The sequence below is a fragment of the Buteo buteo genome, chromosome 1 (assembly GCF_964188355.1).
Source record: "Buteo buteo chromosome 1, bButBut1.hap1.1, whole genome shotgun sequence".
In the NCBI taxonomy this organism is placed as follows: Eukaryota; Metazoa; Chordata; class Aves; order Accipitriformes; family Accipitridae; genus Buteo; species Buteo buteo.
This window is the reverse complement of record NC_134171.1, coordinates 9,570,345-9,697,987: the sequence shown is the minus strand read 5'-3', so window position 1 is coordinate 9,697,987 and position 127,643 is coordinate 9,570,345. Positions and strand designations below refer to the sequence as shown.

The window sequence follows — 127,643 nt, the reverse complement described above, 5'->3', positions numbered from 1 at the left end:
TAGTGTAAGATTTGGGGTGGAAAAAAAAGAATTAAAATCTAATACAAGTTGCACCTTACTTAAAGATATTAAGACTTTTTCTGACCTTAAATGGTGTTATTTTTCATGACATGGATGTGTATGTGTTCAGCTGTAGCACACATAGCCTAACATAATTTTGTATTAAAGACAAAAGTTACTTCTATTGGCCTACAAACAAATTACTGTGACAAATACCAGTATTCTGAGCATCTGGCTGTACGGTCTGCATAACCTATTTCAGTGGATGAACTTAAATGCCCAGAGAGCTGGGAAACAGAAAGAGGTGAAGTTGCATGTGTGTGAGCTCTGCCTGCAGACCTGCTCCCGTTCCGAGCCCCAGAGCTTGTTTAGCCGCAGGATGTACTTCTGCTTTTCTTGGAGGTATTTACAGCAGTCTCTGCTACCGTGACAAGTGATTATTTCACCATTTTACCAACTTTATAGCAGACTGGTAATTAGCAGTGAAATTTTTCATCCTTGCAGATCAGCCCGGTGGAAAAGAAACACATTTTTTAAAAGAACCACATCATCACAGCTTTTAATCAAGTAATATTAATTTTATCCACTTCATTTTATGATGGTGTTGATAAAGGAATGTCTGCAAAACAGATTACTCTTTCAGAAAGCCATTAATTTTTTTTTAACTATTAGAGGCCATTGGTCATGTGTGGTAAGAGCCAGTAACAGTGTTGATATTTAATCCACTAACTTGCACTTGCCAAAATTAGTGGAAGGAGAATTGAATCCCTCTAGATGCTCTTTAAGGAAGAGCTGTACTCCATGCAAATACTAATGGGGCAAACACATCAGAAATTAATTTCACCAGCGATGAAAATAAGCCAATTTGCTTAAGTGACTGACTAAACGCACTGTTGTTAATCTGTAGCTGCAAAAGAAACATCCAAGTGTGTTGCATAACTACCTAGAATGAAAATTAAGGCTATATATGAAACGGAAAAGACCAGAAACCATTCGGTCACCTTGGCAATTCTTTCTACCTGAAGGATTGTAAATTAATCCCCGCAAAGGATTCCTGGGGAGGCATGTCCAGCCAGAGACTTGCCCACTGGCAAAGCAGAGTGAAGGCGCTCCAATTTCAGAATTTCTTCCTTCCATTTTGCACGAGAGGCGTAAAATGTGGTTACACACAGTATGTCATTGAAAGGATCTGTGCAATACGGATTTTTAAGTGATGGCATTTTTGTGCATGCGAAGCACTGACAGAGAGCCTTCTGCTGCTTACCGGTCAAATTGTTACCTAAAGGTGTCAGTGAGTGGGTTCCATGCCAGAGCCACTGGGTCCCAGAGCCAAAGGTTTGTAGTCGGTGAGATGTATTCTACTGAACCAATTCATTTGTACTTGCATACACGGTGCTCGCTACATTCTGTAGCACACGATATTGTGTTGTATCATTATCTCATCATAATATAAATACAAATTTTTATGCCTTCTTGTTGTGGTTTTCAGGTTTTTTTAACTTTTCACCATTTGTTTTGTGTGTATAGCGTTTCTTCTCTTTGCAAATCTTTACATATAGGCTTAATGACTATTTCTTAAGGCACTCACTGAATTTTAGCAATTCAAATTAATAGTATGGTAGGAAGGCTGGAGTGCTATTTAAACTAAAGTTCTTTTATATATGTTGGCCCAATGCAACCCCAATAGTCATTAATGTTATTTGTCTCTAACCATGGGTGCTGTATAAATTTCCACTATTACATTTCTCAAATCAAACCAACCTGTAAAACAAAGTGCAAATTGAAATGCATTAGTGTCTGTTCTAAGTAATTATACTTGAAATCATTCCAGCTCTGTATAAGACAGAAAAAAAAAAGCGTTAAAAGGCAGCCTACAAGTTCTGCATGTGTATTTTGTTGAATATGAAAGTCACATCACAAGTGATGTACAGCCAGACAAAAATGAGCATTTTAGTTTGTTACTAGGAGAGATGAGAGGAAGGACAGAACTGAAATGCTTTTGCAAATTGCATCGTTATACTCTCAACTGTAATGTGTGACATCCACTGGTTTTTGTTTCAGTTTGTCATGCGTGTTGCACTTAAATACAGCGATGCCTTAAAAATATAGAAATAGTAGTTTTAAGCTGAAATCATGGCAAGTAGCTTGTTGATTTGTTTATGTTTGATTCAGATAAGCTGAGCTGCTTAATCAGTAAAAATATTCATGCACAAAGCAAACTATTTTTTTTATCATGGCTTTCTTTGAAATTACTACTATCACAGAATAAGCATAAAATACAATCCAGCACATTACTAACTTATTAGAAATTAATCTCCAACAGGAAAAAAGCTGTAATAAACTTTTAGCAGTGCTATATTTTGGGACAGCACCACTTTTCTGAGCACAAGAAAGAATTGCATGGGGTAATAGAATTATGACAAATGCAGTGGCACTATTTTTGTAAAACCTGTACAGTTTATGACCTGTACAGCTTCTTTTATGACAGTTTTAATGTCGTGATTTGTTTATAAGAAAAGTTTCTTCATTTTGCTAATGATAGATGTTTCAAATTTAATATTAGAACTCCAGAAGCTTGCCTTGCCTATCAGGATGAAAATGTTTTGTCAAAGCCTATTTAAATGGAAAAGAGCCTTGGATTATAACTAAATTCAAGCTGATATAACCATCAGCTTCCTCTAGAAGAGTTAGTTTAAAGTAGTTTCAATGGCAAAATCCTCAATTATTATTATTCTAGAAACCATGAACTACCCAGTGTTTTTAAGGACCATGGCATGGCAAGAAAGGTATGATTATGGTGTGGCGGACAGCGGAGCAATGGAGGGCTGGCATTACTGCTGTCAGAAGAGCTGGGTTTGGAAGAGCGGAGATTGCTGCTGGTAGGAGGCCGATTTCCTTTTGCCTGCTATGATTTTACGCTCCCCAGGCTGAGGAGGCAGCTCTGTAAAAGCCCCCCAAATGGTTGGTCTCCTGTGTCACTGCTGTGCAAAGGAACCACTGCCCCGCTGGGGAGGAGCTGGTGGGAGATTGATGGGAGAGGGGGAGCAGAGCAAGGAAGTGGGAGGGATCAGTCTGGTCCTTCACAGTCCCTGCCGAGGCCCCTGCTGAGTCCTAGAGTGCATTCCCACACTAAGGTTCAATTTCTTACGAACAAAACCCATTTGCCAACAGCCAGACTGATCAGCCCCGCTCGGGGTTTTAATCCAGAATAGGGTCATAGGAGTAGACATACAATTTTCTAGGAAAAAAATAACCCTGTGCATCATTGTGTCTTAATACGTTAGTAGTTAGCCCAAACACGTAGGCGCTTCTTTTATATTTATGGCATTGAATCCAACCAAGCTGAAGAAAACTAATCACTTTGACCTGCTTTTCTGGGAATACAAGGTCTCAGAATGAAATCTACTGTTCCTCTAGAGAGAAGATACATGTGCTTGTGAGAGAAAGCAAGCTGGTGCCAAATTCCTGTCTTCTAACTTAGTTATAATAAAAGTTCACATGGCACTTTAAAAGCTGTGCTTAATTCAGAATATAAATTTGCTTAAAGCAATGAATTACCTTTTAGGACAAGGTGTTTCCAAAGAGTGGTTGCTACTCCAGCAATCTGCAGCAGGGACCACTAACATCCTGCTGCTGCTAGCAGAAGTGCAGTATGATGCAAAATGAAAAACCTTCTATAGTTACAGTTCACCAGCTAAAAACTTATTTCTGTGTCTTCTCGTGTATTTTTTTTTCCACACAACCAAACCAAACCAAACCAAACTCTAAAGCAGTAATAAGCAAACCATTTTTATAAGAGTTTTTTACCTGCAGATGTATCCCAGTGGGAGGGTTTATACTGGCCAGCTGCAATGCCTATATGGTGGCAACTGCACGCCTTGGCTGTTTTTTGCAGCCTTGGCCAATGGGTAACCGACAGCTTCTCTCTGAGGTATCAGTCACAACAACATCATATTTTGGAGTGGAATAAACGCAACATGGCATTGATGGAATAGTGCAGAGCTTGCAGACATCTTTCCAGAAACATCCATGTCTTAATCTGCTGGAATCCACCATAAAACGGCTTGTAAAGGCAACGTGCTATCTAAGCAACCTCCCCAGTTTTCAGACACAGATGCAAAACAACTGCTCCTAGAATGGAAAAAAAGGGTAAGGTAAGCCTTTAATTATGTTTTGACTAAACACAACCAAGAAAAAATGAATCGGAGAAAAACAATCTTGATCCATAAGGAGCTGCAAAAGCAAACACTGAAGCACATGGGGCTGCAGTTGGGTGGGGAAGGGGGCTGTAAGAAATTTCAAAGATATTTTTGCAGCTCGTTTGTAGGGGAAGGCTGTTGTTTAATCTCTGCCCTAAAAGCTGATCGATGGTCTAACAAATGAAAATTTGTTTCACATTAGAGGCTTGTTCTTTCAAAATGAGAGTTTTAAGTGCACAATGTTCTGCCCTAAAATATTTCAATTCTAGCCTGAATTCCTATGCCAGTGGGGATTATGAGATCATACTGTCTGTCAACTCCTCTTTCGTCCATCTGTTCCCCTCCTCCTTTCCTTGATAACTTTTGAACCTTCAGGCTAATTTTCACCAAATTTGACAAAGCAGAGATAGGATGGAGGCTGCAATGATAATCCGTGGTGAAAACTTCCAGGAAAATTCCATGTCTGAGCAGAAAGAGAAATAAATTATTCCCTGCACTGCTCATTGCCCAAAGGCCGGTCCAGTTGAGCTCTTCACTGTTTTTGAGCAGTGGCTACTGGCCAGCATGCATGTAGCTCCAAACCAGCTACAGGATGAGCATATAGTCCTGCTTGCCCAGCTAAACAGATGGGGATGTAGGTTTTGTGAAAGGCCACGAGGGAGGTGGGACATTGTATGCGTGTGAGTCTGCAAAGAGGGAGAGGAACCGGTCACACAGGGAACTGAAGGCATTAGTTGCAGCAATCCAGATAGACAATTTGATAGCCAAAAGACAGACAATCTTTTATCAGATGTATCTTCTTTCGCCTAAGATGAATTGCTCTCAGGACAGGAGAATTTTAGAAAGTTTTCTAGTTGTTTAAAATTTGCTTTTACTCAGGTATTTTTTACATGAGTAACACTGATATTTATGAAATTTGAAAAAAACCCCAATACTGTGAAGCACAAGCCTCCAAAATACTACTGTAGGACAAGTTGATTTTAGTAACTGACTGAACTGAAAGAGCATAGTCTTATGAAATAAGCTAGTGAATGCTTTTGTTCCTTCCTCATCGGAAAGACGCAATGAACTTTATCTGCAAGACGATTTGAAAACTTCAGCTAGCCAAAATTGCAGCTGCATATCAGGCTGTAATCTGATGGGGAGGAATTCAACACTACAGCTCTTTTTACCCATGAGAACCCACTGCCAGTTCAGGGTTTAATTTAAAGGTGTCTTGCACAGACCACATTATACCAGAAATCAACATAATGCACTTTGCAGGCCATACAGGTGCTGATTTTGATCCAGAAAACCTCCTGTGAGTTAGTCTTAGCTGTGCTGAGCTGCAAGGTTGCTCATTTCCCCGTGTTGATTCATTTCAACAATTGCATTAAGTGAGATTAGAGAAGCTGCACATTTAGGACATGTAGTAGGAGGGCTCAGCCACCCACATACAGACTGGGTCAATGTCTCATCAGGGTGAAATATGCAGATAACATTTCTGGATGCAATAAATGATTTCTTTCTAGAATAACTGGCCTTAGAAACCACAAGAAAAAAACGCCATTCTGAATTTAGTCTTCAGCAGTGCAGAGGATCTAATTCAAGAGCTATTAGTGGGTGAGCTGCTCCATAGTGGCAACTGCAATATAATTAAGCTTAACACTGTAAGAAGAGAGCAAGACAAATAAAGCAAACGGATACTCAGTTTAAAGAAAATGACCTATGCAAAAATGGGGAAGAATGCCCGAAAACTTAAAATGAGCAGTACAAAAGCAAGAAGCCTACATATACCCAGAAGGCTTAAAAACCAGCGTACTAGAAGCCCAGGTAAAATGTCTGACACAAATAGAAAATGGTAGCCCAGACCTCCCCCCTGCACAACTCAATGAGAAAGTTAAGGAGGCTATCATGAGGCAAGTAAGGAAGCCCAGAAAAACGTGGCACGCAAAGCATAAACAGGAAATGAAGACAGCTAAACTTGAGGAGTGGCTGATAAAGGATGCTCAAAGCCTTAATTTACATGATGCTCGACCCAGAACCAGTCCTCGCAATGCGGAAGAGGTCCCGCAACCATTGCCGAGAGCTTTCTGGTGGCTCCGTGGGCAGCAGCCGCCGAAGAGCCAAGAAAACAGGGAACATCGTAAGGAAAGGTGTTAGAAAGAAGGGTTTTGCAGAAAACCTTGAGGTCCGTGTGCAGTCTCGTCTCAGCACCTCAAGCAAGGCGCGGCGATGGTACAGAGGAGGGCAACTGAAATCGTTGAGGGAACGGAGCGCTTGCTTTAGAGGCCAAATTTTGGAGCTCTCCAAACTGGGGAAGACAAAGCTGGAGGGAAATGTACGGGTGGTTTCTAAATTGCTATGAAGGCCACAGGTAAGGTAAATGCTGAGGTGGTATTCACCAAATCCTGCAGTGCTAGAGGTGGGGGTCATTTGATGGGATTAGGAGAGGGTTAAGAAACAACTAAGAAAGTGCTTTTTTAAGCAGCAGCTAGTGGCGTTTTGGAATTTGTTGCCTTGAGAAGTTTTGGGGAGTTATGAGCAGGTTCAAAAAGGCATTAAGCACATTCATGGACATAAAAGTCCATGAAAAAATACTAAAAGGACTAAGCAGGGATGAATCACGAATACAGCAACCGTGGACACGGGACTGGTAGAAGCGGCCACCATTAGCCCCGTCTCTCAGCTTCGGGGAGGCTGGTGGCCACACGCGTCTGAGTCCCGGTTTTGGTCCACGCTAAGCAACGTCAAATCGTAGTCAGGTCTCCCCCCTCCCCTCCATCCCGGGAGCAACGGGCCCCAGAAAAATGACAGGCTACGGCGGAGGGGAGCGGAGGGAAGCGAACAACTCGGGACCGCCGCGCCTCAGCCGACCGGCCCTGAGGTGAGGGACGGCCCCGCCGCCCAGACCCCGCCCCCGCTCCCTGTGAGCCGCGTGACGTCACTGGTCAGCGGGCCGGCGCCGGCCAACCCCCGGCCGCGCAGGCCCCCCCTTTCGTCCCCCGTTAGCGCGAGGCGGGCGCCTCTGCGGGAGGAGGGGAGGGGCGAGGAGCACGCGCGCAGGCGCAGTCGGCGGCCGGGCGGCCCTGGGCGGCGGGGAGGCCGCGCGAGAGCAGCGCGTGGCGGGCGTTTCGAGCCGTTGGTGCCCCTAACGGCCGGCGGCCCCGCCCCCCTTCGCGCGGGGCTCGGGCCCGGCTGCCTCTCCCTGGGGCGGGGACGCTGCCGACGCGCTTCCTCGGTCTTCCCGCCATTTTCGGCGTCTCTCTCCCCCTCCCCTCCCCTCCGAGCAGCGGCTGAGGCAGAGCGCTGTGGTGAGTATCGGGCGGTGTGGGGTAGGGGCTCGCCCGCGCCGGCGGGTGGAGGGGACAGCCTCTCCCCTCCGTCTCCTCGTCCTGCCCTGTCCTGCTCCGGGGCGGCTCTTGGCCGAGACCCCTTTGGGGGGCTGCAGGCAGCAGCCGCCCCGGAGTTGGGACTTGGCCGGCGGGCGTTTGGGCTCATCGGCGCTGGGAGAAAGCCCCCGAGGGCCCCGCTCCAGCGGGCGGGGTGGCATGTGGTGGTCGGGCGTCCCCGCGCTGCGGACGGGGATGGCGGGCGGCTCCCTCAGGGGTCCGAGAATGCTGTCGGTGGTGTCTGATGGCGGCTTGAGCGGCAGTGTCAGCGTGCCTTAATGGTCTGCGTACACGTACATAAAGCTATGTGCGCTCCCTTTTATTTATTTATTTTGGCGACAGCCCTTTTTTAGCATGGAAGGCAGAGGGCAGTTGGAAGGCTGCCTTGTGACATGAAATTTGCATAACAAAGTCTATTCCTTATATAATCCGTAACTCTAAGCTAAATCAAATACACACAGAATTTTAAAAGGGTATGCTTACTTGTTCAGCATACATGCCCTCCAGGCCGGCTGGCAAAGCGAGGTGTTCTGGTGGAATGTATGTTCTAGAAACAAAGTATTAAGTAATACTGAACTAAAACAAAACAAAACAAACCCTGGGTATTACCAGAGTATTGCAGATAAGGCCTCCTGACTTTATTCATAATTTGTCCTATTTGCTGTCTGTTGCACACACTGTAGGATCCCAAAGCTGATTATTTGTTTGCCGGGAAACAGCAAACCAGCAAACTCCTTTTTCTTGTAACTTTGAAGTTGTGACTATTTTCACAGGAGTATTTACACTGATCTTAATTTTATTTTTTTATAATCCGTCAAAAATACATCATTATGTTGAGATATTTTTATGTTAAAGGATTTCTTGTTCCATTTTCAGAGGAAACTTTAAGGATTAGAAGACAAGATTCTGCTTGCTGCTGAAGTAAAAAAATATAAGCAAGATCTTGAAGTGCAGTGTAGCATCAGTGTAGTTTTGTTTTTAGGACAAGCTGAAAGCTCTCATTTTGGAAGAGTTAAAATGATTGTGGGTGGGTTTTTTGTTTAATGTGAGGAAAACTGTACAAGTAAATCACTTTTGCAGGCCAATGAAGTACTCAATATTTATACCTGTTGCTTTTAAATTAATAGTAGTATTCTATTTTATTAGTAAATTTATGTGAATTAAGGAAAAACATGGTTGCAAAGATAAGGGATTTAATTGGTGTAAAAATATGTGTCCTGATTTGGTGAACAAAATATGTTAAGATATCCCTGAAATAAAAATTGTTTCTAGTCTTTGAATAGCCACTCTAATCCAGAACAGCATTCAGTTTTCTGGTGTGATCTGACATTTCCTTTTTCCTGTGCAGACTCTTTTTGTTAAAATACAGAATATTCATTTAAAATGACAAAAAAATTACACCTGGAATAATACCCCAGATTTTTTTCATGTATTTGGATCTTTTCTGCTTACAAAAAATATTTTAACCATGAGCTGTGGAAATGATTTTGTGGAAACTCTTAAGGAAATTGGATATCCAAAAGTTGATGAGCTTAATGGAGAAGATTTTGATTGGCTGTTTGAGTCTTTGGAAGACAATTCATTTCTGGAGTGGTTTTGTGGAAATGTAAATGAACAGCATGTGGTATCTGAAAAAGAACTGCAAGATTTTGATAATCTTCTTCAGTCTGGTAAGCCCATTTTGGAAGGAAATGCACTGGATGAAGTCCTTAAAACCTTGAAGCCCATGGATTCAAAGAACAGTAGCCAAGAGGAGGAGGAGGAACTAAAGAAATTAGAGGATGAGCTTCAAACTCTTCAGAAGTTAAAAAAACTTCAAATTCATCGGCATAATAAGCTTCAAATGATGGTTTCTGCAAACAGCCATATGTTACAAACATTAAAAAGGAGAGAGGAAGCAGCACATAATGATTTGAAAGAAGGACTGGAAGTGTTTACTGCAGCAAATACTAAGCTTAATAATGAACTGCTGTCTCTTACGGATGCAGCTAAGAAATTGGCCTCTTTCTTCAGTGATTCAGATTCAGAACAAGGGCCAGGCCTACATCCAGTGTTTTTTTCCCAACTTTCTTTGGACAAGTATTTGTCTCAGGAAGAACAAAGCACTGCAGCACTTACCTCATACATAAAAAAACATTTTTATCAAGGTATGTCTGAATGGGTTGAAAATTCACATGAAGGCAGCTTTCAGCTTGCGGATATAGGCAAGGAAGTTGCTTGTGACAAGACTAATGAAGTTTGTGAAGATAGTCAAGAGATGGCCAGGCTCCAGACAGCATATATTTGTGCTCAACATCAGCTAATTCAGATGCAAGCTAAAGAGGAGAGCATGAATTTGGCTATAAAATGTGCGGAAAGCATGCTGCAGTCCTTAGACAACAAGGTAAGCCACAAAAGGTAGAAGGTAGTGGAGTTTTAAACAGGCAGGTGTGTTCAACTGGATCTAGTAAAAGGAATTGCTGAGTTATTGTTATTTCAACTATTTTTACATAGAGAAATTGTACTTTTATGAAGTTTTAGTCTTGCTCACAAAACTCCTTTTGTGAAGTACCTCCAGTTTTTATAGTTAGAAACTCTTCAGTATGGCAGAGTATCTTTAATTCTACTTTCCAGAGTTACTACCTTAAAAAACCTGGAACTTAGTAGTACCTTTCTAGTTTAGTTTAACTTTGAAATTTCGAATTATAACTGGCTCTTAGCTCTTTGTACAACAAAAAAAGCTTAACTTCGGTTGAAATTTTGTGGTATTGTGGAGCTAATATGATAAATGTATTCCTGTTTATATTCTGTAGCATAACCTTAAAGTTTTAGTTCACTGACTCTTTTGAAACTCAAGTATTTGTAAATGAATCTGATAGTTGAAGCCCCAGAAATCTCTTAACAAGTGAGTGACAGGCAGATATGGCTATTAGAATTTAAGAATGTGAAGAAATCATAACAGAAGGAAAATAATAGCTTATGCCAGTCATGGAATAACTTGCGGCATCATGTCAGTTTGTATATTTTCGTTTATGGATGACTAGCATATATGACTTGATTGATTAGAGTCATTTGAAAAAGATTGATTCTGATAGCAGTGTTGATAGTCATCTGATTGAATATATAAAATTATGTTTGCATGTGAGATTTTAGTTAGACATGCTTGAAAGCTGGTTGCTGAGGAAAATACAGCTCTTCTATTTTTAACATGATAAACTGTTTCCTGGCCCTGCAATAGAATGAAATTACTATTTATTCAGACATGTTTATTTGATATCTACTTGTAAATCTGTGTTTGCCTTATGTTGTAAACTTCTGTAAAACTGCTTGTGGAGTTTTCATTTAATTTTGTAGATGCAAAAGATGCAGTGATTTTAATGTACCATATATATGTGAATCTTGTGTGAACTGAAGAAATGTGTTAGGGAAGTGGTTTGGAGGAAACCATGAAGAAATTGACAAATACTTTCTTTTATGCAGGATATTGGAAAACGAGAAAACCTTGATGCTAAAATATCTAGTTTAAATTATGAAATTTCAACAATTAAACAAGATATAACTCAGATAAACAATGAAGAGCTCCTTCCCCTTCTGAAAGAGAATGCACGACTTTTGAGCGCGCCAGTGGTGAAAGCGTACCTGGATCATCAGATTGCTCAGCAGGACCATTATGCTTCAAGTCAAGATGAAATATGCAGGCATTTGGTAAGACAGAAAGCATCATTTGAACTTATTGAGCTAGCCCATGAAATGGAGTTGAAGAAACATAAGGAGATCTGCTGTCGACTTGAGAATTTGGTAGAATCTCTGAAACAGAGCAATAATGAGTTGCAACAGAGACTACAGGTGATAACTGAGCAAACTCAACATGCGAAGCCAAGAAACATTATTAGTTCAAAAGATGGTTTCTCTTGCAGGTAAGTGTTACAGTCACTATTGAACTTTGACTTACTTTGAGATAATACTGGGGAGATAAAGGCTTAGCTTGCCTAAGCCTTTTCTGTTGCTAAGTTCTTAGTTACTCACTATAGCTAGTTAGTATTTTGAATTCTCCAGAACTGAAGCCTTCATGATACGAGACTTGCCTCTTGCTTATCCTTTGAAATTCTTTTCAGGTTTGCCTGAGGAAAAACTCTTCAGTTATCCGTCTTGTTAATATTGCTGAAGCATTCCTAAGCAATATCCAGAATATAATGAAAGTTTAAAGCCAAACCTGTCTTATGGTGCCCTGATCTAGGACCTCTTGAAAGTTATTCTAGAGCTATAGATGTAGAGAGCTCTTAGTAACAGTGATATGCCAGGTCATATGCATGGCCTCATCAGCTTAGCCTGCAAAATCCCCCGTGTGGTAAAGAGGAGGAATGACTCCTTCAATATATGAAACATATTTAGCTCATTTTTACTGCTTGATTTGCCATTTGCTTCAGTGTTTTGTCACCCATGTAGAGGTGTGGTTTTGTAGCTTAGATGATACAGTAGGAATGTGTGCTGTGTTGGCTGTCACTTCAAGACTCTACACCTTTTGATGAGGTGTATTGTATAATTATAGGTGTGTTAATGTCAGACTTTTCCTCCTTCAAAATGGTGCTTTAAGTGTTTTTTAATAATTGTTAAGTGGTAGCTGAGTATGGTGTTGCACAGTGAATAACTGCAAGAATTAGGCAGCGTTCACTCCTGTTGTGTATTTACATTGGGAACTTGTAACATTTTTAAACTCAGTTACTTTTGAAATATAGCTCTTCCTCTTATTAAAGCCAATCTGATTCTATATTGGGGGTCAACGAAAGATTTTAATATGCAGAGGTGGTAGTAGCAACCAAGCAAAGTTATCTGTAACTGTATGAGACTCTTCCTGATGCAGTGTAAGGGTACAGTTTGGTACAGTAGGTATTGCTGCCTTATGCATGACTCGTAACTAATTGGAGAATTCTTAGCAGTCTCTTCATAGATAGAAAATGGGAAATACTCCAGTAAGCTTGAAAAGGTTATAAAGATTACTCTTACTTCTCATTGGTCATTGAAGTCTGCTGTTTTTCAGCACTTAAAAAAAAATTGTATCTTACTTTGCAGTCCTTGAAATGTTGGGAAATAGTTGGCAAAAGCACATTGTCCAATTCTATTTGCATTCATTGTGTACTTGCTAACTGTTACTTCAGTATTTCATTGCTGTTAATTTAATATTGAAATATTTTGGAGTCCTATTAATCGCATACCAGCTATATATGGATAGAATCACAAGATCAGTGGGAGATACAGTAGTGTAGTAAGAGTACCCTGAGCAGTACTGTCCTTTACTAGTCCTCTGACTTCTCAACATGAACATCTTCTCTTGATTAATAATAACAGGAGTGCTTAGGAAACTTAAAAATGCTTCTGTGTCTAACTTAATTTGTTACAGGCTATATCAGCTTCTGGAAGGAGAAAATAAAAGACAACAATTGTTTAAAACATACGAAAGCCTGGAGCAGATGGCTCAGAAGTTAAAGCAGGACTGTGCTACAGTACAAGATCAGATAGCAGCATCTTCTCAAGAACAGTCTCTCCTTTTGTCCAAGCTAAAAAGTGATGTAGACAGCCTTCATGATGTTCTGTATTGTGGAGGAAATCAAATACAGCTCAGTAGTCGGGTAAGTCCTTATCTGGTTATTAAAATTATTGCATTAACCTGTGTCATTTTTTTACTGAGAGAAATGTCGTATGAAGGCTGTAGACACACAAACTGGCTCCCACATCAGCAACAGATTTATTAGCATAATGATGATGGGCTCAGTATTTACATTGTTCTTAGCAAATGTTAGATTTTATAAATGTTGGCAGGTGATAATTTTTTGTTTCTGAGCAAGTCGTTGCATCTAACCTTTAATTTCTTTCAAAGGCATATATAGTCGTGTATTACTAGTAAGTTTATGGTGTGGGAAATGTGTCATTTGGATATGGTGTCACTGGAAAATTTGCTTAAATTTCCCTTTATTTCAGACGGGTTTTTTTCCCTGTTGCCTGTAATACCTGAATAGTACGGTTTGGCCCCTTAAAAAGCCTGGCCATGGGTGGCTCACTTGGACAAAATAAGAATATCAGAATTTTGAAGGACAGTTGTAGTAAGACAGTCCTGCTACAGAGCTCCCAGGTGTTGGGTTTAGAGCCTCTTTTAAATGGGAATAGAGATCGTAAAATGCAATTTGTTATACTCATAAAATAATTGTAGGTATCTCAAAAGTGGATTGAGGGATGTCTTCTGTTACATAATACTTCCTTGGTTAACTACATGAAAATATATTTAACACTTCCATCTGTGAAGTGAATTTGCAACATACAGAACAGTTTTTAATAAAAATGAAACTTTGTAATTGGAACAATATGTATTTAGGGATTACATGTTATTAAATCAATCAAATACCTTTCTGTTGATTCCAGTTACCTCTTAAACCGTAGTGACATCTCTTTCTATTGCTACTGTTTATGAAGAAAAGTAATTCCTTTAATAAGGAAATAATGTGCAAGTAGATGACTAGCCTGCTTACACTGAACTATCATAGGAATAATAGTTGGGAAGATTGTAGCTGGTAATTAATGATTTAATTTTATAATTAAATTGGCTTTGTTGTGGTGTTTTTGTTCCCTTTTAAGATTTGACTAGATACAAAAACTTGTAATTGAGTGAAAATGTCATTGAACTGTCTATCTCATTGAGCGCCAGATTTTTATGTTCTTAACTCATCTGGTTTAGTAAGCAAGTAAATGAAATTACATTTTCATAACCTGATGCAAGTACCATTACAGGGAGCTCAAAAGTTACATAGATGGAATGGAGTCACTTATCACCTGTGTTTCTATTCAAAAGAAACTGGCTTCCAAAAGCAAAAAACTTTTATATTTCTAGTTCAGCTAGTGTATTAACAATATAAAGGTAATAATTTTTTGTCTTGTATTTTTCGTCAGGAACTTACTGAGCAGTTTCATCAACTGGAAGTTGATTTAAATAAACTAAATCAACTCCTTATGGATTTGATTGCTGACGTGAAGTCAAAGAGAAACTTTTTAGAGTCCAATAAGCTGCATCAGATGGAAAGAAATTTGTATGTGTATTTTTTCAAAGATGAAGACCGCTTGAAAGAGATGGTGGAAGAGCTTGAGCAGCAGTCTGAAGCTAAAGCTAGCGGTCTGGAAGATTCGAATTTCACCACCAGTGGAGTTCTTAATGTTTAAACTTCAATGTACTTTTAAGAAAGGAAAGCATGTTAATGTAAACTGTCTACAGGTTTATGGAATGATAAGTATTAGCTTATCAAGGCTAACATTTATCTATCATTGCAATGTTATGTTTAGCTGCCACGATTACCAAGTTTGGATTGTATGCTGTTTTATGGCTTTTGGCATCTGCCCGGCAAGTTCAAATCTCAGTTTTGTCAAAGTTCTTTGATATGAAGTAATATGTTGGTTATTTGAATGAATTACATTCAGGCTGCTCTTCTGCTAGCCTGTATGTTGTATTCCACTGCACACAGCATAGCACAAAAAGGAACATTTCCTACCCTTGAGATAAGTTTTCTTGCATGCTAAGAACCTTTGATACGTGAACTGAAAAATAAATGTGGAGAAGGCATTCCAGATTTTGGAACATGAATGTAATGTGTTCCTTCTGAAGAGGAGAGTTCTCCAAGGCAGATATTCCGTGATTGTTTCCCTTAGAGTTCTCCAAAGAAGATTTGGTTTTGTTAAAAATGCATTGGAATATGTACCAGAATCTGTCTCAAGTATGAAGACCATCTGTTTTAAGACCATTCTGGTATCTCTTAATTTAACTTACAGCCTATCTTCTCCGTTGAAACCAGTCTATACTTACACTGCGCTCTTCAAAGAAAAAGAATTTTAAATTTACTGTTTGGACTTCTGAGTTTGCTCTGTTATTTATAATGATAGGCATTTCAATTCAGAGTCCTGATGCTTTCATACTTCTGCTTTCATATCTATTGTTAGACAGTTTATCAAATTTTTATATAGCTTCCTAATACACCAATGGAACTAAATAGGCTTTTATAGTATGATAACGTCCAGTCTTTTATATTTTGATGGGATCATCTGTGCTTCCTTTCAAGCATTGTACATACTGATGAAGGTTATTAAATTAGCTTTAACTTCAGTAACAGTAGTGTTAAAACTATTTTAATGGCAGACTTTTAACTTACGTGAGTATAACTTATTTTTAAATGTTTAAATTTTTTTTAACTTACTGGTTGGATGTCATTATATCTGGATTTCATGCTGCTTAACTCTATACTTTGTGTTTATTATTAAATGCCAAACACAGTAAATTCAGTTCAGTGTTGTCAGTATTTATGCTGAATCTGTGTGTTGGTTTTGGGTGTATTCTCATGCATAGTGTCTTGTTTATATTTAGTCTGCTAGGTTCTCATTTTGATATGCCCCTGAGGCTTTAAGGCTGCTGCTTCCCACCTTGAGGAGTCAGGGAGTGGTTTTGCCCTGTGTAGGAAAGAAGCGTTACTCTTAATTATAAAAGTTAGGAGGAGTTGTGCATGGAGAAAGATTATACTTCTGACTCCTGGAATATCAGGGAAAAGAAAGCCATCCTGCTTCTCTCTCCCTTTTGTATGCTTACTATAGAATTTGAGCTAGATAGGTGTAGCCAATACTAATGCAGCCTGGTGGATGTTCCTCTTTGAATCTGGACACAAATTTTTGTACTTGTAAGTATTCAAACTTGCAATCTGCCTATGGTGTTGAGCTACGAAAAATATTTCCATCTAAGTGGAGGAAATGAGTTTAACCATCAAGTAAACAATGACTTGAAAGTCTATTCATGCATTGGATTTAGTGGAAGAAGACCAGAGTAACAGGACTCCAGTTACTACCTTGCGTAGGAATAATTTATTTAACACCAGTTTTTGGTAGAGCAATTGACTTGTACAGCTTGAATCCTTTTAAGTGTTTTGAAAATGTTGGTTATTTATCTTGTGTTTGTGTAAGTTTTATGCATTGTTCTGGTCTCACTACATAAAGTCAACAAAGGCATCAGTATGGACACAGTTGTTTATAATTCTCCCGTATGCATTGTATCTAGGGGTTCCCCAAGTATTTTGTACGTATTATAGAATATGGCTACAGGTCAACTTGAAAAGGGATAAAATTTAGAACAGCAATAGGTGCAGTCAAAGCTTGTTGAGACTTTAGATATTGCTGACCTGTTTCTTAAATTGACAAACTATACTATTTTAATGTTGTTAGTATTTAATAGTACTTGAGTACATCAATTATACAAAGTTTAAGGAGTAAAGGTCTTATGTATTTTCTGAAACAACATGTCACTAATGTTTGTATATCATGATAGTAATACTTGTTTCTTTCATCTTGTGTTGGCACTATTTTGGTAGTTACTTGAAAGGGTTTTTTCTTGATAAAATCTGAGCACCAATAACAGTAAATGTATGCATATGCTAGATATAGCCTAGTTTAAAGATGTTGAGGCAGGAAGTATTTCAGACATAAAGGATAATTCTTGTTTTATTTGTCAGATTTTTTATTAGAAGTCAGCTTTACTTAGTAGGACTGCTTAATTTTTTATTATTGTATTAAAACACTATTTCAAAGAAGTTTCACTTAGTGGGTTTTGTAAATTACTACAATTCGCTAATTTTTATTTACAATACTTTGATAGGCATGTCAGGAAGGAAATTTAATTTTCTGTCCAGAGTGAATGGCTCAACATGTTCACTATATTTTGTCTTTAATTTCAACAGAATCGTAAGTGCCGATTGTTCTGTGGCTCTGATATGCACAATTTGTGTGTGTTCTTTGTTTAGGTTTAATCTTAAAAATGGAACGGTACACATCATACATAGGCTGTGAGGCTTCTAAAGTACCTTTATCTGATATCGCTCAGAGGATTATGACAGCTTTGCAGTCTATTCCTGTAGAAGTTCAGACTAGCAGAAAGAATTACCAGAGTGAGTAAATCTTAGCATGTTTAAGTGTTTCTATTTTCAGTTGAAAAACTGAAACCCAAACAAACAAAACAATATCAAACCTCTAGTCCCTCTTTAAAAAGAAAAAAAAGATTAGAGTTTAGGTTTCCAGGTTTAGAAAAGGAATTAAGCTGTAACTCTGACATTTGCTGGGACTTTTCAGATTAAATAACGCTATGTGAGTACAAGGAACTAGGATATTACCAGTACCCTCAATTTCATTGTTTTGTTTTTTTTTTTTCCCCTGTTCCTGCTATGTAATATACAAGTAGATGAGAATTTCAAACTAATTAACCAATACTGTAAATTAAATGTATATGTTAACTTGACTCTGGACTGGTTATTTAAAGATCACTAGAGGTACTGGGAATTTGCCAGAAGGCCTGTGAACTCTCCAGACTCAAGTCTGTCCTTTAAACACATGTTCATTAGCAACTCACTCCTTGTGAAATTCTAGGGGGAAAAGTGAAAAGTCCCAGTGGTAGAGCAAATTAGGTAATGTTAAAAGTGCCTCAGCAGATCTTTGACTGTTGAGCAAATCTTAACTCAGAATGTTGTGGATACCAGGGAGGTTTTGCAAGATGGAGTTTTTATTGTTAATTCTGTGCATTTCGTTTGCCAGTCTTGTAGCTCTGTAAAGAAATAGATAACAGAGTTTTGCTCAATTTCAGTTGTCTGTTTTTTCCCTGAGAACTAGATCCTGGAACATTATCTGGTTGATGGGATTGAAATCTAGCATTTGTTCTTGTGTGCGTGGTGTTTGTTGCAGCCTCAGTTTTATGTAAATAACAGTTCAGGCTCTTCTTTCAGTAGTAACGTATTGGATCAGTGGAGCCTTATGGTGTAGCCATGAAAAGGGTAGTAGTTCATTGCTGTGTAAATCAGTGATTCACATTTGAAGAAATATGGGATGGGTTCATTCTAAAATGGTACATTTGGACCAAAACCCAGATTATTTTAAAGAAAATCAGATCTCTTTTCTGCCTCAGTTTAATTGCTGTTCTACTTTTCTTGCTACCTTGTCATTTTTCCTTCCTTAATTTTCCTGTGTAATGTCTTTTGCCTTAGACTGGGGAACTGTACTGTGCAATATATGTATCATGTTATGTTGTCCACTCTTGATCCATTCACTCTGTCAAGCTGTAAAATTATAGATTCTCTTTTTTTTAAAAACACCATGAAGGTACCTGGTATCTTTAGCCAAATGACCTTGCTGTCATCTTTGTAGTGCTGCTAAACCCTTATTCACTGGGGAGTGAAAGAGCAGTATAAGCATTAGTGGTGGCAGGTCACATGACTCACTTTTCTTGCTCTTGTTTTCCATGTAGTAATTACTCACAATTGTTTCTAGTGTACAGGCTTAAGAACAAATTTATTTGAATTGCTTTTAGGAAATTGCCGGTATATATAGCCTTAGCTGGTTAGGGTGGATCTGCAGAGAAGAAAAAGTTTGCCTCCCTTAAAAAAACCAAACTCCAAACCTGTCATGTTAGTTGGTCTGTTTCAAACTGTATTGAACTGTACTTTAGTGATAGAACTCTAAAGATTAAATTGTACTTAATGGAAAAACTGGTTGTCTTTAGAAGGTAAATACTGGGTTCAAATAGGACAAATATCTGCGATGTTGAATTAGTAGGTGAAATTCTGTGGTTATCCTGGCAGCAGAACTTGTAATGGTTCTATCTAGCCTTAAGGAGTTTGAAGGCAAGGATGGGTTTCTGCTGCCATCTGGTGATACTTTTTCATAAACCAGCAATTTGAGGTTGCATAGCTCTTTACATAGCTGTCATGCTGAATACTGTGTGCTGAAGGAGAGAAATGTAATCCTCATCATCATCTCTGAAGGGTGAATTTGACAAGAAAAAGTATCTAGCTGTGAAACAATTAAAAGCACTAAATGTAAACTTAGTTACTGTCATTCTTAAATTATAATTCTATTGTTGTAGGAAGTGTCAAGCAAATAAAACCTAAAATGTTTGAAGCTACGAATAGAGCTATGTCATATTTGCTATTGTAACAACTCAGGTTAGAAGTCTGAGCTGGAGATAAGTAACTGATTATAGACATACACCAACATGAATCTGCATGTAATACTGTGAAGTAATAAGCTTAGTTTCTTCTGGAGACTAAGCTAGTTAGTCTTTGAAAATGCATTTTTAGTATTTTAAGTACAGGGTCCTGGTTTGCCTAGACAAAATTTTTTTAAAACAGTTTCAGTAAATAGAAATAGATCACCTTATGCTTTGTTTGACATTGGTCATCAGCACATTAGATTCAGAAAGTGTCCTGCTGCTGGTAGTGCAAATTTCATAGTTAAATAACAGCAACGGAGCGTTGTACTCGGTATAGACCAGGAGTTAGAAGGGGACAAAATACATATTTGGCCCATGAGGTGTCTTTTGGCTGGGCAGTAAAAGAATCTAGATATAAAGGAATGCTAACTAATTGCAAACTCTGGAGAGACCTGTGCTTCAGTGGAGTTCTCTTTTTCCCTGTTCCTCTTCCTGTTTCCCTACAAACCTACTGAGTTTGTAATTATTGCTAGCCTGTTGCCCCTTGTTCTTTTATTCCAGTCTTCTCTTACTTCTCCTGTTGGGGCTACTGGGCAGTATAGAGGGCAGAAAAGAGAAGGTATGTCCTAACTGTTTCATTTAGCTTGGTGCAGAGTCCTGAGGTGCATTTACAAAACCTTCCTTAAACTGCAGCATCTGTCTGCTTTCAGAGCTGTAGGCAAATACCACTGGTAGTTCAGTGGTGGGCCCTGGCTAATGGCTCTGGGCCTGGCTAGTGGTACAGAGCTCTGTCTTAGACCCAGCACTGACAGCCATCCTGCTTCTTGTGGTGCTTCTCATTATCTTACCTTTCTGTCAATTTGATAGGTCTGACTTCTCCTTGCTATCTCTTCTTGTCTGGTCTTCCAATACCTGTTCTATCATGAGGATGAACAATGTGAAAAAACCTCTGCAGATGAAGCATGGTCAGTTCTCTGTAGGGCATGATATGCTAAAGCTGTATATGCAAATAGTGTTTTACTGAAGAAAATTATTGTGGAATAATACTGCCTAATTCCAAGAAAACAGTTAAACTGTGTGAAGTGTGTAGAGTTTGGGGTTTTGTTTTGTTTTGTTTTTTTAATTCTCACCCATGCCTCCAGCTTTATTTTGACCAAGATGGGATGTGTTTTCATGAAAGAAGGAAATATGCATATTTATGGTATTATAGTAATGCCTCTTCTGAATACCATGCAAAATGTTTGTCTGCTTTTTAGCAAATTTGAATTAATTTTTTTCTTAATGCGGACAGAGCATGCTTTTGCATATGCATATTTAGGAATCTGCAGGGCCCTTTTAAGCATGAATTATATTAATTTGAGGAAAATGGTTGTCATGGAAAATTTTATTGCAGTTGTTTTAGGTTTGGTAAAAGCGTCAGTATTGTAACACTGTATGTAACCTAAGTTATGTGTACTGTTCTCAGATTCATTTGTATTGTAAAATGTTTTCCATTCTTTTTTTAAAGGTATAGAGAAGACAAAGGAAAATAAACTAGGTGATAAGGATGCACATCTGAAAAATGAAAAGGCAAGCGTATTATAAGATTGAAGATCACTAAAAGCAGTCTTTTTATAGCAGGTTTGAAGTTGTTATAGACTGGCTCTTTCATAACAATCTTTATCACAATATATTGCATACACTTACAGTTCAGATAACTTTCCTCTGTCTTATTTAGCACTTGGCATCTATTCACCTATGAGAGTCTTGGCCCCACTTTTATAGAAAGTTAGACTTTTGTGACAGATTGATCAGAAATAAATGAGATTGCCACGTTTAGATAGTTACCAGGTTTAAAAATGATCTCAAACTTCTGTCACTGAACAATCACTAGCACATAATCACAAAGTGAGCTGATTCATGTGAAAAATTACTTTGTATTAGGAATTTTAATTTTTGGTTTAATAATCTCTCTGAATTTGGTGTAATGTGCATGTGAGTGAGTGCCAGTGCAGGACTGGGAATGGATAACTGCGGCAGCCCCAACTCAGGCTGTGGATATAAGATCCATTGAGTTGATCAATGAGTTGTGGATACTGCAACTGTACTCCTGACCTAGCTGCATATTTCACAGCCTTCCTTACTCTGACTCTGGTGCATGTTGCACACTTCAGCAAGTTCATTCAGGTTGCTCAGGATTCAGTAAACTGGTTTCTTTTGTGGGGTGGGATAGTTTCCTACAAATTAAATTGGCTCATAGGCATGCAGCTGTGGGTGCACGTGGATAGTAATGGAACCCCTTTTTGTGATGATGAAGTGCTAATTTTGACTCTCTGCATCTAGCGAAATTTTCCTACGTCCACATAAATTATGAAACTACATCCTGGGAGTTGTTTTCTCTACTTCCAGCCATGTCATTACTTCTAGTAGAAGATCAGTTCTTCCTGGAAGCTGCTGCTTCTCTGTATGGTTAGTTGTAGTTCCAGCTGTATTATTCTGACTTGATAATTAAATTGCTTTGTTCTTATTTTTGAACCTCTAAAATAGAGAATTGCTTATTCCTGATTCTATAATTACTTGACTGTGCTAATTCAAATTCTGCTGTATTAAATAATAAAATTATTTGCAGTTTGACTGGAGAATACACTTGAGTGAATTAGTTGTCTTCCTATGGCTCTTAAACATTTGGGCCTTCTGTGATACTATTTTTCCACTTATGGTAACTTTTTATAGTGTTCATTTTTTGATTAGCATTGCCTAAGTCCAATTATTTTGTCTTTGTTCAGAACAACCACCATTCATTTTGGTAGTAGCCAAAACTTAATTAGCTCCCTTTTTCTATTTACTTAGAAACCTGTTAATTGTACTTTTGCTATAGAGTTGATTCTGTGAAGTATGATCTCAAGCAGTCTAAGCCTTTTTCATCTTTTGACTCCATAGATCTGAGGTTTGGGAATACAGGAACTGCATTGAGGAATATTGCAAAACCAGGGAGAAAAAAAATTCATTAGCTTTGTCGTTCTGGCTTGCTCAATCAATACAGATTGAGTAGAGATGAATGATATCCTTTGATCAATGAAAATTGTTGTCTTGGGGAATGGATGGGAGCCCCGCACAGCAGTAACTTGTGGTTCTTTTGAAGTGAGAAGGCCTTAGTTTTTGGAATGGGAGTGACTGCAGAGGTACTGAAGGAGACTGGCTGTGCTACAAGAGCAGAAAATGTAGTAATTATGAGAGGCTTCAGTTACTTTTCAATGCAGTGGGTGATTATTATGCTTATGCATGATGCTGAGACTAAAAATTAGGAGACAACTGTGTTGTGGAATGGTTAGAGAACTCACAAGAGAAATTGGTTTTTATTTGATTCTGTGTGAGATCAGGTTCAAAATCTGCTGGAAGATGCTCTGACAGGGACTGTAATCTTTCGAAGGCGTTAAAAGATAGATTAGTCACTACAGGAATGCTTCATTTCAAAAATGGAAATTACATAAAAAGGAAGGAGCTTTTAAAAGAAAATACATGGAATTTCCCCTCCAAAACGGAAACTTTTGTAGGTAGTGTAGGGTTTTATTCAAATCAGAATATTGGAGACTTAAAATGAATACCAAAATCTGTCTGGGAAAAAGTAGTATGGCTAAGCAACAGTATGAAGGAGATTACTAAAAACTGTCATCATGCACAAAGCTGAACTTACGAGAGTGTATTCTTTTATAGTTGCCTCATTTGAGTGAGTTAAATGTAAATATACAATAGTATAGTCCAAATAAACTTTGAGAAACAGCTTGCAAATGCATTGCTAATAATACATAATTTTTTTAAGTGCCTCAGGATTCAAAAGCTTGCCAGCTCCTGTAAGACCTGTTGCTGATCAAGGCGTAAGAGGAGTATTGAGGGAAGATACAACTCTGTATATCTGTAAATAGTTAAACACACATTTGCCTTGGGGAATCTTGGAAAGTTTGCTGGTTGCTGTTTCAGAGTCCTTGTTTATGAAATCAAGACAGAGGACCTATCTCGGCTGAAGAGGTTGTAGAAGAAACTAGCAAAATAAACAGTAAGGAAATACTAGGGCCAGTAGCATACCAAGGAAATTTCTGAAGGAAATCAAGGACGAAGGAGTAGAATCATAACATTACCATACAACTTCTTGTTTGATCCTGGGACTATCTGAAGTAGGAAAGCTGTTCTGGGATTAGTGGATTAAACAGAATAGAATATAATACATATTAATACACCTGATAATACTTCTTCAGTGCAACTTTCATATATACTTTTGTTATGTCTTACAATCTTGTAGGTTGTTTGAAGAAAATGGAGAGATCCAGTTAACTTGGTGTACTTTTTTTTACAAAGCAGTCATTATGTTCCCTTGCCAGAAGTTCTTTGATAAACTAAGCTGTCATAAAAAAGCTCTGAATATTGAAGCTAAAGAGGGAAATGAATGGTCTCTTCTCTCTTCAGACAAAGGTCGCTAATAACCTAGTCACTATGGAAGACAGGCTGTTGGACTAGATACATCTTACAGTCGTTAACGTGCCATTTTTAGTGTTGGACTAAGACTAAAAAAAAACCAGTGGTTTTGTATGTAAGCAATATAAATCAACAAAATAATGTTTACTGATAAATACTTGAATTTTGTTTTATGTAATGTTGTTCCCCTAAACTGACTCTGTTTTGTTAGCGTCGACATTTTTTTCATAGAATATCACTTCCTTCAAAGCTTATCTAAATTAACTCATGTAAATTTATTTTTATTTCTCCTAATAAGTTGAACAATTGGTTCACTAAAAAATTTCGAATTTTTCCAGGAGATCCATGATTCCACAGTTGCCTTACTAAAAACATCTGCCAGCCCTGAAAAAAGTACTGCTGGTGAGATAGTCAGGACAGTACATACCGATGAAATACTTTGCTGTCAAGATGCCAAAATAGCGAGCAATTACCAGGATTTAGACTTGCCAACATGGGGATATAGAGAAAGAAATCTTTCAGTAGAAGCAAAAAACCTGAAGGATGGTGAAAAGAATATAGCTACTCCCCTTAAAAGAAAGCAAGATGTGCCTACATGTTGTTCAGAGAAAACAAGAAGGTTACCTGTAAAGACCTATGCTTCTTCACATGAAAGAAGATACAACTGTACTTCTGGACAAACGAAGTCTTCTAAAAATTATCCTTGTGATATCAGGAGTCTGGAATGTGAAGAAAAAAGAGAATTGCTTGCAACTATAGAACAGGCAAAGGCTTTTGTAGCTACTATGATATTTCAAGATGGTTCTTCACAGCTCAACTCGGAGCAGGTTAGTGAATGATGTGTTTTGCTTAGAGTCAGTTTTGTAGAACCATTTGAACTGTGCATATGACTGATAAACACAAAACCATATTCATTGGGAGCTTAGAACCTGGACCAGTTTTGTGGTGAACCTTAATGCTTCTGCCTACGTTTTATTTTTAGTTACCAAGTAAAACTTAAAAAAATGAAACCACTTGGGCTAAACAGGCATTTGTATACTTAAAGTGAGACTGTTTGAATTAGAATATTTTTTCCTGCTTTTTACTGTGTCTGTCACTGGATTTTTGTTTCAAGGCTGAAACACTTGCATGCTCCTCTACTGTGTTAATGGTGTATGCAATAACTCTAGCGTACATAATAGGTTTCATATTGTAAAATATTTGGGACATTTTCTTTATGGGATTGCATAAAATTGTCAGAAGAAACACTGTTGTAATTAATACTTAACAGGTCTTAACCTCATCAGTAAAAGGAGTTGTTGTGTTAGTGAAGAATGGGGCTGATCAACCTTGCCCTCCCAGTTACTCTTCAACTGACTATACTTGGAATGCTGCTAATGAAAATGATAAATTAATTTATGTAAAAACTGAATGGTCATCTCTTTGGGAACAAGAACAACAGGACCACAAGAAATTTGCTTGGTGAGAGCATGTAGGAAAAAATACAGTTTTGCTTTACGTATGCTTTTAGCAACAGTGACGTTGGTTACATGCCATAGCCTTAATCTCCTTACACGTCAAGCTCATTGAATTTCGTATTAGCTGTATTAGTTCTGTGTCAAGCCTGGTCTAGTGTAAACCAAATAAGTTTAGTCTATTCCTTTGGGCTCAGCAGATCACTAACTGCAGCCTTGCAGAACTAGGTTGGGATTCTGGTATGAGGTGTTTACATTCACCTAGAAATCCTTTATGAATAGGTTACAGCTATGTGGCACCAAAAAATATGATTCATCCAGGTTTATCTTTTTTGTATCTTAACTTCCATTTCCTGAACTGCATTTCTTATCTAGTACGTTTTTGATGGATGTTATTACGGTGAACATCCTTTCTGAGCTCTGCTAATATTTTTAATTTTTTGAGCACAACAGGCTTTTTTAGTGGCTTTTCAGATCCTGAATGAAGTTTTCCTAATATTCAGTAATAATGTTACATCAAAACTACAAGATAATTTTTTAAAGTAAATGTTTTATGTATCTGTCTAATAGTTGGACTACATTTAAGAAAAAGTTGGATTATGTTTTAAACTTCCAGTTAATATAACCAAGATCCTTTTTTATTCCTTACTATTAACTTTGAAATAGTATCCCATTAAGGGAGAAATGAGAACTGAATCTGATTCTTAGATATTAATAGTTGAATGTTAAAACTTCATTAGAATGTTTTACAACTTCCAGTAATAACTGGTTTATTGTAAACTGCTGAGTTTGGGTTATTAAATCACAAAGCATTCATTTTAAAGTTGTTGGACTTGGTAGTTGCATCTCTGCCACTTGAAACAAATCACTTCACAAATCACAGCTGTGATATCAGAGTTATATGACAACTAGTTTAATAACTAGCTGTTGGTTTGAATACAGATTGTTCTGAATTGAGAATAACACATCAATAAAGCATGTACATATTAACAGTAAAAATTCAATAATAAACAAGTTGAATAAGTGTATTAGCATTTAGATGAAACCTATAAGTAACTATTTGTTGTAAGAGCGGGGCACTTGTTTAGTAGTGGATCTACGCTGTATACAATGATACCTTATGATCTACACAACTTCTAATATGTCCAAAAACTTGGTACTGTGGTTTCACACTACCAGAGATAAATGTGAAAGCTCTATAAAAAATTACTATTTTTCTATATTGCCCAAAATAGAGCTTATAAAAAAAAGTCACAAATAATTAGTATAATCTATATACTAATATATATAATTGGTAAAATCTATTTAAAATAGTATGGATGTGGGAACTATAGACATTTTCAAAAAGCATGGAAAAATGTGTCAAAGATGAAGCATTCTAGATTTAAATAGCATATTAACACTAGGCGATTATGGCGATTTAGATTGTCTAGTAACTTTTAAATCGTGATTTTACAATACTATATTAACTCAGAAGCCTCTGTGATCTTACTTGGGTATATTAAGGTATTACAAGGATGCCAGTTGCTGTTTTGGATTAAGATTGCATTTAATTTTGAGTGTCACCTAAAGGATTTGCTTTCTTTATGAATGCATGATAAGGTATATCTGCTAGGATGTTCAATTTATTACAGAATGAAGCTTCAGGTATTATTGAATTGAGAATTTAATATTCAAATACAGTATTCTGTTCTTACAGGAATGAAGAAATGTTAACTGTTTAGTATTAGGTGCTAATTAAATGTATAAAGTAAATAGATTCACTAACTCTTGTAGCAATATATTGTGTGTTAACGAACTACTTTTGTGCAGGCGAGTGTTGTTTCAAATGCTACATTGCAAAGTTCCGATTATTTGCTTCAACGCAAAAGATTTCCTGAGGACTTTACTTCAAGTTTATGGTAATGAAATTAGCTGGAAACAAGGTAACTAATCTAATCTGTGATCTAATCCTAAAATATCTGTGCTTGTGATGTTTCTATTAAAATCACTAGGTGTAGAAGTAACTAGATTGGTGGTTAAGTAATATATTGGAAAACAGTTTTAGTACCATGCAAAAGAACACCCTTCATGGGGAAGGTTGTGACCAGAGGCTTGGCATGTCAAGATGATGTATTTCTTCTCAGAGTAGGAATCAAATCATTGAATAATTTAAGGATAGCTTCCAGTGGGAACAAAAGCTTTCAACACAGTCCTGACTATAGCTGGAAAGGTCAAACTACTTCATGTTTCATGTTCCCTAGAAAAACTTTCTCTGCTCAAGAGAAAAGGCTAAAATAAATTCCAGTGGTGCTCATAGTTCTCAGAATTAGGAATCACTTGAATGGGTCCTTGTTTTTTTGACAGGAACAAATAAGACTCTTTTGTATGGATTTAAAAGCAACTACAAACGGAAGATATAAGATGTAAATATAATGTGTTTTTTTTTTTCTTGGTTCTACGTATTGGATTATTGCTGAGTGAATTACAAAAATAAGTGTTGACCTTCCAGAAAGGACCTCGTCTATGGAGAGTCTTCAGCTTGTGTTCAGCATCTGAAAAGTTTCCTGAGTAAATCACAGTAAACTGATGATGATTTAGAACCTGGTGGGAAGATCTACACAAAAGACACTTAGCCCTGGGAATGGGAAGGGGGGGGGCGGATAAACATCGTGATGGTACTGGCACTAGTGACAGTTTTATAACCTGTACACACAGGAAATACTAGATCTAGGTTAGATCCTATCTGATGCATAGGACTTGAATCTGAAGTTGCTAGTATCCAAAAGCATTCTTGTCTAGGTTTTTTTAAACTTTGGAAGTTGGTGCTTCCTCACCCATTATTTCTGCTATGGTAAAACACAAAACAAAACCCCTGCCTTTTTTAATGTAAAAAAATTACATCATGGTAAATCAAGCAAACGCTGAAATTTCTGTCTATGTCATATTGACTGCAATCACTTGAATGATAGCACTCGTTCTCAAAATAGTGTCCTAACCAATGGAATACATACAGATAAAATAGCCCTGACTAGTAAAATATGGCATGCTTTGCCATTGGGATCCAGTAATGTTTCAGAGTAGAAGGACGGGACTTGAGTACAATTTCACAATCTTGAGGAAAGTATGCTTTTATCAGCACAGATTCTTCACTTCATCCCAGCTTGACCCTGGTTTTGCTTCACTCCTTTCAGCTTTGTTCTGTCTTGGCTCTGTATGTGCCGCCTCCTCAGCTTGAAGTTGTCATCCTTGTTCCAAGACTGAATTGGTGGCTATAACTCATTACTGCTACCCTCACCTTTGGTGAAAATTTTAGTTGGGAAGGAAGGGAGGGATGGATGGATGGGGGTTTGATTCTTTATCCTTTTTCACCTAGAGACTGTCTTGTGCTCATTGTAAATAGAGATAAGAGAAAAGGATCTTTGAGGTATCTCAGAGACTATTTGGTAACAGAATTCTCTTCCATGTATTCTTGGTAAGAAGTAGTTGTTATTACTAGAAAAATCAGTGCTCATTTCATGCAGTCTTCACATGAGCTTGTGAATGTCCAGCATCTCACTAGGCAGAGCCTTCCTGCGGCCGCTGGGCATTTTCCAACAGCCATCAGCTGCAAGTGTTACTGCCCATCAGTGAGGCTGAGTTGCTTAGTCTGCCTCTTCACAGTGCATCATTTGAGTTCATGGCAAATATGTCCATTACAGTTGTCAAAGTTTCATTTATTTCCTGTAGGGATTACTTCCTGCTGCAAGAGCAGTGGAAATCCCGTGGACACATCCAAAGTGTAGTTTTGGAGTGGATGCAGTTTGACATACTTTCTTAAGCTGCACGATTCCAAAGCTAAGACTGTCCTTCCAGTCACAGAAAGACTCTCTTAGTAGTACTATCAGGAGGGTATACTTGAGACAATTTCCAAGGCTGTTCCTTAGCATCTGTTAGTTTTTGAGGTGAATAGCTGTTTGCATTCAGAGAAAAGGATGGCAAGCTACGTAAAATCCTGGTATGAGACCATGCAGAGGAAGTATCCTTCAGTTATCTGGCCACTCTAGCAGAGCTCAAGCTGATTCAGGGACAAGATGCATCCTTCCCTAACATCTGTTGAGCAGACACATGAAGCTCTTTTCAGCAACGGTTATATCAGTGTAAGTTAACAAGCCTGGTTCTCTTTAGTCCTGCAGCTGTTATTTGCGTTAGGGACATTAAAGTTTGCTTCCAGGTAACTGAGCCTGTAAGGTTGCATAGCATGGAGTTCTCTATAAATATACCTGTGGGTTGTCATTTGGGCTTACTTGGGGGTTACTGAAGAGGATACTTAGATCTATCTTTGAATACATCACAAAGCATTCTAGTTACTAGTTTCTCTCTCCTCTTCTTTGTAGTACTACAGTGCATTTGTTGAGACTGTAGTTAAGAGGGAAAAAAGCCAGCACTAGGCTTGCTCCATCCTATGTATCTATGTGAACATGAGAGAAAGTGCAGTGTAAGCACATATGATCCTATAGGACAAAAGGTTCTGATTTTGGGGAACAATGCATTGTGTACCCATATGTGAATTCATATATACATTAAAGATCTCAGAAGTCTGATTGTGAGGAAGTAAATCTTCTCTCCCCTGACCCCCAATAGCAATCTTGTGGATATCAATCAAGTTAATAGCAACCACAAAACTGTACCAGAGGGAGACACTCACAAGAAAAACTTCAGTTTGAAATTTTACAGTGATAAGAGAGGCCTTTACAGTCGATCTTAAGAATCAAAGATTTACTTACATTTTGAAACTTGGGGAAAAAAACCCCACAAAAAAACCCTGTTCAAAAATATTCGGTATTGAACTTACTCCTGTGTAGTCATGATAATGACCATTTGTTATAGCTGTGAATTCAATGTTTAACATTTTCATAGGGTAAATGCTTGTCTGTTTATGATGTGCATCTACAGGAAAGATGGGCAAAACTTTAGAGGTATTTCTCAGCATGGGAGATAATTTAAATATTTTGATTGTCAGAAATAACTTATTTTTGTAGTTGCTGATAGTGTTGTGTTAGATCCAAGGATTGCAGCGTGGCTGATAAACCCCAGCGACACAGTTCCTTCTTTTGAATGTTTAATACAGAAGTATTTTGAAAAGCCTTTTTCTGTGGGAACAATAAATACAGATACAGACACTTTGAGAAATGCATCAGTAAGTAGTTTGTTTTAAATTGTTTCTGGTTGGGTTAAAAGGGGAAGGAAATGATGAAAGAATTGCTTTTGCTTACAAAATATTGCAAAAAAAAAAGACAGATAATGCTTTTCTGATGGAAGAAAATGATTATATTAATACTACTTGTTGGAAATTGAATTTTAAAGAAAGGGGAGAAGGGAAGGGTTCACTGCATTCTACCAAGATGGGATCATATTCTCCAGGAACAGTTGAAAAATTGTGCTTCAAAATTGTGAAGTTCAGTAACAATATTAATTAACGTGTAATCTTTGTGTAGAATCTAATGTATGATGTGATCTTTTTTCTTTCCACCTCCCTGCAAACTGATTTCCAGCTTTCCTTTCCAAAATGTCTAGTGCCTTGTTCTGTAATTCCTGTGAACTTGTAGCCTGTATTTAGTTAATTATTATAAGCAATTTTTCTGAATTTCACAGCTGGTAAGGATACCACATCATAGGCTGAGGAACATTAGGGAGTCAAATGTGAATCTTCAAGCATGTGTATAAAAAAACCTGTGAATTTTTATTCTCAGTAAGAGAGACTGTCTGATGAACTTCTTGAGATGTTATTCCCAGCACTATAGAAATGTCTTACTGTCAGTTGAAACTTATTTACTGAATGTTACAAAATTTTGATATTTGTATTTTGGGGCATGGTGATCTACTCTGGACACAACCTTCAGAAGTTGTTTGAATGGTAAAAATAGGTGTGCAGCAACCTAAATGATGGCTTTTTTGGAAACCTTTAACTTTTCAGAGGCCTTGCTTGTTCAGACACAAGTATTGTAGCGCAATTGTAATAGGGCTTCTAGGATACAAATCCACAGATGTCAAGTGGGCTTAGAGCATGGGCAGAGGTCAGTAGTATCAGCACATACCTATCAGCATAGACATTTCTGAGAAAACCAGAGTCAGTTTCCTTTAAAACACTAGCTGTAAACTGCAGTTGTTCAGAAGCTACTTGATGAATTAAGCTGTTAGTGTAGGGAATGGACAGGCAAACAGGCAGAAGCTATAAACTTGTTGGTTATTTCTATATGTGATATCCCCTCCTGTGAGTCAGCATCCCTAATCTTCTCTCTTTCCTTAGCTTGACTCTGTCTTTTGTTCTTCATATATCATATTTATTCTTAGTTACCATTTCTCAATTTTGTCATCCTGATTCCCACCTCCGAGTTAAATATTGAAGTCTTATTTCCTTCCTGTCCTACTTCAGGTCTAGTTTGCTTCCTTGCCCAAACCATCTCCAGTGCCTTTATGCTGACTTGTTCACCCAAGTCCTGGTTAATGGCTCCCTCTAACATCCTGTGATTATTCCCCTCCATTCCTTATGCAATTAATTTGTTCCCTGGACTCTCCCACTTTCTTTTTGGCTTCTCTGTTTGCTCAGTGAGTCCCAGTTCTTCCTAAGAGTCCTAGCTCTTTGCCAGATTTCTCTCTTCAGCCTTCATTCTCTGACTTTACTGGTAGGTTCCTAACAGTTGTCTGTACTCCCAGAGGGATCCATGCCAGGTGATCTATCATGTCTTGTGCCCCACTACTTCAATTAAGCTCCCTTGGTATCGTACTAGTCTTGTCCATCTGGCCTAGTACTTAGAATGATTACTATTTTATTCTGTAGCCCACCTCTCACCCACACACCTCTCTAGCACAGAATATACACTACTTGCGGCTTGTCTGTATATTTGATGCTGTGTCAAAAGGGTCAGGAAAAGGGGTCATAGTCCATATACCTTGAAACCTTTGCTGAAAGAAACAGGTGCTAAACATCGTACTGCCTTGTCGTTGCTGCATTTGCTGATGAGGAATCTTGGTGTCAGTTGAAGCGTGTCATTGGGCTTACTTCCACCTCCAGAATGGGATCAAGTAAGCTATCTGTTGCTGAAAGTGTAGTATTTCATAGACAGCTCATTTGTTCCAGAACCAGTGGGTATGGACGAGGTTTCTTGGAGACAGGTTGATGGCTTTTCACTGAAGTATGGGCCTGCTTAAATTAATCTGTCTGGGGTAGAGGGAAGTCCTCACTGATAGGACTAGACTGTTATAAAAGAAGGATGACTACCAGTGGATCTAGATGCTTCAGCTTTGAAGAGAGCCCTCTGCATCCTACCTTCAGGGGCCTACTGTTTCTCAGTCTTGCAGTCTTCAGGTCTGCTGTAGGCCAAGGGGAAGCCTGTACAGTAGGTGTCCGTATTGTCTACTCACAAATGACCAACACAAACAACGCTGGAGTTGTATAGGCTAATAGCCCTTGAGCAGATGGGTAATCTGCATGGGCTGTCAGTGGAATTGATTACCCCTTTTACCTCTTCTCTGCTGCTGGGGCTTTGCCAGGACATGCTTCCCACTAACAGACATCTGATTACCTGGAATCTGTTCAGTTTTATCTGCTGTTACCTTGAGTCATACGGTCATTTCAAGATGAAAAGAACTATGATCCAGGCTTAAGCGTGTTCTGAATGACTGCAATACTAGTGCCCCTTTGTTTTATGGTATGTGGTAGGAAAATACGTCTGCAGCAAAGATTATTGCAAAACTCGGGTAATTCTGTTTTTAGCATGAAACATAACTTCTTGTAACTAATAGGTGTCTCCCACGCTTCTGTTATGCTCAGCAATTCTCTTATCTTAAAATTAGTTGGACCGATATGATAAAGTTCCCATGATGGTTCTTTCCCAGCTGTGTACCAGAATGCATGCCTCTGTAGCAATAATGTGTTACAATTTGTCCTAATATAAACTAATTTTCAGTCAGTTCTGGTTCTGTTGTGTTTGTACAGCAACAAGTAATTTGGATTCCTTCTGCGTTCTGTTTGGATCAAATAATGGAAGCATTGCTTTTGTCAGTCTGCATCTGCTGTAATGCTTTGGTTCCAGACTTCTGTTTTTCTTCAAATAATGGGGCTGTTTTGCAAACAGTAGGCCAAAATTGTGAGTTTTGTGTACAAGGCAGATTTTTATACACTGTTTGGAGGATGGGTTATGTTTACCTGTTGATTTACAGCTGACTTTCACTGTCAGGACACAGGATCAAGTGTTTGGATGTATTGGTGTCTCAGTCTGTGCCTACCCTCACTCCCTAGAAACACAGGGAGGTGGTTCTGAGAGTCATCATGAAGACAAGGAGGAGATAATAGCATCTAGCTCAGGGAGCAATTCCTGCAAAAGACCCTGTTCAGATGGAAAAAGGTGTCCAGAGATACCTTTTCACAAACTCAGAAGGGTCCTTACCTCCCTGAAGAGAGAGGAAGATCCTCCTCTGTCTGTTAATTTCAATATGAATTTATTTTTTTTTTTTTAGAAAAATCCTTAATTTGGAGATCTATTTAGACTATATAGACCCTTCTTTAGGAAGGATTTTGAAGATTTCCCAATCACTTTAATTATTCTTACCTGCTTTTGCTTCAAAAGAAATACTGTTCTGGCTGGACATATTAAAAGCCCCGGAGGAATATATTTCTTTTGGAGCAGATTTTTTCTCCCAACTGTAGGTATTTTGTGAGAGCAGTAAGGTAAGAAACCTGTAGAATAGCGGCAGGTCTGTAGCAGAGAGACTTCTGCAGCTCATAGCATGAGAGTCCCTCTTGGTGTTCCATCAGCTCCAAGATAGGAATGCAAATAATAAAGTGAGTGTAGAATAATTAGGATTCCTTTAAAATACACATAGGGTGTATGATAAACCTGAAGATAGATTGCCTACAAGATGCCTAAGAAGCCTTCTCAGTGCTTTTTCAATTGAGAAGCTTTCCATGTGATTTCACGGCTATTTGGTTTCCTGTCAATATATTCTTTTTTTAAAAAACTTTTCTACTGTTCTTGACAGAAGGATGTAATTCACTTGGGAAGCAGATTTTAAATTTCTTTTTAGCACTGCCTATGCATATTAATTTAGCAGAAATTATCTTGGAATACCCTGTTCACCAAGTATTTAGCCAAATGTAGGTCAGTCTTCAGCAATGTGGCTATTGAGAAAGAAAGAGCGAGTGTTAACAGATTATCTTCTAAAGTGGTTAGGGTTCTGTTGGCCTAAAAACTGATCTCTGCTCTGATGAGTCCTCCATGTGATGTACATTACAGTCACGTTGTCAAACATAAAATAGTAAGCTTAGGCATCCTGCAGTTCTTGCTATTGTTGTTTTTTGGTTGCCTTTTTTTTTTTCCCAAACTATCGTGGACAGAAATCTGCAATCTGTACTGCACTCTCTCTGGGATATTTATCTTCCATTCTGGGTTTCTCTGCTTGCTCAAAATTCCATAGTCTTATGGAGTTTGATGAAGGTTTTCCCTGTCAGACTTCTCTCATCAGTCTTTCCTGTCAGGGTTTTTTTTTCTTCTTTTTTCCTTCCCATTTATTATATAAAACCAGAACTATACTAGAATCTTTCTTAGAAATCTTAATTACCCTTTAAAATAATGCCTTATGTCAAATGAATCTCATCTACCTTTTTGGATAGTCAGATGCTGAGCTCAGGGTATGGAACTCTAGAGCATCTCACTAAATTGAGCGAGCATAAATTGAAAGTAATGCATGCAGAGTAGTTTCAATTTAAGAAGAGATCTTGGAATCATTGTTGCCAGTTTTATGTTGGTTCAATATGTAGCAGCTGCCAAAGAGCCAACAAAATATAGGCACCATAAGGAAAGGTATTGATAACAAGAAAAGGAACATGATTTTTTTGCCATAAAAAACCTTGGTGCACCCACGTCTTGAAGACTGTTCAGTTTTGGACTCTGCGTTTCAAGAAAGGCACAGTGGGCTTCTAAAAGGTCAGAGGATGGAACAGCTGCTTTATAAAAAGGATGTGGAAATATTTGTTGTTATTTAAGATGGAGATGGAAAGACTGAACGGCACTGTACTAGCAGTTATCTAAATTATTATGAAGACAGTGGATAAAGTGAATGCAGTGGTACTATTTGGCAAATCCTGCAGTACTAGAACTGTGAGTCATTTGATGAAACTAGGAGGAGATGGGGAGATGGTGTTAAAAATGGATAAATTTTTTTTTGTATGTGGTTAGCTATGAAATCTGCAATCTAGAGATAAACATGAAAATGTTAAAACATCTTTTTAAAGCAATCAAAACCTGGACTGTCCCTTGGAGATGCTAGTCTTAACTTCATGAAAAAATTTTGTAGTCTGCAGATTAAGCAGGTTCCATTAAGCTAATTGTTCTATACCTAGTGCACATGAAAATAATTGATATAAGATTCTCTTTATAAAAACTTCTATGTTCTCCTCCTGCAACTTATTATTCTAAACTAAATAAACCTGATTAATCTCTTTCTCTGTAGGTCATGTTTTCTAAACTTACTATTATTTTTGGTTCTCCTCTTTATCCTATCTGACATTTCTTAATGTCTGTCTTGAAGTATTGTGGCCAAGTTCAGAAGTATTTATCAACACAGAGTAAATGCCTCTTTTTACACAAATAACCCTTAGTTTAATTTCACTAATTTACGTAAAAAACTAAGAACAATCATAACATGTCATACTTAATTCCATGTAACCTGATTTCCTGCCTTCAACACAGACCAGTATGTGATTATCAGGGAAGAGTACATGGACAGGCAAGTGCGTAACTTTAGTCCTCTGGAATGCCGTCCAAGGTTCTATAGTTTGTGGTCCAGGAATTTTATGGGACAGTGCTAGTGTTTTTGCACTTAATGGCTTGGATGTAAATTTCTTCCATAATTTTGATTGTTCAGCCATCATTGAAGATACAGGCTGCAAGAAAGAAAATGTGCGTCTGCAGCATTTTTCACATTCCCATCTCTCCTCACAGGAATTTAATAATGAAAAACAGCATTTTATTGTTTACATTTTGTGTATTAGCCTGATAAACAAATTTAATAGGTTGACATTAAGTTTATTTTTAGTGACCATGTTCTTGGAGCTAAGGATTATATTCTCAGTGTCTGTATGCATTTCAAAATGGTCTTCTAGCCAACTGAATGAGGTGGCATGGCTTTGTGCAGAACACAGCTGGAACAGAAGGGAAGGAACTGAATAGTTCAGGCACAGAAGAGTGGCAGTACTGATAGGAGAGAGAAAATTGGAAGGAATTTTTCCTCAGTTTACAAGTAGTAGTAGAATTCTGACTTCAAGTCAAAGGCAGTCTAGTGATACTATTTCTCCATACTCGGTCTGTGGAAAATGTAAATAAAGGAACACATAAAATCTTGAATATTCATGATCTGTACTGCTCTGTTCATGAATTCTGCTTGTCAGAGGTCTAGGAACATTACTCAAATGTTAAATATAGTAGGAGACATACAGAAAAATATCTTGATATAGCTTAATCCCTTTTAAAATAGATAGTATTCTGACTATTTTTATGTTAGCATTAAAACTTTTTTTTTAAAATTTATTTATATCAGTATCAAAATGTAGGTGTGAACTTGGAGAAGCTTTATAATGTAATGATGGACCTTGCTCATGACTTACAGGTAAGATATAAAAAATAGTTACTCAGATGTAACTTCAGAAGTATTGTCATGAATTTAAGAGAGTGAATGATGTGCTTCTCATTCAAATCAGAATCTCTACTTGAGTTAAATAGAAGGCTTCGATCCTTACTGGTTTACAGTGCTGGTCAACATTTAAAATAAAGTTGCCTATCAAATTTGCCATTTTTTCCAGAAGGAGGAAATGGTTAGTCTCAAGGTTAATCTTTAGAAGAAGCTTTTCCTCTGCAACAGTTAACCAAATATTTAAATGAAGATTTTAAGAACAGGAAATGTTCAGAATATTATAACTTTTCTTTTGGCATTTTAAAGCTATATGAAACAGTCTAAAAAGTGTTAACAGAGTTAAAACAGAGTGTCACTGGGTTTTTTCAATGTATTCCTTGGGTACAAAAACTCTCAGCATATCTTTTGCTCTAGGTTGTATTAGCCAAACACCAGTCAAACCCTGGAACAGGCTTCCTAGAGAGGTGGTTGATGCCCCAAGCCTGTCAGTGTTTAAGAGGCATTTGGACAATGCCCTTCGTAACATGCTTTAACTTTTGGTCAGCTTTGAAGTGGTCAGGCAGTTGGACTAGATGATTGTTGTAGGTCCCTTCCAAGTGATCTAATTTATTCTATTTTAGCCCTTATTGCAGTTCAGAATGCATCTTAAGAAGTCTTTTAGTGGGTTTTTTTGTGTGTGTTTGTTTTCTCCCTGTAATCATATACCTGGAAAAGTGTCAGAATTTAGGGGTATGCTCAGGTTCTGGTAGAAGGTACATCATAGAATCCTAGGGGTTTTCCTTGAAATTGATGGTAGGAAGTATAGGGCTTAGACCATTAGTTGATGGAGCTGTATTGATCTGGATATCTAAGTGGCCCAGCAGTATGATGAAACAATCTGTGAAGGAAGGCAACAGCGAAACACCAAAGGCACAGAAATACCAAATGCACAGAAACACTGAGAGCCAGCCTACTGGAGGAGTTTTTAGACAAGTGTTGCTGACCGATTGCTTCAGTGGTTAGAGAAAAAACAGACTTCCTGTTCATTGTAACTAAATTGGGTACATACCTGTATCATCTTTTATTTTCTTCCTAATGAAAACAAAGTTATGAATTCTGAATGGTTGCTTAATTGTTCAAGTGAATAAAGAAAAAGGGATAACTGTACGTTCTGTTATAATGGATCTTGCTCTAAAAAGAAACCATTTAGAAAAGTGAGATATGTATATTTCTTTATTACTATTCCTGTACAAAATGATTACTATTACAAAATGTGTTACCATTCCCCACAAAATGGAGTGATAATGGGCTACAGTATTTAGATACTGTAATTCACACTAAGTAGTATTTCATTCCACAAACAGTGTTGCCATATGAAAAGGGATTATACAGAAAGTGAAATACTGCTTACTGGAAAATAGATCCACATAATGACACTACTATATGTTTTAAGATTAAAATTGGCTGATACTGAAGAATTTATTTGTATCTTGCTTTACAGGTTCAAGGTTTGTGGAAATTACTTTGCACATTAGAGCTCCCACTTATCAAAATTCTGGCAGGTATGAAAGTTCAGTTCAAAATAAGAATCTTCACTATTTCCACACAGCTGCTGACTATGCTCAAGTAGAATGTTATACCTCAGAATAATAAATGTTATCTTAGCCTTTTAACAGCTGTGTGAGTCTAAGTTTCCATTTTACAGTCTATGAAGCATGTAAGATCGAAATTGTCAACTGTAAGTGTTCTCAGTACATAATTGTATTTACAGTGATGGAAACACACAAAATACATGTGAACAAAGAAGAACTGAAAAAAACATCAGAGATTCTGGGGGTAAATTTTGTCTTTATTTCTTCTTTTGGAAATTTTATAGCATCATCTTTCTGCTTTTACTGAGGATAAGTGATTAAAAAGAGGAGGAATCTTTGTTTTGTCACGTTTGCATAACAGTTTGGCGTTTCTAGTATTTTTATTATTATAAATATAACTAGTGATACTTACATTTTAGGATACTTCCATGTTTATTTAGGCAAGCAAAAAAGAGACATTTGCTTCATTAGCCTTGCCACAGAAATGAGATTGCTTTGCAAAATGCACAGGTCCTTTTGGGTTATGTGTTGTAGAGTAAAAATTGTAATGACTCTTTCTGAATGTACAGTTATCAGTAACCATCCTCCTGACAAGTGATAGATATTTCTATCTCTCTAAAAATAAAACAGTCTTTAAGACTTACGTGTTCTGAGAGTTCTAAGTTTGCCATTTCCCCATTGATAAAAATAGCTACAAGAGAATCCTATTTTGTGGCATAAAAAGTGATTAGATAATAATAGTGGTCTGACAGATTATTAATTTACCAGAATAATTTGCACAGCTGTCTTTCTCACAGATCTCTATAGTCTTCAGTAACCTAAATTATTTTCCCACAAATTTTGGTACTTTTTAGTATAGTAAATCCCTTTCCCACGTCATGAAGAGACATAGATTAAAGAGTATATAAGCAGTCTGCTAAACCAGATGTTGATAGCCAGCAATGATTGCACATTATCAAGTACCATATTTTTAAATAGAAGTCCAATATACTCATTAACCTAGGAAGCAGCAGATATTTAAGAAAATAATGATGTAAACAGAATAATTCTGATGTACTGATTTATAGTTGCGACTCAAAGAGCTTGAACAGGAAGCTCATCAAGTTGCTGGAGAACAATTCCTTTTGACCAGCAGTAGTCAGCTCAGAGAGGTAGTATTTATACTAGTATTATTATGTAAGTTCTGTAAATTGTTATTGATACAGAAGTATTATGAAGCATATAAAATTGTCCTTAAAACTTCAGAATTCTTTTTCTTTGATATTAATTATCTTATTTTCTGATTGTAATGGAGGACATCTGGCAATGTTGGATAATCTGTATTTGAATGTATTTATATAAATTATGCATTTGATTTTAGTAAAAATACTACTTAATAGCTCAAAAATAAAGATTTGATCTTTTCAATTTTGTGTTAGTTCTCTTTACTACAGTATGCTGTATTTTCCTTGAAATCCATTTTCTTGACTTAAGTTCAGGCACCAAATAATTTTCCTTTCTGTTTTCAGCACTTGAAACACTGAAACGTTTCTCTCGTGTGTTTTTTCTTACTGTAGGTACTATTTGAAAAGTTAAAACTGCATGCCTTGTGTGAGAAAGTTCATAGAACTGAAATACAACAACTTGTGTCCACCTCAGAAGTTGTGGTGAGATGGGGAGGGGTTTAAAAAACATCTGCATGATTTAGCAAAACTTCTAAGATATATTCCAGTGAAATTGTCATTTATCTAATGTTTTCCTAACAATCTTTATTTATTTTTGTATTGTACTAATCACACTTCATTTTCTTATGCCAGAAATGAAGGTTACACTCTGTGATGGGGAGAAACTAACTAGCTACTGAAGCTAAACTTTAGCTATAAACCAGGGTTAAAAACTTCAGTACCAGCACGCATGTATGGCCATCTTCCTCAAAGGAGGGAGACTTTCTTACTGGTCAGATTTTGATAGCTCAGTATGACTGACTGGTTGGGTGAAAGAGACCACTGGTGAAAGAAAAGAATGTTAATGTAAAATCTGCTGGTGAAGGAAATAGCAACCCAGACTTTCTCTTTGCCATCAGGAGATTTGGGGTAAAACCATGTTGTCATCCTTTTATGGACCATTAACTCATTCATTCATGCTAGTTAAACGGGTCTGTAGGAAATTATTTGATACCTGTGGTTTGAATTGGGAGTTGTCACTTTCTTTGTATGGTCCAGTGTTTTACTTGTTGTATGCATGAATTTTCCTCAGGCTTTTTATTTTTCCCTCTGTGGAGATGCTTTTTTCAGTAAGAGCAGTTGCATTTGGAGTCAGATCTGCAAGATCTTGATAGAATCTTGTTCCCTTAGAGCAATAATGACCAAAGAGTTTTGATACTTTGATACATCTGTACAAGAGATGAAACGTATCTTCAGATTCAGTGCAATAAATACTGCACATATGAAGCTTCTCCAGTTCTTCTGTTAGTGTTGGAGCAGATAATTTTCAGCAATGCAGACGTTCATGTCTGATCCCACACAAGTGCAGAAACCTGCCAAAAACATTTGTCTAAAAATGACAAAGTCAAGACCAAACTGCAGGCTTCTTGGTAACTTGAGGCAAATATGGATGCCCCTTCCTTTTCATAGAATCATAGAATCATTAGGTTAGAAAAGACATTTAAGATCAAGTCCAACTGTTAACACTGCCAAGCCCACCGCTAAACCATGTCCCTAAGCACCACATCTACATGTCTTTTAAATACCTCCAGGGATGGTAACTCAACCACTTCCCTGGGTAGCCTGTTCAGTGCTTGACAACCCTTTTGGTGAAGAATTTTTTCCTAATATCCAATCTAAACCTCCCCTGGCACAACTTGAGGCCGTTTGCTCTTGTCCTGTCACTTGTTACTTGGGAAAAGAGACCAGCACCCACCTCCCTACAACCTCCTTTCAGGTAGCTGTAGAGAGCGATAACGTCTCGTCTCAGCCTCCTTTTCTCCAGAATAAACAGCCCCAGTTCCCTCAGCTGCTCCTCATAGGACTTGTGCTCCAGACCCTTCACCAGCTCTGTTACTCTTCTTTGGATATGCTCCAGCACCTCCATGTCTTTCCTGTAGTGAGGGGCCCAAAACTGAACATGGTATTCAAGATGCGGCCTCACCAGTGCTGAGTACAAAGGGACAATCACTCCCCTGCTCCTGCTGGCCACACGATTTCTGATGCAGGCCAGGATGCTGTTGGCCTTCTTGGCCACCTGGGCACGCTGCAGGCTGATACTCAGCTGGCTGCTGACCAACACTCCCAGGTCATTTTCTGCTGGGCAGCTTTCCAGCCACTCTTCCCTAAGCCTGTGGTGTGGCATGGGGTTGCGGTGACCCAAGTGCAGGACCTGGTGCTTGGCCGTGTTGAATCTCGTACGACTGGCCTTGGCCCATTGATCCAGCCGTCCAGATCCCTCTGTAGACCCTTTCTGCCCTCAAGCAGATGAACACTCCCACCCAACTTGGTGTCGTCTACAAGCTTACTGAGGGTACACTCGATCACCTTGTCCAGATCATCAATAGATAATTTTGTTAACATAATAATAGTAATGGAATTCCCTCTTAGAAGAGAAGAAGCCTCTGTGTAGCTGCACCAGTTTCTGATTTGGTGCCACAATGGTACTGCCCTAGTTTACATGGGAGTCAAATTAAAGTACACAACTCATTGCTGATGAATGAACACCTCTTGGAAAGATAGAAAGGTAGTATTTGTTTCTCATGTGTGGAAGAGGAAATTCAACTTTTGGGCCAAGTGCCTGAACTACCAGATACAGTCTCTGAGGTAATGTCAACAGTATAACCATAAAAATCACACACTACTCAAGGAGAAGGGGGTTTCATAGATCAAATATGTAATCTTGGAGAGTGACAGAGAGCCTTGGGAGATGGGAGGGATCAGTGAAATAAGAGTGCATGTCATCTTTTTGTGGGAACATAAGATTTATTGCAAGTAATCAAAGCAATGCTTTTATCTAGTCCAGTACTCTCTTTCCAACAACTGCTGAGACTCGGTTATTTAGAGAAAGGTAGGCTGAAACCTTCCAACAGATAAATACTAGATAATTAATCTTAATATGTTGTCTCTCCCTGGTAGCAAGAAAAAAACTTATGCTTTTAAATCTCCATTCTGGTACAGTTGTACCTATTTTTTACCCTGAACTGTTGTAGTTCCGGATATTTTTGTTGTACTTATAAATATCCAATCTCTATTTTAATGATGTCATTCTTTTTCTTAACAAAATGTTATGGCAATTTACAATCAAAGTAATCGGAAATGTGCTTTAATTTATTGCTTTTGGATTTGACAATTTCAATTTTTCTTAAAGGTGTCCTGGAACTTGTATTAGGGGATGAACAGGATAAATTTACCTGTTGGATTTGGTGTGTGTGTGTATAAATATGTATATATGTATTATTTTGTATGCTTTTATCATGTTCTCTCTCGCATTGATGCTGTCTAGCACAAAAAGTAAACAAAGGACCATAAGTAAGCACACCCTTCCCCCCCACCCCCATGCCCATGTTTTCAAAGTTGTTGTGGAAAAGTTTTTATGTTTGCATGTCTTTTTGTCCCTGTCTGGGACAGGAAGGGAAATGAAACAGGAAGGGGTAATCTCCAGCCCTCCTGCTGAAAGCAGGAAAGAATGAAGGCTTCATTGGGCCTAGGGTGAGATTGCTTGAAAGACTTTATTCTTTAGTCAGTATTTTGTCCATTTAGCTTGGCAAGAAAATTTCTTCCTCCAAAACTTATTCTGGTAAGATTGTTAAATAATATTACTTAACAGAAAAGGATACCAATAGTTCACATTCTTTATTTTGCAGCTAAATAAGTTGCAAGATCTTCATCCTTTGCCTAAGATAATTTTAGAATACCGTCAGGTGAGCTGATATTTTTCATATAATGTAGTTGCACTGAAGCAAAGTTAGCAAGAAAGATAACCTATTCACAGCTAAATAAATTTTAAAAAGTTGGCTCTAATGTAAGTTCATTCAAATATTCATTTAAATTTTGAAGTTGTAGGTATTCTTAAGAGTTTTAGATTTAATGTTCTTCTGTTTTGCAGTATGTTAGGTTATAGCTAGCAAACAACTCTTGCAAAAACAATTGAAAAACTTCACTGTTAAATTTGTCTAGTGCTATAAAGCACACTCTTAGGGCAAAACATTGGTTTTTTGAGTTCTGAAGAAATACTCTGCAGAAAGTGAAGGAGATAACTAGTTATGGGGTTTTTTAGGTGACAAGGCTCCTGAAAATCCAAAATGACCTAGTTAGTCTGCTTTCACACTTAATGTTTGGGTTTTCAGTGGATGAGTTTCCAAGATTTAAAAAAAAAAAAAAAAAAAGTGTTGGCGGTTTTGTGTGTGTGGCTTTTTTGTGTAGTTTATTGACCTGGGGATAAGATGTAAAAGAATAAATTCCAGTAGTTCATTTACTAGTATCTGCAAAGACCTGGCTTTAGGGTATAACTGAACTCTTAGCTAATTTATGCGAATAGGTCAAGCTATTAGTGAGTATACATCCATTACTTACTAAGATAAAAGTGTCTTTTAAAAAAAGTCTACAAAAGAAGTTAATATGCATTTGGAAATTAAGGTCTTTAATTTGAAAAGTCTCTTATTTTTATGAATAAGCGTTTATTTAAACTTTTATGTAATTTAGGTTCGTAAGATGAAATCAACTTATGTGGATGGACTACAAATGTGCATGAGAAAGGTAGAAGTATAAAAAGTAGCCTGTAAAATGTGCTATTTCAAATAAATCATAAAAGGATTTTTACTTTACTTGACTACAGGGATTTATTTCCTCTACATGGAATCAGACAGGAACTGTGACTGGCAGACTTTCAGCCAAACATCCAGTAAGTGAGCCTATTAGAAGAATTATGTTTTAATTAGAATTAAAAATTAATATTGTTTATATAAAATATGTAGTATTTTTAACACACGAAACGTTGTTTTCATCTAAGTCTAGCAGTTGCCATATTGTATGTAAATGGTGGACAGAAAAAGCTTATTAAATGGGTGGTTTACTCTAGAACATTTAGTCTTATTAATATTTTCTGTTATCTGTGAATCAGAATTTAATATTAGTACCTGAAGTTTACCTGAAGTAGAGGGGTAGAATTGTGAGCCATGCGTGAACCCTCTAGACTTCCTGGTGTTCATGAATCACTCCTTGTAAAAGATTGGTGAGCCCTGGAAGGTACCCTGGGGATTATGGAAAAAAAGGAAGCTCTTTTCTTCTAGAATTTGGCTTCAGGTCTCATAGCAGCGAAGGGCTAAGCTGGCTATGCTGTTGCTTGGAAGTCTTGCCAGATGCTTGTATGGCTGTGACACTTGGGCTCTTTGTGCTGCTTCTCTTTTCTTTGGCTATAATGATCTCTATGTATGTGCTTGTGGCTGGAATGTGTTTTATTTTACTTTCTGGACTGCTAAAGACTTGGGGTTTTTTTGCCAAAGTGGCATTTTTAAGGGCATATTTGAATGTATTTTATTATAACATTTTACTTGGGGTTTAGGAAACATACTGACCTTTGACTGTAGGGACTGGTGAGACCTTTTGCGTTCCACTTCTGTCACAGCCTGTAGCTGCGTGGATAAGTGTGCAGGACCTGGTATGGGAGGACTGCTTCAGGGGCTCAAGTCAAGGCATAGGTGGGGGAATAGCAGTAGAAAAGTAGTGACTACCTACCTGTGGAAATGTTCTGTTTGGTTTAATCATGGCCTCTCTTAGCAAAGACCTGACCTCTGGCCCTGTGGGAGAGGGGGAATAGATGCAGAAGTGAGACTTGGCTTATGAAGGCTAGAAGGAATCCATGAGGCTGTTGTCCTTTTAACTTGTGCCCAAAAGTATTGTCAGTTCTTATCCATGCAAATTTGAGTGCTGTTTATCTCTCCATGCCTCATACTAGCCTTAAGCTTCATGGGTACCAATGTCATTAGAAGCTTTCTGAAGTTTTAGGAGAAAGGCCGTGGTCTTCTACAGCTCTATGTAGGAGTAGAGAGGTTAGACAGCAGTTATGTTGTGACCACTTTGCATGGGTGGGCTCATGTGGCACCTTGCAAGTCCTGACCGGTATGGTGACTTTTAGAGTTCTGGCAGAAACCTGTCCTGGGAGGTTTTCATCCTCACAATACTGGTGACTTCCTTAGCTCTTCTTTTACCAGTCTTCACAGTTCAGATTTCATTTATATCTTCCTACCCTCATGGTACATATTTCCATACAATTTGTCATCAAACAATTTATAGGAAGCATTTGTGCTTTTTGCTGAGTGAAAAACTAGTGTCTAGGATTCTGAATTAACAATAGGATGGAGGAGTGTTACTGCTGCTCCCGCTTCTCATGCACCCAGATGGGGGAAAGTGATGGGAGAGAATGGAAAAGATGATCATGAAGGTCACAGTTTGCTAAATATTCTGATGGGATGCACAGGCCTTTACAAGTCAGAGCTGAACAGACAGCTGTCTTGAACAACCGCATACAATACAAGGTGACCTTTGGCCCATCATGCTAAAAATGACACATGAAATCTACTTTTCTTAAAGCTTGTTTTTCTCCAAAATAATGCTGCTAAAGTTAGCAGCCAGGGTTGCCTACGGCTGGCTTTTCCTCATAAGGAAAAACATTGACATTGCTTTTTCTGTGCAAAATGTTTATGGAACTTATACCATCTGTTTCTGAATCATTTATTGATATGGAATATATACTGCAGTGCCCAATCACTTTACTAAATGTTAAAGGATTGGAAAGGTTCTTGCCAGAAATCATAAATATTGTAGATATTTTTGCAGCTATGTCCTGGTTTCGGCAGGGATAGAGTTAATTGTCTTCCTAGTAGCTGGTATAGTGCTATGTTTTGGGTTCAGTGTGAGAAGAATGTTGATAACACACTGATGTTTTCAGTTGTTGCTAAGTAATGTTTAGTTTAAAGTCAAGGATTTTTCAGCTTCTGATGCCCAGCCAGTGAGAAGGCTGGAGGGGCACAAGAAGTTGGGAGGGGACACAGCCAGGGCAGCTGACCCCAACTGGCCAAAGGGGTATTCCATACCATGGGACATCATGCCCAGTATATAAATTGGGGGGAGTGGGGGCGGGGGGATCGCCACTCAGGAACTAACTGGTCATCGGTTGGTGGATGGTGAGCAATTGCACTGTGCATCACCTGCATATTCCAATCCTTTTATTATTATTGTCATTTTATTAGTGTTATTATTAGCATTCTTAGTTTCTTCCTTTCTGTTCTATTAAACTGTTCTCATCTCAACCTGCAAGTTTTACTTGATTTTTTTTCTCCAATTCTCTCCCCCATCCCACTGGGTGGGGGGGGAAGTGAGTGAGCAGCTGCGTGGTGCTTGGTTGCTGGCTGATGTTTAAACCATGACAAGTTACTATGATGTTATATCAAATTTTAGCTGAATATTTGTTGAGGTAGTTTATTTTTAACTTTGTTTTAAAACACTTCAAGGAGTGATTAAAGCAAAAGATAAGTGTAAATCAGATAAAGTGAGAATTCAGAGAGGAGGGATTTACTCAGTTTTAAGGGGAAATGACAAGACATTAGGTAGAGAGCAGGATTTCTTTTTCAGATAAACTCTTCTGTGATCTTTCAGACAAATCCACATCTGATGTAAGGATGATGTATATTTTTGGCTTTATGTGGGTTTCTCTCAATAGATAAGCTTATTCACATGAATTTTTATGACTTCTGTGTTGCAGCGACTTAAAGGGGGTTTCTTGGTAGAACTTTGCTTCCGTATCTCTCCATGTATACATCTGTTTTAGTTTAACTGTGCACTCCCTTTCTTCTCATTTGTTTTCTGCTACAATATGTGTGCTCAATAATTAATGCATTTTTCCCAAATAACAAAGTGTTATATAATAACATAGTACATTGTTAAATAGGGACACATCTGATATTGTAGTCTCCTGCTATAGCATTGTAACTGTCTGTTTGCTACTCCATGAGAATCTGCATTTCTGAAACCTAAAAGTAAATGTATAAACCTTGAAATTCTTCAGTCAAACTATTTTGTCATATATCCATAGGCTAGTTATTTTTTCCACTCTATGATGGATTGCTTCTGACTATTAGGGGAAGTTAATTAGGTTTATTATTTGAATATGTTATTTTTAATTAATTTTTGTATAAATATATTAGTCTTGTCTACATTAGGATACTTTATTATATTGCATATAGATAACTTTCTTATTAAATATATTTATTACATTCATAAAGACTTGTTTATGTTCTCCAAACCTACCTTGAAATACCACTTTCAGCCTCTCACCTTGTAAAGCAAAAATAAGTCATGACAGAGGTAGAAAGGCATAAAGCCAATTAAGATCAAGCCTCTTTCAGAATGAGCAGAGAGAAATCCTAACTCGACATATAAAGATTGCATATAATTGGATGTTATAATTTGGTTTAAGGTGCAAACTTCAGTGCTAGAGTCAGATATTCTGTATTAAGGTCTTTTTCCTCCAGCCTTCTGCAGCAGAGGCAACTGAAATGCTACTAATGAGTATATGCTTCTATACTTTAGAAGGTGTTTGTATCATTAAACTAAAAAGCATAAAGTGGTGGGTTTCAGGGGGCATTTCCTTCCTTTTTAGTAACAAAAAGTTATGCTGAAGTTAAGTGAAATTTTTTACCTTCTTAGACCAAGTGAAAAAAAAAAAGAAAGCATTCCTATTTCTCCCCAGGAAAAATGCTTTTACCAGCTTGTCCAAAAAGGGCAAAGAAATAAAATAATTCAACCTGTCAGTCAAAGAAGCATGTTAGCCTTTAATTTAGAAAGCAAGAGTGTAATTTGAAAGAGAAACTAATTAGGGTGTGTGGAATGTTAATGTGCTCAAAGAAGGACTATAAAAAAACCTGAAATATTGAATATACCTCAGTCTCTCCAACAGATGTAAGTAATATTTTCTGATAGTGAATGCATGATAGAGAATTGTATGCTTGTTTATTAGAAAATGTGTGTTACTAATAGTGTTTGGAGTATGAATAATAAATAACCCATCTGGTTTTCATTCTAATGGGAGAGACAATCTCTTGAAGCAGAGACCTCTCTGAACAATTGCCATCAAAAATGAGTCTTTTCTGTCAATTAACTTAGCAAACCACTTTTTCTGATTATCCACAGTGTATTACTTCCCTTCAGGGCTGTCTTCTGGAGTGAATGAACTAATTCTCTCTGAGATAAAACTCAAATGTACTTTTGGAATAGTTTTGGGATCACTTATGAACAGCGTGGATGAGATGCTGCCTGTTTGTCTCCCTTTTGTAATGCTGTCCCAATAGGTTTTACATCCTCAACGTACCCACATGCGCACACCAAGCAGGGTGGACTGTCAGAATCATGCCATCAAAACTATTGTAACAGTTCTCCAATTTCAGGCATTTTTGTCCCTGGCCTCATTAAGGCTATGGGCTCATCTGTGATACTACCAATACTCTTTCTGAAAGTTTATAGTCACAATTGGATTCCAGCACAAACGGGATCCACAAGGTATTTCAGCAGTGGTGAGCTGCTGTACAAATTTGAAGTGTACTGTTTTTCCCCTGTCCCTTTCCTTCACAGCTTTTAGAAGGCTTTGGCACAGCTGATGCAACGTAAGGAACCAGACACCAAGTCTGGGAGCAGGGATGTGATCACATCTTCCCTTTTTTATTTTTTTCTTTTCTTTTTTTTTTCCCAGAAATGAACCAATGCCTTGGCTGCTTCTGAAACTGCACTATTAGGAATATAACTTTTGTAAACTAGTTTTCATACACTGTCCTACTGAAATGAATGTTGACTTAAAATGGACAGACAGTATGGATCTTACATTTGATCTTACTTGAGTGTGTTTTCTTTTTTTTTTTTTAAAAGTATGTTCATTGGAAAGCACTGGGGGTAGAGACAAGTCAGACATTACAGGTTCATATAAAACATCTTGTCAAAAGTCTTCTATAACATCATCTAGGGTAACAAAATCATTTATAGGTAAGTATGCTCTGATGTGGGCTTTGCTAAAATAATGGTAGGTTGTCTTAATAGGAGTGAGAATGCCTATGCATTTTCTTGGACCTTTGCATCAAAGCAATTTAGTGTCATATTTTCTAGTCAGTGCAAACAACTATCACTCAAATGAGCTGATATGCTGTTAGAGAAAGTCAGAGCGTGCATTCCATTTGTTATGGTTGTTCTGTGTTCTGAGAGTACCTCTTGCATTCAGAACGTATTTTTGTGCCATGTTTCTTTTCAGTATATTTATTCCAATACTCGAGTCATATGCTGATTATGACTGCACTAGTAGCACTAAAATAGTATCTCATTTTATGAGTATTTAGAGTTTTGATGGGTTTACAATCTCTTTTGTCGTTGCTTTATTTTTTTAGAAGTATATTTCAGTGAAGGCTTTGGCATTTAAAGAAACTGTATTTACAACGTTGGAGACAGAAATTCTCTATGTCCTCTCTTTCTTCCTCACTCATCACAGTTTTGGTTTTATGATTTTTTACTTAAAAATGAGTGAATGAGCATGTTGACAAGACTTTAGTTCAGTTGCATCCATGATGAAAATTTATACTACATTAACATTACAATAGGATTTTCTTAGTTATTGGTGTGACAACTACAGTATGAAGAGTCACTGTTAGTCAGTTGTATGAGTGTTAACTCATGCCTGATGCCTCAGAACATCATCATGTTGATTTAATATCCAAATGCAGAAATAAGGTTTCTGCATCACAGAACTTTGTTCTCCTAGCATCTTGAGTACACATAGTGTCCTTTTCTGTGATATATGCATGTCTTTAGCATTCTCTGTAGTAATGCTCCTTATCTGTAAATATTCGTTAATCTCTTGGTGAGTGTGGTGTATCCAATACATGGACTACATTTTATAGCATAGTGTTTTCCATTTGGCTCAGTAAAGCTTGAAGCATCATCTGGGCTGTAATTCTGTAGTAATAAGAGCAGTTCAATCATGTATACGACTTTTATTTGGGATTATCTTTGTATGTATAATTGTTCTGTGTGTTATTTAAAGAAAGATAATGTGTAGCCAGTATAAATCTGCTCCTATGCAGTAATCAACATACAAAATGCTTGCATTTTATTTATGTGAGATAAGATAGGGAGTCTGTCATTATTTCTTCTACAAACTAAACATAAGCACAGAAATATAGAGAGCAATTAAAATTACAGCTCAAAAATGAAAGATTCTGTACAACTCAGAATAATATTGGCTAAAGTATTTTTAGCACATTATGAAATACTGACTGTGGAGGCTGAATTCCTCCTTCACTCTCCTTTAGTTGCTGGCAAAAAGCTCCTCAGAGAAGCTTAGACTTGTAGAAATGGGAGGAAAAAAGTTCCTGTAAAATTTTCCTTTGCTAGAAAGATGATGGCACTGCATACTTCCACTTGTTTCATTAAAATTCAAAGATACTATGTATAAATTAAATTGCCAGCACTTGAGTGCCTACTGCTGTTGAGTGGGCTTTGTTAAGGTAGTTGGTTATATGCTGATTCATTTTATGCTTTGAATGGCCTTTGCTAGTGGCGTTTTGGGAATGCTGCAGGTAGAAGAAGCCAAAACTACGCACTGATCATGTTTTAGAAATCCATGCTGGAATATAGCTAGTGCTACTGCCAGGTTATTTTTCTCTAATATGAACGTGACTGGAACACATAACTAACAAGAAACAAAATTAGTGTCATCTTTGATCAAAACAAGTGGTTTTTTAGCTACATAGCTTTCACTACCTTAGAAATTAAATGGTGTTTTAAAATGAATTATAGTATTCTGTTACAGAAGTTAATCTATACACTATGTTGTGTCTCTTGGAATTGCATTAAGTCTGATTCCATGTAATTTTAGAATACTTTAAGAGCAATGTTAGCATGGTATTTTGGTTACAAGAAACAAGTAGTGCTATTCACTTGTAGTCTGTCACCATCTTTGTTTTCCGCTGTTTATCCATACACATTTCAACTCCTGGATGAGCACTTTTCTTATACTTGAGATTGGCATATGCTAGCATCCCCTGAGGTCTCAATGTGGTCACAGTCATTGTACCTCTGTGCTGAGGCGTTTAACAGATCCCATGTCCTACTGAGTTCATTTTCACTGTTCTCATCTGTAAGACAGTTGCTCAGATTGAATCTTCAGCAATGTGCAGAAACGCATGTATGATCTTTATATTAGTTTAAATATTTGTGTGCCTATTTGTTATGAAGTTATCTGTTGGTACCTCTTGTGAGTTGATTAAGATTTTAGAAATTCTGCTTGAAGATTTTTTTTTATTATTATTATTATTCATAATGAAGTATTCCATTAGTGGCATTTTTAGATATACACTTTTAGGAAATACTCAAAGCTTGGAGACTTATGTTCTGAGAGGATGATTAAAAAAAAAATTACAGGCACACAAATTATGTCTTGTCTTTTATAAGCTCTCAAAAGTGAGAGGTGTTAGCATATCCCTCTAATGTCTGAATTCCTTTTTGCAAGGATAAAATATAGTTTAATTCTTATCTCACCATGGGCTTCACTATGTTTTAACATAACAAAAGTATTTAAATAGTTTATTTTGCTATATAGCATTCTTCTAGTGTACATAGTTCTTCTCCCATTCTGTATCTCAGCAAAAATTACTTCAAAAAATCTGAGAGTTCTGACAAGATAAAAAATGGAGGAGACGGAAATGAAGAATGATAAAAAGAGAATGGATTATAGGGCAAGATCAAAATTTAGGTACAGTAAAAGAGATGTCTTGTACGGTCCAGTTTTCAGACAGTACTGATTTGCAAAAGCTTTGTCGTTGGCATCCCAAAGAATTTCAGGAAAATTAACTCTGTAGTTCTACATCCCTATTACATTTAGCTTTCTCTGCTGACAGTTCTTTTTTTTTCTGTGTCAATGAGTGGAAAATTTGCCCATTCTTTATTTCCACAGAATCCTTTCATAAAACCTCAGGAAATTTCACCCAGGGTTTTGAAGATGGAAGCACTGTCTCAGATTTGGAACAACAACAACAAAAAGCAGTGGTTTGTATAAGGGGCACTGAAGATAGAATAGGACAGAGGTCATCTTGCTGCCTCCCACATGGCCTCATTGTCCTTAGTTCTCCTGTACTAGCATGATCATCTGCTCGCTGTGGCTCTTAGGAACTTAAAATTAAGGACCACTTCTATCAAATCAAGAATTGTCCTTTCCTCACTGTGAGCGAAGAAAGAGACAATGGTTATTTAGGTTTCCTTTAACTCCTTCAAGGAGCCTCCTGTTCACAGTCTTTTGTAGCCTTTTAAGAGGAATTCCCTGCTAACATATGCTCAGTAAATTCCTCAGTATGTGAAACAATCTTGTTTGAGATGCTAAATTTTACCCTTTTGTAAAACAACTGTTACATCTTTTCTTTAGAAAGTACATTCCTCCAGTCTGGAGATCTTGTCATTTTTCATGTGTTTAAAGGTCTATTATTTGTACCTTTGGGCAATATTCCCTTGACACTGTTTACTTGAAAGCTATAATATAGAGCTAATATTCAATTAGTGCAATATTTACTAGCTCCAACAAAGCGTTGTTCTCTCTATGCCTTAGCACTGTTTTTTTACCAAAACTAAATCATATCTTCTTGGAGTTCATCCCAGAGTTTAGTAGCCTCCCGTGTTAATGAACATTAGTTTAACAGAGCTTATGTTCTGAATATAATTTTCTTTCAGGAAAATGAAATTAAATAAGTCATTGAATTTAGTCAGTTTATATATGGGAAACAAAAGCAGTCTTTGTCTCTTTGACAGATGCGTACTCGCTTGCTGTGCAAAGCTTAGTAATCTATCAGTATATAACGAAGCATATGGGCTGAACCCATGATTTGACAAAATAATTTGTCACAGAATATGTCAAATCAATAAGTTAGTAAAATTAAATATTTTTTGTTATTTTAAAAATCACTTATCGAGTCCTTTCTCATGTGCTGCTACAACATTACTACTTGAGGTCGTCGCCATGTCTGAATTTCAAAGAATATGGCAGAAAAAGGATTGGTCATAGGAAATCAAATACAGTCTTTTTATGGCCAACTCTCTAAAGTAAGAAGTCAGTGGTTTTGGTTGCCCTTTTCTTATCATAGAATGGTTTGGGTTGGAAGGGACCTTAAAGATCATCTAGTTCCAACCCCCTGCCATGGGCAGGGACACCTTCCACTAGACCAGGTCACTCAAAGCCCCATCCAACCTGGCCTTGAACACTGCCAGGGAGGGGGCATCCATAACTTCTCTGGGCAACCTGTGCCAGTGCCTCACCACCCTCACAGTGAAGAACTTCTTCCTTACATCTAATCTAAACCTACCGTCTTTCAGTGCAAACCAGTTACCCCTTGTCCTATCACTAGATGCCCTTGTAAAAAGTCCCTCTCCAGCTTTCCTGTAGGCCCCTTTTAGGTACTGGAAGGCTGCTATAAGGTCTCCCCAGAGCCTTCTCTTCTCCAGGCTGAACAACCCCAACTCTCTCAGCCTGTCTTCATAGGAGAGGTGCTCCAGCCCTCTGATCATCTTTGTGGCCCTCCTCTGGACCCGATCCAACAGGTCCATGTCTCTTCTGTACTGAGGACTCCAGAGCTGGATGCAGTACTCCAGGTGGGGTCTCATGAGAGCAGAGTAGAGGGGCAGAATCACCTCCCTTGACCTGCTGGTCACGCTTCTTTTGATGCATCCCAGGATACGGTTGACTTTCTGGGCTGTAAGCGCACATTGCCAGGTCATGTTGAGCTTCTTGTCAACCAATACCCCCAAGTCCTTCTCCTCAGGGCTGCTCTCATTCCATTCTTCTTCCCTTGTATTCACTTTGAAAGCTGCTTAAGCTTGCGGGAAGGTGATGAATTACTTCTAAGTCTCCCACTTTACTGACATCTAAAACCTTGATAATTCTGTGCTGCTGGGTAAGGCAAGAGGGGAGTGCATTACCTTTGAATGATTGTTCACTGCTGAAAAACAGTAACTTATACCAAAAATGAAGAAATCCTTTACCAGAAGTCTATAATTCTGTGGTTTTTGACAAGGAAAATAAATGTGTCTAATTTTTAACTAGCCACTAGGTGGCAATTGCAGACAAGTCAAGATTTGCTTAGGAATGCATGTACACATACATACCAGGCTGATATTGCTATGGTGACCTTGTTCATTTTCTTATTTTCTCTGTTTATGGAGCTACATGCTGTATTTTAAAAATTAGATCTTCAGACTGTCCTGGAATTGTGTCTCATATAGAAGCCACAGAAAAGAACTGTTTTTTCTTTTATAATAATAAATAGATGCTGCTATGGACAATAATTAAATATGGCAATTTTCCAAAAGAGAAATCAGGAAGGGGTTGTTTTGGGGTTTTTTTTCTGCTGTGTAATTTCTCACGAGTTAGTTGCCACCAACTTTAGAGGTGCCAGACAAATTGAGTAAATTTGCTGATGTGAGTGCCCTCAGGACTGCATTGACTACTTTGGGCAGTGTGCAGTTTTCCTTGCTCTTTCTCCAGCAGCTTTGGCCTTTAACAAAGGAGCAAGCATAGTATTGATGGTTAAGGAAGTAGCTCACTGAACCTGTTCTTGCATTTCTTCTCAAATTGATTAACTGAGGTATGAGTGCACAATTTACCAATAGGTGCAGTCCCAAGTAAACCAAGAAAAGAAAACTGAAAAAGAAGTAAAAGGAGTGAGAAAATTTTGAAGCAACAAATAAGCAGGGGAAAAAATCCAATACAAGAATAAAAAGAAAAAAGTAATTAGAGATATAGAATATAAAACTTAAAGGAGTTGTCATCTACCTATCTGTTACCATTGTGAAGTCTGGTCTTGCAGACCAAAGTGTTACTTCTGCTCCAGAAGTAATACAATGCTAGTCATCAAACAGATGCCATGAATTTAAAAGCTTACTTTGTGTTTCATTGTGTATAGCTGAGTTCTTGTTCAAGGAGAACAGTTGTGGCCTAATTATTTTCGTAAACTTTCTGGAGAGGATACTAAGAGAAACTCCAGAAACTTTTGGACTTCTAATGCTTCAGTTTTTGCTGGAGTGCTACATTTCATGAGATAATCTAGAATTTCATTGCTCTGAACTTTTTTCAAACAGAAGAGAAAAATCTGTGTTTTTCTCAAGTATTAGGAAAGAATTGATTTCCTGAAGCAACAGCTATTAGAGTAATTAAATGTGACAGGATCACAGTCCCAGTAAATATTCTTGCTTATAAGAAATGCAACTGGTTTTTTGCTATTTGCTGGTATTGGTAGTCACTGTAAAACAATATTTAATTCCTCTATTGTCTTTATTTTGCTCTAGTGTTTGGCACTTTGCCTTGCTGTAACAGCAGGTGGATTAGTCGCCAAATCAAAGGAGATATATATATATGTATATATATGTTATAACTTTACCTGGTCTAACTGCTTCCTTATAGCTGTTCAGTCTAACTCCTTGGCTGTTTTTGATCTTCCTTTGTGACACATCCATACTGTATATATTTATGAATGGATACTCTTATCTCAGTAGTAAGTTTTGTCTCTGTTCTATTTTTAAATAAGTCCTTAGATCAGTGCAGGAATTAATTGGAATCAAATGTCCAAAGACTAGTCTGCAGCCACCTCTGTACATTCCCATTTATTTCAGTAACTTACTCTTGGGTTTTTTGGTTTTTTTTTTCTGTTCCCCTCCCTGCAGTTTGTAGGTCTTCAGACAGACATGTTCCATAGATATTTAAAAATGCACATCTGAGCAGTTAGTAGATTAATGAGCCATTTTCTAGTAAAAAAGAATATAGATATGGCTATAGATGTGTGTGTGTGTATATATATATACACGCATCTATTTCTAGGGAGTTACCAGGGTTGACTGAGGTTATTTGCTCAAAACATAGCAATTTATGCTACTGAAAATGTATATGAAGAGGAAGGTATGGGTTAGCTGAATCAATATAAATAACTGAAAGGGGAATTTAACATAGGAAATGTGATCAACAACCCTACTTGACATAGAGTAGGAAATAATTAAAATGCACCACCAGCCTCTGTGATTAGGTGAAGTCTAACTAGACTGACTTCAAAGGTAATTTATCTAATATATATCTGTACACTGTAATCCTTCAAAAGAACCAAAATAACGTACTGGTTTTTAACCTAGGAAGGAATAAAAAAATCAATTGTAAATGTAGATGTAGAATTTTGGATACCAAAAATGGAAAGCTCAACAGAAAGTGTAGCTGACTGAGAATACACTCATCAAACCGGGAACTGTATATTATTTGTTGGATTTTGTTTTCATTGGTAATGCTAGTCTTGTTTGATACAATGACTTTCCTTATGGATTAGAGCATCCTTTTTGCAAGGCTTGAATGTTTTATGAGAAAGCTGTGTTTGTGAGGCTCGAACAGAGACGTCAAGAGTCAATCAATTCCGAGTCTCCTTGCCAAAGTGAAGTCTGTCATTGTTTCTGAATGGCTCTGTATGCAGCAGTTAACAGCATAGGCGAGAATCTACACTGTCTTCACCTGAAACAACAGGCAAAAGTAGAACAACTTTTAATAGAGGTATTTTCAGAACCAAGAAAACAGATTTCTAACCTGTGATAAAACACCACAGTAAGGAATGCATCAGGATCATCAGTCAGGAAGGATTATAGTGGCAAAAAAATCAGATTATGGAGGTAAGAGAAAAACAGACTGCTGATTTCTTTCCAACATGTAGAGTTTTAATCTAGTGTTCCTAGTAAGATTTTTTTTTCTGCCATGCCTATGCTCCCTTACCCAGCATGATGTTTTCTGAAGAGTTTAACTAAAAAACAGTGATCCAAGAACCATCTAGATGCTGGGAAAATGTGTCAAGCAACTGAAATTGTAAAAGAGGTGATGAATTGATGGAGTGCTAGGTCTCTGTGTGGCAGGTCCATTGCCAAAGAAAGGTGTCAGCTTTGGACACCCAGGAAAAAGACAGTCAGTCTGTGCTTCTCATACCCAAAGTGACTCTAGTGCAGATAAGATTCAGTGCTTTTTTCTTTTAAGTGTGGTAACTATATTACAAAATTTAATCTTTAATGATTTAATGCATGTAGGGGGAAGGGTGAGTGGGAAAAGGGGTTTCACTGACAGCAAAAAGGTGAAAAAGAAAAGGGTACAGCTGTAAGGTTGTATGTTTTTTTGGCTTTCTACCAGTCATGACCTGAGGTTCAACATGGCCAAGCACCAGGTCCTGCACTTGGGTCACCGCAACCCCATGCCACACCACAGGCTTAGGGAAGAGTGGCTGGAAAGCTGCCCAGCAGAAAATGACCTGGGAGTGTTGGTCAGCAGCCAGCTGAGTATCAGCCTGCAGCGTGCCCAGGTGGCCAAGAAGGCCAACAGCATCCTGGCCTGCATCAGAAATCGTGTGGCCAGCAGGAGCAGGGGAGTGATTGTCCCTTTGTACTCAGCACTGGTGAGGCCGCATCTTGAATACCATGTTCAGTTTTGGGCCCCTCACTACAGGAAAGACATGGAGGTGCTGGAGCATATCCAAAGAAGAGTAACAGAGCTGGTGAAGGGTCTGGAGCACAAGTCCTATGAGGAGCAGCTGAGGGAACTGGGGCTGTTTATTCTGGAGAAAAGGAGGCTGAGACGAGACGTTATCGCTCTCTACAGCTACCTGAAAGGAGGTTGTAGGGAGGTGGGTGCTGGTCTCTTTTCCCAAGTAACAAGTGACAGGACAAGAGCAAACGGCCTCAAGTTGTGCCAGGGGAGGTTTAGATTGGATATTAGGAAAAAATTCTTCACCAAAAGCGTTGTCAAGCATTGGAACAGGCTACCCAGGGAAGTGGTTGAGTTACCATCCCTGGAGGTATTTAAAAGACATGTAGATGTGGTGCTTAGGGACATGGTTTAGCAGTGGGCTTGGCAGTGTTAGGTTAACAGTTGGACTTGATCTTCAATGTCTTTTCTAACCTAATGATTCTATGATTCTATGAAACCATAAAAAATGGAATTTTCCATTTATACAATCAAGTAGTTCTTATTAATTATGTTGCAGGTTTACCAAAATTATTTATGAAGTTTGGCTCTACATTTTTTGCATGCATTTTTCATAATCAAAACAATACAATTCTTTTTCTCAGCTTGCATTTTAAGACATGATACACCATCTGAGTACAATTTCTGCAAAATATTTGTTTCTGTCTTTAATCTTTGAATTTTAATGTTATGCTACAAGTGTATTTTATATATTATTTATATTATATATATTTTTAAAAAAAAATGCTTGGGAATGAAAATAGAGTCTTTTCTATGGTTTTCCACTGCCTCATACCACTAAAGCCTTCAGTTCTGTCTCAGTCAGAAATCACGTGAAATAGAGAGAAGGCAATGGGTTGGCACTGGGATACATAGATTAATCGGTTACAGTAATGTTATAAAAACAGAATCATAGAATCAGAAGATAGTTGAGTTTGGACAGGACTGCTAGAGACTGTCTAGTCCAACCTCCCCTGCTCAAAGCAGGGTCCACTAGAGCAGGTTTCTTGGGACCATGTCTAGTCGGGGTTTGAATAACTGTGAGGATGGAGGCTTCACAACCTCTCTGTGTAACCTGTTCCAGTGTTTGACCACTGTCACAGTAGAAAAGTTTTTTCTTATGTTTAAATGGAATTTTCTGTAATTGTGACCACTGCCTCCTGTCCTGTCATCGGGCATCAGTGAGAAGAATCTGGCTCCCTCTTCTTTACACCCTCTCATCAGGAATTCTGAGCAGAGGGGAAGGATCACCTCTCTTGACCTGCTGGTGACACTCTTCCTGACGTAGCCCAGGATGCTGTTGGCCTTCCTTGGTACAAAAGCTCATTGCTGGTTCATGTTCAACTTGTTTTTCACCAGGATCCACAGGTCTTTTTTTGCAAAAAAGCTGCTGTGAACTCTATGACTCTTGAGGTGCCTCTGAATCGCAGAGCAGCCAACTCCTCCCAGTTTTGGATTGTCTGCCATCTTGCTGAGGTTACACTCAGTCCTGTTATCCAGGTCATTAATGGAGGTGTTGAGCAGTATTGGCCACTGAGGTACTTCACTAACGCCTGGCCTCCAGCTGCAATTTGTGCCACTCATCAAAACCCTTTGAACCTGGCAGTTCAGCCACTTTTCAGTCCACCTCACTGTCCACTTATCTAGTGTGTACTTCGTCAACTTGTCTATGAGGCTTTTATGAGAGATTGTTTTGAAAGCTTTGCTAAAGTCAAGGTAAACAACATCTGCTGCTCTCCCATACATCCACTGAGCTAGTCACTTCATCGCAGAAGGCTATCATTGGTTAAGCACGATTTCCCCTTTGTAAATCCATGCTGACTACCCCAAATCATCATCTTGACTTTAATATGTTTGCAAATGTTTTCCAGGATTATTTGCTCCATCACCTTCCCAGGAATTGAGAGCCTGATGGCCTGTGGTTTTCTGCATCCTCCTTGCCCTCCTGGAAGAAAGGAGTGACACTTGCTGTCTTCCAGCACTCAGGAACCTCCCCTGATCATCACAGCCTTTCAAACATAATTGAAATTGGGCCCTGGGCTTCATCTATCCCTCTATCCATTGGAACCTCTGGAAATGAAATTTTGGATTATGGTGGTTTTTATAAGTTTATTAATTTTTTTTTTTAATCCAATGCTAGGGTTTTCTTGTTAATTGTCCACTAGAATAGCTTGATTCCCTGTCCCTGCCCCCCCGCCCCAACCAATGAAGAGAAGTCTTAATAGTTATCTTTCACAACCAGCTTTTCCATCACACTGTTTCAAGTATATTCCTTCTTGTCTGTTGGAGCATAACTGTTCAGAGAGAGCAATTTTGTTTCTCTATAACTTCTGACAAGATGTGGATGCCCTTTTCTAACAATAAGGGATAACAGTCACGTCTCGGATTGGATCTGTGAAGGTTTTGCAGAAATATACCTGAAATTAATACATAAAAGCAAAAATATGGGCTGTATTATGTAGTCCAAGGTGGTAATAGTCATTTACCAAAGCCACATCAATCTACTTTTGATACAATAAATCTGTCACCTAATTTTCAACTCAAGCAGAGGAAAGCTTTCCATTTGGAAGACTCTTCTGAGATTGTCTCCTTATTTCTCCATCCTTTTAAATATCTAAAGTAAATTTATCTCATCAAATTTCATAATCTAAATCTTAAAAAACATCACCTCCAGGGGAGTCTTAGGTCAACTTGTTGTAAGTATGTTACATACAGATAGATTGAACTACCCACTGGAGATTCCTGTCTTCATCTACTGACTACAGAGGGATTCTAGTCAGCTAGTTTAGACCAGTGACTAGCCTAAAGACGTCTAAAATTAGATGAGAGGAATCTATTAAGCTACTGCAATAGCTTAAAGATGAGCATTATCGCTTTGATGTTTCTTGACTTCTTTTCTGAAGATTTCTTCAAATTATGAGTTGTTAACTAATTTACAAGTGAAAGTACATTTTGCATTTGCAATTATTTACTAGTTTTTCTCAGAATTATTAGTAACACTTCTAAAATTGCATTAAAAGCAAACTTTCTCCATATGCTGTCAGTGAAAACAAGATAGCAATATAGTGATTTATTTTTACCATTGTAGATAGATTTTGAAATAAATTTTTATTTATTTCACTTTGTTCAGGATTTTGAAGCTAATGAGTTAAGGAACAATAATCAGTTGTAATAACTATAAACAACTCTTTAACCTGTGCTGGAGGTTATCATATTAAGTACATGTCAATACCAGTATAGAGCCCATAAGAAGTCCATACAATGATCTCTACCATTAAAATTATTCAAGTCAGAATTAAAATGTTGTGATTTTGTTCTTTAAATGTGTAAAATTAGGCTCCCACATTCACGTCCAGGTGCATAATAAAGGACTTAATTTTCTAAACTTCTGAGGATCTACTAGCTTCCATGACCACTTAAACTACATATTATTCATACAAACAAGCACTGATCTTCCCCAACTTGTTATTGATAGAAATCAATACTTATTGATAGAAATCAATATTTATCAATAGAAATGTTAGTTTTGTGCACAGATTAAATAACCACTTATTTCAAAATATGGTTAGTAGCATTACAATAAGCATTGCCATAACTGTTTTTTCAAATGTTTCTGGAAACTGAAGAATAAAATACTAAAGATGGCAAGTGTTTCTTCTAGCTCAATCTTTGTATTGATGGATTGAGAGGAGTGTTCCTAGTTTATCCATGCTGTGAAAATATTATGTATATTATGTATTAGTTTCCTATCTCTCTCTCTGTATGGTGCTGTGGTGGATATTCAACTTCAGTACATTTAATTGTAGATCTTTAAGGGTGATACTAAGACTAGAAATGATGCTGTTGTGTTTTGGGGGTTTTGTTCTTTCACTTCTGCTTTAAATTTCCATAGCTTTTCCAGTCTGATCACATCCCTCTTAAGTTTAAAATAACAAATCTGAGTTCAAAATTACATAGAAAATGGTCATTCTGATTTGGAAATTATATAGCACTATTCCCATCTCCTGAATTCACAGTATTACATAATATTAGTATGTTCATCTAATTCCTGAACCAATTGCAAATTAATTGTGTGGAATTAGGAAAATTGAGTTTGATGCACATTATCTCATCATGTGTTACCTTTGTAGATGAAGAGGCATAATGACATAAAATAACAGAAGAAAGCTATCATGTGTCATCTTTCATGCTTTACTAGAGGTGTATGAACCCAGATCTTTAAAGAAAAATCTTCTATTGTTCCTAGTCCTGCATGTTTGTTGATAAACTTAGTTCTCACTTTTAACCTTGACTGATATGCTGTAGTTAATTAAGAGATCCTTCTTTATTTTATCATGCATTTCAAAAAAGTGGGAATAGACATTAGAAAAATTTCTAGAGGCTGAAGAAAAATCTGTTCTCTTAGCTTAAGGCAGGGTTCATATGTATTCTTTTCTTGAAAGTAATGCACCATATCTAAAAAATACAGGCTAAAATAAGAAGAAAATTATTTTTAATGGGTTATTAATCATGTTCTATAGTGCATCCAGAGCTCAGGATTTGGAAAAGCTGCCAGTGAGAAATTGTTCTTAAAAGCTTCCAATTTTCAAGGAAGAAGAAATACTCCAAAAGTATCAATAGTTACTCTGAAGACTCTTTTGAAAGGCAGTGGTTAATCTTATTTATTATATGGGAAAAACTTGTTGGTGTTATTATCACTCATGATCTTATGCTGCTTATAAATTGTTCATAAACATGTTTTCATAAACTTTAACTTACTAAGCATTTTTATTCTTATTTGTAGAACATTCAAGGTGTCTCTAAACATCCAGTTAGAATTACAATGAAACAGTATATAAAAGGTAAACTATGTTTTTATTAACATGAAAAGACAATTTTATCTAATTATTTTACTGAGTTATATTATATTTTAAAGCAGACCAATACCTCCAGCATTAAAGAATAGAATATATTATTAGTGCTTAGTTATACATTATAATTTAAACCAATTACTTCTTGCTGGTTGTTCCTGCAAAAAATTTGCTATTTCAGAACTTATCTAAATAGTCACAAACTTTTAGATTTGTTTGTTTCTCTCAGCTTTCTTACTGTTCTGTTTTCCAGATGAAATTATGCTTCTTAACTCCATTAAATATCCTGGGGATGATTTTGTGTGCATTCAGCTCATAAGGCTTTTCCTGAGGAGATGTTAAAGCTGGGTCATTTTGATCAAACTCACAACTAAACAACAATAGTCAGATGTGTTGTTTTTGATAACAGAAGCAGATTTAAGGCAGATGATTCAGAGAGAATCAAAGTAAAGTCTAGAAAAGCATGACCCAAGTGATAAAGAGAGAAACCCACAATAGTAGACCCAAATATAAGAGAGAGATTTACCAACATAAACTCTCCTTCTTGAACGCCTACAGCTGGGAAATGCTGCTCATTTGTTGCACTTGGTTCTCAGATAAGGGCAGGCTTGCCTTTTCACAGCTGTTCACTCCCTGCATTTGAAATAATACAGATAATAAAACAGGAGTCTGTTGAAGACAATGTAAAACTTTGACAGCAGTTTTGTTTTATCTACCTGTTTCATTTTTATAAGTATTTTTTAAAGGTTATTATAAAAAAAAGTGTGAGCAGTGGCTGTGTAAACCTGAGCTGCCACGCATAACTGTGGCACATAGGCCTTTCTGGAAACAGTCCAATCAGTTTTGTTAATGATCTTACAATATGTGCTTCTCAAAAACATATTTCTAAGTTTTTCATTCCTGTATCAAGACACTTATTTTTTCCACTTTTATGCTGATCAGATTAATTCTGTTGTATTTCAAACCACCATCCCTTTGTATACCAAGACAAGTGGTATTCCCGGGATGCACTGAGTTCCTAATACCTTGTTGATGTGTATTATTGCTTTGTGATATTATAGGGGATTCTGTCATTAGAATTTGGATGCCTATATCAGCTGTATGTTCTCAATATTATATGCGCCTACCACCTGTAACTCAGAATTTGGTTATTAACACATTGCTGTGGTATGTTCGAAGATAAAAAAATATATTTTTTTAGTTCATCTCTGTGGACCCTTCCTTATCTGAATGCCTCCTTTATTAAGTGATCTGTGAATAATGTTAGTTATTGTAGATATTTGTTAGCTAGTGTTTTGGGAAGGATTTGGTTTTGATAAAGGAGAAGTATGCAGTACTGCAAAGATGGAAGAGATAAAGACGTTGTCCATGACTGATAGAGTAAAATAACGGTGGCGCTGGCAGTTGGTGCTCTGCTAGGTTGCTTACATTGCCATTTGTGTGGTTTTGTGTGTTTGGTATGTCATTTACAACCTCCTATGGTTTGCAACACAATATTTTTGGACTGGGGTTTGGGACTTAAATGTCTATCTCCTCTCTAGGAAAAGAAGAGGAAATAGTAACTATTTCCCCAAGAACATTGTTTGTTTCAAAAAAAGGATATACGTTTTTAGCAGCAGGTAAGATACTATTTATTATTATTCTCATACATATTAATGTTCGCAGTTCTGTTATCTCTTTTTCCCCTCTCCTTTGGATGACATTATATTTTAGAAGGCTGTCAAATCCCTTAGTATCAATTAATATTGTTATATGATGTATACTCCTTAGTGTGCTTTGGAAGTGGATGATATGTAAGCCTTGTCAGTAGAAACAAAGAGCTAATAAGATTAATTGGCACCTGAAGATAATGAAGGAATCAGACACCTTGTGATCTGTAGCTGGAATATAACTTCTTTGGATGAGCTTTTTACAGGCATCTTTTTTTTTTGCATGCAAGGAAGTGACTGAACAGTCCAGGCTTACATTTCAATTTGTGATAGTTTGGTTAAAATGCAGGTATATTTTTATTTTAGAGCGATAGATTTATTTTAACACTGTTTACTAGATTTTTCCCATATTGAGTTAAGGATCCTTGCTGACTTATCTTCTGAACCAGAACTTTTGAAACTATTCCAAGAACCTGAAACCACCGATATCTTTTCCACACTGGCTTCTCAGTGGTAAGAGTAAATGTTGCATTTTTTTGATAGTAATTAGACAAAATAGTAAGAATAACTTAAACTATTGTACTACTGTGTAGTGATAACAAAAGACAGTATTTTGCTACAGTATCTATTGTTAATATTGTTTTAACACTGTGAATTATAATTCCTTTCTGTCTGTCTGAGTCTTTTCTTCTCCACTGTGGTAATTACTGTATGTCAAAATGTTGCAATCTAACTGACCTGTATGAATGAGCCTTGTGACTAAAGCTGGTGAAATAATATATTGTGAACAGTGCATGCTGATAACTGTCTTACTGTATTACTGTTCACCAATTCTATTTAAAAATCCAGAGCAGCAGTTAAGTAGGTTACCCATCTGAAAAATTGCAGAACAACTTTCTGCAGTAAAAGTACAAGCATTTTTGAAACCTGCTTGGTTATCCAGTAGAAGTATTGGAATCAAATTATGTATGACAAGAAACAGATTGACTAGAGCTCATGGGATTCTTTTGAACTCATAGGGTTTAGTGCTTCCATCTTGTGATGGATGATTTGATACTTGGACAAAGTGGTGCTTCAGTAATAAAAAAACATATTTCTTATCTCTATTCTCAAATTATTATTTAATGATCTCTTCAGCATGCAGATAAAAAGATTAACTATCAAAAAGAAGGAATATTAGTTACTTTAGCTGTTTGAAGGCATTTCTTATTACTGTTTGTATCATTGTGATGCCTAAAAATCTTCCTTGAGACTGGGACTCCCCTCATACTCAGTGCATGAGCATTCAATAAGTGACAGGATAGATGTCAAGAAGCTTAGAGTTCGAACAGATAGGTCAGGAAAAGATTGAATAAAATGCTATAACATATAAGTAGATTGAACAGAATGATGACATGTAAATGTCATGCAATTTTTATATTTTCTTTTTGTTCCTCTCTCTCTTTTTTCAATTTTTTATCTCCATTTTTTGTTGGAAGATTGTTAGCTGAAAATGAAAGCAAAAACAAATATGATGAACTCATCAGTCCTGATCTAGCTCAATTCCTATCCTACAGTTTCTAAATTTTTGCAGGCATAGCGTTCCCAACCACAGTATTTCCTACTCACTGCAATATTTGCTAATATACTCTGAAGTAGTACAAAGAAACAAAATGGAGTTCAAATTATAATTATCCTGCTACCAACAACTGAATCGGTGCTTGAGGCATGTGCATTCTAGGAGAACACAACTCAAGGTCACAAACATCCCAATGAATGTAGCTATGGAAAGATCGCCTTTCTCTTTAGAGTCACTTAGAAGCTTCTATTGATATTATAATCAACTCTTAGCTCTAACATGATATCACTAGAACCTCGTGATGGAGTTAAATCCTTATTTTAGTTTGGAGGTATATTGCAAATGTATGCATGAAGATGAGTCAAATTTTGTCTCAACTCTGGGCAAGGCTCCAGAAATACCATTCTATTCAGCAACCTCACAGCTCTTGGCAGCCGTCAACCTCTTATAGTTGCTACACAGTAACTTTAAATTTAATGAAATATTACAGGCAAATATTTTTATCAGACAGAAGTGTCATGATGTGTCTACAAAATCATTACATAATGATTCTGCTGACTCTTCTTTTAAGCTTCAGGAAAGCTAATGCTTGGAATTAACTTTCCATTGAATCTATTATATGACTTATTAATTACAGAAACATGAAAGGTGTGTTTTAATCTCATCTAACCTTGGACATCTGTTATATACCTGGAGAGATGCATTTGACCTATTGTTGACGTCCCCTGTGTAATAAGATCAATCACACATTAAAAGTGTTGACTTTGCACTGTTGAGAACAAAGTAGGTCTGGGGTGACTAGCTCACATGTAGACATCTGTATTTGTTCTGACAAATTCAGTTCCTCCTATTGGATCAGTTCCTAGTGAACTCACCTTGGGTTTTGGAATTTGTCCTTGATTTAATTAGCACCAAAGAGAAGACATAAAATCACAAATTTCACAGATACTTTCCTGTTCCACATACTTATTTGTGTCTTGTAGTCCACTACTAATAAAAAAAAAATCTTTGGGGCAAACAATTATTCATTCACTTTATTGTAGTTGATTCCACCGAATTGGTATTAAAAACGAGTTCTGAGAAGGAAGAGCAAAATAAACAACAAACTTTTATCTCCTCTTGGTCTCCTGATTTTCTCTGGGTCTTAATCCTTTAAAATCTGTGCAAGTTATATACGAAGTGACATACCAAATGTTTTATGCTGTTTGAAGGAATTGCACGTTGTTGCTATTTGTAAATATTTTCTAACGCATTTTTGACAATTGGAAAACCTTGGCAAAAAAAGGTTTTTTCTCTAACAGATCTATAAGGTATGAATTAGTTTCTGAAGCTGCTTCTCAGAAGAAAAAAAATTAAGTTAGTGTCAGTGTCTGATAGCATTCCAGCTTCTGAATGTATGTCATTTGGTATCTTTTAGCAGGTTTTCTGCATCTAAAAATCCTCAGACTAATGAATATTAAATCATAAACAGTAAAGAATATATTATTGGACAAAAATCTGAGCCACACCCCAGAGTCCAGCCAAGTTTTATACCAGTTTATTAACTTTTTTTTTCTTTCCTAAGCTTCATGGCTTCTCCACTGAAATGTGGACCTTCGGGCAAAAGCCTGAATGTTTAGCCTTAAGGCTAAAGCCTTCTGTCTGAAATCCAACCTTTTGAAAAATCTTTAGAGGCTTCTTATAGCATTTGGCAACAAATACATGTGGTGGGTAGTTTCTGCAAAGAGGTTAGCTGTATGAGTTTCTGATTGAATTAAGATCTCTTACATATAAAAGCTTTCCTTTCATAATTTGGTTAGGCATGCTCTACAGTGACGCAGTCTATCTCTGGGACCTTAGAGATGCGTCTCTCTTGGAAACCTGTTGGATCCATGTTTCTATTAAACATCATTTGTATGGAATCTTTATACTGGTCAACAGTGCAGTGTAGAGATGCATAAGTATGTGTCAACCCAAACTGTCTATACATTACAGCAAAAGGCTTAATGGAGGTACTAACTTTCATGCTAAAATTCAGTGTCATGTGCAACACCATATCCAACCCAATAAACCTAGCTGAGAGGCAATCCTCTCTACAAGACCAGCCTGTAATCTTGTACTCATGGCTAGCTTACAGAGGTAGCTCATTTCAGAAGTAACACAGCCTCCACCAGTCTGGGCTTCCCTGCACTATGCTCAACTGTTTGCTGTAGATACTGTAGATACTGCTTGCTGTAGATATTTTTTTAAGTATTGTGTGTTCTGTTTGACAAAACTGTCTTGAAATCGCTATTCAGAGATAACTCTCAGAAGCTAGTTAACTAGTGACTAGTTAACTAGTCACTTAATGTGAGTTTCTAGGTAATGTCATGCCTTGGTCTCATGTGTTTTATCCTTAAAGTGCTTTTTTCACACAGGAATAACATTTGTGGAATTTTATTCCATGGAATTCATGGAATAAAATAAAAATGGCATCTGTTGGCCACTTTGCAATAGATTTGCTTCTCTTGGCTGTTTTTGTCAGTGAAAAGTCCAAGCTCATCTCTGCTTTGTACATCCAGTATATTTTCTGGTCATCTAACATAGTTACCCCAGCTAAAACCGAGATGATATAAATGGATTTTAATGTTCGCTTGTATATGCTTAGTACTATTCCTACTCTTATCCTATCCTGTCTGTAATGATGATCATATGCTATTGCCAACATTATCTTACACCAAGTACTGTGTTATGGCCTATGAAGAGTAGGCCTTAAACGACAGGTCAACACCTGCTGTTACAAGAACACCAAGAATGCATTACATTAATGACCTACTTGCTACTGAACTCATAGTAAAGTTTCAAGGCTTGCCTAAACTTTTGAAAATTCATAATATCATGGATTCCAGCTACCTGCAAGTTCACCTTGTGTTATATTGTCTTGATGTCCTATGACAGTTAAGTCCTTTGAAGGCCAAATCATCATTCCAGTGCTGAAGATGATGAGAGCTGTCTTGGCAGCTGTCTGACCAACCAAGTGACCTAACTGCCATAAGACATCCAAATGACAACAAATCTTAGAGTGAAATTGCTCTCACTTCTTTAATCTAGCTTTTACACAATGAATGTAAAATAAGTAATTGTATTTAAAATGCTGTTGATGGGCATATCTTAAAATCATGTTCAAAGATAGAGGATGAAAAATAAGTTTAGTCTTTTAGGTTGTCTGTAATTTCTTTCTTAATTAGAGGCACAGTGATTACCAGTCTCTTTCAAACTGTTCATTTGTCACCCTTCTCAGTAGGCTGTTGTTCCTCTGTCACAGTATATGCTCATATTGACCATATTGAGTCAAAATCCAGGAAAAGTATCTTGATTTAGCAAAGCACTTAAGCACACCATAAACACGTGATTTCGTCCTACCTGACTGATGCCTACTGTCCTGCCTGAGTGCTTTTCTGAATTGGGGTAGTACTGCTTCAGAGTTCCTATGACTAAAGCATTAAGCTATACTTAAAATAATTGGATAAGTCCTTTCCCTTGCTTCTTTAGAATCTTCCGTAGAGAACTGGAGATCCCTAGTAGTGATGAGTTCAGCTGCATCCAGCAGAGCATAGTGGTACCCTCCATCAAGGGTCCTGAGTGCAGCCTAGCCATACAAATGCAACTATATTATTTATGGCTCTGGAACTAGCTTAGTCATTTTAATCTTGAAGATGTTATCACTGTGTTCCAATGTTTAATCCAGACATCTCTGATACCTGCAAATTGCATTTACTTCCTATGTTTTAGGTTCCTGAACCTGAAATAGAATACAAACCCCAACATTGGGTTGCCAAGCTCCATGTACAGTGCCAAAGTGTGCACCTCAAAGGGTGAAAAAGGCTATATGCTGACTGCAAAGCCATCTAGGAGAAGTTAATGAGAAAGTCTAATCACAGAAGTTTGCATTTGAAATCCTCTTAGAAAGCTGGAACAGAATCACAAGGACAGCCAGTGATCCAAAGGCTGTACCTGAAGATACCTGCTAGATAGGTAGTGTTTGGAAAAAAGTGGGCAGGATTCACTCTTTTCAAGTGGCTGTGATGCCCAGCTTTTATATAAGAGCTAGGTGCTTGGAGACCTTAGTTCAACGTTTTAAATCTTAGAGTGTTCAACCCTACATCTCTCTCTTCCCAGGAAAATACAAATCAAGGTTAGACTTTGTATGTTGCAGCTGATCCTGTTCAGCAAATATTGTAACATTGAAATAATTGGATTTTTTTAGTTGAGAGAAGATATGATTTAGGAAAAACATGCTAAAAGTCTTCAAATATATAAAAGGTTATTGCAGAGAGTTGGGCAGAGAGTGAACTAAGCATAATGAAGGGGCTTACACTGTTGTAAGAGATGTTTCAGTTAAATCTTTTGAATACTAAAGATGTATAAATATGGAGATGGGTTACCTATGAAGGTTGTGGGATTCCCATCACTGGAAGGAATGAGACAATTAGACAAATATTTCCAAGGATAGCTGAGGTGACTTCTTAGTCACCTATGACACTATGACTTTATTGCAGATTGCTTAGAGCATTCAGTTGGAAGAGGGATTTCTTTATTTCAGTCCCGTTTGGGGGATTATTTGGTTTTTTACTTAGTGATTGTCTAATTCTGTTTATTAGTAGTAGCTACAGGGACAAAAGTCAAAGATTTATGACTCTCACCTGAGTACTCTAAATAGAATAGTGTGTACTTTCATGTTTGCTTTCCTTCTGAACTCATGAATTATGCTTTTTGTTGTTGTTGTTTTGGGGTAGCTTGGGGTTTTGTTTTGGGTTTTGGTTTTTTTGTGGTTTTGTGGTTTTTTTGCACAGTAGTCCCATCTCTGTGTGATCTTGGAGGATGCCAAACCTAGCTTGTGGCCTTGCAATTAGAGCATGCTTTAATTGCATGTCACCAGGAGGCAGAGTTGTGGATGTGAATCCCACCAGGTGAAGAGACAACTGAGTTGCTGTCCCTTAGTAGCCAGGCAACTGTTCCAGGGTGGTACCTCCTCCACTTTATACTAAGAAAAAGCCAACAAATCCAAACCTGATAGCGAGAAGCTATCAGTGTGAATCATGAAGTAATCAGATTACATTTCCTAGATTGGGTCCTACAGGAATCACAGAGGAGGTCAGGTGGGCTCAGAGTGGGTCTATGATGAACATATGCATAATGTAGCATTTTGGGAGCCTATTGAACTGTCAGGAGGGAAGAGTTCCCTGAGGTATGCAGAGAATTCAAGCACATCCAGGATTAAGGAGCCACTTAGTGGAGTGAAAGGGATCGGTCACAGTTTTGGATATAGGCATCCCCATTAATTTCTTGAATTTTGTCTAGGTCTCACAGTTCCTTATGGAATTGCCAGTATAGATTTGTGAGAGGTGAATTTCCACTACACTGTGTAATAGAAAACAGGCCAAAAAATAAATGTAAGGTTACTACTCTGAGGTGAGCATCATCCCAGTGGCCAATTCACTTAAACTAAGTGCGTAGATTGAGCTACAGGTGTCTGCTTTATATTTTAATCTGCAGAAAATTATTACTAGGTTATGCTTTTATCTAGTGAGTGGTTTCTAAGGCACACATTGGCAAGCACCAACAAGATATTGCAGGTATGTTTGCAGACTCTAATCTTCTTAGTTTCTGTTTAGATATGTTTGTGTTATAAATGTCCTAGCAGATTTATGGAAACATTTTGCCCTTTCTAAATTATAACTATGAACTAGAGATGTTAAAACATATAGACTATATAACCTCATAAACCAAGAGGTTCAGAGGAAAAGACCCTATAAGTAGGTTAGTTACAAATGGATTGAAGTGAAAATCCAGTACTTCTATATTCAGAAATTTAGGTATGGGAATACCCAGGTGATTTATAGTCTCTAGGAACAATACTAGCATATGAAACAAAGAACATTCTCTTGACCACATTATCTCTCTGAGATTAAATCAATGCAAACTTAATCTAGAAACATTATTAAATGTTGTCTTTTCAAGGTAAATATACCTTTTCTGTAGATGATATTTACTATTTGAGAAGGGGAGAGGTTCAGAGGTTTCTTCAGTAAATTGTTTACAGTATGGTCTAATTGCAAGCATAAATCTATTACTACTGTAAACTGTGTATTTTCATTTCTGTGAGAGCAGAAAGGTAATTGTCCCTGTGCACAAACTTTTTCATGCAGTGATAAATTATCTAGGCATTTTCTGTCATACATTCCGTATCATAGGTTGTCTGCTGAGCCAGTGTAGATCCAGTATAATGAAATCCATGTTGGTCTGTGCCTCAGAAAATTCCCTTTCTAGATAAGACTGTCAGACAGTTGTGACTTAGTATTTTAGCTTTTGTACACTGTAACTCCTTTCAGTTTGGAAATCAAAATATGTGAATGAGAGAACACACAAAAGGTTTGCCCATATGCAATCAATTTTCCTTATATTCTGCAGCTAAAGAATAACAGAGTAGAGAAATTTTAATAATCTCTATTAAAAATATTTATGTAGTACTTTGTAGTACTATGTAGTGGAGGAATATCTCTAATATTGATAGTACTATCTAGTAGAGGAATATCGGTAATACTGTTCAGTATGCAGATGTATTGTATATTAAAGATAATTACCTGAATAATCTGATAACTGCTGCCATTCCAGTATGAAAACAGGCATTCTCTTTAAACTATTGATTTCTACCTCTGAACTATAATTTAACCTGTACACATTAACTGCTGACGGTGAATTAAAGTAACAAGGTAATTAGTGGATACTGTTGAGGGTGATATTTACTCTGATTATACCAATGAAAGGACAATTTGTGACAGTTGTGAACAATGCTTACACTCAAGGCTATGCTTGAAAGAAGGCTGGAGAATTTGATAGCGGTCTAGTTGTTCCTGTTTCACTTTGAGATCTGAGTTTTGTAAAATCTGAACCACAAAATATTCCCTTCTCTTTCATCTGTCATCTACTTACTCATATTCATGCTGTTAGTGCCTTCTTTTGTGTGATGATGGAGAACAGCATAAATACATGTCCCGCTTCCAGATACTGAATTTACCTTCAAGTAAGTACTGGACATAAAAATTGTTCACCTGAGCCTATGTGGCTTTCAGAGAGTTAAAAAAAATGGCTGAAGAATAAGAGCACATATCTCATTATTCCTTTGTAGCAATGGCAGTTAATATCTAAAATAAGGAAGTGTGTAGCTATCATGAAATTCCAAGGGATTTATAAATTATTTACCACTCATCATTTTAAAAAACATTTCTTTCCATTTTTATAGTGTGGGCTTGGTTGGCTGATGGTTTTAAGACATGGAAGTGTCTTTAGCTTACACTATCCTTGCCAGAATCAGAGGAACTTGAGCACCTGATTTCCAATAACCTTGGGAACTGCAGGCTGTTTATAAAATGTGCTGAACATAAAAGTCTGTGTTTTCTCAGCTGTTGTGTATGTGGGATCATGGTAATATCTGTTTTGGTAAGAGACAGACATGCTAATTTTGGAAATTACTCGAGCAAAAGCCTAGAGAGAAGCGAAACACAGAACTACTTGGGATTACCATATTGGAAGGACAAAAGTATATATTTTTTTTCTTTTTTAAAGATAAGTTCAGCCATATTTGAATAAAAAGACCACAGTGCAGAAGGGTTTGTTTTGTTCTTTGCACACTGTCTTCCTCCAGGAAGTGGGGAAATTTTCTTTCTTTACCACCTGCCAAGCAGGGGACTCAAGGAACTGATTATATCTAATAATGGCAAGGTGAGCCAAACTGTTGCACACTAGCAGTTGGTACAGCAGGAACTATGGCAAAATAGGGACTCTTGTTTTTCCAGCCACTTGGCAATTCAGGATACTTCCTGACAATAGCTCTATCTGTTGATATCCTGCTGACTTCTGAAGAACACAGGAAATAAGCAGAAGTATTTTGGATATTCCTGAAATAAATCAAAATAAGTCCTCATGGGCTGAATTATACAAAAAGATAGCGTACTGGGTCTGTTTGAAAAAGATAAGGTCAAGTATGCACAAATGCTTTGTGGTAGGCTGACTAAATATATATACACTTGCCCATACTGGTTTTATACAACCTTGTTTCAAATACATTCTCTGTATCAAATAGATTAAAGATTCATCCTCAGCAAAATGCTGTCTTTTTTTAGGTTACTTCATATAAATGTATGGTATAGCAGACATTGAATTCAGTTATGCTGCCTACTCCCTTAAATAGCAAGAGCAAAGGCCAGTAAATCAGGAATGAGATAAACAGATTTTTGAGAAGCGAAAACCACATCCATAGCTAAATGTTTTTTAAAGAGATATGAATATTTGTGCTTCTGTGTTAATTTTATGAAAATATCAACAAGCTCTTGAAAGAGTCATTATTAATCAAGAGATATCACCTGGGTGTTTGTTAGGTCATTAAGGAATAATGAAATAATCATGCTTATCCAGGTGGACTTCTACCGAGGAGACAGGAAGAGCTTTTGCTCTCTTCTGTCACTGTTAGCAGACATACTGTTACACAATACAGCTATAGGGTTGCACAGCTCCCTTTCCCCCGGTTAGAGTTCTCTCAGTTTTGTTCACTGTCTAAATAATGAGATATACTAGCTTAGGACTCTTAGAACTCCATTCAAAGATTTTTTAGGTAGCCCAGGCTATTTCATACACTTCTAATTAGATATTAGAACTTGTAGTCTCTTGGATTTATTTCTCCACTTTTTATGAGCTTAATGTCAAGTCTAAAATGCATTTCAGTTAATTCATTTCACTTCATACATTGCAAAATAATGAAATCTCTTTTTTCTGGAGTTGCGATGAAAGAAGAGACATTCCATGCCATTGAGCACATACAGGAATATGAAACTGTGTTTTGCAGTATTAAGACAGATTACAAGCATACCTGCTCTTCACCATGGAGTACTTAAGGTTACTTCTAGAACCCTGCCTTTGAAGAGAGTGGAGAAAAGTTTTTTATGTGTATTATATGGCACTCCCTTTAAATAACTGTAACTAAATATCCCTGCTGGAGTCTCCATTTAGAAATATATGACTGTGTTGTGATCTTTCAGCTCTGAAGTTTGGCTGTGTAACTCAGCCAGTATTGATTCGCTGTAAATCTGGAGGTCCTAAACTCAGTGCTACCTGCTAGGAGTCTCACTAAGGCTTAATGTAACATTTCTTTCATTATCATTGGATTACCTGGTTTTGTACTACTGTTACCATTTTTTTATTAGTTTAAAGGCTTCTGATTATTTTTCTTTTGTGAAATAGATTCTAAGGAAACAATTTTTGCAGTATTTTTAACTAAATAATTGTTAGTACTTATCCATTATCTCATTGTTTATGTATCATTTCTATTCTGATCAATATCTAAAATATCTCTCATTTTGTATCTTGCATATTTCTTTTTTTTATTCAGAGTATTACTGATAAAAAGTGAGGAATCAAGAATTTGTTTAATATCTGCAGTTCAGAGAGAGAGACAATTTCAATTTGAATGAGAAGGCATGCTCTTCCAAATCAAGTCACATTCAGGGGCAGGTATTCTGTGGCAGAACATCTAATTGTGGAGATACTACTTGTTATGAATCTGGTGTTTATTGATAACTTATTTGGTAAAGTACTTGTGAGTGAGGCTGTACCACTTGCAGCTTCTGCATCTGCATCACTGCAGATTTCTTAGGATTGTTCTTGAGAAATTTTTTAAACCTATGAGGTACTATAGTTTAAGCTTGAATTCCTGTGAGAATAAATGTGGTCCCTTATAGTAGGAAAAGGTGCTGACAAGGTGACAGCAGTTATTAAGAAACAGAGAAGCATTCAGAGGAGAAGCTTTCAGAAAAAATAAGGCAGAATCTCTCACACTGCTGGTTAGTGCTTTACACTTGGTTAAGAGTATGCCTAGTCTTACACAGGAATATAAGACTAGGAGGACCTTTTTGGTCATAAAACTGTTGCAGGTGACAATGTCATAAACTCCCTTTCATACATTGATAGGGTCTCAACTTAGAACTAGTTTTAACCTACATAATGCTATTGAGGAGCTGTTAAATTCCTCATTCCTCTCCTGGCTAGAAAACTCCTTTTACTTTCTACCTTATATTTATTCCTAGAGTTCATATACCCAAATTATTCTTGCCAATGTTGTCCATTAGCTTCATTGGCTCTCCTGGCCCCCCAGTGTTTGCTTTGTATAAATGCTTCAGGAAGGCAATCAACTGTGTTCTCAGCCCTCATTCTTTAAGGAACAGGACAAGCTTTCTTAGGGTATTTGCCATAAAAATACCTTAATAAACTAGTGTTAGGAGCAGCTAGTTATGACTACATGGAATTCCATATTTGTTAATCTGTATTTCTTCTTGGCAAGGAAAATGAGCCTCTGTGGTACTGACTGACTGTTTCACTAAACTGCTGTAGTTACCAAAGCTAGCTTTTTTAGCTAGCTCCAAAAACTCTGCACCAGAGCACAGTCTCAGGAATACTTGTATCATGGTCCAGAAACATAAGTTTATTTTGAAACAGCCATGAAACTGGGCTAGCAGAATGATGAATGAAACAAAGAAATAATGACTTGAGAGGCTACCTTTATTCTAATAAATTTAGCGCCAGGGATGTTCCTAGTTGCTGGCACTCAAAATCTGGGTTGGTAAATTGGTCCCTGTCATGGTCGTGGCTCTGGACCAAACAGTTCCTGGGCACAGTTCCTGAATTATCACGGGCCAGGGATTACTTCCACCTGGCTGCTGGATGCAGCACCATGTTTGGATGGTAAGAGAGTTTTGAAGTATGGATTATGTGGTGGTGTTTTCCAGTTAGCCCCGAATATTTGTGGGCAGGTTTAATTTCTTAATACTGACTTAATGTCTCTTTTCACATGGTTGTTTTATCTTTTTCTCTATTCAATATTTATGGGCAGGTTTAATTTCTTAATACTGACTTAATGTCTCTTTTCACATGGTTGGGGTTGGGTTTGGGTTTTTTTTCTATTCAATATTCTGGTAGCCTACCACTACCAAATTCGTATTTCCTGAACATGATAACCAAATTATGTTAACTACCCCAGATAAAATCTGACCAGCATATTTTACAGCGGTACTAATATTGTCCTGTAATTGGAAATAGCTCACTTGACGCATCCTGAAATTGCATTTGTTTTTCCACAGCTAAACCACACTGTTTCCTAGTTGTTCCATGATAAATTATTAACATCTTTTCTGTTTCTAATTCCTCATCCCCTACTTTATACACAAATTCTATACTTTAATAATTCTTATTTGCAAAAAAAATAGCTTGCAGAAAAGCTATAGTCTCTATTATTCTTTAGACTCTGTGAAAGGGTTTATTTCTCAAGGTGTGCAGTATGTGGGGATAGGTTCACAATTACTACAGTCTGGAGTGGGGAAATGGTGTCAGGGTGCTATCTGATTTTGTTCTTCTTTGCTGTTTTGGAGAAGAGTTTGTTACGAAATAGCTTGGAAGACAAGCTCTAAGATCTCTGTATATTGCCTTTCTGTTTCTATTTTCTGTCCTGTCATTATACTCACTTTGGGATTAGGCAGTCTCTTATATCTGCTTGAAAACATTGTGATATCAGCTGTAATTGCATCCTCAGTTTATGTCTCTAGTTTTGGCCTAGGAGTATTTAGCCTGGTATGTCATTAATGGTAAAGTTCATTACTATTACATTTCTGTAAGGCTAACAGATTAAATCATTGTTCTGAAAAAGCATCATTATTTAAATCAGGCTTGTTTACATTAAGCAAAAAGCACTGATTCTAGATTGAGATTTTCATCCCTCTCAATAAACATCACTTGGGAAATACCTGTGTTTCTTAATGAATGATTGTAGTAACTGTTATATTTTTGCATAATAAAAGAACTGTACTAAAGGGTAGTCCTCAAAAGATTCTGACAGGAAACACTTGAAAATTGTGGCATTTACAAATATAATGTGCATGATAGCTGTAATAATTTTTGTTTTGCCTTTGGAATACTTTTGTTAGGTAGCTCTGCTTCCACAAATGAAGGTTTAAATATATATATATATATATGTATATATATTAGAACTTTTCTGTTGAGCTATAGGAGACAGATGTAGGTTTTGGCTTGTGATGTTTAATTATTGCGGTATGTTTTTTCAAAGGGCATTCATGTAGTGGTTTAATTAGTTATTGCTTTCTCCGCTTACTCCCTTCTACCCCCTTGTCCCATTCCTCCCCCCCAAAAATAGCTCCTGTACATGCTGAAATTTAGCAAAAGGGAGGATGTTCACTTTGCCTTCTCAGAATCAGAGTTTTAAAACATTTTAAGCTCCGAGTTCAACACCTCATGGGTGTTGGTGTGGAATATTTTAACAGTTTTACTTTTGCAGCAAAGCAGTTGCTATCTGTTTTGCAAGCTCACTTGCAATAGTTGATATTAATGAAATTTAACACTTGTCTTGCTTTGCACTCTGACAGACTGTCTGTATGGTGGCTTATGGAAATTTCACCTTGTAGTTTACAGTCCCTTGGAGAAGTGCAGCTGTGACATTTGTTTAGACTAGCAGATAATAAGGCAGAGGGAATAAAGTCTTCAGGAAGCATAATGGCTTTTGTTTTTAGAAGAGCTAAACAATAACTTTAAATAAACCAGGTTGTTAACTACAAGTTTAACCAGACAGCTTAATTTTATGTCACGTTAGAAGCTTATTATTATTGCACATTAAATGCTTTCTTACCATTCTAGAATAAATGAAAAATAAAGTTTTGGAATTGTCACCACCACAACTAACACACAAACTAGTGAAAAAGCAAGCTCTGAGGAGGTTGGGCAGTCCTCAGTTGTTTCGTGGTGTCTGATAACATTTGGCTTTGCTAATTTCATGGAGAGGCTTTCTTGTGTATGAAAAGCTCTCTCCAAGTAGTCATCTCTTTCTAGAGTGACTTTGATAAAATGCAACATTTTACGAGCACACTCCAGAGCTTAATAAAATGTTTCCGTTGATTTCATTTAACTCAACTTTAACTTCAGTGTCAAGCTAAATCTTGATGAAATCAAGAATGCAAAAGCAATTTATTCTTTTACTTTTACTCTTGCTTTTAATTCAGTGTGATCGTAGGCATAATAGAAATTTAAGCTGCAAGAGGTGCTTTAAGTGAAGATTGAAAGAGATGGGATATGAAGTATCTCATCTGTCTCTGCAGAGCCCATTTGTTCAAGACTCTCATATATAGCATGACTGATTTCTTCCTATTTTGATTGCCCTGTCAAGATATTTAAAAGTTGGCTTCTTATTTTTTTCTGAACTATGTAGGTGCAGTTTGATATAGTGTGACATCTCCTCTCTTCTTCCCTGCTTGTTTTTCCTGAGCAAACCGTACATTGTTGTAACAATATTGTAGCTCCATGTTTTGTTCCACATAATATCTGAGATGGCAGTTGCATCATCTTTTGATTATATGTTAAGAATCTGTTTACTTCTGTTTCACTTTTCTGTTATTTGTCTAAAGGCTGCTCTGAAGATCCATCTATTTTTTTACAAAGTTATGAGGCTTCTAACAGGTCCAAGATGGGTAATTATTTGATACTCTGCTACAGCTACCTGTATCATCTCCCAAAATGGCTTTTGTTCCTTCTTAACTGTTTGAAGCCTCTTACAGAAAAGCTTGAATAGTACATGTGATAAATGAAGAACTCTTAAGAACATTAATTTACATTTGATCTCTGACATTAGTGTTTTATACAAATGGCCTCTGAACAAATTTTATGTCATCCCAATTTGTATAGATCCCTTAATCTGTTTGTATAAACCCCTTAAACTGTTGATGTTCACATTGGCACCTGAAGCTGGGAGTTAGTTACCCTGACTTCCTTTTATTCTGTGCTCATAGACCCAAGACCCTTCAGTAATCACATGACTCAGAAATAAATACCATGTGTCTGTGTCATTCACTATGTAAGAGAGACTATGGCTGTGAGAAGAAAGCCCTTTTTTTTGTTCGTGAAGGAGAAAAAAGGTGAAGGTTGCAGGGTAGGACGTGCTCTTTCAAGTATCTTCATCAATGTCAGGGACTTTCTGTTCTAACTGACAGATGTCCAGAATTGTGCATTTTTAAAGACAAATCTCTAAGTGACCTTTTTTGTCAAGAGCACTGAAAATAACTGCTATCTAATTTATCTCTTCAGTATCCAATATCTGGGACATCAACATGCAGGTAAATATCTTAATAAAGGTAATGGATCACTTTACTCCCAAATGAATCTTTCAACAAATTGTTACTGATGATAGCTATAATTTATGACATGACCTTGTGTAATTTCTTTATCTGGTTTCCTGCTACTTTAAAATGTAGCAACAGAAGACTTCTGGACCACAGAGCAAGCTGTAAAGATATGTTTTTATCTTCTGTAAAATACATGAAAGATAGATATCATGCTCTTTAAAAGAAGGTTGAGGACTAATGAAATAAATCTTCATGCAATGAACTATAGAGGCTACTCAGACAAAATAAATTATTTTATGATTAACCATTGGAAGGACTTTTAAAATCCTAAAGTGCTTCTGGAGTCTTGCAAAAGAGTTTTACAGGGGTTATAAAGCTTTTCCTGGTGCTAAATAGATATAAAACAAATTAAAATGTAGTTTGGTAGGGTGGCATATAAAAAGAGGAAAAGAGATACAATGACGAAAATGTTGCAGAGCTGCCTGTAGTATAGGAAGGATGACATCAAGCTGACAGTGCTGTATTTTTTTCATTCAAAGAAGTTGAACACAACTAAAAGCTTTTATAAAAACCTCTAAACTAAATAAAACATAAATTTAAACTCCGTGAGTGGGAGGTTGTGACCCTTTCCCCTCTGTGTTTAAGTACATGACCCCTATATTTACATGGGAGATCCATGCCAGAGATTCTCCATCATGTGCAGTGGCCACTGGAAGACAGTTCTGCCTCTCCCAATGCCAGGTGGGAATAAATATACGTGAAATGGGGACCCTGTGTGGTATAACCCTTTAGATAAGGAGGATATGTGAGGAATCTGATGTACTACTAACGATATCCCAATGCCCTAGTTTATTGATTAATTTATTGGTGCGTATCCTTGGGTGAAGAGTTTCTTTGAGTTATTCTGTAACCTTATGTCTCACTTATGCAAACTGGGTTACAGTAAAAATGGGTTTACAAGCATTTGAAGTGCTTAGAAGTGACATAGATAAAGAAATAAAATAAAAAACTTAATATATACTTAGGTTACATCAGAAAGGTCTATCTTTCTATCTTTGTTAGCTATTTCACCTGCTGTTTCCCTTCTGACAAGATGTTAGTCTGCATTTCAGTCTTTGTGGGTGCTTCTTTCCTTTTTTTAGAAAAGTATCTTAACTTTATTTCACTATTCTGGGCAGTCTAGACAAATTTCATTTTTCGTCCTGATGTCTTTATGCTCTTCTTATGAGAGAGACAATCTAGCTACTTTTTGTTTAGAACATAGTTGTATAGATGCCTCATAGTTATAGAAGGCATATATATGTGGTTATAGATGTGGTTTTCACTGGACATTCTGTATCAAACTATACATTAAAACCGTGTATGATAAAAATATCTAGATGGGCTAATTGTGTGTACCTTATGCCTGATTCTTGATTGACATGTGAGGCAAAAGTAGTGATCTATTTTGATATGACAGCGGCTTCAGAGAAACCATTTCCCAACCTCTTCATTTTCTATATTTTGTAACAGAGATTAACCAGGGAAAAGTTGTTCCAAGATTGCTTCCACGTGTTACTGTAAAAATGCCTGAGACAATGTATGCCTGAGCCTAGTTAGCATTTTCCATTAGTCATGGAATAGCAGCTTTCAAAAACATTGCTTTTTCTTGTGCATTGCATTAACAGTGAGCAGACCAGGTTACGTGTAGCCAATCTTTTCCGTATGTTTAGGATGCTCACATACATTGTGGTATATATTTTGCTTGCCTTTAGGTATAATAAGGCCAGTGTAATTGAAAAAGTAAGCTTTCAGAATTTACCTCCTACATGATCTATCCAGTGGCAATACCACTGTAAAACTGAGCTTTTCTAAAGCTTGCAGTTGTCACTAATTACATAAATTGTCTGTACCAGTTTCATATGCCAACACAAAGTTCCAGGCAGAAACTTACAAAATACACAGCCCTCATCTGCTATTAAACAGCAACAGGTGATTAAAAATGAGAGATTTATATAGTTCACTGATGAAATGAAAAAAAGCTGTAAAAGCAGTCAGATGAACGAATGTGTATTCACTCATATATTCACTCATTTATTGGACATTAATGACCATGTAGAAAATGAATTTAATGGCACTCCATCTCGTTTCCCACATCAACAACTCACAGCTAGGACTTGGATTAATTGGCAGATGCAGGAGAGCGGCCAAGAGCTTTGTGGCTATTATGACTGAGCTTAGCTTGGCTGGAATGTAGTGCAGATCAAGGCAATGCATGTCTGCCAGATATTGTGTTTGAGAAGTTTGTTCTGCCTTTTCCTGTACATAAACAGACGACTTCCGTCACCATAGAACATTTCCCAGAAATGCTGAAATGTCTTATCGCATTCTTTTAAGACTGATTTCCTTCCATTTCTACCTGTTCTCAAAGTTTTATTTTGGCATTGCTCAAACTTTATGCACTGTAGCCTCTCTGATTTTTTTAGTGTTCATATACTTCATGCTGTGTGTGCTCATTCCTGTATACTAAAATTTGCATTACTTCTTTCCTTTTAATATTCAGTACAGGCTAAAACCAAATCCATCCAGATCTCTGCTCTGTATTAAATGTGTTATTCTAGTTTATAGTTAAGCTTTTTTTAAATTACAGATATGATTGCCATATTTTTCTTGGGTATAAAGAAACTTGGTGTTAATATGTTTTAAAGACTTAAGACTTAATTAGCAGAAACTCCTTGAGATGTCCGTTAGACCCTATTAATATATGAAAACATATAGTGAATTTTGGAGAAATTATAGAAAATATTCAAAATTTTATCTCTGAAAAAGTAATAAATTACATATGCCCATTTTTCAAGTTTCATATCTGCACTGTATGTTTATTAAAATAATTTGATGTTATCCTTCGTCACTGTTTTGCTGGAAAATTTTTCTCCTTTTTTTTCGCTCTAAGAATTAGGCAGCTATTCGCTTTTAGGCATACAGCCCAGTTCTTAGTAGAATCACCTTTTTAAAGAGTTTCTATACGTCTACTCTCACTATGTTTGTCAACTTTTCTACAGTTTTCAGCTGTAAGTTGTTTTGCTGCCCTCACAGACCTTTCCATATTGTTTAGCTCTGCTAACTCCTTCCAAGGATTGTAAGATCTGTTAACCTGAACATATCTTCCAGCACTGAAGTCCATTTTTTATTCTACCTAATAGACATGTATCAAGTAAGGTACTATAAAGCACAGTACTTGAAAAACAATACTAAATGAAGAAAGGTAGAGGACAAACAAATCAGACATGTGGAAATAGACTGAGACAAGTATGCAGGCAAGGACAGGAATGTAGGAGGTGAAATATTGCACATTTGGAGATGGCAAGTCAGGAGGAATTTGAAGGTGATGGTAATATTGATTATGAACTTGAACAAATAGTGTATTCGAGAGAGAGAAATGAGAAGTATGTCATAAGATGGAAAAATATGTTTCATGCTAGAACTAATAACTGCATTTATATTTCCTGTAGGGCTTGAGAAATTGTGCTATTTCCACAACAAAACCTGCAGCAAATTCTTTCTTTTGAGCTTTTTTTTCTGCATCAATTTCTATTACACTGCATTAACGTTCTTCCTGTTCTTCCGGATGTACATACAGTACTGGGTGAACTGAAGTCTGCCTCCATGTCACTGTCTGGGCCTACCCGCTACATCATACCACAATTCAGCGCTGAGTATTTTCATGCATTAGATAGCTTTCTTAGTGATAGTAGCTTAAAAATTTCTTACACAAATAAGCAGATAACAATGTCTCTTTTTCAATACCATGGTATTCCATGATAAGTCCAAAGCCAAAATAAAAGTTTTACCTTTAAATAGGTTCTCACAGTACCCATTAAAACAAAATTATCACAAATATAAAGTTGTTTATAGAGGAAACAGGCTGAAGAAGGGGGCCCACTGGGGATTTCTAACATGGCTGCTGTGCTTCTGAGAAATTGCACCTCTGTATTACGGAAGGAATCAAGCATCCTAGGTAGAAACCAATCATTGTCAATACAAACAGAAAAAAATTTTTTCATTATTAGAAAAAAAAGGAATAGTTTTGATTAATGACTTGTGTTTGCTCAAGCACTTGTGATTTATATGGCAATTTCATACTTTATTATTCCAGTGTCTTGAATGCGGTACATAAATTTGCAGATATAGAGTGCTAGATGTAATGCCTCTCTGCCAAGTGCTTGCATTTCCCACTGTGACACACTAGGTGTTGACTGACCATTTTGGTTTTACCATTATATTAAAAGAAATATTTGACATAGAGCTCTGAAATTTTAATTGCTTCTCATGTACTTCATGGCTAACCAAAGATCAGGAAATACTAAGTGACTGTTGTGATTGCCAAGATCACATGGTGCATGCACATCTGCACCGATAACTGTGTTAGGCAAGGTTTTATTGTGATCGCTTACCGTGGAAACACAGGATCTTCCTCCTGACACTGCCCATCATGATTACAGCAATAAGTCTATTTCTGTTTTTCTCAGTCAGCCCTGTCAAGTTGAAGCTTGGATAATGCAAAATCATCCTTGAAAACCTAGTAGTGGGTCTTGCTGTGCACATAATCAAGTTCTAGTGTCTTCTTTCACTGTTAAAGCTTCTCTAGAACCACCAGTCACCCCCAGCAAGATTCTTGCCTTGTGTCTTTCCCGGTACCATGATCTGATAAGTATGTATGTTCCTCTACAGATCCCCATGACTTCTTGCCCACTGTGTTAATTTCTGTTATAGCCATTCTTTTTCAGAGAAGTCAGCAGCTAACATACCCCCTACTGGGAGCCCTTGGCTCTCAGTTGCCTCAAGCCCCAGGCTTAAGTAAATCTGCAAGTCAACTCTATTGCTGTACTCCTATGTCTTGCCTTCTTCAGGCCTCTAGTTCAAATATGCAGTATTAGGAAAGCAGTATTACGTTTTGTATTGTTTCCCTAGTTTCAGCATTCTTCAGTCTTGGTTCTTCATCTCAGAAAAGTCCTCAGGTAAGATATACTCTCTTATCAGATTCTATTTTCCCTCCTGGTTCTGGATAGATGCTTTCTCAAGTGTACATGTAGCTTTATGCCAGGTTCTTCAGGAAATTCCTGCAGACTTTCTGCCAGAGGTTGCTTCAGGAAATCCTTAATGATGTCTGGTTTCCTAATTCTGCACTTATTAGCTCCAATTGCCACTTTGTCCTCTTATTCAGGTACATTTGGGAATCTCAACCTACTTCATTCAAAAGATTCGTGAACTTTTGACCTGGCATAACTAAGGCAGCAAACTATAAGTGTCTCCAACTACTGGAACGATTGACTTAAGTGGGAATAGTCTTCATTACAGATGGAAAACACTATGTAATAGATTATCCAGTTCTTCGTGTTTCTCAGCCTTAAAACGAGCAGTGAAAAGTCTGTTTTATCTTTGAGCAATTAGTAGCATTCAAAGGAATAATGTGAGCTTCTACAAAACCAAAGGCTATTTGCCCAATGAAGGTTTGAAATCATATTCAATTTTATTTTTCCTCTTCAAAAAATCTGTACTGCCATAAGGACTTACTTAAATCTGATTGCACTCAAGGTCTACCTGTTTATCATTCAGAGACCCTAATTATACCAGTACTGTGCATAGGCTTGGCTAAAATCAGTGTATCAGCCAAGCAAGCAAAAATTTGTGGCTCTGCTGATTTTCTAGGTGTTTGAATATCATAATAATGGTGAAAGACTCTTCTTCAAGAAGATACACAGCAATATGCCATTTCCTTAAAGCTCATCACCCAAAACTTTCATGACAAAGCATTTTTCATGGCAAAAAAACTTCATAACAAAGCATAGCAAACTTTGCTTTTAAAAATGCAACCAAATCATTATGAACAGAGTCATGAGGAGACTGATTCACAAATTGTGCGTATGTCATCAAGTATCTCTGATAGGAATTCATCTCTGTGTTCCAAATACAATTTGTGTAGGTATTTGTTTTCAGAGTGTGAGTAGGTAATCAAGATTTTCCCAGTGCACTTCCATTTAAACCAAATGATCAATATTCTTTGGTGTTTTCAATTGTCAATAATGTCAGCATTCTTTCTGAAGCTACATTTGGATAAGGAAAAGTATAGGTGGCACATACTTGTCAGTTGCAGAGTCCTAGCTTTTTATTTGCAAATTGCTAAATCCATTAGCCTTTCCGTAGGACTGTTGGTGAGTGAATGGGAACCAGGAAGGACCATACTGCTGGGAGTAAACTAGCTACACTCTCTAGTTAAGGAACAGCCAGTGCTTCTGTTTTATGAAGCATCCCTATTGTGGAGCTCTGTAAGACATATGGAGAGATTCAGTGCATGCTGTTATCGGTCATTATTCTTGATAAAAGGTTGGATATTCCTTTGGATATACCCCTGATATAGCCTTTGTTTAAATAAGCTTTAGATCAGGCTTAGGCTTTGAGTCTCTCTATTTAGCATGTCTTGAAGTAATGCTGTTGCTGGAAAGATTTAATTTTTCTCATGGGTCAATATTGAATCCTCTTCAACCTAAAGAATTACTAATATAGTAGTAGGACTTTTCCTAGCCAAGAATTTGATTAAAAATAAAAGGAAAGGAGAAGATGAAGATTAAAATTAAGGGTTTCTTTTACTATGGACTATCACCACTATTAAAAAGTTGTGCATTCCTGGCTGAAGACAAAAGCCCTTACGTGCTTCTGTTCATATCTTACAAGTATGTAGTTATTAAATGGTTATTGACTTTAATACACTTTCTGTGGGGACAACAACTTAAATTAGTTTTAACTGAAATTGTATGATTTGTTTGTTTGTTTAGGAAGGGGATTCCAAGTGAACAAGTGAAACATACTGATAGAGAGCAAGCAAAGCGTGTAGTTTACTCAGTGGTTTATGGAGCAGGTAGGCATTTTTTGAAAAAAAACCAGCTACAGTAGATTCATACTTTATACATAATTTATACAAGTAGACTGAATTTCTAAAGGTGAATAAAAGTTTGTCAGAGTATTAAATTTTTATTTTTATCAAGGATTTTTAAATGATCTACCTGGTATCAAAATTACCAAATTAATGCAGCCACACTGACGTGTACAAAGATTACTCTGATTTTGTATTTATTTGCTGCTGATGTAACTGAAGCATTTGTCTTATCTAAAATGAGTTTACTTTTGAGTGGATTTTGCATTCTGTCAGTATATAGACAGAGATGAGAATAAACACAATGAAGTTAAAAGATCTTCAATATTGTCTCAAAACACATTCATAGAACCACACAATTGCTGAGGTTGGAAGGGACCTCTGGAGGTCACCAGATCCAGCCCCTCTGTTCAAGCAGGGACATCCAGAGCCAGTTGCCCAGGACCGTGTCCAGACGGCGTTTGAATATCTCCAAGGATGGAGACTCCACAACCTCCCTGGGCAACCTGTGCCAGTGCTCAGTCACACTCACAGCATAAAAGTGTTTCCTTACTTTAGATCTTAATGTTTGCTGCCATTTCTTCACAACTGCGGAAAACCTGCAAAAATCCACACTATTACCCATTCTGCCTAAGTCTTGCCCAGGTCCTAGATAAGTCAAGACATTCTGCATACTTTCCAAAACTGCCTACCATTTCTTAAATGATGCCCACCTCTCCTTATGTTTCATACATGCTTAGAAGTACCTTTTCTGGGAAGACAGATGCATAGCGATCATCAGCCTACAAGCTCTTATGTATTTGTTTTAGTGAACAGCTAACTAAACTTTATGTAGGTCTTCTGGAGAAATCCAAAAGCTCTACAGAAGAAGAGTATTTTGAAAACTCATTTAGGAAATGACAGCCCTAGGTTGCAGGCTTTATTTAACTTGGAAGAACTTAAAACTACATCTTGGATTCCTGGGTGAGAATGCTTTCTAAACCATCTTTTTCAGTGAGTCATTGATAGTCCTTGAACCAAAGGTAGAGTTGGCCAAGGGCATTCAATTTATTGTTTAGGGCATTCAGCTAGGAAGGGGAGAAAAACACTTCAATTTTAGCTCTCTAGAATATCTACTTTATGCATAGGGGTGTAGATTATATATATATATATATGAATATATATATAGACACACGTGTATTTTTACATTCAGCTGTATTGCATTTTAAACATCTGTGTTTAAATTCTATATTAAAAAAGCCCAGGACTAGCGCCCTGCAATGTAAATTCAGACCTTCCCATGCTGAGACTGGAATCAAATCTCCTGTTTGCAGCCTGAATGTTTTCATCACTAGGTTATTTTACAAAATGCAAGCATTAGCACCCCTGCCCCTTGGTCCATGCAGGTGCTACACATTTCCTATCTGTTTCCTTCACTCTGGGTGGAACAGGCAGATACCTGACTTAATCAGACTGAATCACCACCAGTTGAATGGTCTGTAGTTCTGTATGTAGTCAGTGGGGAAAAGGAAATGCCTCAGTTACTGGGGCTAGAGTCTCCTTCAGTAGAGCCTATGTCTGTGCATGCTATAGAGAACTTAGGTGATTAGATTAGGCGGAGTATTGGCATTCCCTCACTTGCTTTGTACCAGGCACTACACATTTCAGTGCAGCAGTGCTTGATTTAAGTATCTCCATTTACTTGTTTGTGCTTTGTCTCCCTCTCTCTCAAATGAGGGCAGCTGAAGCATCTGAAAGATAATAAGATGCTTCAGTTCATTGGTAGTGTGATCAGATCCTAATGAAGACATAACATGGAGTGATATCATTAAACTATTTCGATGGAAACTGGGCCGACAAAAAATAATTGTTAGCTACCTGAAATTGATGGACTGAATTCCACCCACAGTTTGTCTCCCTTCAAAAGATGGCTAACTTGTCATTAAGGAGACATTTTGATACAACTGAAGAGTGTGAATAATATTTATTTCACTTCTTTGGGGATTGAAAAATACAGAGACATTCCCTGAGGAGCTTGCCTATATTATGCTTACAGGAGTTAATGAAAATCTTTCATGTAGTAAATAGTAATCTTTTTTTTCTTTTTGTTTTCTTAGCTTTAGATTACATTTGGTTCATATTTTCAAGGTCTTTTCTATAATCCTGGAGGATAGAAAATAGTATAATAAAGAAAGAAGAGTCTCATTATGTCTAGGAGTTGGTACTTCAATAAATACACCAAATATTGAGAGGGATGACAGTATTATTGTCTTTTGCTTGGTTTGGAGCAATTCAATGCACCTGCTTCTGCCTCAGTCATCTTGTAAAACTAAAGTACAGACAACTTAAACATCTGTAAAATAAGGAGTAATTCCATTCAATGTCAGTATATTCAAGCCCTGAATTGACACAGAGGGATGTCAAGGTATTTAAATGAAAAGCAGAGAAAGTAATGGTATTTTCAGTTTTGAAAGATGATATTACAGAATGGAAACACTAAAACTCGTAGGCTGCTGCTAACAATTCCCATGGCACAGATAACTCAAGGAGAGTGCTCAGGGAAGCTTTAGTCCGCTCCCAAGCGCTGCTTCGCATGGCCTATGCTCCAGCATTGTGGAACATGATCTGACACAATTATGAGGCTCTACATTCCTCTTTTTGCTTCCCAGGAACTGCATTTCCGTGGAACCTTTCAGACTTCCTTTCTGATGTTGTGGCTTATTTTTCCTACTATTTTATGCAATACTTTGTTCTGTATATCAGTAGTTCTTTAAATGGATAACATGGACAAATGTAGATGTTACAGTTCTCTAAGGAAGCCACAGCAGTCTCCTAGTTGTTAACAATATGTGCTTTAGCAGATAGATTTGTCGTTTGCTGACTCAGGAAGAAAATGCAAATTAATTAGATGTCAAATAAAAGTACAGACCTATAGTAGCTGAGCAAGAGTCATCCTGGATGTCTTGTGAATTTCTTCTTCTAGCACCTTGTCCAGACTGGTATTCCTGCAGCTCAGTGCAGATGCTGGCATGACTGAGAACAAAATGCTACAGAATTGTTCTGAAATGCACATCAGACTGACAGTGATGGCATTTAGGTGGCTGAAATCTTCTCTCTTTCAAAAATGCTAGATAATTTTTCTTGACAGTATTACTGTGACAATAACTATTCTATGCCTTTGGTGCCTTGAGACATCGCCTCTCAGCTTATGTTATTTGCAGACACAGTGCTGGGTTTGTGTTGCTCTGCAGCTGACATAAATATATCTGTCTTTCAAACCTCATATGACTAAAGTTGATGCATGTTTTATTTTTACTGGAACTGTTTGGTTTATAAATGTGTTTAAACTGTAGCTCTTAATTTATATTTTCACACTCTGGAAAACGGTCTTCAGCTTTTTTCCACCTTCTCTATAAATGCTCTTAGATCCAACGTTATATATATTGTGCACCTATATCCCATCCAAAAGCTATTATTCCTTCCTCTCTCTGTTGAAACACTTTTTCTGTTTTTTTCTTTTTCCAACACTTTTATCTCACAACTTGGACCCAGGTTTTTACAGGCATTGAGGAGCCGAAGACTGTTTGAAATCCGTGGGACTCAGACTCCTAACGGCCTTTCTAAAATAAGGCTCTGATTGCTTCAACAGTTAAGTTTTTCTGTGACTTCTACACCAAATCTAAAGAAACTCAACCAGCCACATCGCCATTCTTTTTTAGATCTTCATTCACATTTGTGTGTGTTTGATTTCAAATTCTTTATCTGCTCCTCAAAGTTTGCAGATTTCAAGACTGAGCTAGTAAAACGATACTTAAAGTAACAAAGTTATTCTGTGAACAAAAGAGATTTCAACCACATTATAGGTATGAATTATAACAAGGAATTTCTTGATTACATACTTCTTATGTACTTCTTATTAAATACATTCTTAGTCCAGTAACTTCAGTAAAACATTGAAGCTCAAAGTTAAACATTTGCTTTGTTGAAATATGATTGTAGTATATCAGATCCATCCTCCACTATTGTGAATGTAGCAGTGCTATTGTATGTAGTGGATTTCTGTTCTGCTTTATTGCATAATAACAATAATTTCTTTACCACCAGGTAAAGAACGTCTTGCTGGCTGCCTGGGAATTACTCCTCTTCAAGCCAGCCAATTTATAGAGAGTTTTATGCAAAAATACAAGAAAGTACATGAATTTACAAAGAAAACGATTGAACAATGCCGAAATAAAGGTAATCCAAAGTCTGTAAGCATATTTTTGTATACTGATCAGCACTGTGTGACAGTGGTGAAGACAAAGTTTCAGCTTGACCCAAATTCAGATAGTTACAGGACAAGAAAAAAGATGGAATATAATTTCTTGATGAATCAGGTTTTTTTCTTTTTTAAACCTAAGAGGAGCTGGTTAAACCTGTCTGCCTTTTCTCAGAAAGATGCTAACAGAATAAGACATCTGTTCTCAGAGTGAACCCTACTTAATGTCAAGTTACACTGCATCATTTTGAAATATAATGTACTCCAACACAAAAAAGCCCAAGGAATCTTTTACTTAATAAATATGCTACATGGCTCCTGGACTGTGGAAGCTCAGCCATTTAGTCAAAGGACCAATTTACAGAGCCAATTTTTTTTAATGTATTTTTTTCTTTGCATCAGTCAGACTTTATGTTCCTGAAGTTCAGGTGGTATCTGTGGTGACAGATGTGTGCAGAGTGCTTCCTGGAGCCAGCAGCTGCAAACTGTTCTTGCATCAAATTTGTTGCTAGCCTACATATTCATTTATATTTAGTGAATCCTAGGAGTGCAGTAATTTGAGGAGAGAAAATATAGCTGCTTGAAATATTGCCTTTTAAAAGCTAATTAGCAGAACTGTCAAAATTGATTTATTTTGTTTCTTAATAGGGTGTACAGTACTAAGACATTTTGTAGAAATAAATAGTAAATTTTCAATATAATATTACCCATCACTGTATGGGTGAGCGTCATGACAGAAACATGTAACTGACTTCCAGTCATGAAAATGGGTAGTATTCCTTTTTTGTACTTTGTAGGGCTTAAAATTCTACTTGAAGCATGAACTGTCATTGTGTCATGCAGTTGCATTCCTTTGTTCATTAATATTACTAAAGAAAAGTGAAGTTACTGAAAATCTATTTTTAGCTATAATTAAGCCCAACATAACATATCTAGCAAAATATTACACATTTATTATATATTTTTGATCTATTTAAAATAACATAGCATTCTTTTCTTAAAGGTGAATGAATTTCAATAACCAGACTTCTGCGGTAAAGAATCTGGTTTATGAGTTTAGTAGACAAGCGTGTCATAACTAATGTCCTTGATTGTTGTCGAAACACGCTTGTCTAATTAGTACTTACTCCTCCTCTCACTCCCATTTGTCACCCATTTTTTTAACCATTAATGGTAGAAGAACAATCTGATTTGGTTGTACAAGCTCAAAAAATCTGCAGCAGGTCAACATAATTTAATATTTTTCTTGTTAATCCACCTCAGATTCCAACTTTCCAACAAAAACATTCCAACCTAGTGAGCTCATTATAAGGTAACTTGTCCTTACTTATCTGCAGTTCAAAGGTGAACAGCACCCACCTGACTAATATTATTTAGGTGTTATGAATGTCTGATACTCTGTGTAGACATGATAAGCATATAAATAATATTAATTTGTGATGAAGATATATTTGTTAGTGTATTAGTATATGTTTTATTATAATGTTGGTTTTTCATGAAATTATCAACATATTAAAAAGACTACCTTAAGACCTCATTCAAATATGTATTTGCAGATTAATCTTTGACCACAGAAGCATACTCTGCCACTATTATATGAAAGATGGTATTTGTTTGGGGATGCTAATCAGCTATGAGTACTGCAAGGGTGATTCTGTTGTGGAGACACACCACACAGGAATAAGGATATTACAGTAAATCTATTTTTTCCTGAGAGTCCTATGTTTCAAGAATTCCATCTTTAGATACTGTTCTTCATGGAAAGTCTTAGTTAAATTGAGAAGACTGATTTGCCAAAGAATATCTGAACCTCCAGATAATTCATCTCCTTATTCCAAAACTGGTGCTTTTAGTATCAGCACTCCTGGAAATACACTAATTCACAGAAAGCTGCATTAATTCAGCAGAACCATCTTCATCCTCTGCACATAAGTCTGGGTATGTGTTGTCCATAGTAAGGTCATAACTTTGTGTTTGAAGAGGTCTCCTTACCACATGGTTGCCAAAGAGGAGACGAAACTCCGGCAGTCTGAACTTCCATGGTATCTAATGACAATTCATGGATAGTCAAGATGATCAGAAGTATAATGAAAGATTTTATAAAGTTATATTTTTAACATGGATGCTTTTTCATTTTTCTTAAAATAAGAAGTTTAGTTTTGAAGATAAGCTGAGATAAGGTTTTGTGTGTGTTATTTTGACAAGAGGATCCTCACATCTCTTCCTCTTTCAACTCCTCTCACTTGCCCTCCAGAATAGTTTTTTTGGCAAAATACATCATTAGGTGTAACATAAAGTATTAACTGTGTTTTCAGGTGTTTCTTTTAAACCGAAACCCCCCACCACACTAGAGTTAAGGAAGTTTGGCTGTGAAAGCGACACAAAAATACCACATAAAGAAAATGGAAAACAAATTATAACTTTGGGTTTTTTTCCCCCAAAAATATTTGATAATTTTGAGAGATATTCATTAATGATTTAATTACTCTACAAATTGATTTTTCTATGCTATTCCCAAGTAAACTATTCATTGCATGGAAAGCTCTAATTATGGCTGCTAATAGATAGCTAATTCTGCTAGGTATTTATAGTTTCATCTCCCACATAGAGAGTTTGCTGGTATATCAGTAGACATTCCTAATAAAAGTACAGCTTTAATGAATAGAAGTTTTCCTTGTGTAACATGTACCAGTTCTCTGAATGAAATAATTCTTGGTCCAAAAATACAATAAGCATTTACGGTTTAAATGAGAGAAGCTCTGACTATTTTCAGAGGGCAAAATATTAAATTGACTCAGGCAGCACATAATTGCAAAAATCTATATTATCTTCAGAAAGAATTTTTGACATTTAATTTTAATCACTCTAAGAATACTAATTTGTATTTAAATCCTACAAGGTTATGTGGTTTCCATAATGGGACATAAAAGACCACTGGCTAATATCAATGCACAGGATTATAAACTACGCACTCAAGCGGAGAGGCAGGCTGTCAATTTTGTTGTTCAAGGTAAAATACTGCACGCCTACCTTCCTACTTACCTACCTATCTCTTTATGTCTGTTTGGCTTTAGTGGACACAACTCTGATAATCTCAAAATGAATGAATATTCTAGTAGTCTACTAGAGTAGACTCCTGAGGCAGGACTTTTACTATAAAAGAGAAGTTTAAATGATGTATTCTATCTATCTTGGAAATTGCCAGTAAACAGTATCATAATAATACTAATAACAGTATCAATGTTATACACTATAGTGGTCTGTGTAGTTAAATATAGGCATAGATACAAACTATGTGTAGAGAGAATACCTAGAATTCAGTGCTTCAGATGTATTGTCTTAAAACATTTTCCTTTCTGTTTTCTGATACTTAGTTACTCCAAAAGGGTTTCTGTGATTATGCTGCTTACAGATTCTAGGTTTTATTTTTCCAGATAGCTTTAGTTTAAGATATATACAACATTAAAAGAACCATGCATTGTTATTATTTGTCTTGAAACCCAACTCATTCTTTGTAAGGAAGATTCAAACTAAATTCTCTGGAGGGCAAAAAAAAGTGTTTTTTTCACAGAAAAACATTGCAAATTTGCCATATAGATTGGAAATGTAAAAATCAGCATGAAGTGCTCAAATGTTAATCTGATGCATTAACATAGTCTGTTTAAATCACTTGGGGCTCAGTCGTGTACAGAATTTAGCCACCTAAAGAAAAAATAAAAACTGAGCTAGCAGTCCAAGACTGAGATCTCTCCTACCAAGCCACTCCTTCAAAGAATTTTTTTTTTTTAATTGGATGATGCTGACAGGGTTTTTACTAAGTTATATTGGAAGTGTACAATTTATAGGCAAGTAAAAAGTGCTTTCTAGACATGGTGATGGCGTGCTTTTAATGAAGTGATTTTCCTTTTGAAAGGACCATGTGTTTTTTCTTTTTTTTTCCTCTCCAAATATTATTCATTTTAATGTTTCATTTTCAAAATGACTTAAGTATTTATGTCATGTTTGACACTCCTTATAATCAGTAACTGAATTTAAGTATTGTCTCTACAAGGATATGTACAGAGCTAGAATTCTAATACCTACCCTGTTGCTTGAATAATAGTTGGGCTCAAGTGATGGCTGCCTTGCTGTAGTAGGCACTCAACTGTAGAATTTTAAAATGTCCTTATAAAATCTGCAGCAAAGCCTGCACATTCGTAACACTGGGCGTGCCTGCACAACCTTCTCCAGAGACTTGTGTTTGGTTTACCTGGGTTTCCATCCAGCTGGCCAGCAGCCCTCTCCAGTTGAAGGCACAATGCTTGAGCTAATACAGCGAGTCCTGCTGAGTGTACAGTGTAGCGTTAATAAAGCTACATGGCCTTCTGAGCAGCACTTGCTTATGTCCATCTGTCCAAAGAGCTTGGAGGTGAGGCAAAGCTATCAGAGGACTGTCTATGAAACCCTTACTTCTATGTAGCTACAATAAAAAGATTATTATATTTCATTGTCTGTTCAAATAATACTGGAGGCCAAATCTGATGAAAAATAGTGTAACTGTTATTCAAAACGTAAAATTAGAAGGTGTGATGAAGCATAGGTTAAAATGTCTAAAATACTCAGTATTCCCAAATTTTATAAAAAATTTCATTCTAGACTACAACAATCTAACTTCAGGATTTCAGCTATGAGATAATATTTTAAGACTTTAAAAACTTCCTAAATTATGCTAAAACATTTTATCATAGTTAGCGTACTAAACTGCATTTAATGTATGTGTTTTATAATTATATCTAATAGTCTTATTAGACTATCAATAGCCATCTTAATAATCAGCTGTGGATCTGCACTTAGTATAGTTAATGAGTAAAACAGCCTCAGTATGGGATTCAAAGGAGGTAGTTTGTCATAGAAAACCATGAAGAAGGAAGAGGTGTTAAGTCTAGCTTCTCGATCTCTTAGATATTCTCTTGTAGCCAAAAGGATCAACCATGTCCCAGGGTGCATCAGCAGGTCAAGAGAGGTGATTGTCCCACCCGACACTGCAGTGGTGCAGCCCCACCTCGAGCACTGGGTGCAGTTTTGGGTGCCTCAATACAAGATGGACATCAAACTATTAGACTGTGTCCAGAGGAGAGCGACCAAGATGGTGAAGGGTCTCAAGGGCAAGACTTAGGAGGAGCAGCTGAGGTCACTTGGCTTGTTCAGCTTGGAGAAGAGAAGGCTGAGGGGTGACCTCATTGCAGTCTACAGCTTCCTCAAGGTGGGCGGCAGAGGGGGAGGTGCTGATCTCCTCTCTGGTGACCAGCGATAGGATACGAGGAGATGGAATGGAACCTGCATCAGGGGAAGTTCAGATTGGACATTAGGAAAAGGTTCTTCACTGAGAGGGGTAGTCAGTCACGGGAAGAGGCTCCCCAGGGAAGTGGTCACAGCACCAAGCCTGTCAGAGTTCAAGGAGCGTCTGGATGACGCTCTTAGTCATATGGTTTAGTTTTAGGTAGTGCTGCGAGGAGCAGGGAGTTGGACTTGAGGATCCGTGTGGGTCCCTTGCAACTTGAGATATTCTGTGATTCCATGATTCTGTGGTTATCTCCCAGCAGAGTACCCTTACCATTTGCCTACCTGGCTGTTCTTTATCCCTCCTGTGGAAGTTGAACCATTTGGAAGAAAGAATGGGAGTGCGAAAAGGAAGATGTCTACCCTCTAGTACATTTAGGATATCTGATGGGACAAGGAGAATTATGGCTTCCAATCCATACTTAAAGGATTGCTTCTGTATTTTATCTGATAAATCTTTATGTAAAATGTATTAAAACCCTGTTGTGTGGTTCAGAACAGACCCCTTCACCAAACTGCAGGCTTGGAGAATCATTCTGCCTCTTGATCACCAGAAACGCGTAATCTATTATGTAACATGACACTGTTTTATGCACCACTGCTCTTAACGCTGTAATGTAATGAATATACATTACAAACACATGGAAATATGAAAAAGCATAAAATTAAGTTTCCAAATGAAAATGTAGTGCTGAAACAATGTTCTAACCTTTTGTGACATTAAATTTTAATTGATTTATAGGTAAATTTTAATTCCAATTTAGAGTTAGATAATTTCAGACATTTTTTTATAAAAAGCAATTTTTCAACTCATGGCCATGACTGACAAATTCACCTTTAATTAACACATAATTTCATATTATTATTTTCTGGTTTTAATTAACATGTAATTATTTATTTTGTTATTTATTAGTCTTATGATCTGTTTCACATATTACGTGAATTGAATCTGCCAGTTTTGCAAATTCTTATAATTCAGAATCTTCAGATGTTTTCCATTCCTATGCTATAGTTCCAAGAAGAACATCTTCCTTTTGCATGCTTTAAATTAAAAGCAGATCACTTTCTTTCATAGGATCTGCAGCTGATCTTTGTAAAATGGCTATGGTGGAGATTTTTACCTCTGTTGTCATTTCTCCGACTTTAACAGCCAGGTTAGTAATGAATGACTGCAAAACTGTTTATTTTAAAACAAAAGTAGTTGAAATGAGTGTGTTTCTGGCATTTTAAGCAGCTGTAGAAATATCATGTATGCCTCTGCATCTTTTAACAAGCAAGGACTTGTGGGATGGTTTTATACATTCAAAGTTATATCTTTGTGCTTAAATGGTTGGATCTGTGAATCCATCCCAAGGCAATGAAGTGCCCTGGGGCCATTTAAACTCAGTCAGATCTAGTTCAGTGGTAGTTCCGCGTCTTTGAAATCAAGCCCACTGATCATATCCTTCCTGTATTTTGAGTGTATTGTACAATGGGAATTGAACATTCAATGGGCTGGGAAAAAAACAGGAATCAGGAAACCAGTGGTCAAGCAAAATAAATGAACATTTTTTATTCTTGTATAGATGGCTTTCCTTTGCTAAAGAAAAGCTAGGTCATCATGATTCTCTTCTGTTGTGACTGCTCATAGTTGGTTAGGAGATCACAGAATGTCCTCAATGTTTTTACACCACTAGCAGAAATAATGAAGTCTACTTTTCCTGTAATAAAGGATGGAGAGGATGGTGCAGAGAGTCAGTGAGCATTATTATTTGCTGCAACAGAAAGATACTTTGAAGGCAAACATGCAGAAAAAAACCCCAAACAAGTGGAATCTCATCTTTTGTAATGCTGTAGTAAACAATCCAGTAGAACATGAGTTTTTGCAGTGGAAGTTCAGATAAAAGCAGAGATAGCAGGTAGCACAGAACATCAGTGTTTCTGTTGTCATCCAGAAGGGGAAATCATAAAAACTTAGCTGTAGCAATCATGTATTAAGAACTTCAGTGGGAGTTTAGGTCAGTAAAAAGTAACAGGGTTTGGCCTTCCAAACATATTCTGCAATTATGTGTAATATCTAACCCTATAAATACTCTGTGTGTTTGTATGTGTATCATTTACACACAGCAGTGTTATTTGATCAATGTTTCAAAATGTAATTTCTAATTACAAATATAAATTGCATGTGTTGAATTCAAAGGTAGAGTCACTCCTATGCCAAAAATAAAACTTGTTCTGAGTAACACTCTCAAGTGTTCTTGCAACACTTTTTGAGCAAAATACCATTGAACTATTACCAAAAAAGAAACAAGTAAGTGGCCTTCTAGTGCAAATCTGAAATGGGATATGGTTCTTTGGTGGAGATACTGCATGTGTCCAGACAATGATACATTTAAGTATTAAATGTTGGATGATGGACTGTAACATATTGCATTGTACATTTTGGGACAGATTCTCTGTGCTGATTATAATTCTTTCTGCTGCCTGAGTTGTACAAAGGTACTAGAATCTGGCAGCTGTGGCCTGGTTGAAAATTTCTGTAGCAGGCGTAATTTTGAGTTAGATTAGCAATAGAGCAGCTGCCTTCTGGGACAAGCAGCCAACAGTCTTTAATGGAGGAGGCAAGTGGAGCTGGTGAGAGGGCAAAGACATACTCCCTTCTGCAGTTCCTATGTAGCATGCAGATTTTTAGGTTCAATAACTACCTGTTTGTTGTAATTCTGAGTAAACCAAAGCTTTTTGTGACTAATGCTGTGTCTGATAAAGCTTGTGAATATTTTCTTCTCTCAACAGAAAATTTTATTTGGGTTGTCCTTTCTCAAAACTATTTGTTTTAAAGAAGTAGTGTCACCAAAAGGCTAAGAAGGTAACAGACATGGGGAAATATTGATTTACATGTTGAATTCCCTTGTGCTGTGGAAGCATAGGGAAATGGCTACACCAGACAACAGAAAAGTATCACTGCCTATCCTTCTTATTCCTGTCATAAATGTCACAGCTGGGAGAGACCAAGACTGCAAGGGCATCTAAAAGAGACAGACTGTTTTAAATTGGAATTTTGAACTCCTGCCAGCCATTAACAACTGGATGGCTTTGCTAAAGGAGAGCCTTTTAATAGTCACTAATGGCTCCTTGCTGTAATATTTAGTAGGTACTTACAAAGCCAGGCTTGTCAGAAAAGCACAATCAATGCCTTTATAAATTCTGTGAACGCTCACCTAGTTGGATGGTGGCATTTGAAAGCATCACTGTCGTCTTGCCAAAAGAGTACAGGACTGAAACTTGAAAATTTGGGTTTCCACTTGTCTGTCAGGTGACATTCAGTTAGTTGTTTTTTCAGTGGTCTGTTTCTTGATTTTCTTAGCAGTCAAATCAGGATAATGATCCTAACATCCTTTGTAAAGTGCTTCGAAAATATTGTTAAAAGGAAGTGTATACATAATTGGTGCTGTTGTAACAGTAGGAATGCACAGTAGCTCTTCCAAAATGAGAAATATAATCAATCTCCTATTATCATCACATCAGATCATATTCATTCCAAACATAGCACACTACTATCTTTTCTTCTATCTTCACCCACTTGTAAGTATTTTTTTTTTCTCTATTAGAACTTTGGAAATGGGGTTTTCACTTTGAACAGCATATCAAAGAGAAGTATCTTTTATATATGCTTTAGGAGTGAATATGAACTCACATTTACATTAGGAGACAGTATCCTATTAGGCATAGCCAAGTAGTGGCTAACACTAAACATTTTGTCTTCCTTACCTTGGAAATTAAAAAAAAAAAAAAGTTAATTCTAGATAAGGTCTTACATTTTTTAGTGTTAGTTTGCAGGTATGTTTGCAGACTTCTCCACTGACAGCACTGTATTCATTTTTCACATGTTGTAAGCTGTTCAGCTGTGAGCAAACTCTGACCCAACACTATGACACTTCATTTTTGTAGATCTAGCAGTCAGTAGATTCTCAGTTATTGTTTGCACATATGATACTTCATTTGGAAGTCAGGGAAAGGTAATCAAGTTACATTTTCATGATGCTTCATCAGAGAGGCCCTCTTGATGAAACAGTATATTCCACTGTGAATGATCAATGGCTGTTCTGTCAAGTAGCAGTCTCATTTTTCTCTTTGTGTTTCTTCATCTTTTAATTCAAATGCCAGCCTAGCAAATTATGCTGTTGACAATAAAAAGTCAATCAGTTACTGGGAAATAATTTTACAGAAATGGGGAAAAGTAGCATTAAATGCAATACATATGATGAAGAACTGATATTAGTATGGGTTAACTACTGGCATCAGTGTTAACATCTCTGCATTTTGTGTGGCACTGAGGAGTAATCAAAATGGTTTCTTCAGACTTCTTCCATATTATCTAGGTCTTTTTTAAGATGCTGTTCTGCTGCTGATGGCCAAGTTGCTTACTGAAAATGTGCTGCTGACATAAATTATTCAAGTGCCAGCTTTTACCTGTCTCATACAATTCACAGAACCTCCACACAATGTTTCCTGCAGGCAGATGATAGCAAAGAAACCTCTGAAGTGAGATCAAGGCATACAGTAGCAGCTGAAAGAAAGATTTATGGAATTCATGAGAGTAGAAAGGTACTCGGTGAACTCAGATGGACAGTTGTAGTTATTTTCAGTGTTTCAAACATCATTGCAGAGGCGAGACACATGGAAACTTGGTAAGAAAGAAGGATGCTGTCAAATTGTGGAAGAATTGCTGCCTATAGCAATTCTTGTAAAAATTATCACTTCGTAACCTGAAGATGCACTGATGTTACCCAAAGTCTACCTGGTGCTACATGGACTTCTCGGAAAGTCTTTAAAGATGATAATATCCCAACAACATGCAAATTAAATTTAACAAGTCTACAGAACTATTGAGTAATTTGGTGTGAGTCCAGCAATTCTGCTTTCTCACCAATTTATTGTTCCTTCAGCTCTGGACCTGTGCCACAAACACACAGCTTTATTTCTCAGCATGTCCGGAACCCAGTTAAAGAGACAGGTTCAGCAACAGGCCAGATATAAATGAATGATGTGAAAAGGAGGAGCCACCAGCAAATAAAAGGAAAAGACATGATCTTATTTTCTTGATCCCAGCTCCTTTTCAATAGCAGTGGATGTTTGAGGTTTTGTATGTCCTCCTCAAGGAACAAACATTTTAATCAACCTAATGATTTTCTGAGTTGTTGAACTGTAAATGCAGCTCGCTTCTACACAGATAGCTAAATTAGTTAGAAACAGCCCTAATCATCCCAGGAACAAGCATTGTGTTATGTGACCTGGATTTTTTTCAGATACAAATCATGTGATAAATCACAAATGATTCATTTGTTGGAAGTGGTTGCAGTTTTAGTTAGACACAAGAACCTAGAGGCATTTTTCATAAGGTGTGTAGGGATTCAAGCATTAGTACTTTATTGACTGCTTATTGTTTCTCAGATTTATTAAAAAGGACATACTAATAAAACCAACTTCTTGATTACATCATAGCTTCAACCAAATACATTCAGTAAACTGCTTAGTGCTGCTGCCATGTGTGATGATTTTCTTTATTTCTGGACATAGAACTTAGGTCCCTTTATCTGTTTCCTGAGGAACTAAAGAATTGTTTTTACTCATGTTTCTTCTGTAGCAGTTATCCAGAATTTTCAAGTAAATGCTTGTTGCTCTGGTACTCTGCCCACACTTTCCCAGTATATGGTCGCATATCTGCTCTAAAGGATTAACTCTAGCAAGTTTGTCAACTTTATCCTCAGCCTAATACTGGAGAAATAGAATCACAAGGAAAAGATAAAAGCTTTGGGTTCTGCTTGAGAGGAAAATGAGATTTTTGTTTCACAGATGTATGCTTTTGTTTCAGTAGAAGGAAACATCCTAGATCATATTGCTATGTCAGAAATGACTGTGACCTCTCCATAGCTGCTGTCCCAGTCCAGTATGTAGCTCTTTGCTTCCCACAGTGACCAAATAAGTTTGTATTTCTAGGTGTGCTGGCTTAGAAAAATCATTACTTTCATCAAGTATTGAAAGCAGTATTTTGCATGTATCTACAAGATGGTGAACTATTACCTGAAAACTTCGTGCATAGCGAGCCAGATCAAGTCAGAATGATTAATTCTATATAGAAAGAGCTAAATATATTTAATATGCTTAAATATCACAGCCAAAAAGGACATTCGTGATGTAGCAGGTTTTTCAGGGTTCCTTTATTTCAGTCGTTCAACACAAATAAATACTTTTCATTTATAAAATCCTTTGTACGTCACCTTTTAGATTGGTATGTTTTAAAACACTTTGAGTACATGCAAAAATTCTACTCTCTTTAATTAACCATCTGTTGAGTTTCCTGCTCTTCGTGATGTAGCTGCTGAGAAAACAAATTTCACAAGTTAGCTGAATTTTTATAGTTAAAATGTTAAAATGTCAAAATATCTTGGTCTTTATTATGGAAACACTGAAAGAGGTGACTTAAAGTTAATGCAGGTAACATCTATGCAGGCATGATATATCTTAAGCTATAGCTTTTATACTACCACATTAGAAATCCTTATAGAGGCAGCTTCAAAAGAAACTTGAAAAATCTACAAAATGTTACAAAATTATCATAGCCTTGTTCCTTAGTTATATGACAACTTAATAGGCATTCTTTCCACTGGAATCTGTGTACTTTTATGGGGAAACTGTGACGCAATTAAATAACAGGTAGTATTAGTAGTATCAGAAAAAAAAATACAGTTTTAGTGTAAGGAACATAATGATTTCTAAGAGGAATTGGATCCAACATCCATCTGGTCCATTATCACGGAGTGTGGCCAGTAGCAGATGCTTCAGGAAGAAGGTGTAAGATTTGTAGCAGGATAGCCTGTCTGTCTGCAGATTTTCATCTTGCTGTGATTGTGGGGATGAGTCTAAGTTCCGAAACAGAAGATTTAAGATTCTTCCCCCAAAATCATTGTATGTCATCATTTCTAAATGTTCTTGAAATCCACACAAGTGTTTGTTACATGAGCAACCGTTCTGGCTTTTTCTGGCAATGTGTTTCATTACATGCCTTTTAAACCACTATTTTATTTTATTAACTATGAATTTATTAAGTATGAAAATTTATCAAATTTTCAAGTCATTAAGTTCTTGGTTTTTAGTTACAGAACATAAACCATCTTTCCTTTTGTTATTTTTTTTTCATATTTCCCCATTTATCTGATTTCAAAATACCTTATTCTTTTTACAATTTTTTTCTAACCACTTAACAGCTTTTATGCTCTTTTGGGAAATTTTTTAAACTTATCTTTATATACAAAGCTTTTAACCATGTACTCTCCTATCTGCAATTTTGAAGTCTCCCGTTATGCATTTAGAGGATTCAAATTCAAAATGAATAAATGTGATGTTACTAGTTGGATGATTATTTTATTCATCAAAAAAGGGGATAACATAGGATGACAGACAAGGATATTAATATTTGGAATACAAAATCTGATAGTGTTGTATCAGAAAATGGTATTAATTTCAATGATCAGGGAGGTAGTGCTTTTTTAAATAAGAAGAAAACCATATGTGAATAGAAAATGACGGATTTTTTTAAAGTATTTCTAGAGTGTTTATTGTGCTACCACGTGATCATTAAAACCCTTTTTTAAAGTAGTGTGCTTTTAGTAACTTTTTTAATGTTTATACATTTTTTACTGTACCTATATAAAAAGTTAACTATTAACATTGTCTTGTGTTCTTAAGTAATGCATTATAGGGGTTTTTTTTAAGTTTAGCTAGAATTTTTACTCAAACAAATAAGCTATGATGGATTTTAAATAACTTATCTTTTTTGCTCCTTCTCCAAAGAGAATCCTTTGGCTTTAGGAAATCTCTTGTTTAGTTATGATTTAATTCTCAGTGTGTCTTCAAATTAGAAATAAAATGTGTAATTTTCATGGAGATTTTACATTTGAGTACTCTAGCTCAGAATCAGACAACCTGATGGTGCCACACCATTTTTTTTTCTGAGATGTGGAGCTAACCAACAGGAAGCATCTTAAACTATTTTAGTCTGAGCTGTCAGCCTGGTTCTTAGTCAGAATAAGGTACCCTGAATTCCTTATAGAATCATAGAATCAATTAGGCTGGAAAAGACCCTTAAGATCATAGATCTGTATTATGCATGACAATCGGACCCTCTTATTTAAAGCTTTCCCAGTTACCCAATTTTAAACCTTACTTTAATTTATTTTCTGTTCAAACTCCTGAACCAGCTAGCTCGATGTAGTATGTGAGCTCCTCTCAGATATTCTTTGAGCAATATACTTAGCACCTTGCAGGTATGGCTTCGCCCATCTCATTCCCTTCCTTTGTGCTGCCTGTGCTTAGTTAGACCTCCCGTGGGAGTGTCAGGGGCTGTGGGGAGGGAAGCGAGCAGAGACAGCAATTGAGATTGAGGTGAGTTTTGAGGGGTCTGGAACGGGCATGTGGTGGGTCCAGATTGCTTGCTACTAAACGATGGAGTAAATTAACCAACAGTTAGTCTGTAAGAATTCATTGCTGGTTTATATTTTGCATTATCTTCATGCAGACCGGTCTGGAAAACTAGACCATGTTATGCTTTGGGTGTGTCATTAACAGCAGTAAAAATTTCCCTGGTGATACAAAAATGTACAGAAGGCTGTTCTCTGTCTAAATTCAGGTATCTGATGTAGGTAGCTGTTATAGGAGGTGGTAACCCTACAAAGTCAATGCATAGAGTTGGGGTTTTCCAGATGTCAGTTCAGAACATCTAAGTCAGAGCCTACATTTGTCCCTTGACTATAGAAGGAGCATGAATTTAATTAGATCGAGCATCTCATGGCACATTGTAACAGCCTGAAACACTGCACATGGCTGTTAAAAAACAGCTTCCAAGAAAGAATACTATGACGATCTTGTCTTTTTTTCCCCTATCCTACACTGGCCTCTTCTACAGGATATTCCTACAATAGCGTCTGCAGCACGTCATGCCACAGCGCTCTCATTTGCAGTTTAGACAAAATGTTGTTTCCTTTAATGGTAAAAAAATACAGTTGCTCACCAATAAGGTAATAGCTGTTTTGTTGAAGTCAGTTCAATAGTGTACTTATTTCTAGGCAACACATTTGAAGCAGTCATGGAAAAACGTGCAATTCTGTACTTTAGAACAGAGAGGTCCAGATCTGGAATATATTGCTTTACAGTAACAAACAAAATCCTCATTTGTTCTTATATTAGACAAACTGGCTTGGTACTAGGAAAAAATATACTATAAGGAGGCAATATGGCCTCATAAATAGAATACTATGAAAGAAAATCTTGATGATAGTTTAATTTGTTTTGGCATATATAAGTCAATACTATGATTATGATATAGTAATGATAACTGGGTGGAACCATTGAAGGCCTGAGAAGTTTAGTCTCTGTGTTGTTTCATAGGAAACTGGATGAATAATTAATGTGGTGTTGAAGAGAATAAAAAAGATTTTCTTTTTAAAATTCTATAGTGCAGCATAATAGTTTAAGAAGGATATTGTGTGCTGGGCACACTAAACTGATGTCAAAAGCCACGTTCAGACTGGCAATCACAGTAATACTTCTGCATTTGAAGGTGCAGGTTGTAGCAGTATCTCCATTCCACACCACAGACATACTCAGATGCAGGTCATGTTTCTCAGTAAAAAGAAACCATGTGTGGACTCATCAAAAATGGTGCCTGATATGCAGGCAATCAAGAAAATAGTTAATAAAATATTAGCTTGTAAATCAAAGCCATTCTTATAATCTGTAGAACAACAAAAATACTAGTCTCTGCCTGGTTTGCAGTTTCTAATCTAGTTTACCATACCTTTTAGCAAGAGAGAATGAGAGAAGCTTGCTATTTCAATATTCCTTCAAAGTGAAGATGATTCAATTAAGCTTTTAAGCAAAAGTATAGGGTTTTTTCCAAACTTCTTTCACTCAAGGTATGCAATGGGTGGGTGGGTGCATGCACTGGAACAGTGAAAGCTATGAATTTTGAATGTATAAATTGCTTTGATTTTTTCTTTCATTGGTATTGATGTCAAATTGAATGCTTCCTTCTGTGGAACAGCATATTGCATGCAAGTATTATTACCTTAACAACCCTGAAAAATTTCTGTGGCCTCGTACTGTAAACCTGCGAGAGTAGAACCCATTAAGTTGGTGTGAGATTGATAAGAAAAAGAGGTAAGAGATCATAACAAAAAATCTAACTTGTTTGATGAACATTAAGGAGGAAATAGTGTATACTATTCCATTTCTTGGAATCAAGCTAGGAGATGAAGTTTAGCATTAATTAAAACTTACGTAATGTCTTTCATTTGGAAAGAGAAGTGTATTAGAAATACTTATTTCTTAGATCTCGCATCTCTGAGATAAATATTATCCCCATTTTCTAATTGAATGTGTATTGCTTAGCAGAAGAGTAGCAGAGCTAGGCAGAGAACCAGCAATGCTCACTTCTAGTTCTGTATTTTAGCAGACAGAATATTGTCCTGAACTTCAAATTAATCACTAGATGTTTAAGATGGGGTAGATGTAATTCTGCAGCTCTGTACAGTTCCTCAGTTAACTGGCAATACAACGGAGCCGATAGGCTGTGCTACTCAGGATGATAAGCATTGAGAAACAGGGTCATTTAGCCCAGATGGAGACCCAAGCTAAAATAGCTATGCTGCTTTCAGTGGATGAACTGGAGCATGTAGAGTTGTGTCAAGTCTGTATTGTGCTGTCCAGACAGAAATTTTGAGTTCAGTTCACATTGCTTCCACAGGTTTTCTGACTCACATAAGGTAGCACTGATCTCTGGTCCAACCCTGCTCCTCCTGAACTCAGTTTTACTTTTAGCATGGAGATGAGGTGATCAGCTGATCCAATGCTGAGTGGTTTTGAAAATCCAATTCTTTTTCCTCCATTCTTAAATCCTGATAAATTTATGAAAAAATTTTTAATGTATGTTGTAAGTTCTTCTAAGAAAGGACGTTTCCTTACCTTCAAATAATCAGAATATATGGTGCTCTAATCCTGACTGAAGGCATGAGGCACTACTCTGGTATAAATAATAACCAGTCTATCACATTTTTATTGCACTGGTTTAATCAATGCAACTATTTTCACTTATTCCATTGATTCACAGTATATTCATATTTAATGTTCACAGTTCTTTCTGATTTATATCTTTTTCCATGTCATTTCAATGATTACAAGAAATCTCTTGCTTTAATTAATTTACTTGCATTGGAAATTACAACTTTTCATGTAACTGTATTCTCTTGCTACAGATGATCCTGGTCTTTTCATCTATTTCTTTTTGTATCCTGTGTCCCAATTTCCTATTAGAAATATGTTAATCTGTTTCACTCTGCTTCTGACTGTGTTGTAAGTGACTAATAATTTAAGATCTATTATTAGAGCTCACCACACTGTTAGTCAATGTCACATTGTAATTTAAGGCAGTGTGAAACTATCTTAGGATATTTTCCTGAAAGCTGTAAGAAGTTATAAGTAGTAACCATATTGATGTTTCAGCCATTTGTAAGGAATTATTTACTTGAATAACTGCTAGGTATTAAGAAAAGTCTAAAATGGACATTTAATTTAAATGTTATGTACAAATTGCAAAGCAATTTGGAAATAGGTGGTACAGTTTCATGACTTAGACTCCCAGCTACAATAATTAAAGAAGTAATAAAATAAACCTAGTAGGAATACAGTCTAATCAGATATGCAGTATTTTTTCTTCCTGAGTGAGAACTACACTCAGGGATTATATGTGCTAGATTATTCTGCCGTGGACTTGATTCATTCAAATATATTTATTATTTCCTTTGTGAAAGTACTTTTGCACCCAAACCATCAATTTAGGGTCCTATTCTGTAAGCGCTGAACAGTTAAGTCACTGTCCATATGCAAGAGACCTATCAATACAGTACTAATACAGACAAAGAGAAAAACAAAGCAGCAGTATAAACTCATTACAAAACAGCTCTAACTGAAGAACTCAGGTACATGTAGTTGCATGGCTTTCAAGATGTTACTGCTTTCAGCTGTACACTCTGTCCCTGTGAAGGCAACTGTCCTGATAGCAGAGGCAACAGATCAGGTTGTGTGTCTGTGCCTACATTTTCATTCTTCAAACCACTTGCTTGTCAGCATGAGGACACCTACTTTGCACTTAAGCGAAAAGATTATTTTCTGGAAAGGGCTCAAGTCACTGGCCAGCTAAGAGTGAATATTGGTATACTGGTGAGCCAAGTACTCTTACTATTGACCTAATTTGCGTTAGTAAAACCGCCCATTTGCAACCACATTTATTCCAGCTCAACTTGAAAAAAACAAGCTATATTAACAAAACATAGCCTGTCTCTATAATTTCTTGCAATTTTCTGCAAATTACGTTGGTTTTAAGTAATACCTTGTCACGTCATCAAATCCTTGAATGACATTTATAAGCTAGCAAGCACAGTTTGGGTTTACAACCATGGCCTTTATGTTTTCAGAATATGTGGAGTGGCAATCCTTTTAACTCCATTAATGATTTTTTCATTTTCTTAGGATGTTTATTTTCACTTTAACATATCCATTGTACATGTGACCCTTAGCTGATGATATGAATGGAAAGCACTGTTAAAATTTCTTGCATTTGTTATCTAAAGTCTCTGAAATTTTTCAGGTTAATTGCCCAGATTCATGACGAGTTGTTGTTTGAAGTAGAAGATTCTCAAATCCAGGAATTTTCAGGTAAATACAATCTCTCTTGCTCTTTCTCCCCTACCCCCTTTTTTTTTTCCCTATAACGTGTCATTTCTCAGAGGATAAAGATTTAATGTAACAGGAAGCACATTGATTCTCATGATTAAGAAAATGTATACTAAGCAGATTTTTCTGAATGTTTTCCACCACTGGCTCTTATGTAGATAAAATGTGATATACTCCTCATCTGGAGTTCATCAACATGCTTATTTGTATTTAGTTTTCTCATCAAGATTCCCTCATCCCATGTGTGAATCCTGTAAAGCTAAATAGTAATATTTTCTCCAAGGTTTCAAAGGGTTTTAGAAGGAAATCAGCTTAAAAGGAATGGCTTGGAAAGTAACTTCCTAAATACTTATGACTGGGGCCTGTTACATAAAGTATGAAATTCTTAATGTAAGAATATAACGTACTGTAATTTCCAAGTTAGGTTACTGCTTTTTTTTATATTAAGAAACCTTTATGATGGGACTTTCAAGGTTAAGGGTTAGTAGAAGTTTCTGCCTATGTCTTTATCCTCTCATCTGGCTTACTTCCAGACATTTTTTCCTAAGCCAGAGTTTGTCTCAGCATCTGGTACAAATTTAGCTAGCAAACGAGGGCACATAGGAGGCTGTTGGGTCTCTTCTCCAGTAAGTAGTGGATTTATTCCTGTAGGCACCAAACATTTATTCACAAACTTTGGTCTAGTTTGAAGGTCAACAATACCTTTGGCTAAAACAATTAGAATAATGTCACAAATATTTTAAATGAACCAATACAAGAAATGTCTTCCATTATAACCTAAGCATCTAAGAAAAAATTAATTTCACCTCCCTGTGTTGCATTCATTTAAACAGTATAATTTGCCATATTAGTCTCATTTCATCACTGATCCCTCTTGTGAGTATTAGTTCATAATGAGAACATTAAACCTCCATCTAATCAAAACAAAGAACCTGGGAAATATTTAAGTTCAATGTATTAGGGGCATTGTAATGAATTAGGTTAATATATTAACATTTGACCTCTAAATACAGGAGTTCAAATCTGGTTTAAATTTAAAAAGCACCATGCAATTTATCAGAGATTGCAGCATCTACTCAGAAAAGGCCAATGTCTGAGAGTGCCATAGTTTCAGAGTTAGAAAGTGTAGTATATTGAATGAAATCTGTAAGACAGCATAGAAGGATTTTTATTATCTTATTTTACATCAATTTGCATTAAGTATAGAGCTAATATTCTACCCAAAAGACAAAAATTATTCATGGTTGTTTATACATATAGAAAATCACAGATTCTACCCTCATTGGGTCAAATTCTGATCTCCGTTACTAGTATGAATTTCTAGTAAATTCAGCAAAATCAATACTTTTCCAGTATAACAGAAAAAACCTCTAGCCATCGTATGAATAATAGTAATAAATTATCCCACTAGAGAAACATGATGACTAGAGGCTTTTTTCTGAAAACGCAAAGAGTCCAGTTCAAATACTCAAGATGTGTCTGCTCTACACACCACAGTGTAACTAGTTCGTGTATCTCCATGTCTAGCTGCAGTGTGTAGAACAAACATACCTGTAAATTCCTTGTTCTGCTTCAAAGCTATCACCATGTAATTGAAGTTGCTAAGATGACCTTTAGGAAATGGACCTGGGCAGTCTAGAGGTCTGAGGTACCTTGGAAATTGTCATTGCACTTAATATAGGCTTCCAAGCTTCATTGTTCAAGATGGAAGTTTGTTTCATTCTGCTGATCGAAGACTGATTTTTAGATTTGTCTTTACTTTGCCCTAAGAGGCAAAGAAAAGAAGAAAATTCTGCTTTACAGTAACTTTCAGATATACTGGCTTACCACAAAACAGAAGAGTGATAAAATGTATTTATTTTCCTTAACACTAAAGATCAACCTAAGGCATCCGTTTCCTTCTTCATTTCTTCATTCATTCATTTTCTTCCCCTTTATTCATCACTGGTGAGGCCACACTTGGAGTGCTGCATCCAGTTCTGGGCTCCCCAGTACAAGACAGACATGGACAGACTGGAGAAAGTCCAACAAAGTACCACAAAGATGATGAAAGGGCTGGAGCATTTCCCATGTGAGGAAAGGCTGAGAGAGCTGGGACTGTTCAGCCTGGAGAAGAGAAGGCTCAGGGGGATTGTCTTAATGTATATACATACCTGAAGGAAGGGGGCAGAGAGGATGGAGCCAGGATATTTCCAGTGGTGCCCAGTGACAGGCCCGGAGGCATAGGCACAAAATGAAACACAGGAGGTTCCCTCTGAACATAGGGAAACACTTTTTTACTGTGAGGGTGACTGAGCACTGGCACAGGTTGCCCAGAGAGGTTGTGGAGTCTCCATCCTTGGAGATATTCAAACACCGTCTGGACACGGACCTGGGCAACTGGCTCTGGATGGCTCTGAGCAGGGGAATTGGACCAGATGACCTCCAGAGGTCCCTTCCAACCTCAGCCATTCTGTGATTCTGTGTTTTGCAAATAGTTTTACTACTGGTAAAAGAACTAATCCAAGTTGTCTTAAAAGTGACTGAAGCTGGCTCTTCCTTCAGTGTCATTAGCGAGGATTTTGCTTGACCTGAATAGGCAGAGAAAGGGTGCATGTGCACTAGTATCTAACTTCCAGTCAGAAGTATGATGATGAAGCACATCTCCCTATTGTCCCCAGTCCATGGTGTGAGCAGTTTTGGTTCACATCACAGAGCAGTCTGAGAGCGGTTGACCTAGATTCCTTTCAGATGAAACTAAATAGGAAGACTGTTTTCTCCTAATCTTTTCCAATTATTTCAGGAGCTGCTAACTAAGATAACAAATTAGGTATGTGAGTTTTAAACAAAAGAAGGAGTGTCAGTAGGATGTGTGCTCCTGATTCACTTCAGTGCTTTGAAAGTCCAAATATCGTTTTCATCCCTTTACCCAAAGTTCTTTCTCCCTTTTTTAAGTCCTTACTCTTCTTACTTCTATTTGCCGATATTCTTTAGCTGTCAGCTTTGTCTTTACATATCTAATAAGCTTTTGTCCATTCAGAAACTTTAAATTACAGAATCTGCTGACTTGCAGTTTCCAGTCTGCAGCTTAATGATCCAGAGAGAAATCTCAGTTGTACAGTCACAAAGCTCAGTAAAGGGAAAGACGTGGACTTAAAGCTAAAGAGTAGTGTTTGATGGTTTTAATGGACTACAGTTCAGTGCTGTGTTAGTTTCTTGCATTTAGTGTGATCCAAGAAGCACTGGCCTACTATTCAGCGTGTTTGCATTCTGATTCCTGTCATGCTTCTGATCTACTTTTTCACAAAAGCAACAACAAATGTATGTGTCTCAGTTTTCTTGTTTGCAGAATGGATATGAAATCTTAAAATACTTTTAAGATTTATAAATGAAGAACATAAAGGTAAATAGTATTATTTCAATTAGATTGTACCACAGAACATAAGCCTTCTCAGCAGCATTTCCCTTATGGAAGTGTCTCTTTTGTATTGTTCTACAACATTAAAATGTGTATTTGCTTCTAAGACTCTCCTGATGGAGGCTGAGAATTGCCACAAGGCAATCATAATGCTGATATTTTCTCTATTCCTGCTTATGACTTCATAGGCCACCATAAGAATTTTCAGTACTTTGCAGTATACAGGAATCCAATTTATAGTGTACCTAATAATCTATGCCCAACAGATGATTTTGAAACTCTTGAATTTAATAAACAAGGGGCAAGCAATAAGGTGTTCTTTTTTTCTAATATCTACTTTTGCTCAAAATACTGCATGTAACTTAAGTTAGGTGTTATCTGTATTTTGGAAGAATACCTTCTTCAAACAGAATCCATCGCCCACAGTTTTACAGTGTGCATATGGTTCACTCTGAATGGACAAGGCAAAACATCATTTATTTATAACAAGGCTTTGAGTGTCCAAGCTTTGACATACTTTGAAATACAATAAAGCATGTACTACTCTGAATTGTGTAATTTTCAACAAAGATATGGCATATTATTTCCCTCAATTCTCTGTTTAGGGCAAGAACAAGACAGCAAGAGAGCTTTTTAAAATTCCTCATTTTCTGTTAAAGGGTGCCTGGAAAGATTAAATCAAAACATTTGGCAGAAATTGGTTTAGTTTTGGCAGAAGACTGTCAGCTTTGCCATCAATAATCTGCCTGGTTTCTAGCCAGCTTGCCTGTCTGGCTTCCTCACATCCTGAGCTCTCCAGCAGCCCAGGAAGCAGAAAGGCAGATGATATTTTGGGAATGCTAAAAACTGGCCTCTTGGATCTGAGAGAACTCAGCATCTCTGAATTCTGAAGTCTGTGTAATCAGGTAGATACACTGTCCCCACATCAAACTGTGAGTCTGGCTGGGGACTCTGGAAGGGTATTCGGGAATTGCAGAACCCAATCTTTCATTTTGTGGAGACTATTTCTGAGACTACCTCTCCATGCTCTGTTTCAAATGCCTCTTTGCCCTTGGATTATTCTGAATACATTACTGCTAAAAGGAGGAATACACTTTGCGGTGAAGAAATGCAGAATAATTATTTATTTTTTACAGTACAGGGTTACCCGTAGTTACAATTGTAAGATCTGGCTTCTGATGTGTATTCCATATATACCTGGTGGATTTGAAAGGTGAACTTTGCCAATGATGATTATTGTGGATTGTTCCCTGTCACTATGCTTGCTTAACTGCATCCATTAGTGAGAAGCATAATTAAATGAAAGACACTTAGTACTTGAAATAACATATTTTTGTAGAAATGTGTGTATTCCAGTACTTTGTGTTCAATATCACAGTGCATTAGGGCAATTTTTAAAGGTGGTTTTTTTTAGAACTCATTTATAATCATACATCACTGATAGAATTAAAGAAGTTAATTTCTGCATCCATTCTTGTATTTGGTACATGTAAAAAATACAGTTTTAGACAATTTTTCTGATATTTTACCAGGTATAAAATATTTCAGCTGAAATACTTACTTTAAATGTAAGAACACCAAAAGGACCAGTCAAAGTAAAAAAATCAGAATAAACTAAGCCTATTTATTTTGATATTAAGATCAATTAAGATTATTATTACCTAAAGAACAGTATCTTAGATTTTTTTAAAATTTGCCACTACAAATTTTTGGCTTATGTACAAATTCCATGAATTTTCATTTTATTCTGCTACAGTTTCCCACTTAATGGGTACTGAGGCAGCTGCATAAAAAAGTGCACATGTTCAAAAGGGGACTCAAGTAACAGAAGGACAAAAGAATGAACTGTCATCACAAGTTAGTGACATTTTCTGTCCTCTGAGCTGCCTTTTTCGAACTTGAAAAACACTGGTGCATAAACTAAAGATGCCTTCAGATAGCTTTCAATTTGCAAAAATCCGTATTCCATAGATCATATGTCTCGCCAGCTTTGACATGTTTCTGGAGTCATAATTTCATAGGTGAGCGAGCTTGAAAAATGTCTTCGGTTCGATAAGAACAAATAAGCCTTTGTTCCACAGTAGATGTGTGTCTTTGCTTCTATTCACAACACTTTCAATAAGCATATTTATTCTGGCCAGTATCAATAAAATCTAATATATGTTAAAACATATGTTAAAATTTCAGTTCCTCTGTGATCTCTTCACTTTGCTGTCACCATTTTTTTTTATACATAATATTTTAACATGACAAACTTAGCACTTACAAAGCATTCCAGGATGAGTATAATCAACAGATCTCATAATTGCTAGCTATGGGTTTTGAAAGATAAGTTGCAAACATTGGGAGAACAGCATTTTACAGACACCATTGCAGTATATGGCTGGCTGCATAGGAACATTTTAAAATTAATAATTTATGTGCCCTAGATATACTAGATTCTTGACTGAACAGAAATAATAATTATCCCCAAAGCCTCCAATCTAAATCTTAGAAAAGAAACAAAAAATTAAGAGTGGTGGAGACAGATCTATTTAAACATTGTGGTCACTTTTGTTAGTGACCACACTCTGTAATGTATATGAGATAAAGAAGATACAGTTGTGTATGTCTGTATTGTTTATTTTGAGCCTTGAGAAAGAGGAGAGTTTTCAAGGAGATTTGAGAGAGTAGTGGGAGAATCAGATATTATATACATAGGACTAAAGGGGACCTCTCCTGCAATTACATACCACCATGCCATATGGTCTCTTTTATAAATGATCATCTCCATATGAAAAATTACTCCCACTGGGAGACTGTTCCAGAATTTCATCTCTCGAAAATCTAGAACTTTAAATTTCCAGCCTAGATGTATTCAGCCAGTTTACCTATTTATTTTTGTGTAAAGGCTGTCATTTAGTTTAAATGCTTCCTTCTTCACTGTTGACTGTCTTAACCGACTACTGAACAGGAATGGTAATCCAGCTGCTTTTTCTTGATATTTCTGTTATCATTATATATTTATTATTTCATTCAAAATCTGTTGTAAAGTAGATGTAGGCAAATCTTTTGGATACTTGCAAAGGTATGATTTCAGAAGGCTGAAATGCAGGCAAAACAACTTCAGATTGCTTGAAATGAATGGTTTTACTATGCCACCCACCAAACTCTGGGAAGAGATGGAGAAGTCAGTGTGAAGTGGGAAAGAAAACAGGGAGTCAAACTCACACAGAAAAAAATAATGAAGAAAATGGAGCAGACCCATGGAGAGTTTTTTAATGGGTTGTCAAAGTGAATGAGGAACCATTAGGTTTGTTCACTGATGTGGCCACTTTAATCTGTGCTTTTTAAAATTAAGAGCAGTTAAGAATGCAGCAGAATTCTGATCATGCCAAATGCCTTAATGTGAAAACTGCGTGAACCAACAGAGAAAGGTGTTGCAATCATCGCTGCCATCATGAATCCCCTTTTGGGGATAACAGTTGTATGGGAGAGAACTAGTCAAATTCAGAGGTCTAGAGAACTAGGGGAAAACTGGTCTAACTCAGCACATATGCAGACAGGACCCTTTATCATACTGCTCACATCTTTCAACCCGTGAATCGATGCCGCTGACTCGTGCTCCATCTTTTGTTGTCCGTTGGAGCTCTTTTTGTCAAAAAGACCTATTCCTCCTGTTGCCCTGATGCTCTATTGCTGTATATTTGTCTAACAGCTCAAAAAATGTTAAGTTGCACAGAGTTGAGTATGCCCTTCGTAAGTGCTTTAGTGGAACATACAGAGCTGAGTAATTCTGCATGAGAAGTGCGGAATCCAGATGTTAGGCTCTCACAAAAGCTTTGTGCAGTCATAGCCTAGTGGGGAGCTTACCGACGGAAAAAATGTTTACCCAGGGACTGACTGGCAATCCACTTAGCCTTCTGAAGGCATGCCACCTGGTTGAAGTGCCCCGACGTCTGCTACATTGCTGACCTCCTGGAGCTGGCAGCTTGTTTAAATTCAGAGTGGGCTTCTCAAGATGGAGGCAGTCCAACACTCCTCTATTAATAGCCATGTTGACTTGGACTGGATTTTAAATGGATAATTATTTAGGCCAGCACTTCCCCTTTCACCATGTGTGGTTGCAATATTTGTTTGTTCTCTCCAAAAACAATGCTATATCCTACACCGGGCCATGAACTACCTCAAATCTAACATAAAGCAAATATATAGGTGTAGCTGTAGATAGACGTGTCAACAAATGTCTCGTTTTCCTCAGCCTTGGCACTTCAGCCGCTGATCTTTTGAGTTATTGCATAATTTGGACTTCACGGAAGATCTTATGACAGCTCATTAGCACGCAAGTCTGAGTGAGCCAGCATGGTCTGAGCACTCCACTTCTGTTGGCAGAAGCTAGTTATCCTCATCGTTATTATCAAGCCAGCCTCAGTGTCGCAGATGTGACAGAAAACAATGCATACTCCTCTTCATTGCTGGCATCATTAGAAAAGGTTTCAGCAGCAGCCAGAGCAACAACCATACGCAGGTTCCTAGAGTTCTTGTTGCTCCTTTGCATCTAACCTGAGCTGCAAAAGAACTGTGATGTGCATCGAGGGATAACTTCAAAGAAAGCTTCTAAGTAATCATGTGGTTTCCGGTCCAGCAGTTATCACCACATATTGCATACCCTGGTATTTCTCAAGTCTGAGGCACATGACAACATATATTACTTAGTCAGGCATCCTGTCAGAGCAATGGAGGTTGCTCAATAACTTTTATTCTGGGGCTGCCTGGAATTCCTATTTCACTTTCACTAGCCAAAAGTTACTTCTTTTTTAAAAGCGATTTATCCATTGAATCTCTCTTTGTTTTTTATTAGAACAATATTGTGTTGCAGCAGCTTGTTTGTCAAGCGAAACACTAATTGACAGGACCATGGATGACATCTCTGATCCCAAATGATTGATTAGGAATAATTATAGATGCATTTTTACAGTAACAGCATAGTGTTATGACATGATGAGTTGTTAAGTTACATAAATTGTACTGAAGTTTAATTGTTTAGATTCTTGATAGCTCCAGTATAACACAGGGAAGATTTTTTTGTTTAAATTGACTCTGATCTCTTTACTTTGAAGAATAAGATATTTTAGAGAGTTCAGACTTCTAGTATATTTTTTCCTAGCTTATTTTTTTATAGATTGAGTTTTATGGCTGCACAAGAAAATTAAAATATATAAAATGTCACCAAACATATAGTTAAGAGTACTGAACTTGAAAGCTCAGAAATACAACACTCAGACATGGTGTACCTCTATATAAAATACATTAGTGCTGTACTTCTGTATTTATGGGATATAGAAGTTAAATAATTCTCCAAATTTCACCCTAAAATTCAATTTAAAATAAGGAATTGAACCTTCCACAAGAGATAAAATTTAACTTAAAAAAAAATCTGAAGAAATGGTAAATGGTTAAATATTTTTTTTTATGTAGAAATGTCGGTATTATGTAACAGAATATAAAGCATGTGATTTTTTTTCTCCTATATAACAATTCTAACATGGAAAATAAAGCTGTGGGGTTTCAAATTTACCTTACAGCACTGGTAAAAAGAACAATGGAGTCCCTTCAGCAAACGACAGCCTTGGAAGTGCCACTAAAGGTAGGGACAATTCTAGATTTCCATTACCATCTCAGGCATGCTGAGTTTTGTATGTTATTGTCATCATATTAAGAATCTAGAGACAACTATTTTGCCTTTTACTTCAACAGTTTCACTTTCATATTTGAAGGTAATTGCTTTTTTAAATGACTATAAAAATTCTAAAGGAAAATAACTGAAAGAAACTCAACCTCCATTTTGGAAAGTGTGATTGTCATCTACTCTTTGTCTTAGCAATGTAGTATGGTAATTTCAAAATCTATTTCATTCATTGCCATGGAATTTCTCTTGGGTGTGGTAGAGTGAGAAATATGTGCCTTTAATAGGCTTTCTAAATGTGCCAGGCATTCATTACTGCTGAAAAATTATTGCAAAAGATCTTTCTTCAGTAATTTTCACTTAGAAAATTGGTCTTTTTAACATTTCCACGTGGATGCCTAACACATAAAGCAGACAAAATCATTGGTCACTGTTTAAAGTATAGGACATCATCTACTGAAACAACATCTGTAAAAACTGAGTAGATAGATAGCTACTCAGCTGTTGTATCTACCTATGTATTGGGCCTAATTGTAATTATTTTATAAAATAATTATATTTTTCTCTCTACAAGATGGGTACCCTTCACTCTAGCCTACCGCTCAGCTTTTGTTGTTTAATAGAAGACTATAGTTCCTGGGAATCCCTAAACTTACTAAGTGAGCAACAGTCCAAGGGTTTCCTGTTTCCTAAGGAATGGAGTACTTGGTGTTTCTAGATCACTCATTCAGCAGTACAACTGAACAAGATTTGGGGACAGAAAAAGTTTATTCTATTTATTTCAGAGATGGTTACAACATACAGACTTGCTTTAATGGAAATGGTTGGACAAGAAAACTACTAGATAAGTTCTAGCTTATATTTCTTCCTCCAGATCTTCTCTCTCTATTTCAGTGTCTCAACCACTTTGTGAGGCTTTCTCTGGAGGTCTTGCAGTTACATATTTCTGGGTCCTTACGAAGCCCATCTTTCCCACAAAAGCTGAGAGAGGATGAGGAGGTGTGTCTGAGATCTAAATTACTCTTTCTCCTTCCCACACTGGAATCCCCCCCTCTTTGTTCACTTAACCCTTGTAAGAACTTGCACTCCTGTTTCCCAGATTTGGGCAAGTGAGACCTTTTGGCCATACTGGGATTATACATTTCTTGCACTGACACTCCCAAGCTTTACAAACTGCATATGTATAGGTTGCTTATATTGTAAGCAATGTTACTTTGCATTGTACACCTGTGCTTGCCTAGCTTCTTCTGTTACAAATTCCTTGAACCGAGACTGTTTTTCAAGGTATACTACATCTAAGTATTTTTAATGACAGTATTAGACACCTGGCTCTTATGCTGCTGTAAGGTTATTAAAATAATCAAATATGGTGTTACTGATGGTATATAAAGAGAATAGCAACACCATAGTCCTTCCTTGATAGTTTTAGGAGACAAGTTTTGGTGACTTTGTCAGAGACAACATTGTTCATACTTTGCCTGAGGAAGTCATTGCCATGAAATAAAATATGAACAATTTAATAGGTTTCTAAGAAAGACAAATGTTTACATGGTTAATGACAGTGTTCATAGTTACATGGGCAGAATATCGTTTTAGTGTTATATATTTCACACTAACCGTTAACTGGCAGAAGGTTTTAATGTCCTTTGGACAAAATGGGACACACCATCTTAGAACACAGTTTCTTTCACCTTTGCCTAAGGTGTCTAGTATCACACACTGACAATTTCATCTCGATGCATTAGCAAATGGATTCAATATGTCATTCCTATGAGAATAGTAATTCTCTCTTAAACGACAACTACATTTTAATAGGTGAAAAGAAACACATTCTTGGACTATAGGTAGTTGTCTGGGGTTTTCAAAGATTAGGGCGTTTTAATAGGCAGTAGAAGTATTTGGAGACACATGTTTTATTACCCTTGTTTTGGTCTCCTTTTTCTGAGCAAATTACTGTAGAAGTCATGACATACTTTTACTCCTGCTGCACATTAGACTACATGCATCATGAAGATACTTCATCTTCCTCTGAAGAATCACGAATAGATCAATGGCAGGGGCCAGATAGAAAACATAAAGTATCAACAGCTTGATCTCAGCAAAGAAATTGAGAGTGATCTTTTAAAAAAAACTGGTTTTGTTCATGTTGTTTACCCTTCTATACAGTAAGAATATGTCTTTTAGGATTAGGGATGTTGAAGATAAAAAGATTTTTGTGAAATGCTCCTGCTCTCCTTCAGCACACATACTTCAACTAAATATGTATTATGTGCTCTGTTAATATGAATATTATTTTTTAATATGGAGGAAAAATGTCACTAAAGTAGAGCATACATACAGTCTTAATAGGGAAGACTTCTTTTTCTTCTTTGAGGAAAAGGATGCTTTATCTTTGAAGTAGCTTCTTTTCCAAAATATAGTCCTTGCTAATGAGGTAGCTTTCATGTCAGAAAATCTACTGTGTAATAGAGCACCAGTAACTGCAAAACAAACTGAAATAAAACCAAAGCAACAACAAAAATACCCTAGAACTGGAAAAGTGGATGGTAAAAACCACCTAGCATCTTTATGCATTACTGACAAATTGCTGATTATAAACACTCTGATTTTGTAGCTCTTTTGAAAAGCGTAATAAGATGAATTTTGCTTTAGCATATTCTTTGCAATTCAGTAACGTGTAGTTGCAATTTCAAAACTGAAGGTTAGTCTTAAGGTATTTTAATCAAAATTGTAGTGATAATTAAGTATTAATAGACATGAAGAACATTTCATATTGGATAGGCATTTAATCTAGAGCAGTATCAACATCCAAGGGGAAAAGCAAAAATAGTAATCTTGCTATGTGTGATGTGTTTGTTTGTTTAAATTTTTATATTTTTTTTTTTCTGACAGGTTCCCTTGAAAGTGATTCTTACCACTGGGAAATCATGGGGGTGTATGACAGAATTGCAGGAGATGTAAAGCAGTCATCGGGGATGTTATTCAGTACCCGTACACCTCATTGGCCTATGCTGATTCCTCACTGAATCACTAGGCAACAGCGCTGCTGGATCTTTCATAAGCACCTAATACTCTGCATGTGAATTTTTTTACTTCATTTTGTCTGTAGCCCTAGGCAACAGCAGTGAGATAAAACTGGTTTTTACCAGTTCATTGTGTTTCCTTTAGCCAAGGTAACCAGCAGGGAGCTGCTTTTGTTCAGAGCTAAATTACTACATGTAAGAAATGAAGCAAGACAATATTAACCCTTTGGGAACACGACAAATATATTTGAGTTAGATGGATGTTTAAACTTTAATGTTAAATATTTTGTGAAGTGTCTATGTAAAAATACTTCTAATCTGGCAGTATTTGAACTGTATCAGCAAGGGCTGAACTGTTGTGTTCAGCTTATTTTATATTTTGTGAGTAGAAGGCAGCTGCTTGGTTTGCATCACGCATTAAATGTCATGTTCCACAGACTTAGAAAAAGAGTTCTTTGGAAGTGAAGAGTCTCCACCTTAATTTCTACTTAGGATTTTGGAGCAAAACAGGTAGACAAACCTGGATGCCTAAATGCATTAAAAATAACCAGATTGTTTTCAATTCAATTAGTTTCAAACTCAGTTTGTACACTGTAGCGTTAGCATACTTTAGAGGAAGTATTATAGTCTTGCCTGATCTATTATTTTTATTACTGATGTAATGCTAAATATTGTTTAGATAAATTTTAGGATTCAGCCTTATACTTTTTAGGATTCAGGCTTCTACTTTAATGTTTGGATTTGTTATTGATATTTTGGTTTTCTGTACAGTTTATTCTTTAAATGAGTTTGTTTCATAACATTACTGGTTGCTGAATTCTGCCTCCGTGCTTGTGGAATATGAAACTGTCCTCAAAGTCTACTAATTATTTAGAAGTCAAGCACAAAACTTTCAAGAGGCATTCAGTATCTTTCAGCATTAGACCTCAAATGATAGAAGTAATATAATTTGAGTTTTAAAAGTGTATACTTACAAATTTTGCAGCAGTTTTAATTTGTATCATTAAACAGTTCTGCATTGTGCTTGAAGGCATTAAACATTGTTTTCTTATGTTGCATATTAATCATACGTAACCTGTCAGCTGAAGTGAGTCAGTCGTTTCTAAAAATTGATTCTTATAGTTATAAAATTAGCAGTGGTCATGTAAGCAAAATCAGAATCTTCTACATATTAATTGGGGGTCGGCTCTTTGGTTGGAGGAGAGTCCAGCCTGCACCAGGTCATGCAAGCAGAGGGTCTGATTCGACCTTTCCGGCAGAGAAGAGGTTGCATGAATTTTCTTCTGCTTTTTGCCATTTTCAAGCCTTCTGTGTTTGCAGTGGCACTGAATAAGTGTGAAATGTTTTACTTTCTCATCTGTTTCTCTCCTCTTGAAGACCTACTGTTTTCACGAGGCCTGTACTAATCAAGCCTTGCTTCTCTAAGGCTACATTGCTAACCTTACTACTATAGGAAAGAAGTCAACATTTTTTTGTATGTTTCCCAACTGATTTCCGCCTTATGTATGTTTCTTAGGATGCATGCTTTTAAACTAGATAGATAGCATATTTTTTCAAGTCCCAAGCAATACTAGGCATACCTTTCAGCCTAACAAAACACAAGCGTACACTTAAGAACATAAAGAATCTTGATCCTGTTCTGAGTTGACATCTGTTCAGATATGAAGCTGCAGAAGAGCAGAAGTCACCATACAGAACAAATTTTCAAACACAGCCCTTCACAAAAGACTGTCAGTCACAGTTCCCCAGACACATGCACTTTGTATAGGTTGTCGTACAGTGGGCAAAGTCAGTATTTTGTTCTGCTTGTGTCACAGTGGACTGTGAGCAGCTCTGGGCCCCAGGTTTGCCCCTTCTGGTTTTACAACTTTTCTTCCTGGTTTTAAATTTCCAAAGAGACAGCTAACAAAAGGAAAGAGAGCCAAGCAGTAAGAGCACCACTTTATCACATGTGTCTGAGGGCTCATTCTGCATACACTGGTGTGACAGCAAAAGGCAAACTGGCATAATTTTGGAGGATTGTTGATGACCAAGATCTCAAGACTTGGTGCAGTTTGTGTCCCCACAATTTGCAGGATGCATACCATGAACTCAGGATATCTTTCTAGTGCTCCAGATTCTCCAGTAAAGAAACTGTTTTCTTCTAATTGGAGCCTGTGAGTGAATTAACATATATAGATTTATGGCATAGCTAGGTGGAGACCAGAGCCCTTTGATGTACGTGCAACCAGTGTCTGCTGTATCATGAATTGCAAATGCTGGGATGTGTTCTCCAATCTTTTGGTTCTGTTCTCTTTGGATAGCTAGGTATCTAGTCTTCACTATCTGCCCCGTGCTACTGCTTTAAGATATAGATTTTGTGGATTATTAGATTTCTGAGACCTCACTGAAGTGCTTTGGCTTCAAAGTTCCTCAGTTTTTAACTCGTAAGATCACAGATATTGAGAAGAGTGCTGAGTCTTTGGGACAATTTCTTTTACTTTGCAATCCATTCCCACTGCCTTCCATCCTATAGGGCAATACAGATTTTGGAAACAGTTGTATTTTTCAAATTATGGAATTGCAGAACTATGTATCTCTTTAGCATGGCAGTAATCTCCTTGAACAAGCTGCTTGAGATGATAGGGTAGCGTTTGCAATTCATCTCCCAACAAGGTCCTCTGGACAAGGCGTCAGTTTTAGCACGCTTGTCTGCTGATCTGTGTATAACTATAAAATCAGGGCAGTGCAGTTTTTCCAAACCCTAGGCAAGCTACCCCGCAGCATGCCTGAATGTAAAGAGCCATTATAGGGAAGCAAGGCCAGTCCTGACCACAAACTTCCTCCCAAATAAATACAGGTGAAAATATTCTGTATTTGATGACTGTCAGGAATTACTTTTGGGTGGCACAATAATTTCACACCAGAGAACTCAAGACCCTTATTATAATAAATGACCACCTTTTCAGGTTATTTTGGTTCTGTGTGAAAGGGACTGTAAAACATGGGTAGGCTGGAGCAGGAGCAATCATAAGAGCCCTTTTCAATCCTTAAAACTCTCAATTTGATCTCTGAAATTATTCCCTTTTTCTCACAACCTATGAAGAGGTACGGGAGAGCAAGAAACAACACTTACTTTTGAAGTGCAGAACCCTACAAAAGTACTGATCAATGAGCGTGGGAGATCACAGAATAGATAGGGAGAGGGGAATAGCTGGGTCTGCTTAGCTTCAGTTATCTTTTGTGGGCAGAAATTTCATTAATTGATTCTCTGAACACAGTAATAACCCCTTTTGAACCAATTTGTGTCTTTGGGTTTAATTTCAGTTGTGTCTTTGGTGACCTGAATTTTCCCTTAGATCATTTGTAAATCTTTTTGTTTGCCATGTGGAGCGGTGGGGATTGAACGCTATTTGAAAACACTTTAACTCAAAATGTCTGTGAGAAATGGAACAGCACAGCTATTTGCTGGCATTAGCATGGGCATAGCATGGCCATTACATATCCGCTCAGGACTTGAATCTTTTAATGTCCACATAACACTGTGGAACGGCAGGACTATGATCTTGAATGTTGGTCCAACTTGATAATAACCATAGTTCAAAAACTGGTCTCAGATTTTATGTAAGCAAGACATTTTGAACGTGAGGAGAAAAAAAACCCCTCTCAGTTTTTGAAAACTGAGAGTAGATTAAGAGAATGAATCTGCCAGAGCATCCAGGACATCATTTGGTTTTGGTAATGATTAAGAAAAAGCCCTTAAAAGTAAACTCATTTCATTTTTGGGAGTCAACAGAACCTGTTCATCTTATTTTCTCATTTAATCCTATTTGAAAAGGAGGCCAAAGAATGGGTGGGAGGTTGTATTATGCCTTTCTGATATACTTCCTCAATGGCCTAAAACGCCTCTTCTTGCTTTGCCATTAGAAGATCAGACTGGATAAATCCGTGAGTAACCTGGTCTTGACTTCATAGCTCACCCTACTTTGAGCAGGAGGTTGGACTAGAGACCTCCTGAGGTCCCATCCAACCTGAATTTTCCTATGATCCTGGGTCATTCTTCAGGTGGACAACAGCAGTCATCTGGTTGAAAGACAAAACCAGAAATTCCCTTCAAATATTCTGCTGTACCTCATTAAAGTATACAGTGCCGTACCAGAAGAAGCCCCAGAAATGTTTTGGGATTTCATTCCTCCTTCCCACCTGTGTTGCCTCATTCTGTGCCAGCATTTACTATATTCCCTGGCTCATGGGCTCTCTTTTGGCTGGCATACTTCCTTTTGGTATTAGCAGGTTGTCAGAAACATTCAGGGAGTGGAAAGGAATCGGTTCTTATTTCTGCCATTCTGCAATAGTTTTAGTAGGCAGGGTGTCTCTGGGATTTAAAATAATTTTCAATCATGTCCTGTCTTTGCCTTCCTGGGAAACTTCCCCAGCCCAATCAGCTCATCTCTACTGAAAACGGTGGCCTACAATCAGCTGGTTCTCTTGAGACATCTTTGAAGGGCACTTCTACCACCCATTTTTATAAGACCCTCTCCTGTTATCAAGTGTGTCTTTATTATCCACTGTAAGTCCAGGCAATTTGTTATCCTCTCTGCTTACATTTTGAATTCTGGAGGTCCAACTTCCAGCCAACATGTACACATTTTTGGTGCATTTTTACAAGTTACCTTCTCCATTCAAGGCTAATTATTTGGATAATTTTTAGATTCTTTCTTCCTCAGCTTTTGCTACCTACACTGATAATTGAATCCATTGCCAACCTTTCCCCTGCATTTCATAGATACCGTTATTATTGGCAGTAAAACTCTCACTATTAATTGTCCACAAGGTAAAATGGCACTTGGCAAGGCATTTATGCATTTATGGCATTTTGGAGACTATTTTCTGGCTAAATCTATTTTCACTGTAGTTGTTCATTTCATGATCCATTTTTCCATGGTATCAAAAATTGACTGTAGAAATTCTCTCTTCCCCCCCCCCCCCCTTCATTTTTTGGCAGATTCATCTGCTGTGTGCACTGAATTTCTCAATTCTAATTATTCAAAAGTGTCATGCATCAGATTACAATCCCATTTTCCAATTTGTGTGTTAAGTGGAGAACTATACTTGTAGGCTCCTGAGAATCAACCTCCATCCTCCCCACAAGTGGCTGCTGCCTGTTACACTGCATTTCTGTACAGAATTGGCTGAGGCAAAATTAAATATTTCCCTGGATTACCTTGGCCATTTTGCACTGATCCATTAGTCCACATGCAGCTGAGTCCAGAAATTAGTTAATTGCTAATTTATCCTAAATAGCTTGTTGGTATCTGGTTAGGTGAAGAAGACAAGTCTCCTCAGGACTTCTGCCAAAAATTTTTTTTCCTTCTCATTTAAACTCTAAGCTGTGCCCCAAAGCTAGCTCAGACTGATGATTGACTCCAAACTGCATGTGAAGGACACCTATAAGAACTTCATTTCTTCACAGTGAATAAATTCTGCAGCAGTTTGAAAGCTGGGCCACCCTACTCGCCTGCCAGCAATCCCCATCTCTGTTTATCTTCCCATCCATTCAGCTGAACTGTGATGCTAAATTAAATAAGCTTCCCAGGGAGGTTTTCCTTTAAATATAATGAGCTTTTGTAACACATGAGCTGGGAGAAGTCAACATCTTCCCTCAGAGCCTCTGTGGGTCACAGATGAGGTTAAAAAAGTGTTGTAAATGTTGGGCTCTAGTCAAATTCTCTGGCCATGTTGTGCTGCTTCTGATTGATACTACGGCTTGTGATACAATTGATTTTTCTTTTGGACCTGAATTTTTTTTAGTCCTTTCATTTCTTCTCATATGTGACCTAAACCTTAACCTTCTCCTGGCATTCTGCATATCCCTTAACACCTTCCATTCCCTGGTAATCAGGTTGGTTGTCCCCTCTTT

General features: G+C 37.0%; 2 protein-coding genes across 2 annotated transcripts; both read left to right on the top strand.

The window, feature by feature from the left end:
* The first annotated feature begins 7,353 nt into the window (after window positions 1-7,353).
* HAUS3 (HAUS augmin like complex subunit 3) lies at window positions 7,354-17,127 on the top strand. Its single transcript, XM_075018985.1, has 5 exons — window positions 7,354-7,492; window positions 8,919-9,953; window positions 11,030-11,466; window positions 12,948-13,176; window positions 14,489-17,127. Exons 2-5 carry the CDS (start codon window positions 9,039-9,041, stop codon window positions 14,753-14,755), a joined length of 1,848 nt encoding a protein of 615 aa, XP_074875086.1. The 5' UTR covers window positions 7,354-7,492; window positions 8,919-9,038; the 3' UTR covers window positions 14,756-17,127.
* A 254-nt stretch (window positions 17,128-17,381) lies between these two features.
* Window positions 17,382-122,770, top strand: POLN (DNA polymerase nu). The gene is made up of 24 exons (XM_075018876.1): window positions 17,382-17,511; window positions 21,049-21,110; window positions 24,329-24,817; window positions 25,261-25,451; window positions 27,257-27,369; window positions 30,445-30,602; window positions 37,001-37,069; window positions 38,574-38,634; window positions 38,844-38,908; window positions 39,732-39,815; window positions 40,221-40,310; window positions 43,493-43,549; window positions 44,331-44,384; window positions 44,464-44,529; window positions 62,966-63,023; window positions 64,574-64,651; window positions 65,080-65,194; window positions 87,241-87,323; window positions 91,422-91,553; window positions 94,475-94,585; window positions 97,970-98,048; window positions 109,574-109,641; window positions 118,621-118,682; window positions 121,614-122,770. Exons 1-24 carry the CDS (start codon window positions 17,382-17,384, stop codon window positions 121,680-121,682), a joined length of 2,544 nt encoding a protein of 847 aa, XP_074874977.1. The 3' UTR covers window positions 121,683-122,770.
* Window positions 122,771-127,643: the final 4,873 nt, after the last annotated feature.

Excerpts from the sequence above, each read along its gene's own strand:
- HAUS3 (XM_075018985.1), top strand. The coding sequence starts at position 9,039 with ATGAGCTGTGGAAATGATTTTGTGGAAACTCTTAAGGAAATTGGATAT. Across the intron at positions 9,954-11,029 it reads TGCAGTCCTTAGACAACAAG|GATATTGGAAAACGAGAAAA; the intron begins GTAAGCCACAAA and ends TCTTTTATGCAG. Across the intron at positions 11,467-12,947 it reads AAAGATGGTTTCTCTTGCAG|GCTATATCAGCTTCTGGAAG; the intron begins GTAAGTGTTACA and ends AATTTGTTACAG.
- POLN (XM_075018876.1), top strand. The coding sequence starts at position 17,382 with ATGGAACGGTACACATCATACATAGGCTGTGAGGCTTCTAAAGTACCT. Across the intron at positions 38,909-39,731 it reads AAACATCAGAGATTCTGGGG|TTGCGACTCAAAGAGCTTGA; the intron begins GTAAATTTTGTC and ends ACTGATTTATAG. Across the intron at positions 98,049-109,573 it reads TCTCCGACTTTAACAGCCAG|GTTAATTGCCCAGATTCATG; the intron begins GTTAGTAATGAA and ends GAAATTTTTCAG.